At 52.4% G+C, this 134,849-nt stretch overlaps 4 protein-coding genes and 1 pseudogene across 5 annotated transcripts in view; 3 read left to right on the forward strand and 2 right to left on the reverse strand.

Annotated features, from left to right (window-relative positions):
- Window positions 1–3,404: 3,404 nt before the first annotated feature.
- Window positions 3,405–15,845, forward strand: LOC133345341 (carboxy-terminal domain RNA polymerase II polypeptide A small phosphatase 1-like; annotated as a pseudogene).
- Window positions 15,846–21,046: 5,201 nt separating this feature from the next.
- LOC133344949 (protein FAM171A1-like) lies at window positions 21,047–62,605 on the reverse strand. Its single transcript, XM_061555278.1, has 9 exons — window positions 62,525–62,605; window positions 61,728–61,995; window positions 57,020–57,250; window positions 48,255–48,347; window positions 45,279–45,437; window positions 44,345–44,521; window positions 29,262–29,381; window positions 26,782–26,905; window positions 21,047–26,160 (listed from the first exon to the last, which is right to left on the reverse strand). Exons 1-9 carry the CDS (start codon window positions 62,603–62,605, stop codon window positions 24,141–24,143), a joined length of 3,273 nt encoding a protein of 1,090 aa, XP_061411262.1. The 3' UTR covers window positions 21,047–24,140.
- A 2,471-nt stretch (window positions 62,606–65,076) lies between these two features.
- Window positions 65,077–86,552, reverse strand: LOC133345322 (progranulin-like). The gene is given in 14 exon segments (XM_061555986.1): window positions 65,077–65,608; window positions 66,880–66,987; window positions 66,989–67,141; window positions 68,023–68,259; window positions 68,984–69,220; window positions 69,709–69,945; window positions 70,557–70,790; window positions 71,254–71,490; window positions 72,965–73,198; window positions 73,457–73,681; window positions 74,157–74,240; window positions 74,561–74,698; window positions 76,327–76,467; window positions 86,423–86,552. Coding segments are annotated over 13 exon segments (2,418 nt in total). The 5' UTR covers window positions 86,423–86,552; the 3' UTR covers window positions 65,077–65,455.
- An 11,564-nt stretch (window positions 86,553–98,116) lies between these two features.
- CAPN7 (calpain 7) lies at window positions 98,117–116,711 on the forward strand. Its single transcript, XM_061555984.1, has 21 exons — window positions 98,117–98,518; window positions 99,739–99,847; window positions 100,799–100,962; window positions 102,962–103,029; window positions 103,721–103,975; window positions 104,073–104,159; window positions 104,373–104,499; window positions 106,024–106,109; window positions 107,475–107,568; window positions 107,745–107,891; window positions 108,418–108,524; window positions 108,884–109,004; window positions 109,179–109,323; window positions 110,030–110,129; window positions 110,659–110,797; window positions 110,984–111,059; window positions 111,352–111,497; window positions 112,803–112,865; window positions 113,576–113,706; window positions 114,753–114,842; window positions 115,012–116,711. The coding sequence occupies exons 1-21, from the start codon at window positions 98,417–98,419 to the stop codon at window positions 115,157–115,159; spliced, it is 2,505 nt and encodes an 834-aa protein (XP_061411968.1). The 5' UTR covers window positions 98,117–98,416; the 3' UTR covers window positions 115,160–116,711.
- Window positions 116,712–117,972: 1,261 nt separating this feature from the next.
- DPY19L1 (dpy-19 like C-mannosyltransferase 1) overlaps window positions 117,973–134,849 on the forward strand; it is a 17,430-nt gene continuing 553 nt past the window's right edge. The window contains exons 1-24 of one of the 2 annotated variants that reach the window (XM_061555987.1): window positions 117,973–118,175; window positions 118,823–118,847; window positions 119,348–119,435; window positions 120,346–120,483; window positions 120,829–120,949; window positions 122,344–122,437; window positions 122,991–123,048; window positions 123,157–123,248; window positions 123,433–123,532; window positions 123,678–123,755; window positions 123,879–123,965; window positions 124,169–124,228; window positions 124,714–124,794; window positions 125,317–125,418; window positions 126,289–126,360; window positions 126,685–126,728; window positions 127,227–127,263; window positions 127,900–127,964; window positions 128,785–128,815; window positions 129,075–129,194; window positions 129,377–129,551; window positions 130,038–130,137; window positions 130,773–130,898; window positions 132,125–134,849. The exon at window positions 132,125–134,849 is cut by the window's right edge and continues 553 nt beyond it. In XM_061555987.1, coding sequence (XP_061411971.1) covers window positions 117,980–118,175; window positions 118,823–118,847; window positions 119,348–119,435; window positions 120,346–120,483; window positions 120,829–120,949; window positions 122,344–122,437; window positions 122,991–123,048; window positions 123,157–123,248; window positions 123,433–123,532; window positions 123,678–123,755; window positions 123,879–123,965; window positions 124,169–124,228; window positions 124,714–124,794; window positions 125,317–125,418; window positions 126,289–126,360; window positions 126,685–126,728; window positions 127,227–127,263; window positions 127,900–127,964; window positions 128,785–128,815; window positions 129,075–129,194; window positions 129,377–129,551; window positions 130,038–130,137; window positions 130,773–130,898; window positions 132,125–132,305 — 2,271 coding nt within the window. In that variant the 5' untranslated portion in view covers window positions 117,973–117,979 and the 3' untranslated portion in view covers window positions 132,306–134,849. The remainder of the gene's footprint in view (window positions 118,176–118,822; window positions 118,848–119,347; window positions 119,436–120,345; window positions 120,484–120,828; window positions 120,950–122,343; window positions 122,438–122,990; window positions 123,049–123,156; window positions 123,249–123,432; window positions 123,533–123,677; window positions 123,756–123,878; window positions 123,966–124,168; window positions 124,229–124,713; window positions 124,795–125,316; window positions 125,419–126,288; window positions 126,361–126,684; window positions 126,729–127,226; window positions 127,264–127,899; window positions 127,965–128,784; window positions 128,816–129,074; window positions 129,195–129,376; window positions 129,552–130,037; window positions 130,138–130,772; window positions 130,899–132,124) is intronic. The other variant, XM_061555988.1, reaches the window with a different exon arrangement.

Consider the following 134,849-nt stretch of genomic DNA (forward strand, 5'->3'; position numbering starts at 1 on the left):
GCACCTTTGCGAGTCTATGTTTGTGAAAACTCTTGTTGTGATCACCAAACTGGAGCAATCAAGTTCTGATCTGAAATAGCAGCAAAAGCTGCGTCACTGCATTCTTCCCCGGCCGGCGAGTTTGTAGATCCCCTTGTTCTCAAAATAGCTGCGGGAGGGTGGAGCGGCGGAGTCGGGGGACACGACATGGAGGCAGGGAGGGGGGGGACACGACATGGAGCCAGGGAGGGGGGGGGGCACGACATGGAGCCAGGGGGGGGGGGGGCACGACATGGAGCCAGGGAGGGGGGGGGGGGACACGACATGGAGCCAGGGAGGGGGGGGGGCACGACATGGAGCCAGGGGGGGGGGGCACGACATGGAGCCAGGGGGGGGGGGGCACGACATGGAGCCAGGGAGGGGGGGGGGACACGACATGGAGCCAGGGAGGGGGGGGGGCACGACATGGAGCCAAGGGGGGGGGGACACTACATGGAGTGGGAGGGTGGGAGGGACACGACATGGAGCCAGGGTGGGGGGGGGCACGACATGGAGCCAGGGGGGGGGACACGACCATAGAGCCAAGGGGGGGGGGGGACACGACATGGAGCCAGGGAGGGGGGAACCCGACATTGAGCCAGGGGGGACACGAATGGAGCCAGGGGGGGGGGACACGACACTAGGAGGCCAGGGGGGCGGGGGGCACGACATGGAGCCTAGGGGGGGGGACACGACATGGAGCCAGGGGGGGGGGACACGACAGGAAGCCCAGGGGACACACGGCATGGAGCCAGGGGGGGGGGGGGGACACGACATGGAGCCAGGGGGAGGGGGACACGACATGGAGCCCAGGGGGGGTGGACACAGGACATTGGAGCCAGGGGGGGACCACGACATGAGCCCAGGGGTGGGACACGACAATGGAGGCCAGGAGTGGGGGTAGACGACATGAGCCAGGGGGGGGGACACGACATGGAGCCAGGGGGGGGGGACACGACATGGAGCCAGGGGGGGGGCACGACATGGAGCCAGGGAGGGGGGGGGGGGGACGACATGGAGCCAGGGAGGGGGGGGGGGACACGACATGGAGCCAGGGAGGGGGGGGGGACACGACATGGAGCCAGGGGGGGGCACGACATGGAGCCAGGGAGGGGGGGGGGACACGACATGGAGCCAGGGAGGGGGGGGCACGACATGGAGCCAAGGGGGGGGGGACACGACATGGAGCCAGGGAGGGGGGGGGGGACACGACATGGAGCCAGGGGGGGGGGCACGACATGGAGCCAGGGAGGGGGGGGGGGACACGACATGGAGCCAGGGAGGGGGGGGGCACGACATGGAGCCAAGGGGGGGGGGGACACGACATGGAGCCAGGGAGGGGGGGGGGGGACACGACATGGAGCCAGGGGGGGGGGGGCACGACATAGAGCCAAGGGGGGGGGACACGACATGGAGCCAGGGAGGGGGGACACGACATTGAGCCAGGGGGGCGGGGGGCACGACATGGAGCCAGGGGGGGGGGACACGACATGGAGCCAGGGGGGGGGGACACGACATGGAGCCAGGGGGGGGGGGACACGACATGGAGCCAGGGAGGGGGGGGGGCACACGACATGGAGCCAGGGGAGGGGGGACACGACATGGAGCCAGGGGGGGGGGACACGACATGGAGCCAGGGGGGGGGGGGACACGACATGGAGCCAGGGAGGGGGGGGGGCACGACATGGAGCCAGGGGGGGGGAACACGACATGGAGCCAGGGGAGGGGGGACACGACATGGAGCCAGGGGGGGGGACACGACATGGAGCCAGGGGGGGGGACACGACATGGAGCCAGGGGGGGGGGAGACGACATGGAGCCAGGGGGGGGGACACGACATGGAGCCAGGGGGGGGGGGGACACATGGAGCCAGGGGGGGACACGACATGGAGCCAGGGGGGGGACACGACACCCGACGAGGATTGTGGCCGGCCGCTTCCTCACCACCACCACCACTACGGTGTCTGGCGGCGAGTTTGCGCGCCGTCACGATGAAGAGCGCCTTTTAAAAACACAAGTAGCTTAAACACTACACATGTGTTGTAATAATGTAAGTTGGAGGTAATCATGTAAGTTGGTGGATGGGCTGCAATATAAATGGCCGATATAGAAGTGTGACAGGAAGTAAATGTGACGTTAAAGGTTGTGTAGTATGGTGTCAATGAAAGCAACAAAAGGACTTTCATAGTTCATCAGTTTCATTGTAAGCACTGATCAGACATATTGACTGAGGCGGCTCAACTGGACACTTCATCACATTCTGGCAACATCATTGAACTAGCCCAACTTGGCGTGATGCATAACGCTATGAATACTAAACATACGGTAAGTGTAAAAAACATTCCGGGACGCTGTAGAACACAATCTGTCACAACCTTTGACAGATCGCAAGGGAGTTGACCATCGTTGTGGCGGCTGTCAGAACGCTGACAGCTGCCGCCGCTGCTGCCGCTGCTCCAAATTGGCGGGAAGCGCGCGCAGCGCTTCCGCTGCTGTCGTCACGCGGCCGCGTTCAAAACTCCCCGCGCCCCGCCCCCTTGGCCGCGGTTGCCGCGGCAACACCGGGGCCATCCAATCGCGTAGCGCGCCCGTCGCGAACGGGTGGGGGCCACTCGTTGGGGGGTGGGGGGGTTGTTTTCAGGCGGCCTCCCCCCCCCCCCGGGAGTGGCGGTGTTCAGGTGGCCCCCACCGTTGTGAGGGGGGGGGGGCGTTTCTAGGCGGCCCGGCCGCCATCACGGTTCGTGCTTCACTTTGCTTCCCGCCATTTCCATTTCTTCCCCGTAAACGGCCACGACCCCCTTAATCCTCGTGCGCGCTCTCCACATTGAGCGCTTTAATCAAGGTACATCAATACAACCGATCATCGAAAAGCAATGCGCCGCGATGGCAGGCGTCTCTCGGGTGTTTTTGTTTACGTTCCTTTGAGGAGTAATGGGGGGTGGGGCGAGTGGAGGGGGGGCGGCATTGAGCCCAGCGAGGGAGGGAGGGGCTGTGATGGTGGAGGGGGGAGGGGTTGTGGGCGTGGTAAGGGAGGGGCTGTTGGGGGAAGGGAGGGGCTGTGGTGGTGGAGTGGTAGGGGGGAGGGGCTGTGGGCGTGGTAAGGGAGGGGCTGTTGGGGGAAGGGAGGGGCTGTGGTGGTGGAGTGGTAGGGGAGAGGGGCTGTGGGCGTGGTAAGGGGGAGGGGCTGTTGGGGGAAGGGAGGGGTTGTGGTGGTGGAGTGGTCGGGGGGAGGGGTTGTGGGCGTGGTAAGGGGGAGGAGTTGTGGGGGTGAAGGGAGGGGCTCTTGGGGGAAGGGAGGGGCTGTGGGGGGGGGCGCCTTGTAACTGACCCGGGGGCTGTTGTGGTCCTGCGCGCTGCTTGTTTTTAACTTCGTTTATTTAATTATTTATTCCCCCCCCCCCCGTTCCAACCCCGCCCCCATCCCGCCCCGCCCCTCCTCCAAAACAACCCCTTCTCGGCGCGGCCTCCATGTTGGCTTCCGTCACGCCGAGCGATCGCAGCGACGGCGAGTCCAGCGACGACGACGACGGCGGCGGTGGAGACGAAGGAGACGGGGAGGCCGAGCCGCGGCCCGCCCGCCACCCAATGGACGTGGCGTCCATTATCACGCAAGTGAGCATAGACGACGAGCGCGGCGGAGGCGCCGCTGCTGCTGCATCGCGAGGGAAAGGTGAGAGCGCGGGGTATAGTCGAGTGGAGCGGGTTGGTGGTGGTGGTGGCGGCGGGCGGGGGGCGAGGGGCGAGGGAGACGATGGGAGACGGCGAGCGGCGGGGGGGGCGGCTCTCTCCGCGTGAGGGAGAGAAAACGGCGGGAAGCGCGAGCGCGGCTGTTGGCGCCAACGCGGAGCAGCGAACGCGCCCCCCCCCCCCCATGGCTGTGAACGCCGCGGCCTTTTCGCGCCAAGCGCGGCGCGTGCCCGGGCGGGAGGGGGGGCTAGGGGAGGGGGGGAGAGGGCGTCCATGGAAGGGGAAGTGGAGGGGGGGTCAATGGGGTGGGGTGAGTGGAAGCATGCGGGGTGGGAGGGGGGGTCAATGGGGGGGGGGGGGGTGGAAGCATGCGGGGGGGGTCAATGGGGGGGGGGGGTGGTGGAAACATGCGGGGTGGGACGGGGGGGTCAATGGGGTGGGGCGGAAGCATGCGGGGTGGGAGGGGGGGTCAATGGGGGGGAGGGTGGAAGCATGCGGGGGAGGACGGGGGTCAATGGGGGGGGGGGGTGGAAGGCGGGGGGTCAATGGGGGGGAGGGTGGAAGCATGCGGGGTGGGGAGGGGGGTCAATGGGGGGGGTGGGAGGGGGGGATCAATGGGTGGGGTGGAAGCATGCGGGGAGGGGGGGCCCGACGGCCGCGTGTTTTTGTTTTTAACGAGGCGATTGCGCCGCGTTACAATGAAAACGTGAGCGCGCTAAAACGTTTAAATCGCTGATGCGTCAGGGTTGGTGCTCGACGAGAATATCGCACACGCTGACGGTGCCACACACCGTGTCACGTCTTAAACGAAAACAACCTCTGCCAATTACAAACACAATAAGGCAAACCCCGCCACACTGCGTGTGTCGTAACGCCGAGGGTAATCCTTGACAAATCTTGCGACATCCCAGCACCGTGTGTCGGCGGTGTTGATGTTTTCGTTGAGCGTTGTGTAAATTGGTGGTGGTTGTTGTTGTTGGGTTCGTGGTTTTGATTTCGCATCGTGGTTTGTGTTTTGCGAAGCGACGGCCACAACGCCCGCCCATAGCCATCGCGCCTGCGAGACTCTCAACCCCGTGAGCGACACACGAGGCAGAAACTCTCATCATAAATGAGCTTGACATTGAACCTGTTTGGTGAGATCAAACCTGATACCTCTGGCTCTATTCACACTTGTAGACCTGAAACAAGTGCCAAACTATATCCCTAACTTGAGTCCCTAGTGACCTTGGTCCTACGAATGTCCTTATTTAATTTGTGGCCAACGATGATTCCCAACTTTGAGGCTGACCCTGGCCTTATCACCTCAATAATCCTAAACCAACTTAGCCCTAAATTATCCCTAATCCGAGTATCAGCCGTCACCGTAACAATCTAAACAAGCCGTCTAATCCGATCGCCATCCGATTGTTGTGCCTCTAATGGGATCCACACGTGTTGCGTCTCATCAGCAGTATCTTGTGGACGTTCGTAACCAAAGCCGAGGTGGCGGTGGTGTTATTTAGCAAAAACTCGTAATTTGATCTCAAGATTCAATCAACTTGTACCAAGTTCATTCCTATCTTTGTTTTCAAATGTGTTAATCCTATTCTGTTTGTGAATGTGTGGACTTTTATTTATTCATTGAGCTCGGAAACGGGGAACTTTTGTTCATTGGACTTCAGGTACAACGTTAATGTCCACGCTGTCCGACTATGTCCTCGGTTCACTGATGAGTTAAAAGTAGGACGAGATAAATAACGTCAGCTTGGCAGCTGAAGTCTATTCATGGAATTGAAACTTAAAAATGCGTGTGTGATTAGGGCGAGGGGCTACCTCGGTTGACACCACAAACGTGCCTTCCCATAATCTTGTTTTTTAGTCCCAAAACTAATGTTCAGAATGGTAGTTCGGCCGGTTTTGAGATTGGTATTGCTACCCACTGTGTGACGTTGGACAATGTGCCTTGAAATAAGGATGTACAGTATTCTGCACGAGCATTGGTGTAAGGAAAAACAATGTTTGCAATCGTAACCTGTAAATTTATGACCAACTAAGCAACAATCTTTACTCAAAGCACTGAGAAGGCTTTGTAATGATGAAAACTACATGTTGTTTAAACATAGGTTGAGAAAACAGATTTTTAAAAGAATTGTTCTGGCTTTCAGCCCAACTGATAAGGGCAGATACAGTAGTCAATCAACACAACATTAAATTAGGGGTTTTTTCCCTGTCTTACTACATTGTATTGTCAATGTTTGAAGTGGAGATGCAATAAGTTATTTTTCAAATCTGTGCCAAAGTACTTGTGGGAAACACTCCATCCTTGCTGTAATGTTTATATCTTTATATCTGCCTTATTGTAAGCACGTTTGTATTTAGTTGTTGGGCTTGCTGAAGCCAAATTCTGAAAAATGTGTATATTGGAAGGATATTCTTCAAAAAAAATGTAAAGACGAAACTATATTTGTGCGTGTGTGCGTGTTAGGGTCGTTTAGTAAAGCTGTAGTGAAGAAAAATCGAAACAAGAAAAGCCTGTTTGGCTCATTCTTCAGCTGCTTTCGCAAGTACGATGGCGAGCCTGCTGTCCCCAAAAGCATCGCCATCGAGGCACCCAAGAAGGTGGAGGAGAATGGGGCCCTGCTCAAGGTGAGACCTGTGGCGCGCACAGGCTTCTGTGTCACCGAGTGTGCAGTGGAGAGCCGAATTTCCTACGATGGTGAAGTTATTACAAAGGCCAACTTGTGTGTGTACGCTTGCTTGTTTATAGCCCATGTAATGTACACCCAGGCTCGAACATCTGACTCGCATTTATCAACAAAAAGCTTTTCTTAGCAGTGTGTTGAGGGCACCGTAGAGCCAGCTAAACATTCATTGGAAGTACTAAATTTAAGCCCGTGTGGTATACCGTTGACGTTTCTCAAGAGTTTTAGGTGGACTTTACGCTTAGACTTCTCGAAACCTTTCGCTCGACCAGTGCTCGCATGGCGGTGTGCAGCGTCCAGTTTAGTAATGTGTCAATGATTTTCAAGTTTGAACGCATAGTGAAAAGGGCTGAAAATAACCTCAAGCAGTTTGTATGACATCTGAAGAAGTGCCAAAGGTATTTAATGCGTATAGAAATGTTTGTCATTAACCTTACCTTTAACTTAAATGAATACGAACTTGGTTTGTGGTTAATGCCTTGTAACTTTTATACTTTACATCTGCATGGAACAACCTTTATTTAAAATAAAATATCCTGTTTGGATAAGTTTATCACCGAGACACAACGGTAATTGCTTGTAAAATTAAAGTGAAATGTAACCCTGCTGTGAATGCCACTTGCCCCTTGGGTAGTGTTGCCATTTATTAACTGCCCTCTATAAACGGTATTTTATCACCCTGAACGTGCATCTTTTTTTGCGTAAATATTTCAAATAAATTGTTTTTAAACTACATTTATTTTTGGGGGGAAAATGTGTACCTTGCCAAGAACATTGCCTCACCAATGAAGTACATTGGTTCACTTTCAGTCAAAGGCATTGCCTAACCACAAGGGTGGATTGCATTACTGAGGCGGGTTTCTCTTTCTCAGCCAGTGGAAAGGCCACTTTTACCAGAGCTAAGGCCCTTGGATGAAGGGAAGAAGTGTATGGTCATCGATCTAGATGAGACCCTGGTGCACAGCTCTTTCAAGGTATGTATGGTCCCACGTGCATATTGATTAATTGTATTTTTCTACTGATATCTCGTTGTTGAAACCTTAATGGCTGTGATGCTAGGCATTAATGTTGGATAACCTATAAATGTCATTTGGTGATCATATGTAGACTTTGACACTTGGGGTGTGGCACGACTAAAAAGTATTCGATTACCACAAAAATAATTAGCATCTTTGTCTTTATTGGTCAGATTTGTAATATTTATTTTGCTTTTGTAAAGTTTTCCATCTCTGGTTAATTTTCGCTGGGTCTGCAACATTAGTTTTTGGTAAATATTTAACGTTCAAATATGTTTGTATCCTTATTAGAGATAGTTTTTTCAGTTGCAAATTTTCATTTATGGCTCTTAGTTTATTGCCTCTGAATTGTAATGCTATCTATGGTTTATTTTTAATGTATCTCTACGGCTAAGTATTCGTTACTCACGTGAAGTAACATTATATCAAGTCGCATCTAAACAGAACAGTATGTGTGGCAAACTTCTGTCTCCGCTAAAGTCATCATCCACAAACATGTTTAAACACACTGGTCGTAGAGGTTTCATTTTGGGGTGTTTTATCCTTGGATTAATTTGTCAAGTGTGTTATTATCTTACAATGCAGATAATATTGTACAGTAATATTCTTTAAAAGTTATTTTGTAATGTATCTTAAAGCAAAAACACACAATGGCAGATTTCCCTTCCATAGAATTAAACCAGGAACTATTTTTAAAATAGAGTAGTCCCACTAGTGCTGCTAAGGACATGTGTACACTATATCATGTTGTTCACCTTATATATTACAAATTATACTATGTACTTTTATGAAACCCTAAATCCTGACGGTCGGAATTGGCGATCTGTACGGTTTTGAAAGTCATCAACTGGATTGCTTCACATTCTTATCTGCAAGCCCATGTTCTGTATTCTCTGTAGCTCCAAAGACATTATTCATTGTATTCGTTTTGTTAAAATATTTTACTTTAATACTGGAAAGTCAACATGATTTAAACTTGCAGTTTCTGTGGTGACAAGGCACATTCCAAATTGTGTGTAGAGTCAACTTATTCTCCGAAACACGGCAGTATTGAGCAAAAATTAGATAAAGTATGTTTTCCACGTCGCATGCGTGTCCAAACTGATCGCATGGCTTGCAGTCGCTAGCCACATTCACCCATAGGCGTTTTTATGTGTTGACTGCCTCTACTAAGAATTTACATCTGCTGTTTAAGTTCTTGATTGTACAAGTTGTGCAAAAGCATCCACTGAGATGACTTGTGTCCTTTACATACACAAACTATCAATTGTAAAATTCTACATACATACAATATTATGATTCATAATTGGTTTATTTTGGGCGAGGTCGTGTAGATATATACTCTATATATTTTAAAACTACGACCCGATAGAGCCAATAAAATGAAATTGTCACATGGGCAAATATGTCAATTGAATTGGTTCAGCAAAGTGGAGAAACGTTGAAAAGCAAGCAAACTATATGGGCATTTTTTTCCAGCACCGTCAGGTTTTAACAAAAGCTCATCTCTCGCGTGTTTAACAAAGATCGGCTCTCATGTAAGCGCTGAGCTTTTTATTAACACCTGATGATGCTGGATGTTATGAATTAGCTGCCAAATTGAGAAGCGACATTACTGAAGTTGCCAAAGGCACAAACCTTGTTACCATTGTTATTCAAACCTTGAATGTTTTATTATGAATCACTGGGGCTGCTTATAAATTGTTTCTTTTTGCATATTTGAGTTTAAAATCCAAGCACTCTGCACATTAAATATATTGGCTTTGAATGAAAGATTGAATTACATTGGACTGTTTTAAAACCATATATAGTTTTAACTACAAAAAATCCTGTTGACATGCATGTTCCTTGATGCTTTGCCAATGTACATATATTTTTGGAAACAAGCACTATACTGTATACAATAGCATTTTTCTTGGAAACATGAGGATGGCATAACATTTGCATTTGGCTTGTGTCCCTAACCTGTACATCTGCCTCAGTATCAACTTTTACACAAAAGGCATGCTTATACAGTGAGACGATTGTTCCTATATAGTTATTGTTATATGCTGCTTACTTTTTAATTGTTTTCTTTCAGCCCATTGAAAATGCAGACTTCATCATTCCAGTAGAAATTGAGGGAACAACACACCAGGTAAAGCAAGAGCTCATGCACTAAATTACATTTCAAGTGTAAACATTGTTTTGAACTGGTCATGCCGATAATATGCTTTAGATTCACTAAGTGTGTGGAGGTAAAATCTTTAGGCTGGCACCCTGTTCAAGTAATCCAGGATAGGCTGTGTTACTCGTGGGCCTTTCCTCGGTTGCTTGATCCGGGTGTAGTCTGCAAACGTCTAGTGCTCTACCTCTATTTAATGCTTACAATGTATACAGCCAACATTTTAATTGCTAGACACTAGTCAGTACCTTACAAATTGTGTAATTTAAAAGTTTTCTTCGAAGTGTACAACAATTCTATATTATAAATCATGTCATAATTAACTTAGAGTACTCAAACGAGTTCCTGTAACCAAGAAATTAGAGTTTAAAAATGTTGACCTCAAACGGCTTTACATTTTAGTGATAGCATTTTTAAAGTGTGCACTTGGTACATTAGACCATTGTTTTATTTTGTACATCAGAATTTGCTCCAAATAGGTAGCGTTTTCACTGGATGAACAGTTTAAAACATGTATTAGCTGGCTGTAATTTACAAAAACTATTGATTTAACAACTTGGGGTTTCTCTTTCAAGAGCGATAATTGTACTATATTTCCTGCAAAGCAAAGGTGTAGTGGCTTATTAGCTGTATATATCTTACAGGTGTACGTGATGAAGAGACCTTTTGTGGACGAGTTCCTTCAGCGCATGGGAGAACTTTTTGAATGTGTCCTCTTTACTGCTAGCCTAGCTAAGGTATTTATCATAAGTCTTTAAATCAACAAAATACAATCTCATTAACATTTTAACACCATATACAACATGATAATCAATGTCTTATGATGTTAGTCTACTTGCACATTTTAAAATGCAAAAGTCCATGTCATGGGATACAAATACATTTCTCTATCCACTGTAGTATTCTGACCGATTAGCATATTCATTTTAACAATATTAAGTCGGAAGCTTTTGTTACTTTTGAAATGTGGTATTTCTGGATCAGCAATTCCATTAATGTGATCTGCTTTGGTTTCGCTCGACTGCAGTGCCTTGTATATTAATGTCCTGTGCCTATGTCTGATCGATCCCCTATCCACCTGTTGGTTGGGTCGTATGTGAACAGTACGCAGACCCAGTGGCTGACCTGCTGGATCGATGGGGAGTGTTCAGAGTTCGCCTCTTTCGAGAATCCTGCGTCTTTCACCATGGCAGCTACGTAAAGGACCTGAGTCGGCTCGGCCGTGATCTCAGCCAGACCATCATCATCGACAACTCGCCAGCCTCTTACATATTCCACCCGGAAAATGCGGTAAGAAATTGTGTTTTGCTTCCTTGCAGTTACTGATTGCACATATCACAGTGTTGTAAATAAGTAGGTACAATATAATGTTTTAATTTATAATGTCACATTCCATACTTCACTTATGAAGTGATGTATCCAAACTGGTCCTGCCCTCAATTATCAACCCACACTGATGAGTTTAGTGAGTTGGCTAAATAGCGCCCTTGATTGACACAGCGTCAGGAGGCCTTTATTCAGCATTGTATTGACATAGGGGCGAACATTACCTTTGTTGTAAATATTTAAGTGATATACAGTGATGCCTGAACTATTCGCATTAATGCTGGTGAGTGGGACAGCAGGGGGCGTAAATGCAATGGGAGGAACAGTGTTAGTGGCACAACGCAAGGGCGCATTTCCCTTAAACTCGTCAGTACGATAATGTTCAGTCTAATCCTTACGTGATTTGGTCTTTACAATAATGCATAATAGGCTGGGCAATACATTGGAATGGACAATTTTTTTTATTTCACTTTCACAATTGTTTTTATATCCCCATTTAAAAATGTACAAAAAAAATTGAATGATTGGATTTTTGAAGGGAGCCTAATAAATGAGCTCTACTTTAGATTGGTCTGTTTCAGTTTTATACATTATGTATCATTTAACATTTACAACCAAATCATGCAGAATCTTACCTGATCTTGTTAGAACCCAAGGGTTAAGCAGAGATGAACCTGGCTAGCACTTGAATGAAAGGCTGTCTGGGAAGCGAACTTTTGTGGGTTTGGGTGTAAATGACAGTACAGCATTAGATTCTTAGCTACCATCCATGGGTTGTTTTTTTATATATATAGTTTTATTCCTAAATACCAATCACTTTAATTCAATTGGCCAAACATCTTATTGCAGGACTGGACAAAAAATGTATATTTTCATCATTATTTTAATTACAGGGTAGTGTAAATAGAGTATAATGCTTAAACAATTTCTTGGCTTTTAGTTTGCATTGCCACTGTCTTTGCCAGGTGCCAGTGGGTTCATGGTTTGATGACATGTCCGACATGGAGCTGCTGGACCTCATCCCACTCTTTGAGGAGCTCGGTAAAACCGAGGACATCTTCACCATCCTGCAGCGTCATCGGCAGAGGTAGCGGCCACTTTCAAAAGAGCTGCGTCGGACACCAAAAAAATGAGACTGCGGCAAAGTTATTTCCAGCAATATTCTTTACCAAATTAGACTCTCTCGGTCTGTTGTCCAGGTGACTGTAAGCAATCGGTTAGATACTGATTGAACATTATTGGTGAAAATAACCATCTTGTCCGCGGCAAGTACTAATGAGGTTTACTGAAACTGCCAGTTAATGACCTGACATGTTGTTAGGAGTTGTCACTGTCTCGTGTTGCTGGTGGTGGATAAAAGTGACTGTCTTTCCAGTCTTCCCGAGATCAACTGCATGCCTCTCATTCTCATTGTTGTGGAAACTATCCAAATTATAAATCCTGTGCCCTCTGGGGGGGGGGAGGGGGAGTAAGCTCGCTTATAAAGGTGACTGTGCCATCAAACATTTGCTTGCTTCCTCCTGAGCCTTACCTTTTATGCTGTTGCCTGCCATTCACCAGCACCACAGTTGCTCTGTGTGTCAATTTATTTTACATTAAACAGCTTAATTGGTTGTGATTGGCTTTTATCCAAATTGACACACACTTGGAAGATGTATTTTCTCTTATCCTGGAGACTGGGTTCCTCTTTCATAATATTATCAAGAGTTGATGATACAGTATGACTGGCTCAACAGAAGATGTTGCCACCAAACTGCTATGGAAAACCTCTGCAGTTTTGAAGAGACTTTGCACAACGGTATCGCTAGGGAAGCTGGTGGTGGAATGACATGACGTAACATGTCTTCATTGTGCCAGAAAAACAGTTTTTTGTTTTAAGGCGTTATTATATAGATATTTACTTTTTTCCCTTTTATAACTTAAAATCGCGTTGAGTGTATTGTGAACGTTATATGGGAAGTTGGGAGGGCTTTTTAATGTCTTAACTGTTACAATGTTACTAGGATATAAAAAATAATCTATTTTTGCAATTTTGGGAATTCGGATTCAAGTCCTTAAGATGCTGTAAACCCGTAAAGCACTTGCACCTTAGCGGTGTGTGCTTTTTAAGGCTGTGTTTGCATTTGTGCATGTTTTTTTAAGTCATGAGTGTAAAATTTGTAAAGCTTTGGCAAATATTGTATGTGATAAACACCAGTGTTTTCATGTTTTTAGTTTGGTAGGACCAAACAATCCCTGTTATTATTGATCTCTACAATCCCTGTTATTGAGGACCAATGCAACGAAAGGTTCCGTATTGTGAAATGGCAAACCATGACAAAATAGCTAATTTAGTGTGCTTTACATTTTGATTTACTCTTTTTTTATTTTGATCCTACACATTTGGTTTGTTTTATAATACCTTTTAAATGTGGACCTTTATAATTTTGGTTGTAGTAAAACTTTGGCATTAAATATAGCAGTTACCATTTCACAGTAGCTTGTATGTGCTCATGACATGTTTTGGTTTTTAGGTGCTCCTCATTGAGTAAGATACTAATTTATTTTATATTATCAAGTGTGTTACATAAAAACACCTGGTACCACTACAATCGTTTTAAATTATAGTGTTAACGAATTTCATACATCGTTTAAGGTTGCTGTCAATAAAGGACATATGAGGGTAGATTTTTGTTAATGTTGCTGTCATCTCTGCGAGATATTACAAGAGGGAAAACACGACCACATTGCCGGACATGGATGACATATATTGTTTATTACCAAAGCAAAGCAGACTTACATTTAGTTTAGATTTTTTGATATGGAATAAATCTGTAATGCTTTAATGAGAAGTAATATTTTCCTATAGTTTTTCTCCAGTATTCAAGTGACACGTTGGTTGATTACAACTATTGCGGGACACTTCATGATTAGATCATAATAATTTGGGTTTTTAAATTTGTGTTTTAAATTTCAGAATACAGCTGTGATCCCCCAGACCAGTTCTTGTCAACCTGTTAAGGATGACACAATTGCTCTTCCTATTTCCAAAAATCATTGTCAATATACAGGATCAGCTGTGCTTTGGAGAGGTTGCATCTTAGTAGGAATATGAACAAGAGCTGCAACTGCAGGGTGTGCCAATCTGCTGTACTCCCATCACAAACTCTTGTTCACAACTGCAGGGAGACCCAATGCGCACTGGCCTCATAGGTGTGTCACAAGGACATTTTGAATGTTGCAGCCTCATGGGTTACATTCATGTCATGAGTTTACGTGCAACATTGTCAATTTATGATGATAGATGTGCCTAGGGTGAGGGCCTTAGATGAGGTTGAGAATAACTCTGCCAAGGTTGGCCTCTGGAAAAGATATCGATTTGGGACCAAGAGAGTATACATATAAAGCACTCAATTGCTCCCAAAATTTCTGGAATACTGCTTCAGAGGCTGGTGACGGATGCTCCCCTGGGCATTCTAGAGCAGATCAATGTATGACCCACAACTATATTAAACATGATGAACCATTGGTAAAAGGTCAAAGTATAGGATGTAACATTAATCCTACTTGATCGTCATTGGCAGCAAATAGTAGTTATGAGTGAAGGAATGCAGATAGGCATATTTCATGATGATCCATACTGGCCTTTTAAAAGTATTTTATCCTGAACTTTAGCAAAAATGTTATGCTCCATAACTGTGCAGTGGGCTTAGTGGTCGCAAAACCTTTGGAGTCACAGGAGAAAGCATTTAATCACCATCAAACAATGCATCCAGGTGCATTATCCCCTAGCTAGTATAACTAACTGCATATTTTAATTCATAAAATAATGTCAATATGGTGATGTGAAATATTTTCGAAATCACTTAAGAGACATACCCAAGCCTCTTTTGTAAACGTTGGCATTCTTTATGCCAATAACCACTGAATCGACGTTAATTGAGCACAATAAAACCAACTAAGGGTAATTCCATCCTGGAAACACCAAAATCACATTCATAGACCTACCTAAAACAGGGTTTCATACTTCCTGTGCACTTGAAGGACGTTGCATAGTTGAATGCTCCCGAACCACATTTATAGTGGGATGGTAGGAGCAAATCTCTTGTTCCTGCAAAGATTATACATGCAACTCAATATGTAGTTGTGGAAACGTGGTTTACGGTGCAAGAAAAAATGTATTTTGTTGGAATGGTCCTACAAGTAGGGTATGTGCCAATACTGAGAAAAACTCATTTTGAACATCACTAGTATTCAAGGAATGGTTACAGTCCTGATAGTTAAAACATGCTGTGTAGTTATCCGAGGCCAGAGCAGGCAGAAATTAAATGTTGCCAAGGGTTGGCCATAGCAACGTGGAGATGCGTTCAAGAAATCCGGCCGAAACTCCGATATGGCTATTTTGATTTCAGACGGGAGACTGGATTATGGTTAAAAAAATGTAATTACATAAATATTACAAAATAATTCTTACATGTTTTTTCTCTTCTATTAGTGACACGGTAACAACAAACATTTTGGCAGCTTTCATTTTAATAAGTGCCTAAAAACCAAAACATTGTGTAATTTATTATTTGTTAATTTGTCTGGAATGGTAGACCAATTAACACTGTTGTGGGTGTTTTGATAGTTACAAATTATTTACACCTAGCATATTACACTATCGATTTTTGGAAGGGTGCGAGAAGTTGGGCTGAAGTGATCACTGCTGTGCCTATACCAACTAAAACACTGTGCTATTAAACACAGCAAGATTTCAAGACTTGAAATTACATTCTGCACAGTTTGTCACAAATTTGTAATATAAGGTACTCCAGGGGTTCCTTTTTTTAGTTTGTAGTCAAATGCTTTTAATACAAGTAAATAAAGCCATAACATTAATGTTTAATTTCTTTCTGTTGTGAGTTACAGTTTATGATGCTGATTGCTTAAGTACTGTATGTACTTGTTTTTAATAAACCTTTTCATGTATGACTTGTAAGCCCTTTTCTGATGTAAACATTTAACCGAAGATACTGTATGTGCTTATCCCGGTGCAGTATGATTGGTGTGCAGTCCTGCTGCTCATCTCGCCAACCTCGTGCTATCTATCCCCAGTTCCCCTGCATTCGAGTGCCAGATTCATCATGGGCTGGGTTGTGAAAAAAATGTTCTGGGGAATGGGAAAACACTGGTGGGTTTTTTTTAAACCATTCTCCCAAGATAACCACAAAGGATGGCAAAATAGATGGTCAAGTTGTATCAGTAATTACATAGACACGATCACGTCACCGAGTTCATAAAACTCCACCTTGACTTGCACAACAACCACTTTACCCAGCGTTTTTATCTCCAAGCTACACCAATCTCAAGTCACCATGTTTACCGTGTGTCATGTTTTCTGCACACTTAAACATTACCATAATCAGATTTGTTTAATGTTAAGGTGCATACACTAGGCAATCCCCAACCCCTTAGGATTCAAGATAACTGAGCCTTCACATAGGGTTAACCTAGACTGTGGCAAGGTAAGGTAAAAGGTACAAACAACGAGCCTACCTTTACCCTACCTATTACCTTACCACAATACAATCTACCCTTTTACTCTTTAGCAAGGTAAGGTAAAAGTTCAAAAGCAACGAGACTACCATTACCCTACATTTTACCCTATCCAAATTACCCGATTACAGGGTAATTACTGGGGTACTACACATGAAAAAGGTTTTGACGCCGACGTCCCGACCTCGCTGCCCGGGGCGAGCACGTTGTGTTGCTTCTTGAGGTGGGCTTTCCACCCCGTCGCGAGGAAAACCACTTGCACAGCAGTGCACGCACTGCCGCTTCCCTTGCTGCACATGGGGATCACCCTGCATCCAATCGTCCGTGTTCTCCCACGGGAACGCATGCCGCTGCCTCTTGATTGCTGTTCGCAGCGACCCCGAAAATGCCGTTGCTGGCATCCTCGACCTCGTCCTCTACCTCAAGAACGTGGTCCGTCTCCAAACTGGTCCGACATCAAAGGATTCAAATTCTAAATGGAGGCCACGGGCGACGCCACGGAGCTATTAGCGAGCGGTTAACGATATTTACCGGGTAATACTTCACGCTACCTTTACCCTACCAGGTAATTCTTCAGCGCTACCTTTACCCTACCCTTTACCTTACCTCTTGGCGTGGTCGACACCTTTATCCTTTTACCCGGTAAAAAGGGTAACTTACCTTGCCGAGGCCTATGTTAACCCGTAACCCTACGCCCACGTACTCTTCCAGGTATAGTTCAAAGCCGAGTCTACAAATACGCACACTCACAACCGCCATGAGCCACCAAGTAACGGGACATCACCGCTCTTTTCTAAGCCTCGTTGCACTTTGAGGCCATGCAAAGTGTCAGGCCCAACTGGCAGGCGGTCGTGGAACGGCAACCCCAATGTGATGAGTTAATCCACTCAGGATTAGATGCACCACTTGCGCTCACCACGCTACCACCACCTTGCCGTTGCTTTAGCCACCCAAGGCTTCACATACGAATATTTTGGGACAGCTGATGACACAAGTCGCTCCAAGTTCCGCTTTTTCACTCAGAAAAGCCTTGGGGCTCTTTACCAGGCGGGCCCTGCAAGGGTTTTGCAGTAGAGGGCGATGGTTGTTATGCAACATCCTAATTGAGTAATTTTGCGTGTAATTTAAATTTGGCCCCGATGCTATTCTTGCAAATGCATCACGAGGCGCTCGTAGGGGGTTTCCTGCCGTCGGGAGGCAGATTGTGGGAACGGCAGCCTCGTGTTTTTTTAAAGGTGCCCGAGTAATCCACCACAACAATGCAGTCGAGCGATTAAATGGAATGATCTCGCTATAAAATATCTCGTGCCATCTACTTGTAACCAGTAGGCGGCGATGATCACGCTGCAAATTGCGGCCATCAAATGTTGAATTCAGGACTCCATACTGCTGCCTGTCCTATCTGTGTAATTCCCCACCCCTCTTTCTCGCAGGATCTCACCCGTGTAGCATTCCCTTCTCCGATGGGGTAGTGACTGGGCACAACTATAAACAACACAGCGTTGGTGTACGGTGCTTTTTCTGAAATATTTTGCTGTCTTTTCTTGGATTTTCTGTTTACACATAGCCACTTTAAGATGTTTTCATGTTCATGTTTTTTTGTTTGTTGCGGTTGCACCCGATTCAAGAGCCGAATGGCTCACAGGACTACACCAAATGAAACTGAAAACGAGGAATCCATTGATGGAGGACACTGCAATCCAATGCCGAGGATATCGGCTTCCCATTGGTCGATATTAGTTTTGTCCACAGCCAGACGGATGAGGGGGGAGGCGTGGCCAGGGCAACCGCCAACCAATCACAAAGCGCCGTCCTGGGGATATTTGCATGTGGCCCACCCCTATATAACCCCCATTCCCCCTCCCCCAGACGAGCACCTTCAAACTGCACGTGCTCATCAGTAGCGTCACGTATAAAGATAAAATAAAAAATTAAATACTATCTTTATACGTGACTTTACCGAAATAACCAAAGAGTAATTCCTGCAGTCACGAAAGCTCCAAATTAAGTTTCTCATCAGTAGCGCTTGCTCAGTCCCAGCACAAACACGACGCTGGGCTTGGTTATGTTCGACACTTAGATAATGGTAATCGGCCATGGCCAATCCACTGCTGGATGAAAGCCTGCTTAAACTGCCACCGTTTATAGCATGCGATTGTAGTAAATCACCCTTGCGCATTAACTCATTTCATGGCCACATCTCCTTACTGCAACCTACTCCTTGCCATTCCCGTCTTTATTATTGATCGTCGTACATGAATCAGCCCTTGTGTTCGGTTTGTGCATTGCAGTGAACTGCGTAGTTTTGGTCAGACCCATCGATGACTGTGAGAAGCGTGTCCGGGTTTGGTCTGCAGTGAAAAATGTTGTCCGACCAATATTTGAAAGCCGTCCGCATGGCGCCACACCCCACGCACTCGCACGGACCCGCACGGAGACGTCCAGGATGGTCAAACAACGCCGGGACGTCTTTATCCAGCAGTGCATTGACACAGGGGCGTACGTGAAATAAGTAATATTAAAAATATATATATATAAAAACACGCTTTAATTAAATGTACCAATAATGGCAGAACTCCACGACTCCAGGAAGTGGCCCGAAGCTTGCCATAACGTAAGGGGTCGTCGGTAATTAGACCCAAGCCGAAACAAACATAAAAATTGTTTTAAATATATATTTTATGATAGAATATGGTATTGTCATCATTATAACATAAGTATACCAAGTTTGCAGTCGATACCACATTGGGGAGTGGGTTAAAATTGAGTTACAAGATTTAAAGATACAACAGAGTGAGTTAAATGAAAGCGTGAAAACTAAATCCGGCTAAGAATTGTACCGAGTTCATGGGCCTCGTGTCTATCTCCGTGGTGAGCTGCGAGGCTTTGGCACGAACTAAGAATGTTTGCCGGTTGTTGAGATGCCACGTGTGCTAACTTCTTTCGCACCGTACGTAGCCAACGGCGCTAAGCGGAGGTGCGGGCGAGGCACAAACTAAAACACAAAATGCAGTTCTGACAAAAATTGAGTCTGTCAATCTAGACGACGGCGATGATGATTTAAAAGTGCGCAGCTGCAGTGCGCTTCCTAAGGTCGGGAGGGAGGGAAGAGCGTTCCAGACGGCCGCAGAAGCGCCGCGCGATGTGGACGCGGTGGCCGTGGGCTCGCGTGCTGCGATGTTGTCGGTCAGCATCTCGGTGTCGTCGCCACCACCAACCACAAGGGGCACAACAACACCCATCCCCCCTTCTCGGTACGCGCACACAACACAACAGAGACCCCCCGTGCAGCCAGAACAGACTGCAGGGGCAAGTGCTGTTAGCGAGAAGCAGCAGCAGCTATCAAGGCCGGCACTGTGGCACACGAGGGGGTGGGTCGACAGCACCACGCTCGGCCGCCTTTGTCTCCCCAATGGCGGTGTTTACACAATGCACCGGGTACTTATTTTAGGCCGAGTCAACCAAGGGGAGGTCCATGGTCGGTTCAGATAATCGTCACCGGTGTTGGCCGTGAGCAGGAATCGAACTCGGGTGGCCGGGTTCGTAGCGCAGCGTGGCGCTAACCGCTACACCACCGCTCCCCACGCAACACACACAGACACACAGTCACACACAGACACACAGATACAGATACAAAGACACACACGCTGACACCAGCCAACGGGCACCACAATACATACACAAGACCTCATCCCATTTATATAACACGTTCGTCAATAACACCGCCCCAACAAGGACACATATCTATTAATTCATAGCATGTAAACGACCCTCTGATAATAATCTCATCAGCGAAAGGGACTGTTCGTCATGATACAGAGGCAATGCTTCAGCCCCCGACACTCAGGTGGTAGAGGGGGTAAGTTTTAAGATGAAACAAATTAGAGATTATTTGGCAAAAATAATATCTTGTCCTGCCATCTGTCAATCCACTGCCAGTTGAGGGCCTTCCAATGCCATGCCTAATTTATGTCACTTAACGAAATATAAATTTGGTTTGTTTTAGGCAGGAAGAAAATGTTGTACTCTGCTGCCCAAAATACATTTCCAAGTGATTTGGCTCTAGCCATGAACTTAGAACTAAACTGTTTTTATTGTACCAGGTAAGGCCGACTGAACTCTGTAGCTCTTTTTCAGAAGCAACCTGGCCACAAATGATCGCTCAACGCAGTGGCTTTTCACGTGGACATTTACAGCGGCCAAATACTCTAAACGCCTATTGCTAAATGTGCAAAGGCGTCAGAGTCGGGATCGAACCCACGACCTCCTCCATACCAGGCGAGGTTGTTAACATCTCCTGGCCGCCGTGGCGACGAACTTAATGCCAAAGCTAAAGTTAGAAAGGTCCCATTGACGGTCCATAATCTCCACCACTCGTGCGCCCACGATGGAGATTTCCACAACGGACCTTTACGACAGTAAAAGCTCTTTGTCTTTCATCCTGTTGCACAACCCCGTGTGTTGTGTCTGCCGGTTGTATCCGATGTTGACATTGTCGCGCCACGTGCTGAAGCTCTAAGCACATGCAGCAAAACGTCGGATATTATCCCGGACAGCGCTCGGCACCACCCAAGAAACGTACGGCACAACCGTGAAAACCTACAGATTTGGGAAGGCTATACAGTACGCACGCTCTTTTGAAAACATAAAGAGTGGCCACGCAACATTGAATATATTGTAAGTTTTAGTTTTTATTCCACAACGTTTTTCTACTCACACACTAAAAATTGCACGGACAAAACTCTGCGGCTATGTATCATAAAGTTTGTAAACAGGCAGAGCGGGCAATGTTAGACCCCTTCACTAAGCACGTGAAAAGAAGCGGAAAATGAATAAATACGAAAGCCAGAGAGCATCGGAGCGTACGAATACGACAGCACAAACTTGCAACCAGTCCAGTCCAACGCGACCCATAACACGCGGCATGCAAACACTCATCTCTACTGAATGCAATCACTAGCTCTTAAAATTCTGGTCATTTATGTTTGTACGTAAACTATTTTACATCTGAGATCATGTCACATTTTGAATGCGATGTGCGTGCAAACAAATTAACTTGTCGACAAAACAAAAAAAAACATTGAAAGGTATTTTGTTAGTCGAGATGTAACATACCTTGGGTATACAGTACATGGCAAGGGAAAGGCACTTTAGCAATATTCACGATTTTTGGAGGTGTGCTCTCCGATGGGCTCAATGTCAATTGCATCTTACACTAAGCATTTGGGGATGCCTCAATTGTATGGCTTTACAGGCTTGTGTAAAGTTCAAATCAACCCATCCAGCAGTCGCCAATAGTTCCACAAGTGCACAATCTTTTGGAAAAGCTCTCAATTAGACGGTTTCAGTGTTACTGTGTTTTAAAAAAAAATGTTTGCAGTCTCACGGTCGTATATTCTACAAGCTGAACCAAAATAGGCCTCTTGCGTTGCTGTCGCGAGACCACATGAGGCCTATTTTTCATGATAAATCCTTGTTGGGAAAGTGATGCCCAAAAGTTTGGCTCACATTTATAAAAGAAAACCTACCCCCACACCGCTGTGTGTATACTCCTGAAAGCATGCAATGGATTAACATGAAGCAGGAGAAACAAGATAGATCGGTGTTTTTAGCAAATTATCTTCGAATTCATATACAAGACGCATAGATCTTGTGAATGGCCAATGTAAATATTACCTATATAGTTTTGTTATGAGTGTCCACGTTTGTATGCTTCGTGCAAAGCAAAACATTGTCCCGTCCCCCCAAAACAATTCTACCGGAAATAATCCAAATGGTTGAGGCCTGGGGTTTTGTTGGTGTGAAGATTCACATCGTTTTCCACCATTGTCACCCCATGTACGATTCGCCGAATCAAGCTGGCCACCGTGGCTATAGCGTTGCTCTGAAAATTACAGTTGGTACCGTTATCCTACATGGAACTGATAAACGATTCCAACCACAGAACTGCAGAGGATCAATCAAACCTTGTTGAAATTAAAATAGCCAAATGAAATCTGCCTCATCATATGTATTCTGTAAAAACATTGTATTCTGGGTTAAGGGCAGTAATAATGGATCACACTATGGGTCTCTTACTAATTAAGTACATTTAAATTGATCCCAGCCATAGAAATGTGGAATCTCTACTGCCGGTTTAGCACTGGCAAGATATGGGCACCGCCCAAAGCTCATATGGAGATTCACGAACTCGTTTAACATTCCGTTTGAGCTCATTGATGAGCATCAACACTGGTCCGGGTCATCGAAGGAGCAGATGAGTGGACGTAGCCGAATGTAGTTGCGTGCTTGAATTCTACTGACCATCGCCATCTATTTTATCATTTTTACCTCTTACTGTTTATGTTTCGGCGATGACCGTCACCAGGCCGAAGAAGGGAGTCGAGGGCTATACCGTTCTCGGGAGACTGTTTGCCATGCTCGCAAGCGACGCGCCCGACGTACTGCGGGCCCGGGAATAATTACGCCAAATCACTTAAGAATAGAGCAGAAATTTTGCACGATAAAAGCAATGCGTCAGCGTCGGAGAAACGAAAGCCACCCACAAGGCTGCATCATGGAACAGCACTGTAATTATACAACGCAATCTTTAGTCAGAAGCTCAAGGTACAGTAGAGTTAAATAAGCTTGAAATAATAATCTTTGTGCTAAACTTAACACCAAAGCTGTGTCTTGTGCGCTCAATGCTAATATAGCAAAATATCCAAAAGCACAATTAACAAAAAAATGTCCCAAGTGACGGGCTACAAAATTGGTTACATTAGACATAATGCATATACAGCATTGGCCTCGATGGATTTAAAAAACACCACACATCAATTACGAAAGAACAATTTACACAACACTCCTACGATGGCTACGCAGGCAGTCAAAACTATGCGTTAAGTGGCATTGTTGTCCGTAAAAGCTAAATTATAATCGTGTCTTTACGCTGGGAAATAGATACGAAGCATCAGATCGATATCAATCCACGGTCCCTGAATCTGCACACTCGACACTCCCTTTCATCACGTCATCTACGATTCTTTACACACTTTATCTACAAACCCATGCTCCTTTACGACTTACGCTGCTGCACTCGGCAAAAGTAGAATTAGAAATCTGACAATACGTTCCTGCTTGGTGTCCCGTGTGCTTATATTTGACTTCAGCAATCCGTACATCCATCCACGTGCCCCCATGTTGCCCCCGAAGAGCCTGCCAAATTTGTTTTGCTGTTTATTTAAATGGCTGGTGACACAACAAATCAAGATTTGTTACGATCTAAACGGGATGAGCATTACTGAACGGCTTAAATTGTTTCGAAAATTATACGAACAGGACAGGTAATTGGCGAAAGCAGCTTTGACACAGCTGCAAGTGGAGTGGGATTTTACTGGCTTGGTGTCGCAGGTGCCATGCAGTGGCAGGGAGTACGTGGCTAAAACACCACAATTCCCATGACTGCATTCATACGACGTCACCCCTTCTTGCCAACAGCTGCACACAAAACGAGAATACTATTGACCGGTTTAAAATAGTTGGCAATGTAACTCAAAACCAGAAGAAATAATGGTACAGATTTTAAACAAATCAGCTGCAGTTTGTGAAAGTGAAAGAGCTAAGGACACAAAGGGCTTGCTGGGGGCCCTTCCGCTGCACTCCTCCTGCTCATCCTTCTCCTCCTTCTCCTCCTCCTCCTCCTCTCATCCTTCCTGCCCCCATCTCCTCTCCCCCTCTCCCGGGCGATCATTTGAGGTTGAACACCATGAGCGGCCGCTCCTCGCGCTTCTGCCAGGGACTCTTCTTGTCGCCTCCCTGGTCGTCCTCGCTGCCGTCGTCGGGCGAGCGCGGCGGCTGCTGCTCGCGCGGTGCGCGCTTCATCTTCCCGCTGAAGTCGGTGGGCCGGCGCAGCTTGCTGAACTCGCCGGCCTGGTGCTTGACGCCCGGGTGCGCCTGCTGCGGCTCGGCCTTGGCGGGACGCGGCTCGCTCGCGTACTCGGCGCCCAGCGGCTGCTCCTTGCCGTAGGAGGAGGAGTTCTTCCTGCGCTCGCCGCCGTACTCGCCCTCCGTCGTCTGCACCATGTAGTCGCCGTGGCCCTTGCCTCCGCCGTGGTGGTACTCGGGCGGGCTCTGCAGGTGCGACAGGTACTCGGTGGGCATTTGCGCGTCGGTGTCGTCGTCGTCGTCGTCCTCGTCGTCGTCGTCCGGGCTCAGCGCCAGCGTGTCCTCGCGACGGGAGTCTCCGCTCAACAGGGGCTTCAGCGAACTGTCCTCGGGCGTGCACACGGCCGTCTCGCTCTCGCTACGGTCACCGGCGAACAGCAGACGCGTGTATACGGTGCCTCCGGCGACGCCGCCGCCGCCACCGCCGAGTCCGGTGGCCCCGCCACCGCCGCCACCGCCGCCACCTCCGCCGATACCGCACGACTGGTGGCGCTGCCTCCCCTCCTCGGAGATTTTGCGGCCGGGCTTGGAGCTCTCTCCAACGTCGACTCCCGAGTCTAGGCTTGCGTCCTGGCTGCCGGAGCGCTCAGAGCGCTGCAGGTCGATGTAGGAGTGGCGCACGGTGGAGTTTGAGCGGCCGTCGAGCGAGATGAACCAGGCGCGTGGGTGCTTCATGGGCTTCAGGTCGCCCAGGTCCAGCAGGTGCTTCTCTGTCAGACCCTGGATCTCCATGTTGAGCTTCGACATGGCCGCCTCGCTGAGGGTCACGGGGATGGAGATCGACTCGGCCATGTGCGGAGACTCCTCGCGATCGGACTCTGTACGGGGAGACTCCTGCTGCTGCTGCTGTTGCTGCTGCAGAGGGTGATGTGGATGCGGGTACATCTGCTGCTGCTGCTGTTGCGACTGCTGCTGCTGCTGCATCTGATGCTGATGGTGCTGGTGGTGCTGTTGGTACTGCTGGTGCTGCGAATGCGACTGATGCTGCTGCTTGGAACCCTCCGACTCGGACGGGTTCAGCATGTACTGCTGCTGCAGCTGCACGTAGTGCGCGGGGATGACCAGTGTGTGCTGCATCATCTTGTGGTAGCGCGGGTCGTTCATCTGGTCCACCGAGCTGTAGCACAGCAGCTGCCCCGTCACCTGCCCCGGCAGGTTCACCGGGCGGGCCAAAGCATCCACGGACCGCGACATCAGGTTGTCGGCCGACTTCTTGTCAGCGGCGATGGCCTCTTGCAGCTCGGCCCGCTGCAGGCTGGGGCCACGCTGGTGGTGTTGGTGGTGATGGTGGTCCTGCGGCACTTTGCCGGCCGCCGAGTGCTCGTCGACGGAGGGCTGGTCCGAGCTGGTGCTGCGCCGGTACTGCTCCTCGCGGTGCAGGTGCCTGAAAGGCGCCTCCCCCAATTTCTCCGGCGTCTTCTGCAGCAGCAGCTCGGAGTGCGCCGGCGTGAGCTGCAGCGTGTCGGTGGAGCGGTGGAACTTCTCGCGCGAGCCGGGCAGCGTGTCGGTGGAGTCGCGGCACGCGGTGCTGCGCGTGCGCGACGACAGCTCCCGCGTCACCTTGTGCCGCGGGAGCTCGTCCCCCACCCCGCCCCCGCCCCGTGAGCTGGCAAAGTCGCGCGGCTGTGCCGCGAAGCCCGGCTTAAGCATGGGCGTGTGCACGTCGGTCTCGCCGGCAGAGGACATGGTCTCCATGTGCACCGCGCTGATGAGGTTGATGTGCGACATGGACGTCGACTGGTCCTTCTTGCTGTTCTCCAGCGCGGTGCTGGCGGCCAGCTTGCGCCTCTGCTGCTGCTGCCGCCTCTTCCGGCATCGCCTCCTGTGGCACAGAGAAGCAACGTGCAGCAGCAGCAGCAGCAGCAGCAGCAGGGTGTTTGGTCGCAGCGATAACAGGGCCCAATTACTGTACTTCACCCATCCGCTGGGCCCAATTTGTCGTAGGCAAGGCCACCGAAAGGCATTCGGAGGCCCGGGGTAAAATGCCAGATGGGGCCTCCTCTTAGCAGGGTTGCCACCTGCCCTGGTTTCCCAAGATCATCTTCTTTTCTCAAATTCCCTCTCGTTTCATCCTTTGTGTTCCTGTGTCCTGAGATGTATGTTACGTTATGGGCACGTTACTCATGTAAGTTGTTGTTTTTGAGGCAGTAGCTGTCCCAGTTTTTGTCAGTTGTGCAAAGATACACCACCAAAAACATACGCAAGGTATTATTCTTGCCATGATGTGTCCTAGTTTGTTTTGTACCTCAGAGGTGGCAACCCTCCTTCCGAGGCCCCTTCACATCTGACCCCGTTCACTTTACACAGCCACGGTTATAGAGCCATAGAACCCATCTGGCTCTATATATTACAAAAGTGCAACTCTATAAACAATAACCTCCCCCCATCCATATGTCACCGGATCCTTGTCTCAGGCCTTGGCGCAGCAGGCACGGGCTCTGACCTGCAGTAGCAAATCAGCACGAGAAAGAGGCCAAGGAGGATGAGGGCCATCCCTCCCAGAATGGCCAGCAGCAGCATGGTGTGGTAGTTGGAGATGTGTAGCATGATTCCTGGCAGAAACCCAACTGCAGAGCACACACACGACACATTGTGTTTAATACAGAGAGGAGTGCACACACACACAGCCCGTGTCAACCGAGGGGAGGGTCCGGGACCAGTTAAAATATTCCCCACTCCCATTGGCCGTGAGCAGGATTCAAACGCGAGTCGCCGGGATTCGTAGCGTGGTGCGCTGACCAATGCACCACCACCCCCTCGTAGCACGCGCACGCTCCTGCGGTTCGTCAACAGCGGTCGCCAGATTCTGAGGCAAGGACTGTGGAATGCTGTGCTCACCACTTCAACATTTCCTGGTGCCGATAGAAAGCCTGTCCTTAATTAGGATTGATTAAACGTTCAGTTGGCCTCGATTTCAGATCATTACAATTCAGACCTTGGGGGGGACACACTGGGGCTTTTTCGGAAACACTGTGTGGTTATTTAAAGTTGACAAGGTGCATGTTGTCACAAACACCCACAATTAATAATTTAAATTGTCCAGATGTGTGTAACACCTACAACTGCCATCTACCGTATTCTCTTGATTATAAGGCACACACACTGTTCCCCTATTAGAGAGAAAAAGTCGAGGGTGAGTCTTATAATCTGGTAGCTGTGTGTGTGCGGGGGAGGGGGGGCACAGTGGTTAGCGCACTGCGTTACAAACCCAGTGACCCGATTTAATTTCCTGTTCACTACCAATAACAGCGACAGTGCATATATGAACCGATTCTGGGCCTCCCCTCTAGGTCAACTCAGCCTTTAATGAATGTCTTGTGCCGTGTGTATCGACATCGGCACTGGGGAGACAAATGTGGCCGGGCGTGGTGTTGGCCACCCACCCCCTCGTGCGCCGTTCCAGGCTTCACAGTCGCCCGCGAACAGCACTTGCCCCAACAGTCCGTTAAAGGCTATCGGGAGCATCTTTGTCTTTGTGCGAAACTTTACTTGTACAACTCGACAACCGTCATCAGTGTGCTGTGGCGCACGTTTTCAGAAGACGGTAATTCCCCCCCCCCCCCCCCCCCCCCCCCCAAGTTGGTAAGATTTTACTTCACAAACGCAGGAGCGTCGAGACGTCGCGTTCCACGTGGGGTTAAGGGGTTTCGCTTAGCGGGGAGGCGCACGCCGCGTTGACAGCGCCCATCTCCGCTGCTGCGTCAGAATTTTAAAGTCGACGGCTGTCAATGAGCAGCTAAAGCAGCGGGCTCGCGAGTAAAATCACTTTGAGATTAAAAAGCATTTGTTAATGGACCAAACTCGGGCTGTCCAGGAGATGAAGGGCATTGCCGCCGCGAGAGCTTGGGATCCAGCACTCGCGTACTATTCAGCAGTGACTGCGCCTCGAGTGGGATCGCCACTCTTTCGTTAAGCGGGCCGTGGTGGCGTGATCCTGAGCGCGCTGCACTTGCAATCCCAGGGGTCAGCGTTTCTCTTCTATCTCCCGGCGTGGCAGTTGACACAATGGGGGCCAGTTTCTTAACCCCCCCCCCCCCCCGCCAAAACCACCTCTGACCACCCAGCAGCATAAATGGGTTCACCCCAGCGCGTGGTGGAGTAAAGTGTGGGTATTCCCACCTCTTCCGACACGTCTGGTCAACGTAGAAGAGTAGCCCTTACACATCAGCAGTGGTGTAGGCAAGAAATTGCAGGGCTGCACCTTTACCTTGCTATCTCTTATTCCCAGCAAACGTTGTTGGCGTTCGTGTTTTTCCAGCGGCATGCAAATGTGTGGATAGTTTTCGCTGCACAAGTGAATTTCAACTTGACCGTCTGTATGGATGTGTGACTCAGTACAAACCGTGACGTTAATACTGGCAACCAGGAAGGCACTACTGTAACATCTGCCACAAGATCTTAATTTTATTACAGTGTCTGAGCCATGCTTCTTTCAGGATAAGTATTACCTCTTGCTACCACTGCAGACACTCTTGCTCCTTCAATAGTGCTGTTTGTTGCTGTCTGCAAGGCGATTTGGGCGTTTTGGTCCTGTGGTCAATCACGTGTTCAAATTGGGGCCTTCCTAACAATCGACTGAGCAAAATATCCACGACCATGGAAAACGGTGGACCATTACTCGTAAATTTATGTAATTAGCATTCTTTAGGGGCTTTTGGCTATAAACATGGCCATACAATCCACAAAGCCAAGCAAAGGTCACACTGTGGCAAAGCAGTGTTATTCACCGTTGGCTAATGAGCATTATTATTCTGTAAATCATTACGAGTGTAAGAAACCAGCTTAAGTGGTGCCGTAAGCGCCTTTAGCGCCGCCGTTTGAAGTGCGGTTATGAGGGAGCGCGCGGCCGGGCATGCGGAGATGGAGTGGCACGGGCACGAGCGAGTGCGTGCGTGCGTGCGACGTGCGGGATGGGGGTCGTACCCGGAGGTTGGGGTGGGAAGGCCGCTGCCCAGTAGCCGAGGCGCGTTGCGGAGTAGCACCACGCGAGGTCGCCGCCTCCCTGGCGCGTCACGAGACCCAGCCCGGCCTCTCGCCAGGCCCCTGCGCGCCCGACGCAAGCGACACGGACGGGGCACTGCACTCAGCAGACGATCACAAGGGCAGCCGCCCCGCAGGGTTCGCGCGGCGATGGGGGTCCGGCTCGGGGAATCGCAGACCGGCTTGTCAATGCCTTCATCCAGCGGTGGATAGACCATAGCTCATGACGATGATGTTGTTGTGCAGTCTGGTACAGCGGACGTGTGGAAGCAGGCAAAAGTGTGCGGTGTATTAAGTAGGCACTTTTTATTTATTCAAATATTTCACCAGAATAATGCCTTGAAACGGAACATCTCGTTTGCAAGAGAGTCCAGGGTGCCTAGTGACAAATGACTTGTGACCTTGAGGCAAAACACTCACGTTCTAAAAACCAAGTACATGACTGGATATAGATGGACACAATGCGAGGGTTAAACGGGCAAAATATTTGAACGCGAACAAAATTGAAGATTACACTGAGGACAAAAAAAGAACGATGGATTAGAGAACACGGACAAGTTGAGCGATATATTTAATATCGAGAGAGCTTCGTCAGGACACGTCACAAGAAGGGCTGGTGGCCGGTAGTCGACACCAAAGACTTGCGATCGAGCGGCAGCCAAACGAAGACTCCCGGGGGTACGTCCACTGCGGAGGAGCAGCAATTAAATTGGCCCGTATAACGGAGCTAGACGGATCGTTACATCACAAGGCCCGCTCGAGATGGCGACCGCTTGTGGAGGCCTTCATCAAGGAGTGGATAGACCACGGCTGATGGTAATGGTGATGATGTATGTATGTTGAACGTGCTAATAGGAGGCGAGTGGAGGGTTAACCTGGGGGCCGTTACTCCACTCGCCGGAGACTCCTGGCACTGTGCGGGTTGGCTCTTCCGACGACCCCAAATAGCATGACCACCTGCCCGGCCTGGAGCCGACGAGGGCCTACGGAGGTCGCGGCTGTGGCGGAGCCTGAACCCCCCCCCCCCCCCCCCCCCCCCCGGGGTAATGACCGCCAGCCGCCCGGCTGTCCGCGAGCATCAAAGCAACGATCAGTGGCAACGCTAATTACGAGCAATCAATCGCTCCGAGTGTCCATTGCAATCGGGAAAGGTCATTCGGTTGGAGGCTGCAGGAGGAACGGGAGCGATTGTGTGAATGCAGCAGCACGGAGTGAAATGGCGAAGACAAGTCAAGCGGTTCAGCAGCGTCAGAGTTAGCCGTCTGTCGATGAGAACACAGCGGCTTTAAAAGGAAAACAATATTACATAATAGCTGATGTTCATAGCACACGGATAGAGGGCCATTGCCTTCACACCGTTGCCAAAGCAGCATTGCTATGCGCAATGAGGATCTTCAACAACAGAAAAAGGCACGACAATGTTTGAGCAGACTCAAAGCGGTGCGCGATCGCGACCACCGGCCTCTGTCCTCCCATCGTCCCTTTCCATGGCGGCTACACTGTGCCGATGACTCCTAACAAGCACGAAACCAGTACACGGTTGTCTTTTCGGTCCACTGCCGCCTAAAATAATAAGGCCACAACTTTGCCTCTTGGCATCCGAAGCTAGCGGCGGCGCGTGTTGTTCACGCAGCGCGGTGATGTCGGGTGGCTTTGTGCATTACCGCTCGTTTGTTTCTGGCCTGCGTGCAATTTCCCCTCCGAGTTCTCAACGTTGCGTAGGAGGTGAGGTTAGGGGTGCGGTGGTTCACGCTATTTTCCAGACATAATTCAAGACGCACACATCTGCAGACACGTGATTTCACGAGTGCCGAGAAACGATTCCTTCGATTGAACGCTGCCAACACAACTCCACGTGACAAGCAGCCTCCACTAAACCAGCGATGGAAATCCATTAAAGTTCTCAAAAACAGAGGGCCTATATTTACCTCCATTCATCCCCCAACCCCCCCTCCCCCCCGTTTGGCAAGCTCGCTTAGAATTGGGAAAACAATGCCATCACTGTTGACGAAACGCCGCTCGGCTTGTACGAGTAATCGCGCCTGCGCATGCCAGAGCCACCGTCGCTTGGCTTTGTTGACAAGGAGGCGGCCGTGTGAGTCCAGGATTCGCCTTCTCCTCCGCCTTGCCGTCAGCTCCCACATCGGCGCGTGTCGACGAGCCCCGCATCGCCTCTCGGACACGGAGAAAACTCAAGAGTTCCACCACGCCACGATATTTGATCTCCATAGAAAAAAGTTGTGCTGCTGCCAAAGCCATCAAGGACAGCTGCAAGCAAGCACGAGAAGACACACGCACGCACTTGCAACACGGGAGCAGGGGAAAAAAGTCTCACATCCTGTGTTCTGTACACTGGAAATGGAACCATTCCCGCCTCTGGCAACCCGAGGCAGTGTAGCAGGATTTGACGCAACATTAAATATGTTTTGTTAACATTGCAAGTCAATGGCGGTTGCCTCCTAGGTGGCTGCAGGGGTGAGGTAAACACCCATTAACAAGAACGCATACGAATCTAAAAAAAAACCCCGACGGCGTGAACTGTGAGCGTAAGATTTGATGAATCGACGTATCGCGTTACGCCCCGAGTGAGCGGGAATTCCCGCCATTCCTGCCGTCGGAGAAATGACGAGCGTTTGTGAAAATAGCAGCAAGCCATCGTCGGCCGGCTTAGAAGAATACAATTCCGTGATTCCAGCTGCCGTGCCCCAAGATGCGAGGCGGCCCAAGTCGCCTGTGGCCGTCACTCGTGACCGGCTTCTCTTTGGCCTTGAATCCAAGCTTCACGTTCATTTTTGTGCAACCGGACATAAATCGGAGCGTAAACAAGCAAGTGGAAATCGGACGACAGCAACAACCAACAAGAGGGCTTACTGAAGCATTCGAGAATACTAGATTACAAAAATCAATATTTAATAAATAACCGCTTCCTCCCAACTAAAGCTGGCGCTGCAAATTACTTTAAAAAAACGTTCATTGTAAAATTAAGATCAACGCCAACATGGATTCAGAACGATGGTTGCCTAGTGTAGTAAGTAAACAAACAGGGACATAAGGTTTTCAGCAAAGACAAAGACGCCCCTTCTAGCCAGGACCAGTCTCTGTTGGGGCAAGTGCTGTTAGCGAGCGCCTATTGGGGCGTGCGCGGCGTCGAGGAGGTGGTGTGTGGCTTGGACCACTCCTGCCTCAACAACAACAAAGGCAAAGATCCCCACTATAGCCTTGACGGGCTGTTGGGGCAAGAGCCGTTCGCAAACAATACGACCGCGCACACACACACACTACCAGACAGTACGCAGATACATTACATTTCGGATACAACACAGACTTTCATTCCATAGCCCATTTAATTGCATACCCTGCCACTGTACTTGTTTGGTTCGGTCCAAATAAAGTTTCATGAAGTGGAACCATTTAGCCGTTAAAAAAAAAAAGTTTCCCCATTCTCGCTCGATAAATGTCAGCTTTAAAGGCACGAGCTTGAACTTACAATTAGGAGGCTTGCGTCACAAATTAAACGGAGCGCAGGCTTCATTAGTAACGGGCAGGCGTTGGTCTGACTGGCTCGCGGACCGCTGCCGGACCACTGCGGCCCTGGGAGCCGCTCCGAGTCGGGGCCCCGCACAGTTTGGCTGCTCCGAGCTGGGCCACTCAACTGGGACGGCACAGCGAGATGGGGGGGCGGCCCTCGGTGAAGTGGCAGGGACGCACACGGCGCCAAAGGGAAAGTGAATCGCGCAGGACACGATTCGGCGAGTGCGGAAAGGCTGTCAGTAAATGAACCCTATCGCCCGCCCTTACTATTTATCACTCGTCCCAAATCCATCTGCAACATATTTCGCGGCTGACGACTCCCATCTGCATTTAGGCATGGATAATTATCACCTAACAGTGGTGTTCTGGACTTTCTTAAATATTCCCTATTCACCACATCTCTTTCCAGATATTCGAGATTGCACGGCTGGTTCAATACGTCACGTGCAATTCATCTTTAGGATTAGGAGTTACTTTTGCAGACAGGTGCGGTGAGGAAGAGCCACACCGCGTGGCCGCTTCCCCCGTGGCGGCGGAGCCGTCTGAGGCTTGCCGCTTGTTTACTGAGAATCTCCACGCGGAAACGGCGGTCCCCGCAAAAAGGATCTATTACTTTGCAGACTCGCGCTGGGCCCGTTTTCGTGAAGATTAATGGGCACGTAAAAGCTCCTCATACACATCCTCGTCCTCCCACTCTGCCGGCAGGACGCTGCGGTAGTGACCGTCCAGCGAGGGTGATGAATGGCATTAGGTAATGCGGCTCCGCTCTTTTTACGATCTCGTGCCAGGGGGCCCAGCTCAGATCTTTCCAGTGACAAACGGAGAGATTTTTTTTGAACGGGCCTTCGTCCACAAGGAAATGAATCTCACCACTCGTGACACCGGCCTACCCAACACGCTAAAGAGAAAACTAAAGCCAACCTTTCTCCCCTATAAAAAATAAACTCCAGCAACTGACCTTTTTTTCTGTTGGCCTGAAAGCCACTCCCTGGTGTGTGGAAAGTTAAGGAAAGTAGTCATCTGCTGCTTTACAAATGCAGATTTAATGCTGTATCAATCATAATAAATAAAGGCCCCCGTGCCAAACATTTTAAGCCATAAGCGTGAGGTTGCTGCCAATTCGCGTCACTTTGAAATGATTCCATGATAATGACGCTAGTCCATGCCACAACCGTAAAAATTCAAAAAGCATCTTTCAAACATCTGGAATCTGCGAGTCAACGCTCGACACGCATCACCAGGGGGCCGCTACTTGGCCCGGGCAGCCGCAGAACTCCACGATGAAGCGCGGATTTCTCCCCACATCCCCTCCGGATGTGCGCCGATCGCCAAGGTTGCAACCCGGGGAGTGACTGCGCCCGCCGACCTCCGCTCATCGACCGTGTTCCCCAAGCGCGCGCTGGGGCGTGGTTGGCCTGGGCCCTGGTGCAGGGAATTAAAAAGGGGGCCCCCTCCCACCCTTCCCCCCCCCCGTCCAATTTTCCCACTCTCGTGTTCCTCCGGCTCGTAGGCTCGCTCTTGCGGAGTTCCACGCCGCGTGACTCCTTGGAGCTCGCACTGTGCGAGGCTTGAACTCGTGGGGTCTCATGGGAGCCGGGGAATGAGCCGGCGGTCGCAGCTGCGCATTCGGTCTTGAGGGTGACGGTTTTCCCGAACGGCTCCGCGACCGCCATCCCCCGTAGCCGTCGCGAGCTGGCCCGGCTCGTCTTCCTCGCGCGCGCTTGGAATTCATCACCGGGGAGCCTCAACGGCACAAAGTTTAGCCACGGCCTGCGCACGTAGTCCGCCACGGTGGTCGCCAACACCCAGATTGGCTTCGTGCAACTAACGAGTGAAGAGGAGGGGAGCGTTTCGTCCTGACCCCGTTCCAGGCAAAGCCACAACAAGAAACCCACAAAACCACAGCAGTGGCTGTTAAAGCCATTCTAAGTGCTCGTGGAGGCACACTGATTTTTATAGGTGAGACTCAAACAACAGAGGAAGCAAAGCGTGGGTATAAATACAGATCAATGTCACGTTTCTCCAGCTGTCTTTACTCAGGTCGCTCTTTCCAACGAGACGATCCCTTGCCTGCTGAGTTCTCACCTGGTTAAACAAAGTAAATCTGAGCTGTCAAGCAAATGGGAGAAGGTGCTGTCAGCAAGCGCCTGGCACCACGAGAGCTCCCCGACAAACCCCGGGGTCTTACTCGGTGAGCTGCGTTCTACTCGTGGGACCCTGAACCACGCGGAAGAACACCAAGCGCCAAACCAACACAAGTTGGGTCCCGCTCGAGTAACTCAAAGCTCCGCAGCAATCTGTTCGGAAAATACCGCTCGCATGACTGCAACTCGCACACCCTGTCACCATTCGTCGCACGCACTCTGTCCCACCAACTTCGACACGGATGTCACAACTGACCAAAATCAACGGCATTTAAAAAATAATATTTCTCAAGATGGCTGCCATGAGTAGAGTCTGGCAAGGGCACAGCGGGTGGCCACTCTGCGTGCCAAGGCAGTCCAGCCGCCTTTTCTCTGAAGTCTCTCTTTTTGTTGTGTTCGAGCGCAACGGAGACTTCGCTGTCCTTGTGCAGAGCGGCGAGCGTCTCCCGGCAACGGCGAGCGCGGTCGGCGCTCGCTCGCCATCACGGCCACGCGGCCACGACCACGACCACGGCCACGCGGCCACGTGACCACGGCCACACGTGCCATCCCGTCTGCCCTGCCGCTCCACCGCGCCCCGAGACTGGGGAGAGAGAGGCCAACGACCCCAGCTCACTCGTACGCAGCCTCCACCAAGCACGTGGCAGCCTCTACCATCATCAATCATCGTCAACCCAGAGGAAAGCCATACAGAAGAGGGGGAGACATGCAACACTCCACACAGAGAGGCACCCAAGTCAGGACTCAAACTCAGGCACCTTCTTGCTGTGACCACTGCACCACGCTGACATTTGACTCAGAGGTACGCGCTCTACTACCACGCTGGGACTACCACGCTGGCACTACCACGTACATGAATCGTTTGTCATTTGTCTTGTAACTGCAGATTGGCGCTGGGCAAGCCGACGACCGTAGTAGCCACGGACGACAATGGGTGACGATATAGGTCACATGGCGGGGTTTTAAGATGAAGAGAAACCGCCTGCACATCAAACACGAATTACGGTAACATTAAAAAAATATTTCACAATCACCCCGCATGCCTCTCGAGCAAACGATGAAAAGCAACATTGAAGGGGAACGCGTCTTGGATGTTGACAACGGTAGGTTCCTGAGCAACCCTCCCACGTGGACTACCGCAGCTTCCATTGCCCGTTGTGTCCCCCCCCCCCCTAAATCTGAAACAAAACCAAAGGACGATTCTGCGTCCGCTTCAACGCACAGCTGCTTCTGATTCATCGGCGGGACGCAAATCTACTTTTGCTCCAACTCATCGCGGTCGTAAACAAAAAAACGCACGAAGGCGCGTCCGTCACCGTAGTAGCACGCACAGGCACTCGTGTGTACGTGTGTGTGTGTGCACGCGTGCACACACAAACACGACTCGCACAGAGAAGTTCGTCCCGCGATGTGTGATCGGCGCAGCTCCGCACTGCGCTCACACAAACACGACTCCGTCACACGTCCCGCAGAGCGAGTCCACTGCGGCACCGCAGAAGAGGCGTCGACACTCAATTGTTGGCCACAACTACGGACCGTACAGCAAACCATTGTTGCTGTGCACTCCTTCGGCGGAGGAGGAAGAGCGAAATACCCAAACGGTCTTCTTGGGGCCGCCTCGTCGTGGCGAGATGCCCGCAACGTTGGCACCGAGCTCCTGAACGTATTGCTGCCATACGCAGGAGCAGCACAAAATTGTTTAAACATCCTAGATCGTGACAACAACACTACAGTGCAGGGCCCGACTGAAAAAATCACTTGGCCTCAGTGTGCCTTCCAGGGTAAATGAGTAATTGTTGTTGTTGTGGTTGCCGCGTATTAACGAGTCGTCGTTGTCACCTCGACTCGACAGACAACGATCGAGCGGCCCTCGACAGACGCTCATTTGCATTTGACCGGCGATCGCGAGGAGCTGCCCTTCGCTCATCGGGCAACCCAGCCGGAGCTCCACCACCCAGCCGACAACTCCACTACCCAGCCGGAGCTCCACCACCCAGCCGGAGCTCCACCACCCAGCCGGAGCTCCACCACCCAGCCGGAGCTCCACCACCCAGCCGGAGCTCCACCACCCAGCCGGCAGCTCCACTACCCAGCCGGAGCTCCACCACCCAGCCGGAGCTCCACCACCCAGCCGTCCGCTCGGCCTCGGCTCAGAACGCCGGCGACGGAGCGAGCGAGAGCGGCGCACGAATCGCCGCCGCAGCCCGAACCCTCGCGCCAGGCACCCCGCCGCGTTCACTTCGCTGGAGATGTGCCGACGCAGCAGCCCTTTTATTACCTTGCCCGCTGCGCATCGCATCGAGGAGGGAAATAAATCAATCGCGCCGGTCCAGCCGTTAATTAGCACATCCCCCCCCCCCCGCCGCTTCCTGTGGATTGCAAGCAGTCCCCGTGAGAAGGGCTCGGGATCTTCATCCCCGTCGCCAATCCCCGTTGTCCCCGCCGCGTCCCCCGGATGTGGAGGACCACGTCGCCCCACGTCGCCCCACGACTCCCGCTCGACGCATTTCACGCCCGGGTTCAAATGACCTCATCCACCTGCACCCGGATGCAGCGGCAGCGGGCGTCGTGCGGCGCTGGAAATTGGAATTCCATCAACGGCCTCTCTGCCCACTGGATGGGAGGGAGGCTGGCGCGTGCGGGTGGGAGGGTGGGTGGGTGGGGAGACGGGGCGAGCGAGGCTGCGGGTATTACTCTCTGGCGCGCAAAATCTACGACTCCGCAGCGCAGAGGCAGACGAGGAGACGCATTGCTCTCCCAATGCGCATCGAGGGGGCTGGGCTTTGCAGTGAGCGGATGCCCTTCTCATCGCGCAGTTCGTGCAGAGTGGCTGGCTACGACGATGATGATGACACGAGAGCAGTTCACGCAAATCACTCGCTCACTTTAAACTAATGCACTGTACATAGTTCGTTTGGCTATTAGGAAAAGATTTCTGTCCATCAGCCTGAGCCAATAAACCAAAACGATCATCAACTGCTTCACCGATACCGGGTGAGGCGGTGTGCTCCTGACCTGGCACAACCCCAGTTCCACTCCGAGTCGCGGCTAACAGCAGTGGTGAGTGATGTCGTCAGGGGTCTGGGGGCCTCCCAACACAGCCGTTACCAACCCACACTGACCAGCGTGACGATCGACCCGTGCACGTCCATCTCTACTTGCGCGGTTATTTTTCTCTCTGTCGCTCCAATGTCTGTCTGCTTCATTATTGCACTGGACAGTGCTTTGTTTTCATGTTATTTTGCTATCGTCATGTTGGATTACCCAGGTCACGCTTGCAAATGAGACTCGTCCAGTTCTCTTGATCGCTTGCCTGGTTAAACAATAATCGACTTGAACACAAACTCGATGTAGAGTCAGATATTTGCACAACTGATATTGTATTGACAAATGGCTATCACTTGTTTTTTTTATTCTATAATTATCACACAAACCTTATGTTGCCTCCATCAGCGTGGTGACTTCCATCCACGCAGAGTGGATAACTGAACTTTCAAAGCCTGGGCTTCTTGCTCTCACAACGCCTAATCCCGCACACTCGCGGCACGCGGCTACAGACGCCGGGGCAGCCATCGAAGGGGCAACGACCATTGGCGAGCCAGCGGCCCCTCGCCGCGAGCCAGCGGCCACTCGCTCCAAGCCAGCGGCCCCGCGCCGGGAGCCAGCGGCCCCGCGCCGCGAGCCAGCGGCCCCTCGCCGCGAGCCAGCGGCCCCTCGCCGCGAGCCAGCGGCCCCTCGCCGCGAGCCAGCGGCCCCTCGCCGCGAGCCAGCGGCCCCTCGCCACGAGCCAGCGGCCCCTCGCCGCGAGCCAGCGGCCCCTCGCCGCGAGCCAGCGGCCCCTCGCCGCGAGCCAGCGGCCCCTCGCCGCGAGCCAGCGGCCCCTCGCTCCGACCCAGCGGCCCCTCGCTCCGACCCAGCGGCCCCGCGCTGCGAGCCAGCGGCCCCTCGCTCCGACCCAGCGGCCCCGCGCTAGGAGCCAGCGGCCCCGCGCTGGGAGCCAGCGGCCCCGCGCTGGGAGCCAGCGGCCCCGCGCTGGGAGCCAGCGGCCCCGCGCTGGGAGCCAGCGGCCCCGCGCTGGGAGCCAGCGGCCCCTTGCTCCGACCCAGCGGTCCCACGCTGGGAGCCAGCGGCCCCGCGCTGCGAGCCAGCGACCCCTCGCTGCGAGCCAGCGGCCCCGCGCTGCGAGCCAGCGGCCCCTCGCTCCGACCCAGCGGCCCCGCGCTGGGAGCCAGCGGCCCCGCGCTGCGAGCCAGCGGCCCCGCGCTGGGAGCCAGCGGCCCCGCGCTGGGAGCCAGCGGCCCCTCGCTCCGACCCAGCGGCCCCGCGCTGCGAGCCAGCGGCCCCGCGCTGGGAGCCAGCGGCCCCGCGCTGGGAGCCAGCGGCCCCTCGCTCCGACCCAGCGGCCCCGCGCTGGGAGCCAGCGGCCCCGCGCTGCGAGCCAGCGGCCCCTCGCTCCGACCCAGCGGCCCCGCGCTGGGAGCCAGCGGCCCCGCGCTGCGAGCCAGCGGCCCCTCGCTCCGACCCAGCGGCCCCGCGCTGGGAGCCAGCGGCCCCTCGCTGCGAGCCAGCGGCCCCTCGCTCCGACCCAGCGGCCCCGCGCTGGGAGCCAGCGGCCCCGCGCTACGAGCCAGCGGCCCCTCGCTCCGACCCAGCGGCCCCGCGCTGGGAGCCAGCGGCCCCGCGCTGCGAGCCAGCGGCCCCTCGCTATGAGCCAGCGGCCCCTCGCTACGAGCCAGCGGCCCCTCGCTACGAGCCAGCGGCCCCTCGCTGCGAGCCAGCGGCCCCTCGCTGCGAGCCAGCGGCCCCGCGCTGCGAGCCAGCGGCCCCGCGCTGCGAGCCGGCGGCCCCGCGCTGCGAGCCGGCGGCCCCTCGCTGCACGACGCACGCGCCGAAACCCAGCGCAGGCGACGGAACCTGGCAAAGGCCGCAGCAGCCGGTGTTGAAGTGTTGAGAGGCCACGACAACAAAGTCTCACGACACGGTCAAAGATCCCCCGTATAGCCTCCAACAAACCGTTGGGGCAAGTGCCGTTAGCGAACACCTACGCAGGCCGGCACGGCGCACGAGGGGGTGGGGTGGCCAACGCCATTCTCGGTCACCTTTGTCTCCCCAGTGCCGATGTTTACACTCCACGCCGGGTACGCGTTTACGGCTGAGTTGACCTAGAGAAGGCCCAAGCACGGTTCAGATATTCTCCACTGTTATTGGTCGCGAGCGGGAACCAAACTCGGGTCGCAGGGTTCGTAGCCGCTTGTGCTGCCGCTCTCTCCCAAGCGCAGCGGGCAAGCGAGCGGTGGGCCCGAGTCGCGAGCCGGGCGCCGTGACCCCAGACCGTCTCCCGGCAGCTGACACAACACGGGGGAGGCCGGCACCGCGCGTGTCCGAAACGTCAGACTCGTCGACAAAATCCACAACAGCTGCTGCTGCTGCTGCCCAAACTCGGCACCGCGCACAAGTTCAGCCCTCCGCCCGTCTCTTCACAAACTTCACAAACTTCACAAACTTCACAAACTTCACAAACTTCACAAACTTCACAAACTTCACAAACTTCACGAACTTCACAAACTTCACAAACTTCACAAACTTCTGAACACAGAGACACGCCAAAGTGGCAGGAAATTGCCAAGGAGCTATTTGTGATGAAAGCCCGTCAGGACGGGAGCTCCATCCCTTCCTGAACGTGACCCAACCGCAAGGTTCTCAATAAAACGCCGAGAATTATTTCAAAGCAGACACTGATGAGGGCTGTACCCGCCCAGCGAGACATGAAGTTTTAAGCAAAAGATGCCAATGGGCTGCTGAAATTCACATTTCAAATGTCACCGTTTTACCAAAACTCTCTACCCCCCCCACGCCCACCCACACCTAAAAACCCTGCCCCGTGTGGAACAAACAACACTGCCAAATATAGTCAGACATTACAAGTCGAGTCAAACATCACAAGTGTAGTCAAACATCACAAGTACAGCCAAGCTTTACAGCCACAGTGCACACCACTCCCCACCACTCTCCACCACCACCGTGGCCACGAGTTGACGTCTGTGACCCGCAGAACAAACCGCGAACTCACCGCCGCGCCCTCGCCACTGCTCGCCCGTCCGACGCGAAGCCCTCTCCCCCCCTACCGACTCGGCCACATTCGCTCTCGGGGCCGCGCGCGGCGGCCACTTCACTGCGGCTCGCCCCCGCGTCCCCGCAGCATCGCCGCGGGTCGCAGCGCTCCTCCCGCTCGCTCCGCGGGGAGGCCGCGGCGGAGCGCGCGCGGGGGGACAGCGGCTCGCTCGGGAGCCGCGCTCGCTCTGCTGCCTCCTCCGCCTTTGTGCGCTCCCTCGTCCCCGTGGCGGGGGAGGGGGACACGGAGGAAGAGGGGGGGGGGGTGAGGCAGCGGGGCAGGGAGGAGAGGGAGAGGGAGCGGGGCAGGGAGGAGAGGGGTGGGGGCCTTGCGTTGCGATGGGTCTCCCCCCCCCCCCACCGCTGCTCTACCGCCTCCACCACCACCCCCCCTCCCCTCCCCACGAACAATGAGCAGCAGCAGCAGCAGCTCAAGCGGCACCACGCGCTTCCTACGTCACGAGGACAATGGAGGACGGGTGGGGGGCGAGGGATGGGGAGGGGAGGAAGGGATGGGGATGGGCAGGGGGCTGCAGGCGACGGTGCACGGGCCGCCTGCTCGTCGATCTCCGGCCCCCGTGCATGGAGCCAGGCGCGCGGGCATCGACTCGTCGCTTCAACTCCTCTGTGCGACAGCTTTCACTGAGACCCAACACAGACCCCGAGCACAACGCCACACTGCTGCTGCTGCTACTACAACAACAGCGCTCAATTCAAGAAGAGCGTGACACGCTCTCATCTGTTACTCCCTTCACGAGTGCTGTTTGTTGCTGGCGATTGGGCGTATTGAGCCCCCCCACCAACCATCAAAAAAACATTAAAACTCACCAAACAAAACAATCAAATCCGCTGAACACATTTGAAGCACGGTCTCAGGCGCGCATTGTGACAGACGGGGAAGGTGGCGGCGATGGATGTGGAACAAAACGGCGAATCCCTCCCGCGATCACCCTGGAAAACCTCGGGGGGGTCTCGGCTGCCTTGATCCAAGCCTCAGTGCAGCCCAGGGCATACACACCAATGCCCGACACGGCATAGTTGCTGGAGTCCATTGATATGTATGTACAGGACGTTGAACTTCTTTCGCACCGTACAGTAGCCAACCATTGGTGTGCGGTGGGGTAAAGTGTGGACACTCCCCACCCCTGTCACGACACCAAGTCGACACGTGTCTGCCAAAGTACCCCCTAGAAGACCTCCCCAGAGGAGCTCCCCAGAGGGGCTCCCCCTAGTGGAGGCTTCTGCCGCTGGTGCCGTTCCAGGCTGCGCCTGCACCGTCTGGAACTCGATGTCAGCCGGGGGGGGGGGGGGGGGCAACTCGGGGGGGGGGGCGGGCAACTCGGGGTGGTTCAGCCACACGAGCGAACGCGGAGGGGCTGAAGTCTGCAACCCTCCGTGGCGACTCCCCGTCCACGTGACAGTCAGCTGGTGATGCCTCCTCGTGGCCCAGTGAGGCCACGTGACAGTCAGCTGGTGATGCCTCCTCGTGGCCCACGTGCTCGACCTCACCCCCCCCGCACCCCACGGGATCCGCAGCCCGCGCTGGGCGCCGCGAAGCCTCAAGAGAAAAGCTTCGGGGCGTTGATCGGTCTCCGTATGCAGGCGCTGCCCGCGTTGAGCGATAGACGGCGTCTCTCTCATGTGCCTCCATCGCCTACCCGTCCCGTCCGCTCTGAGCCCAAAGTCACAACGGCCCCACGCGGCACCTCCATCCTCGGCTCCCAAGGTCCCCATCCCGTCCCCCTGCGTGCCAGGCTCCCACGCTCCCGCAGCACGCGGCCGTGTAAGAAGCGAGCAGGGCGAGCGTGAGACCCAGCGCGTCTGCGTGGACGTGCCGCCCGGCAGGAGGTGCGAGTCTCCCGTGAGCTCCATCCTGGACGCGCGGCTCACGGCCGCGACTCTTTAATCGGGCGGCGGGCGGCTTGGAGCGAACGAACGCGGTCGGCTTCCTGGGGGTCACCCTCCGACGGTCAATCGGCGACTCCCTCGCGGCGACTGCCCGAGGCGGATTTACGACGCGGTGACGGCCGCTGGCTTAGCGCTGTCTTAGTCTAATCTCGTTTAAGGCCGAGTTGACCTAGAGGAGCGCCTCATTTGGTGAAGATGCCAATTGCCGCAGTGTTCGCGCACGGTCAGCTATCCCGCCCACGTGGTCAGGGTCTCAGTGGAGCGAGGTTGATTTTATTCTTCAGTCGCTTTCACAGTCATCGAAAGTAGCGATCAGCCTCCGCCCGATCATCACAGCTGGGATCAGCGTGGAAGAATTGCACGCGACAAAGACAAAGATCCCCTGTATAACCATCAACAGACTGTTGGGGCAAGTGCTGTTAGCTACCAATTACAAAGACAAAGACTCCCTGTAAAGCCTTAACAGACTGTGGGGGCAAGTGCTGTTAGGGGTGGGTGGCCAGCACAACGCCCAGCCGCCTCTGTCTCCCGAGTGGCGATGTTTTTACACACCGCATCAGGTACTCATTTGAGGCTGAGTCGACCTAGGGGAGGCCCAGAACCGGTTTCGGATAATCGTCACCGGTGTTGGCCGTGAGCGGGAATCGAACTCGGGTCGCCAGGTTCGTAGCGCAGCATAGCGCTAATCGCTACACTTCGCGCACAGACACAGAGACACACAGACACACACAGACACACACACCTACAGTCCTACCGCACTCAGGCACCATCTTCCCTTCGTGACCAATGCCAGGAGCGGTGACCGCTTCCCCTTCGATGACCGAATCTGGAGAATGGAGCGACGAGAAAACGCGAACCCCACGCCGCCCCTCGCCGGGATCGCACTCCGGGCCCCGACCTCGCCGTGCGAGAGGTGAGCCACCGGCCCCACAGAGAAACCTCCTCCTGTCAATCAGCGCTGTCAATCACCGCGCTCCACACCGCGCTACACACCGCGCTCCGTGTTGAACCACCGCATGCCACGTGCGGTGGTCTCCGCCTGCACCGATGGGCAACGAGGGACGGCCCAGAGTTCGAATGCGGTCACCAGTCTCAACGAGTGGACCACACCGTCACACGGTCACGCCGCTGCGCGCGAGTCTACGGGTGTCTTTGCGAGTCTACGGATCTCCCTGCGACGTGAACCGCAGTGACGCCACCGTCCCATTCTATAATTCGCCGGCAGCCTTTCAGAGATTCACCACGTGGCTTCTCCCGAAGCCGTTCCCTGGCTCACTCGCCAACCTCGACACGGACCCAGGACGCGAGGGAGGGAGGGAGGGCGACGCTCACCTACGCGGCGGTCGTAGTTCCAGGCCGGGACGGTGTCGAGCTCGCGCAGTGTGGAGCGAGGCGGCAAGGGGAGGCGCAGCTGCACGGGCCCCGTGGCCTCCACCTCGGCGCCCTCCTCCGTGGCCAGGCGGAGGCGCGCCGCCGACACCGGCTTCAGCTCCACGTGGCTGCCGTTGCCTTGGCAGGGCGCGGCGCCGTGCGGTCGCAGGTCGACGGGGAATGAAAAAAACAGACAATGTTGAGAGCGCGGCGCCGCGGGCTCCCCGAGCTCGCCCCGCTCGGAGCGGCCTCCGCTCTGCCGAGCTCCGGAGGGCAACTGGTCCGCTCTGCCACGTCGACCGAACGCTCGTACCCACATTTCACCCCATCGCCGCCGCCGCCGCACACAACCTGGCGATCGACTAACTGTGGCGTGCCCATTTCTACCGGCGGGTGGACAGAGGCGGGAGGGATTTGAGAAGCTCGGGCCAACGTTTCAGCCGCCGCGCCGGAAGATCGGATCAAACCGCGACCTCCGCATTGCAAGTGCCGTACGCTCGCCGACACCGTCGCTAAATATTCACGAAGGCAGCCGCCAACCCCAGACTGAACGCGCGCGATGCACGCCGCGGCACGGAGCGCGGTCTCTAGCCCTTACTCTCCACTCTATCTCTCTGGCCTCTCTCTGCCTGCGTTAGCCCTGAAGAAGAGCCATTGCCTGAAATGTTGCGCATTAAAAAAAATGTTGCCTTTTGAAGGCCGCAGCGTTATTATTGACGAATGTGTTGCCAAACCGCCAAGTCCGAGCGTGGGCTCCGCTTCAACATCCAAACTCGAGACATCCCACGGAGCGGCGATCCGCACGAGACGCAGGCGGCCAGCAGCAGCAGCATCAGCAGCAGTTTGTTAAAGGCTACACGAGGGGGGATGGGGGGGGCAGCTTTGCCTTCTCTACCCGTGGCGTTGGCTTCGACTCCGAGCATGTGCGGGAAGCTGCGCAGCTCCCAGTCGGCGACGGCCACGGTGAGGAACGCCGAGAGCTGCCGGAGCGTCGCGTTCCCCGGCAGCTCCAGCGCCGCCACCGGCAGCTGCACGCTGGGCTGGAAGGCCGCGCCTGCACGCAGCAGCAGAAGCAGCAGCAGCAGCAGCAGCAGAAGCAGCAGCAGCAGCAGAAGCAGCAGCAGCAGCAGAAGCAGCAGCAGCAGCAGAAGCAGCAGCAGCAGAAGCAGCAGCAGCAGCAGAAGCAGCAGCAGCAGCAGCAGCAGAAGCAGCAGCAGCAGCAGAAGCAGCAGCAGCAGCAGAAGCAGCAGCAACACAACAACAATAACATCACACCATCATCAACATTACCAGCATCATGAACAACAGCATCGTCGTCGTCGTCATCATCATCATCACCATAGCTAGACACACATCAGTGTGTAGCTATTGTCAGTGTGTGTAGCTATTGCCAGTGTGTAGCTATTGTCAGTGTGTATCTATTGTCAGTGTGTGTAGCTATTGTCAGTGTGTAGCTATTGTCAGTGTGTAGCTACTGTCAGTGTGTAGCTATTGTCAGTGTGTAGCTATTGTCAGTGTGTATCTATTGTCAGTGTGTAGCTATTGTCAGTGTGTAGCTACTGTCAGTGTGTAGCTATTGTCAGTGTGTAGCTATTGTCAGTGTAGCTATTGTCAGTGTGTAGCTACTGTCAGTGTGTAGCTATTGTCAGTGTGTAGCTAGTGTCAGTGTGTAGCTATTGTCAGTGTGTGTAGCTATTGTCAGTGTGTAACTATTGTCAGTGTGTAGCTACTGTCAGTGTGTAGCTATTGTCAGTGTGTATCTATTGTCAGTGTGTAGTTATTGTCAGTGTGTAGCTACTGTCAGTGTGTAGCTATTGTCAGTGTGTAGCTATTGCCAGTGTGTAGCTACTGTCAGTGTGTAGCTATTGTCAGTGTGTAGCTATTGTCAGTGTGTAGCTAGTGTCAGTGTGTAGCTATTGTCAGTGTGTAGCTATTGTCAGTGTGTAGCTATTGTCAGTGTGTAGCTATTGTCAGTGTGTAGCTATTGTCAGTGTGTAGCTATTGTCAGTGTGTAGCTATTGGTTTCGTCGTCGCGGGTGACCACCGCCCACGGCTGGCGTGACGAGGGACCGGTGCGGCCGCCAAGACGTTGAGGTGGCCGGGATCTCCGCGTCGCTCGAGCAATGGGGCGCCGCGAACAGCGGGGCCTCAGCTGCGCCACGATGAACCTCACGCAACCGCTCCGTGCGGGATCCTACCACTCGTCGGCATCGACGCGGAAATTCATAGCAGCCAAATACTCTAAACGCGTGTTTCTTAACGGAGGGAAAAACCAGAGGACCCGGAGAAAAATCCACGCGACCACGGGGAGAAACAAGGAAACTCCAAATATACAGCAGCAGGGGTCACGGTCGGGATCGAACCCACGACCTCCTGTAGACCAGGCGAGGTAGTCAACATCTCCTAGCCACCGCGGCACCCCACCGAGAGTGGACATCGCCAGCCCGCCTGCGGTGCCAGCCATCTCCAGCGTCGGCCTCCGCAGAGCGTGCCGCCACCGCCACTGCCGCACCGGCCCCGTCCACCCGGGGCGCTCGTCAAACTTCCGGGGGCCGGCACCGCGACACGAAACCCGAGGTTCACTTCAGGCTAATCCCGACGACCAAAGCGCTTTGCCATGTGACCACCGTGCCGATTAACGGCTTTACAATCAGGAAAAATAACCGCACAAAGAAGGCAATTAGGAAACGCGATTTCATTCCATTTAAGAATTTTTCTTTTTTTTGGTGTGTTTACAGCTGCAGGTGAACTTAGCGGCCTCTAGTGGCTGCAGAGGTCAAAAATAATGGACACAAACACACGCATCAAAAATAATCGGTGCTTATGTACGAGATTCGATGCACGAACCGCAACTCACAAGAATGAATATTGAGATCAGAGAATCTCGACTCGGAGCGGTCCCCACGAGTCCGTCAACCAAAGGGATGGAGCTCCTCGGAGCGGATGGTGGATGGAGGGGGACTACTCTAGGGGCAGGTCGCCGCGTCTCGACCGCGCGGCAACAGCAGCGGCAGCGGCGCGATCTCCTAGAGCGGGGGTCAAAAACCTCGGCGGTGAGGTGCGGTGCCGGTGGAAGCATTTACGGCGTTGGCCACGACGCCGTCATCACCTCGGTCCGCGTGTTCGAAGGATAACCGGGGAACGCCGCGCACGTTGTTATTGTGCAACGAGCGCGGACGCGCTCGGAGCAACGCCAGCCGCGTCGTCCTGCCCGGTGCCCCTGCCGCTCTGCGAGCGCGCGGGGAAGGGACGCGAACCGCGCTTTAGCGTCGCAAGCGACCGCGGCGGCAACCGCGGCGGAAACCGTGGCCGGCGCTTGCCACGTACCCTTGGCCACGCCCGGTGCCGGCGAGCGAGACCCACTGCCGGGAGTGGGTCGGGCCGAGCCAGGTGCCACGGCGAGCGAGACGATCGCGCGGCCGCGCACGCACGGCTGGGAGATCGGCTGCTTGAGTCGACGGGCCGCTCTTTGTGATCGATCGCTCGGGCCCCAGAGCGACACAGACGACGATGCCAATGACATCCCAAAGCCCCATCACCTCCCGTGCAGAGGCGCGCACACAAGGGGGAGACTTGTTCCCGCGACTATTTTCACGTTACCCGATTCGTGAAGTATTAGAACCGATACCAATCGTCGAAGTGACCGATCATTACAAAAATCCGCGGGCACGTGGCGGAAGTGTTCCACGGCCGTCTGCGTGATCCGGGGCGCATCGCGAATTCACTTCAACATCCATACAGCCCCCACCCCGCGCCCCCCACGCAGGGGCACCAGGAATGTTTTTAGGAATCGCGAATTGGGGGACAGATTTCCAGAGTCCTGCTGTCCGGCTACAGACGCGAAGAACGACGGGGGACGGGCGGCACTTACTCTTCGTCTGTCCCGTCATGACGATCGTGTCATCGTACACGGTCAGCGACGCGGGCAGCTCCGGCAGCAGCTGGACGCTCAGCGACGAGAACACTGCACACGTGGGACACACGTGAGACACGTGGGACACACGTGGGACACACGTGAGACACGTGGGACACACGGGGGACACACGGGGGACACACGTGGGACACACGTGGGACACACGGGGGACACACGTGGGACACACGTGGGACACACGTGGGACACACGGGGGACACACGTGGGACACACGGGGACACACGTAGGACACACGTGGGACACACGGGGACATACGTGGGACACACGTGGGACACACGTGGGGCACACGTGGGACACACCAAGACAGCTGCGTATTAACACCACGAAGTAATCCTGCGAAGACTAACATCAGTCGGCATCGACGCGACCAAAATCGAACCCGTCAGCTCCTAGCTCCACAGCGAACATTCCATCCATTCACTGAAAAACACACAAGGAGAGGACTCCATGCCGTGTACACGAGACACACGTCGTAATCAGCTTGGAGCGGCAATCATCCAGCAGTGGATTGACCATGCCTGCTGCCGATGATGATACACACAACATACATATGACATACATATAACATACATTTAATATACATGTAACATACGCGTGCGCGTGTATTGTGACTGTGGCGCACAAATGGCGATGGTAAAATTCCCGGGATGATAAATCACTGGAGTAAAAAAATTATAAAAATTGTCCCTGCGTAGTAAGTGTTATTTTCTAATTTCTTATGCCTCAAAAGTGCAGAAAATGTGACCAGGACAGTGATAGTTTGAAATTTACCTATTTTCAATGAGAAAACGTGGTGTGCATTTGTGTTTTTCCTTCACATAAAGTCCTGGTCACAAAAGCAAAGTTTGTGGGGAATGATAGCGATTTTCTATACTTCTGAGGCATAACCAATTATAAAATAACACTTACTACCCGGGAACAAAAAGTCGTGTTACATCGTGTAACCACGGCACGTTCGTGTCCGCACGCACATCCCCCGTGCTGCTCGCGACGATCATCTCGGGCCACACCAGGGCCCGGCCCGGCGGAGCGCGCGGCACCTGCGGCACCTGCGGCACCTGCGGCACCTGCGGCACCTGCGGCACCTGCGGCACCTGCGGCCGCCTCGTCACAGGGTGCGGAGCGATGGACGGGGCCCCTGGGGGGGCCAGGCCGGCCGGTCGCAGGCAGCTCGGGGCGGTGACGGTCGGCACGAGTGGCACCGCCACTGCCAACGCTACCGTGTGGGAGGTGATAGAGGGGGGGGGGGTGATGGAGAGGGGGGGGTGATGGAGAGGGGGGGGGTGATGGAGAGCGGGGGCGGGGGTGATGGAGGGGGGTGATGGAGGGGGGTGATGGAGGGGGGGGTGATGGAGAGGGGGGGGTGCGGCAGCTCCGGATGTGAATGGCAGTCGTGCCGGAATGGATTTTCCAGATGAGCACGCGACTTCATTTGTTTTTACAGCTCTTCGTGTTGGCAGACTCGTGGTGCCAGGGTCCCCGGCTCACAAAGACAAAGATCCCCCGTGTAGCCTTTAACGGACTGCACGAGGGAGTGGGTGGCCGGCACCACGCCCGGCCACCTTTGTCTTCCGAGTGGCGATGACTACACATCGCCCCGGGTACTCATTTGAGGCCGAGTCGACCTAGGGGAGGCCCAAGACCCAGTTCAAATATTCACCACTGTTGCTGGTCGTGAGTGGGAACTGAATTCGGCTCGCCGGGTTCTTAGCGCGCCGCGCCACCGCTCCCCAAATGCGCGCGCACACGCGCACCGATCATTGCTCCGGCAGTGCGTGTGCTGCACGAACCTTGGGGCTGACACGGAGACGATGCACGCGGTCCCTGCGCAAGGATGGCACTCGCATTCACGAAGCCTCTCGTCGTCTAAACAAAATATCAACTTTCGCTCCGTGACGTTCCGTCTGGCGCAGGCGGTGCCGCAACGGTTGACGCCAACGTGCCCAGCGAGCCGAGTTTACATCCCGGCCACGCCTCAAGTCAACGCTGCCGAGCGATTTCTGAACCGGTCCATCGCACAAAACCTCTCCCCCTCGCCACATTGAACCAGCCCCGCACGGAGCGGCGTGTTCACGTTCGGTGCAACAACCCTCAGGGCCTGTGCCACGGCTGGGGCCTTCGTCCAGCAGTGGATCGCCGAACGGCTGTAACGGGTACACGTGGTGGTGCCTATCACAACAACCCGGGCTAAGAGAATGAGAATGTTCACCGTAACGCACCGTACACACTGCACACCGTAACGCACCGCACAGCGACATCGCGCAGGGGACACGCGTGGGTTGGCGATAGAGTGGAATGGGTGGTGGTGTCTGGTGGTGGTGGTCTCTGGTGGTGGTGTCTGGTGGTGGTGGTCTCTGGTGGTGGTGGTGTCTGGTGGTGGTGGTGTCTGGTGGTGGTGGTGTCTGGTGGTGGTGGTGTCTGGTGGTGGTGGTGTCTGGTGGTGGTGGTGTCTGGTGGTGGTGGTGTCTGGTGGTGGTGGTGTCTGGTGGTGGTGGTGTCTGGTGGTGGTGGTGTCTGGTGGTGGTGGTCTCTGGTGGTGGTGGTCTCTGGTGGTGGTGGTGTCTGGTGGTGGTGTCCTGGTGGTGGTGGTGTCTGGTGGTGGTGGTGTCTGGTGGTGGTGGTCTGGTGGTGGGTGTCTGGTGGTGGTGTCTGGTGGTGGTGTCTGGTGGTGGTGGTGTCTGGTGGTGGGTGTCTGGTGGTGGTGGTGTCTGGTGGTGGTGGTGTCTGGTGGTGGTGGTGTCTGGTGGTGGTGGTGTCTGGTGGTGGTGTGTCTGGTGGTGGTGGTGTCTGGTGGTGGTGGTGTCTGGTGGTGGTGGTGGTCTGGTGGTGGTGGTGTCTGGTGGTGGTGGTGTCTGGTGGTGGTGTCTGGTGGTGGTGGTCTCTGGTGGTGGTGGTCTCTGGTGGTGGTGGTGTCTGGTGGTGGTGGTGTCTGGTGATGGTGGTGTCTGGTGTGTCTGGTGGTGGTGGTGTCTGGTGGTGGTGGTGTCTGGTGGTGGTGTCTGGTGGTGGTGGTGTCTGGTGGTGGTGTCTGGTGGTGGTGGTGTCTGGTGGTGGTGTCTGGTGGTGGGGTGGTGGTGTCTGGTGTGGTGTCTGGTGGTGGTGGTGGTGTCTGGTGGTGTGTCTGGTGGTGGGTGTCTGGTGTGGTGGTGGTGTCTGGTGGTGGTGGTGTCTGGTGGTGTGGTGTCTGGTGGTGGTGTGTCTGGTGGTGGTGGTGTCTGGTGGTGGTGGTGTCTGGTGGTGGTGGTGTCTGGTGGTGGTGGTGGTCTGGTGGTGGTGGTGTCTGGTGGTGGTGGTGTCTGGTGGTGGTGTCTGGGTGTGGTGGTGTCTGGTGGTGGTGGTGTCTGGTGGTGGTGGTGTCTGGTGGTGGTGGTGTCTGGTGGTGGGTGTCTGGTGGTGGTGGGTGTCTGGTGGTGGTGTCTGGTGGTGGTGGTGTCTGTGGTGGTGGTGTCTGGTGGTGTGTCTGGTGGTGGTGTCTGGTGGTGGTGGTGTCTGGTGGTGGTGGTGTCTGGTGGTGGTGTCTGGTGGTGGTGTCTGGTGGTGGTGTCGTCTGGTGGTGGTGGTGTCTGGTGGTGGTTGTGGTGTTTGGTGGGTGTCTGGTGGTGGTGGTGTCTGGTGGTTGGTGTTTTGGTGGTGGTGGTGTCTGGTGGTGGGTTTGGTGGTGTCTGGTGGTGGTGTCTGGTGGTGGTGTCTGGTGGTGGTGTCTGGTGGTGGTGTCTGGTGGTGGTGTCTGGTGGTGGTGGTGTCTGGTGGTGGTGGTGTCTGGTGGTGGTGTCTGGTGGTGGTGGTGTCTGGTGGTGGTGGTGTTTGGTGGTGTCTGGTGGTGGTGACTGGTAGTGTCTGATGGTGGTGTGTGTCTGGTGGTGGTGGTAGTGGTGTCTGGTGGTGGTGTCTGGTGGTGGTGGTGTCAGGTGGTGGTGGTGGTGTCTGGTGGTGGTGTCTGGTGGTGGTGGTGGTGGTGGTGGTGGTGTCTGGTGGTGGTGGGGGTGTCTGGTGGTGTCTGGTGGTGTCTGGTGGTGGTGGGGGTGTCTGGTGGTGGTGGTGTTTGGTGGTGGTGGTGTTTGGTGGTGGTGTCTGGTGGTGGTGGGGGTGTCTGGTGGTGGTGGTGTTTGGTGGTGGTGGTGTTTGGTGGTGGTGTCTGGTGGTGGTGGTGGTGTCTGGTGGTGGTGGTGGTACTGGTGGTGTCTGGTGGTGGTGGTGGTGTCTGGTGGTGGTGGTGTCTGGTGGTGGTGGTGGTGTCTGGTGGTGTCTGGTGGTGTCTGGTGGTGTCTGGAGGCTGGGACCCAGTGACGAGCGCTGTGCCTCTCGCTCCGCCCCCACGGCGCCCCACATGGCGCCGTGGGGCGAGGGCTCCAGGCAGCCGGAGCTGACGTCGTCCCCAGTTCGGGGCTCTTCGTCAACAAGTGCCGGGCGAGACATTCGAGGTGTTCAGTCGGGAAGGAAGAGGCCAGTGGGCCACGAAGCGGCGACACAGACAGACCCATGCCACTGTCATCATTTGGGGATGCTGCTGCTGCTGCATTGCCAGTGGTGCAGAAGCAACAAAGAGCACGCTCCCACACACTCCCGCACGCTCCCGCACGAAGATCCGCATCATGCCCACATCTTAGGGACCTGGAGGGGTACATATGGGCGCTCTTCTCGTGCCACGAAGAAAGGGTAATTGCCCAAAACGTCGCCTCTTGCATGCTTCGTCTCTCCTGGTGGGGCCACACGGGGAGCTCTTACTGACGAACGTGTGGAGTCGTCTGTTTAGCATCACGTACACGACGCTCTCCGACAGCACGCCACGAGCGTTCATCACAAAGCGGCGAGCCGACTTCTCGGCTAAGCGCAAGCGGCGATCGGATAGGGGAGATGTGAATTATTAATCAGATTTCATATCAGAAACAATTTGGTCGTGACGGGTTTGAATTGCCATCGTAAAACGCATCAACGGCGGAGTCGATTCGTGGGGAGAAACGGAGCCGCGGCGACTCGCGATCTACGTTCCACATTCCGGCGTTTGACGACACGAGACACAAAACAAAATGAGCGAGGCGGAGGACGAGACTGAGCGTGACGGGCCGTGCAGTGGACTCGGAGAAGATGGGACTTGGAGAAGATGGGACTCGGAGAAGATGGGACTTGGAGAAGATGGGACTTGGAGAAGATGGGACTCGGAGAAGATGGGACTCGGAGAAGATGGGACTTGGAGAAGATGGGACTTGGAGAAGATGGGACTCGGAGAAGATGGGACTTGGAGAAGATGGGACTTGGAGAAGATGGGACTTGGAGAAGATGGGACTCGGAGAAGATGGGACTTGGAGAAGATGGGACTTGGAGAAGATGGGACTCGGAGAAGATGGGACTTGGAGAAGATGGGACTTGGAGAAGATGGGACTTGGAGAAGATGGGACTTGGAGAAGATGGGACTCGGAGAAGATGGGACTCGGAGAAGATGGGACTCGGAGAAGATGGGACTTGGAGAAGATGGGACTTGGAGAAGATGGGACTTGGAGAAGATGGGACTCGGAGAAGATGGGACTCGAGAAGATGGGACTCGGAGAAGATGGGACTCGAGAAGATGGGACTCGAGAAGATGGGACTTGGAGAAGATGGGACTTGGAGAAGATGGGACTTGGAGAAGATGGGACTCGGAGAAGATGGGACTCGGAGAAGATGGGACTCGGAGAAGATGGGACTGGGAGAAGATGGGACTTGGAGAAGATGGGACTTGGAGAAGATGGGACTTGGAGAAGATGGGACTGGGAGAAGATGGGACTAGAGAAGATGGGACTTGGAGAAGATGGGACTTGGAGAAGATGGGACTTGGAGAAGATGGGACTAGAGAAGATGGGACTGGGAGAAGATGGGACTAGAGAAGATGGGACTTGGAGAAGGTGGGACTTGGAGAAGATGGGACTTGGAGAAGATGGGACTTGGAGAAGATGGGACTTGGAGAAGATGGGACTCGGAGAAGATGGGACTAGAGAAGATGGGACTTGGAGAAGATGGGACTCAGAGAAGATGGGACTCGGAGAAGATGGGACTCGGAGAAGATGGGACTAGAGAAGATGGGACTTGGAGAAGATGGGACTTGGAGAAGATGGGACTTGGAGAAGATGGGACTTAGAGAAGATGGGACTTGGAGAAGATGGGACTCGGAGAAGATGGGACTTGGAGAAGATGGGACTCGGAGAAGATGGGACTTGGAGAAGATGGGACTAGAGAAGATGGGACTGGGAGAAGATGGGACTTAGAGAAGATGGGACTTGGAGAAGATGGGACTTGGAGAAGATGGGACTTGGAGAAGATGGGACTTAGAGAAGATGGGACTGGGAGAAGATGGGACTTAGAGAAGATGGGACTTGGAGAAGATGGGACTCGGAGAAGATGGGACTTAGAGAAGATGGGACTGGGAGAAGATGGGACTTAGAGAAGATGGGACTTGGAGAAGATGGGACTTGGAGAAGATGGGACTTGGAGAAGATGGGACTTGGAGAAGATGGGACTTGAGAAGATGGGACTGGAGAAGATGGGACTCGGAGAAGATGGGACTCGGAGAAGATGGGACTTGGAGAAGATGGGACTCGGAGAAGATGGGACTTGGAGAAGATGGGACTCGGAGAAGATGGGACTTGGAGAAGATGGGACTCGGAGAAGATGGGACTTGGAGAAGATGGGACTCGGAGAAGATGGGACTCGGAGAAGATGGGACTTGGAGAAGATGGGACTCGGAGAAGATGGGACTTGGAGAAGATGGGACTCGGAGAAAATGGGACTTGGAGAAGATGGGACTTGGAGAAGATGGGACTCGGAGAAGATGGGACTTGGAGAAGATGGGACTCGGAGAAGATGGGACTTGGAGAAGATGGGACTCGGAGAAGATGGGACTTGGAGAAGATGGGACTCGGAGAAGATGGGACTTGGAGAAGATGGGACTTGGAGAAGATGGGACTCGGAGAAGATGGGACTTGGAGAAGATGGGACTCGGAGAAAATGGGACTTGGAGAAGATGGGACTTGGAGAAGATGGGACTTGGAGAAGATGGGACTGGGAGAAGATGGGACTCGGAGAAGATGGGACTTGGAGAAGATGGGACTTGGAGAAGATGGGACTTGGAGAAGATGGGACTTGGAGAAGATGGGACTCGGAGAAGATGGGACTTGGAGAAGATGGGACTCGGAGAAGATGGGACTTGGAGAAGATGGGACTTGGAGAAGATGGGACTAGAGAAGATGGGACTCAGAGAAGATGGGACTTGGAGAAGATGGGACTTGGAGAAGATGGGACTTGGAGAAGATGGGACTTGGAGAAGATGGGACTTGGAGAAGATGGGACTTGGAGAAGATGGGACTGGGAGAAGATGGGACTTGGAGAAGATGGGACTCGGAGAAGATGGGACTCGGAGAAGATGGGACTTGGAGAAGATGGGACTTGGAGAAGATGGGACTCGGAGAAGATGGGACTAGAGAAGATGGGACTGGGAGAAGATGGGACTTGGAGAAGATGGGACTTGGAGAAGATGGGACTCGGAGAAGATGGGACTTAGAGAAGATGGGACTTGGAGAAGATGGGACTTGGAGAAGATGGGACTTGGAGAAGATGGGACTGGAGAAGATGGGACTGGAGAAGATGGGACTCGGAGAAGATGGGACTTGGAGAAGATGGGACTTGGAGAAGATGGGACTTGGAGAAGATGGGACTCGGAGAAGATGGGACTTGGAGAAGATGGGACTCGGAGAAGATGGGACTTGGAGAAGATGGGACTCAGAGAAGATGGGACTTGGAGAAGATGGGACTTGGAGAAGATGGGACTCGGAGAAGATGGGACTTGGAGAAGATGGGACTGGGAGAAGATGGGACTTGGAGAAGATGGGACTCGGAGAAGATGGGACTTGGAGAAGATGGGACTAGAGAAGATGGGACTGGGAGAAGATGGGACTTAGAGAAGATGGGACTTGGAGAAGATGGGACTGGGAGAAGATGGGACTCGGAGAAGATGGGACTAGAGAAGATGGGACTTGGAGAAGATGGGACTTGGAGAAGATGGGACTTGGAGAAGATGGGACTTAGAGAAGATGGGACTAGAGAAGATGGGACTCGGAGAAGATGGGACTTGGAGAAGATGGGACTTGGAGAAGATGGGACTTAGAGAAGATGGGACTAGAGAAGATGGGACTTGGAGAAGATGGGACTTGGAGAAGATGGGACTTGGAGAAGATGGGACTTAGAGAAGATGGGACTAGAGAAGATGGGACTTGGAGAAAATGGGACTTGGAGAAGATGGGACTTGGAGAAGATGGGACTAGAGAAGATGGGACTCGGAGAAGATGGGACTCGGAGAAGATGGGACTCGGAGAAGATGGGACTTAGAGAAGATGGGACTCGGAGAAGATGGGACTTGGAGAAGATGGGACTTGGAGAAGATGGGACTTGGAGAAGATGGGACTCGGAGAAGATGGGACTCGGAGAAGATGGGACTCGGAGAAGATGGGACTTGGAGAAGATGGGACTTGGAGAAGATGGCCCAAGGAAGGCCACACGAGTGTAGACATCCAAGCGGGAGTTACGAGACATTCCCCTTTACTCTTCACGGAGACACAGCAGCTGCAGCTGTAGCAGCAGGAGCAGCAGCAGGGGCAGCAGCTGCAGGGGTAGCAGCAGCAGCAGCAGGACTGGCACACGGTGGTGTCGCGAGTGCGGGCGAGACGGCGGCAAGGCACCTGGGGGCTTGGTTGGCTGCCAGGCCACGGTGTTGTGCACGTAGCCGGGGTGCGTGGCCGCCAGCAGGTAGGGCGCGCCGGGCCGGTAGGGCAGGGCGAGCGTGGCGCTGCCGCCCTCCCCCGTGACGCCCCACGCCAGCGCCTGCTGCCGGCCCGCCAGCACCTCCACGGCGCAGCGCCGCACGGCGCGCTGCGTCGTCGCGTCCACCACGCGCACCCGCAGCGCCACCTCTACGGGGGGGGGGGAGAGAGGGGAGGGGGGGAGAGAGGGGGGGGGGCGTTAGGGGTGCGGAGGGGGGCGCGAGGCGGCGTGCAGCTCACGGGCTCTCTGCTGCTGCTGCGCCGCGGGAGGACGGCGTTCCCCAGCGGAATGCCCCCGCAGCGCCCAACCAACGCGGCGGTGTGGGATTGAGACGTTGCCGCCGCGTGCCCATCGGCTGCAGCGCACGACGACGGCGCGGGCGGCGTGGGTGGCGTGGATGACGGTGCAGGCGCACCGCCTGCACACTCGGCAGCGGCGCTGGTTGCACGGCCTGACTGGGGAGGCCTCTTCCAAACATGGATAGCTCACGGATTGCGATGGTGATGATGATGATGGTGGTGATGATGGTGGTGATGGTAATGATGATGATGGTGGTGGTGATGGTGGTGATGGTGGTGGTGATGATGGTGGTAGTGATGGTGATGATGATGGTGGTGATGGTGATGATAGTGGTAGTGATGTTGTTGAGCTGGGTGATGGTGATTTTGAGCTGAGTGATGGTGAGCTGGGTGATGGTGATGTTGAGCTGAGTGATGGTGATGTTGAGTTGGGTGATGGTGATTTTGAGCTGAGTGATGGTGATGTTGAGCTGGGTGATGGTGATGTTGAGCTGAGTGATGATGATGTTGAGCTGGGTGATGGTGATGTTGAGCTGAGTGATAGTGATGTTGAGCTGAGTGATGGTGATGGTGAGCTGAGAGATGGTGATGTTGAGCTGAGTGATGGTGATGGGTGATGGTGATGTTGAGCTGGGTGATGGTGATGTTGAGCTGAGTGATGATGATGTTGAGCTGGGTGATGGTGATGTTGAGCTGAGTGATAGTGATGGTGAGCTGGGTGATGGTGATGTTAAGTTGGGTGATGGTGATGGTGAGCTGAGTGATGGTGATGGTGAGCTGAGTGATGGTGATGTTGAGCTGAGTGATGGTGATGTTGAGCTGAGTGATGGTGATGTTGAGCTGAGTGATGGTGATGTTGAGCTGAGTGATGGTGATGTTGAGCTGAGTGATGGTGATGGTGAGCTGAGTGATGGTGATGGTGAGCTGAGTGATGGTGATGTTGAGCTGAGTGATGGTGATGTTGAGCTGAGTGATGGTGATGGTGAGCTGAGTGATGGTGATGGTGAGCTGAGTGATGGTGATGTTGAGCTGAGTGATGGTGATGTTGAGCTGAGTGATGGTGATGTTGAGCTGAGTGATGGTGATGGTGAGCTGATGGTGATGGTGAGCTGAGTGATGGTGATGTTGAGCTGAGTGATGGTGATGGTGAGCTGAGTGATGGTGATGTTGAGCTGAGTGATGGTGATGGTGAGCTGAGTGATGGTGATGTTGAGCTGAGTGATGGTGATGTTGAGCTGAGTGATGGTGATGGTGAGCTGAGTGATGGTGATGGTGAGCTGAGTGATGGTGATGTTAAGTTGGGTGATGGTGATGTTGAGCTGAGTGATGGTGATGGTGAGCTGAGAGATGGTGATGTTGAGCTGAGTGATGGTGATGTTGAGCTGAGTGATGATGATGTTGAGCTGAGTGATGGTGATGGTGAGGTGAGTGATGTTGATGGTGAGCTGAGTGATGTTGATGGTGAGGTGAGTGATGTTGATGGTGAGCTGAGTGATGGTGATGGTGAGCTGGGTGATGGTGATGTTAAGTTGGGTGATGGTGATGTTGAGCTGAGTGATGGTGATGTTGAGCTGAGTGATGGTGATGGTGAGCTGAGTGATGGTGATGTTGAGCTGAGTGATGTTGATGTTGAGCTGAGTGATGGTGATGTTGAGCTGAGTGATGTTGATGTTGAGCTGAGTGATGGTGAGCTGGGTGATGGTGAGCTGAGTGATGGTGATGTTGAGCTGAGTGATGGCGATGTTGAGCTGAGTGATGGTGATGGCGATGTTCAGCTTAGTGATGCCATCATTGATCTACAACGCTCTGCCAGACAAATCTGGGCCAACAACGACAACAACGACAACAACAACAACGCCGCCCGCCTGCACACAATGGGGCACAGCGGGGATCTGTCACCGCCCATCCACAGCGGGGCTCTGCGGGGCCACGTGGCCGCAGCAGCAGCAGGAGGCGGGGCGAGGCGGGGAGAGACAGGACGGGAGTGGGGACCTTCCGACAGCGGCTAAAACACACCAGCACCACCACCAGCACCACCAGCAGCACCAGCACCACCAGCACCACCACCAGCACCACCAGCACCACCAGCACCACCAGCACCAGCACCACCACCAGGCCGACTGCTTTACACAACCACGCCGTGACGCTGCCGGCTGCGTGTAGCTGTTGCTACCAAGTGGTGCCCAGCAGAAGCCGCCGCTGAGCACGGCACCTTGCAGAAGCTGCGAAGCGCCTACGGCCAGCCGCGGTGGAAACAGCGGCCGGGAGGGGAGACGATGGTGGTGTCAGTGTGGTGGTGGCAGTGTGGTGGTGGTGGTGTCAGTGTAGTGGTGGTGGTGGTGTCAGTGTGGTGGTGGTGTCAGTGTGGTGGTGGTGTCAGTGTGGTGGTGGTGGTGGTGTCAGTGTGGTGGTGGTGTCAGTGTAGTGGTGGTGTCAGTGTAGTGGTGTCAGTGTGGTGGTGGTGGTGTCAGTGTGGTGGTGGTGGTGTCAGTGTGGTGGTGGTGGTGTCCGTGTGGTGGTGGAAGTGTGGTGGTGGTGTCAGTGTGGTGGTGGTGTCAGTGTGGTAGTGTGTCAGTGTGGTAGTGGTGGTGTCAGTGTGGTGGTGGTGGTGGTGTCAGTGTGGTGGTGGTGGTGGTGTCAGTGTGGTGGTGGTGTCAGTGTGGTGGTGTCAGTGTGGTGGTGGTGTCAGTGTGATGGTGATGGTGTCAGTGTGGTGGTGGTGTCAGTGTGGTGGTGGTGTCAGTGTGGTGGTGGTGTCAGTGTGGTGGTGGTGGTAGTGTCAGTGTGGTGGTGATGTCAGTGTGGTGGTGTCAGTGTGGTGGTGGTGGTGGTGTCAGTGTGGTGTCAGTGTCAGTGTGGTGGTGGTGGTGTCAGTGTGGTGGGATCTGCCCTGCAGTGGCGTGCATGTCTGTGCCGCTGTTGTAAAATGGACCCTGCCCGATGCGATGCCGCGCTCTCGTCTCGAACAACAACAACAGCAGCAGCGACAACAACAACAGCAGCAGCGGCAGCGACAACAACAACAGCAGCAGCGACAACAACAGCAGCAGCAGCGTGGTCGACTCGCCCAGTTCGCGCGGAACGCCGCAGTAAACCGTCAGCAGCGCAAGCGACGACAATAACAACAGCGACAATAACAACAACAGCGACGATGACGAAGCACGTCTCCAGCAAGAAGGGCGGGCTGCTGCTGCTGTTGCTGCTCGCCCAGTTGAAGTATCCAGAGCGGCGTAAAAACACCGAAATGTCGAGCTCGGCAGCTCTACTGCACCCCGACATGTTGACGTCGAACTAGGCATCGCCACGACATCTCGCGAACAATGCAGCATGCGGCGGCGGCGGCGGCAAACCGACGATGCTACAATCAGCACCCACGTGGCTCGCCACGGTCACCGGCGACGGCTGTGGGAGGCCGGCCTTCATCCAGCAGTGGATAGATGGGCGCCGATAACGACGCTCTTCTATTCTGACGGTGACAATTGAAGCGACGCCGAGAGTCGGTAAACATGGAGAAGTCGAGCAGCCCGGCATGACCCAGTGCTCGTGGGGCCATCGCGCGGACAGCACCGAATGCGACAACAATGGCTGTGGTGGTGTAGGGAGTGGGGTCTTCACAACAACAACAGCAGCAGCAGCCCACAAGCAGACGAGGACACTGCAGCCCCTCACGCGTCCTCTCTCGTTACAGACAAAATGTCATTGTCGTCGTGATAATTATAATAATACGCGGCCCATGGGCCACTCGGCCTTCTGGGAGTCTGTATTTCCATCGGCGTTTCTTCAGCACACCCACAACTCTGGAGCGGTTTCGACACACAAGGTCTCATCGGCAGTCAACGCTCACTTGAGCTGGTGCACTACCAGATGTACACAGGCGAAAGGGGGACACCCCCCCCCGTCTCTTCTGTAAGATACGGGGCCCTAATTCGACGCAAAATGATGTAACGCACACAACCATCACGGGCTTTGACGCCCACGATTATTACCGTCGTGTTATCATGGATGCTGCTGCCTGTAGGCTCTGTAGGCTGTAGGCTCTGTAGGGGATGTAGGCTCTGTAGGGGATGTAGGCTCTATAGGCGCTGTAGGCTCTATAGGCGCTGTAGGCTCTGTAGGCTCTGTAGGATGTAAGCTCTATAGGCGCTGTCCTCTGCAGGGGCTGTGCGTGGAGCCAGACAATGGGCGCTGCTGTCCAGGCGCGCGGTGCTGAATCCGCCCTCCGCGCCAGACAAAGCAGCGGACCCGGCAACCACCACCACCACCACGGTGGTCAACAACACCCCTTCGAGCCCCAGACCTCTCCCTCCCTCTCTCTCCTCCCGCTCACCTCCTACATCGTCGCCGCCACGGCTCGGCTTCTCGCCCTTGGGCGCGCAGGCGACCCAGGGCAGGAGGGCGAGTAGCAGCAGCAGCAGCGTCCCGAGCAGCGGCGGCGGCGGCATCGTTTTTATGCGCAGACGCGGGCACGCAGCAGCAGCAGCAGACCGCCGGCCATCGCCGCGCCGACTGCCGTAGTGACGGCAGCTGCGCGCTGGGGGCCGCCTTCCCAGTGCCCCCCACGCACGGCCGTGTTTACCGATGAGCGCAACGCCCCGCTGTGGGTGATGGTGGTGGTGACACGGAGCGAATACCACCACCACCACGAATTAGACCACCACCACCGTCATTAAAGTAAAACAGCGATGCTCTTTATTTTCGGATGGACGTTTGTTTAAAGAGGTGTCTGAAAAACCAGGAGTCGCATTCGCAAGCGTGGCCTGGCTCACCACAGTGACCATCAGCAATGACACCGTGCACCGTGCTATCATCCAGAAAAACAGTAAATCGGACCAAAAAAATAAAACAGCGAAACTGAAATGAGGAAAAAAAACAACAAAATATAACCCCACCAGTGCACACACACATCGCTGGAAGGGTCCATCACACTCTGGGGGGGGGGGCTGTTTGGCAAATTCCATGCAGGAGCGGTCCAGGTTCTGAGAAAACCGGAGAACACGCACACAAAAGCGTCACACACACCACACGTGTGTGTGTGTGTGGTTTGTGGTGTGTGGTGTGTGTGGTGTGTGGGTGTGTGTGTGCATTCAGTCCGCTTCTCCATCAGCCACCTCCTGGCCGCCTCGCAGCCCAAGGAGGGATTGGGACGATGGCCTCGGGAGCCTTCCGCTTGCTGCCATCTCGCCACCACTCCGGTCCATTGGCCATCGTCGTCCCTTCGAGCCCCACTTTTACACTTCTCAAGCCAACGCTGTCCTGCCTTCGTTTTCTTGAGCCGCGTGCTTCCTCGCAGCCTCGCGACACAAATCCAAGCGCGCCTCTCGTTGCGAACACCGCGTGTCCCGCCGTGCCAAGTGTCCCAGTTTTCGATCCGCGCGACACGGCTCGGACTCGCGCCAACTTGCAACGTGCCGCACACCACTCGCTTGCTCGTTCGCGAAAAAGAATGAACGGGAGGCTTCGAGGTGGTCCCAAAGGCGAGCGGGAAGGCAGCCGCGCGATGAGCCACCATCGACTGCCCCAGCTCTGCGGTGCGCGTCACGTGAAGCTGTCGGTCAATTAATGTGGAGTTGACGTCGGAGGGGACCGGGGCACTCAAAGGGGCGAGGGGGCTCAACCAGCCCCCATGCAGACGGAGCAGGTGGAGTCCGCAGTTCTGCGGTACTCGCTTCTCCTGGCGAACCGGGGTTACGGCTCCTCTTCGACGCCGTCGGGGAGTTTCGCAACCTCTGTACGATCCACCGACCCTTGTCTCCACGGTGCTGGGGGGGGGGGGGGATAACGGGCCTGTGTTGACTGCTTCAAAGTTGTTCTTTGTGGGGAGTACGCGGTTTTTCATTTAATTGCCAAGTTCAGCTTTCCGGCCCGATGCGGAGGTTGTGCGCGAGATTCCCGTGGCCCGAAGCGGCCCCGGCGTGTCGCGGCCCCGTCCTGGGGTCAACGAGCGGCCAGGAAGCGGCCACCCAGCAACGCTCCACCAGAGTCGTGCGGCCACTGTAACCTCTGCAGTGGCCTTCAACGTGGAGGGTTTTTCTTTATAATGCATCCAACCTTTGCATGTTCATTAACTCAGTCGTGCGATTTTCATAATTATTTCAAAGCCAGTCTTAAAACATCAAGTCTGGCGATTGCGAGACGGCTTACGCATTTCAACTCGTCGTTTTTAAAGTTGAACTTGACTGCTCGTCCGCTGAGTGCATGACCTAGGGAAGGCCCCTTATTGGCACGACACCTCGCTCACGTTTCACCCGAGCGTGGAGCGAGTGGCCGAGTTGGACGGTAAAGACAACGGCAAGATGCTGCCACTGTCGCCCTGTCACCCAATGGGTAGCGAGGGCGACATCATCAGTAGCCAATGGCTCGCTCGGTCTCACGACACCTGCTCCCAGCGGAGCCTGCGCCCTTCACACAGTGTGACAACCTCAGACTCGACCGACATCAACGTGGCCACGTATTTCCATTACGTGCACAAAATCGTGAGCAAATTCCACGCGCGACCGATTGAATATTCATCCATGGCAAACGGTGACACGCTTTTAAAGTCCGACGTTCTGCAAGGGTGAGAAAAACTCCACACTTACATTCTGTTCTGTGTGCAACAAATGTTTATTCGTCTAAATCCTCCAGTGTAGGGAACCTCTTTAGAATCACGGAATTCCTCCAAAGAACAACGCTTCAATCTCGTTGCGGCTCATAGGTGGCAGCCATTACGCTTACATAAGCACAACAACCTGCAGAAAGTAACGTTCAACAAAGTTTTAGTATTTTTTTTTACATTACCAATGCTGCAATGTTTTGAGTGTTGCCTTCCAGGGCCTAGTCCTATTTTAAAATGCAGTCTACCTCCAGGATGTGGCATAGCACAGATGTTTATTATCAAGTTGTACAAAGCATGTTAATTATTTGATTAAGAATATCAGCGCAATGTTGTTCGTCAGCAGAACGTGTAGACAACCATTGTACGCCATACTTATGGTTCACAATCATACGACATTACAAAAAGTTTTGCTGGCCGGCATCCTGGCACAAGTGCCACGCACGGTGGCGACGTCACGGCGCACATCTGCGCGATGACGTCACCCGCATCCCCGCTGCTTTGAACCGGTTCGTGCGCCGCGCCGACTTCACGCCTGCCCGCCACCCTCCCCCCCGGCCGTGCGTCCAGCACAAATGTGATAGAGGAGAGACAGAGAAGCGGGGAGGGAGATAGAGGAGAGAGGAAGAGATGGAGAGGAATAGAGCAAGTAGGACGGGGGGGGGGGGAGTAAACGTGCGTGAAATGGGCAGAGCAAAACAGAGAGAAGGGGAATGGGACAAGCAGTGGGAGGGAGGATTAGGGAGAGGCAAGAGAGAGATTGAGATTAGAAGGGGGAGGGGTGGGAATAAGAGAAAGGTGAGAGAAAGAGGGAGATATGGGGGGGGGGGGGTGGTAGTGGGTGGGACAGTGGAGGGATGAGAAGAACAAACAGCAAGGGAGGGCTACAGGAGGGGGCAGGGAGAGAGGAATCGATAGCAGAGGAATCGAGAAAGACGTTGGGATGTACGGCACAGACGACACGAGAGAGGTGGAGAGAGACAGGGCTCTATGGAAGATAAAAAGTTTTGCTGGCTGGCTGGGGGAGATGGTCGGACAGATGGTCACGCCCCAAGGTCATGCGCGGGTTGCTCGTGCTATTTAAAAATAAACAATTAGCAGGCTTTTTAAATTGTAAACATTAAAATAACACATTTGTGCTATAAAACCTCACAAACATTTTTTTTCTCAAATAATCATCGTGATTTTGCTGTACAGCCAAATAGGTTTTTGATTATACAAGGTGTTAGCGGTACGGACATCACACACCCGCTCACAAAACGCTCCACACACAATCAAACCCTTCACCATCAATCAAGCTAGCGAACACAAAGACAATTCACGAGCCACACTCCGACACCAACACACACTTCTTTTGCCAGACACGAGATTGCCTCCCGTGGTCGGAATGCATCTGCCAAGCACACAACAGACAGCGCCCTCCGTGCAAACAGACTACGCACGCTCGCCCGAGTCGGTGGGCATTACAGCAGGTCAAAGACCCGAGCGGGCCTGGCCTTGGCAGGGGCTTTGGGGGCCCAGGTGAGGAAATGGGGCTTCTTGATGCAGCTCGCCTGCGCCAGGTCACACGTGTAACCGCTCGGGCAGCAGTGCACAAAGTCGCTGCAGCAAATGGCCTGAAAATGGCAAAGGCGCATTCGTAACAAAAATTATTAAAACGCATTTGATCGTCGTCGCCGCCGCCATCCAAAAGAGCCACGAATCGCGACAGGATCGGAGCAAAGGAATTCTCTCTGCAGCCGAGCACGTAGCGGTGAAGCCACGACATCGTCTGCGGATCAGCAATCCGTATATTGCAAGCAGACTTTAGACATGTAAATAGAGAAATCCGTGGCAGCATAAGACGGAGGAGATGTCACATGCTAAGGGCACTGTAACCGCCACGGGTGCCCGAAGCACGCCATGTCAGGAACCAAACTTTCAACCCCAGCGACCCCCGGTCAGCAGCAGGGCAGCAAGTTGTGCTTTTGCCGACAAACACTCAAAAGCACCCCCAGCACTACGCGAGAGCGAGGTTGGCGGCAGCTCCATTACTTTGATTTTGCGACACGATTTAAAACCAAACGTCATTATTGTTATTCTTTGGGTCTTTCGGTAAAGTCACATAGATAGGTTCAAAGAAAATAAAAGAAAATATTTTGTTATTTTCTTTTAACCCACCTATGTGACTTTACCGAAAGACCCAAAGAATATGGATCCATGCAGTCACGAAAGCTTTAAGTCAAGATTTTACATTACTGTTCCACGTGAAACGCGCGTTGGGATTATGTGGCTGCTATAAATGTCCACGTCACGATAAGCCGCTGGTTGTTGGGCCATCATTTGTGGCCAGGTCGCTTCTGAACAATAACTACAAGCTCAGCGGGCTTTGCCTGGTAAAATAAAATAGTTTAGTTTTTGCGATTTTATTTTTAGTGATTTGCTTACCTTTCCTCGACTTTGAACTCTTATCGTTTTGTAGAATTGTTTGTTGTTGTAACTTTGTGACCTGCCCCTAATCGACATCAGTGAAAAAGAGCTTCATAGCTCATCGGATTCCTCCCCGTCTCCACAGCGACCCAACGTTCCAATTTCTGAACTTTGACATCAACGGCCCTCATGTACGTAAAAAAAACATTTTATAAAAGTGGGCAGCGTGCGTTGTTGCGTGTGTCGTTGGGCCCGCCACACAACGAGAGCGGCGTGGCGTACGCGGCCGTCCGCCGCACGACCCAAGATGGAAACCGAGCGCCGTTTTGCATTTCGAGGAATTTCGCCACACGAGCAGCCCGACCCAAACAAAACAAACCGCACCTCGCATGACGCGCGGCTCGCGACAACCCACGCGGTAAATAAGACAAAACGCCTCTCATCCGCGGAATGCGCTGCCCAAGTCGCTTGCCCTCACCAGCGGTAAGGGGCAGCAGCCCCACTGCCCCTGCGGGAGCTGGCAGCAGGTGGTGCCGTCGGGGCAGGCGTAGGCCGAGTCGCACCGCACGCTGCCCTCGCGCGCCGCAGGCAGACGCGGACAGCAGCGCGGTGAGACGCGTCCTGGCCGGAGTCCTGGAGCTCCAGGGCAGGGAGAGCTGCCCCTGGTCGCACGACCCCGCCGGCACGTTGCACGTCGTGCCTTCGGGGCAGCAGTGCTCGTGGTCGTCGCAGCAGACGGCCTTTAGGGGCGACACCGCACGAGAGCGTTTTAAAACGGCGATGTGCTGCAAACTTAACGAAGGCAAAGTGCGAGAGGTGAGTGCTGGAACTGCACACGGGATTGTGAAAAGAGCACATTCATCGGATAATTGGTCAAAAGGTCAGCGGCCTTCGCTAGCCGAGCCAATACACGTTTCACGGTTCTGATTCTGCCTCGATACGAGCAACGGCGGCGAGGCCTAGCCGTAAAGCACCGTGGTGAGGCCGAGGTGCAAAGCACTGTGGACCCCAGGCCGTGTCATTATGACAACACAAATGTACGTCACCATGTTCTGGTGTCCGGTGCCTTGTACATTTGTTCACGCAACCAATATCTTCATCACTTCATGTGGTGAAATGTCACAGCATTGGGAAATCACCCAATTCTTATACGCATAACATGTTCGAGCGATGAAAAAGCCAGAGTCATCATCTTTAAGGGATTTACATCTTGTAACGATTTGGTATTAGCCGTTGGATAACCAAATGGCTGGGCATGATGGCACACACCTGCAATCCAACACTTTGGAAGCAAGGGACAGTGAATCGTCTAGATCCGATACTTGTTGATCATCTGCGAGATGACCACAATATGGCAGTACAGAACAAGGCTTTGTGTATTCACGAGACCATGTGTGTGGATCCTGGGAGTGTTGTTCTCTCGTGAGTGAAAATTCTCTCCCTGTATACTCCGATATTATCTCTAACATGGTTGGATACGTACGGTGCGAAAGAAATCCAACATACTATACGTTCAGACAAAATGGAATTGACTAAACATCCCAATCGAGTATCCTCAAGATAAAGAAGATGCTGTATCGAAATAAGCACGACTCAATTCCCAAGTAGACGCAGCACAAACCTTCACGAGAGGGCAGCAGCCCCAGTCTCCGCTGGCCGTCTTGCAGCACGTGGTTTGGTCAGGACAGCTGACCTGATCGTCACACTTCACATCCTTCGGCTCTCCCCCCGCCACTCTGAGGGCCGGCGTCTTGGTGCTCCAGGGCAGGCTGAGGGCGCCTTTGTCGCACGTCTGTGCCGGCAGGTTACACGTGGTGCCTTCCGGGCAGCAGTGCTCGTGGTCGTCGCAGCACACGGCCTGCCAACGAGAGACGTGTCCGGGTTGCCGGAGTTGCATTCTCAAAATCACTCTGGTGCATCGCAATGGGCTCCCCCCCCGATACACCAGCAAGCTGTGACCAACAATTACCCGGGTTTTACTCTGTAATGTCCAAGCTATTTTTTTTTCTGATGAGGGACGCTACTTTGATTGTGCGACGAGATTCCGTTTCTCGTACAAAAAAAAATGTTTAGTCTGTCCTCCCAAAATGCACTGCGCACGTAAAAAAATGCGCAATTCAAGCGTAAGGCACAGAAACTTGCCATCCTTTTTGAAGAGCCTTAAAACCTGGTAACGAGTTGTCCAATAAATGCTAAAAATACTCTTTGAAATCAACTCAGCCAAGTAAACAACCGTCCTGTTTATGTATTTCTTAGAAAAGTAAATAAATCCGAATACAAAAAGTAAAAGGACCTCAAGGGATGCACCGTGTTTTTTTGTCACATTATTGCATCGATGGGCACAACTGAGACTCCGCCGTTTGCGCGGCCAGGTAGGCCTGAGCGCAGGCCCGACCATGTGCAACAATTCACTCGGCCTAAGCGCAGGCAAGACCATGTGCGCAGCCTGCTAGGCCCGACACGAAGGCTCGAACCAGAACGTCAGTGACCCACGTGCACCCTTACAACGGTGGATATCGCGGGAGACCGGATATCATTCCATCGGTCTCACTGACCGCCCCGCGGCTTGTAGCGGTACTCGCCTTGACGAGAGGGCAGCAGGCCCAGTCTCCGCCGGCAGTCTTGCAGCACGTGGTTTGGTCGGGACAGCCGTACTGATCGTCACACTTCACATCGTTCGGCTCTCTCCCCGCCACTTTGAGGGCCGGCGTCTTGGTGCTCCAGGGCAGGCTGAGGGCGCCTTTGTCGCACGTCTGCGCCGGCAGGTTACACGTGGTGCCGTGCGGGCAGCAGTGCTCGTGGTCGTCGCAGCACACGGCCTGCCAACGAGAGACGTCCCCGGGTTGCCGGAGTCGCAACCTCAAAATCGGCGACTAAGAGAGCGGCGGCCGATCCTCCGAAGTGCTGCCACAATAAGCCTTAAAACCTGATAACGAGTTGTCCAATAAATACAAAAAATAGACTCTTGAAAATTAACACAGCCAAGTAAACAATTGTCCTGTTTATGTATTTCTTAGAAAAGTAAATAAATCCGCATACAAAAAGTTAAAGGACCTCAAGGGATGCACCGTATTTTTTTAGTCACATTATTGTATCGATGGGCACAACCGAGACTCCGCCGTTTGCGTGGCCAGGCAGGCCTCAGCGTAGGCCCGACCATGTGCGCAGACACAGCTAGGGCCGACACGAAGGCTCGAACGAGAACGTCAGTGACCCACGTGCACCCTTACAACGGTGGCATACACAGGAGACCGGATATCATTCCATCGGTCTCACTGACCGCCCCGCGGCTTGCAGCAGTACTCGCCTTGACGAGAGGGCAGCAGCCCCATTCTCCGCTAGACGTCTTGCAGCACGTGTTCCCGTCAGGACAGCTGACCTGATCGTCGCACTTCACATCGTTCGGCTCTCCCCCCGCCACTCTGAGGGCCGGCATCTTGGTGCTCCAGGGCAGGCTGAGGGCGCCTTTGTCGCACGTCTGTGCCGGCAGGTTACACGTGGTGCCGTGCGGGCAGCAGTGCTCGTGGTCGTCGCAGCACACGGCCTGCCAACGAGAGACATCCCCCCGGGTTGCCGGAGTTGTTTCTCAAAATCACTCCGGTGCATCGCAATGGGCTCCCCCCCGATACACCAGCAAGCTGTCACTAACAATTGCCCGAATTTTACTCTGTAATGTCAAAGCTACTTTTTCTGACGAGGTACGCTACTTTAATTATGCGACGATAAGCCTTGAAACCTGGTAACGAGTTGTCCAATAAATGCCAGTAATAGACTCTTTAAAATCAACTCAGCCAAATAAACAACTGTCCTGTTTATGTATTTCTTAATAAAAGTAATAAATCCAAATGCAAAAAGTCAAAGGATCTGAGGGATGCACCGTATTTTTTAGGTCACATTATTGCATCGATGGGTCCCAACCGAGATTCCGCCGTTTGCGCGGCCAGGTAGGCCTGAGCGCAGGCCTGACCATGTGCAACAATTCACTCGGCCTAAGCGCAGGCCCGACCATGTGCGCAGCCTGCTAGGCCCGACACGAAGGCTCGAACCAGAACGTCAGTGACCCACGTGCACCCTTACAACGGTGGATATCGGGGGAGACCGAATATCATTCCATCGGTCTTCACTGACCGCCCCGCGGCTTGCAGCGGTACTCACCTTGACGAGAGGGCAGCAGGCCCAGTCTCCGCCGGCAGTCTTGCAGCACGTGGTTTGGTCGGGACAGCCGTACTGATCGTCACACTTCACATCGTTCGGCTCTCCTGCAATTCTGAGGGCCGGAGTCTTGGTGCTCCAGGGCAGGCTGAGGGCGCCTTTGTCACAGCGCTCAACCGGCAGGTTACACGTGGTGCCTTCCGGGCAGCAGTGCTGGTGGTCGTTGCAGCACACAGCCTGTGAAACGGGGGTCACGATCAAGCTTCTCTTCTCTGGATCTTAAGAAAATGGATCCGCAGGAGCAAACAAATGACGCTGCCGAAGCCGGATGGCACGAATATGTTCCACAATGCAAATATACGAGCATTTAGTGTAACCAAGTTTTAATACTCTCACGAAAAATAAGAGGGCTTGACCAGTATACATCATCGCTGTACGAGATCATGGCCGGTGGTCAAGATTCATGTTTCTGTGTCAGGAAACACACCAAGAGAATGTCTACCACGGAGATGGGTGATCAGCTGGTGCACAGATCAGCTGGTGCGCAGGCACTAGATGGATTGTGCCACTGCAGGACAGTGAGAGATGGCGGACTTGGGGAGGCCTTTATCGAACAGTGGATTGATTCTTGCAGAACATCGTCACCATCGCACTAAAATGGGAATTGTAAATGGCACGCCTTTATTGAAACGTAACATACCTTTGGCAGTGGGCAGCAGCCCCAGTCTCCGCTAGACGTCTTGCAGCACGTGTTCCCGTCGGGACAGCTGGACTGATCGTCACAAATCACGGCGTTCGGCTCTCCCCCCGCCACTCTGAGGGCCGGCATCTTGGTGCTCCAGGGCAGGCTGAGGGCGCCTTTGTCGCACGTCTGTGCCGGCAGGTTACACGTGGTGCCGTGCGGGCAGCAGTGCTCGTGGTCGTCGCAGCACACGGCCTGCCAACGAGAGACGTCCCCGGGTTGCCCAAATCGCAACCTCAAAATCGGCGACTCGGGTACTACAGCAGCACTGCACGGATACATCCCCGGCGGTGGGTTAGCTAAAGGAGCAGCCCTGCAATCTCCTGCTCGCGCCACTGCCGGTGGAAGGGCCTCCACTAGACGGGAGCCCGAGAGCCCCGATAGAGGGTACGTGGCCTCCTCTTCCTCGCTGACCAAACGTCGGAGAACGAGGTGCGAGCTCCCGCGTCTTACCCCACCCCCCCAGCCACAAGCAACCTGGAGAGGGCAATTTAAGGATCCGAACAGGAGCCAGTCTTTGGAAGAGCTTTCTAGACACACATGAACAAAAAATTGCAAAACCAAACAAATGATTTGTCGATTGCTGCATCTGCAGTGGTGCACAAGCGCAATAACAAACTCACATTCGTCAACAGCATGGAGACTTCTTCACAATTCTGGCCAATGGCCCGATGAAGCTGGTTGTAATCACCAAAGAAACGTCACAGTACTCGCATTGTAAATGCTGTAGGTTTACTCTCCAGCACAGCGATGTGCTGAAGTAGAGCTAATAGGCACGTCTCGTTGATGTGAAAAACCTTACTAAATCGACTGTGGTCGGATGGTGGTGGGTAAACGACACGTTCGTATTTACGCAATCCAACCCTAAATGAAAAACCCTTTATTATGATCAACAACACTCCCCTTAAAACGATAAGAAAATAATCGGCGACGCTTTTTGCAGTAGCCCTTCTTCACAGCACCTAAACAGAGGGGCCAGCAGAGTGCAGACTACGAATTGGAGGCTGCACTTGTTAACACCATGGGGGCCTGATGACAATTATTGTTTACATTTCCTGATAAATAACTTTCACACAGGCACATGAAGTTACCTAATAGTAATTATTTAGTAGCAGACAAACCCTCAAACTAAAGTTAAATTATAAAATGTTGTTGGCACAAACAGGATCAGCAGAGATAGGGATGCTGGCTCAATCAAAATGGCGAGAATTATCTTCGTGTAAACTGGAACAGCAAAAGTTAAGTGATTTAATGCTCATTGAGGATTTAAGTGGTGCTCATCTCCTGTTTGCAGCCGAGCCAGTAGTGGAAATTCCACATTCCTATGACAAATACAAGTCTATCCCTCGGGCAACCAGCGTTGACTTCCCCGCAAAGTGGGCCCTACTTTACAGACCCTGGAGAAATGATGGGCAGAGTCAACCCCCAATCAGGAAGTGAACTCGCAACCTTCCGCTTGCGGGCCGCTCGCTCTACCGCTGAACCATCGGGGTACAGCAACAGCCGAAGAAACGGGCACCCCGTGAACAACGTAGCCATCTGCCCTGGAGCAACGGACACCACAACATTGAACGACCCACGTGCACCCTTCCAGCGGTGGCAATCGCGAGAAACCGGATATCATTCCGTCGGTCTCGCCGGCCGCCCCGCGGCTTGCAGCGGTACTCGCCTTGACGAGAGGGCAGCAGGCCCAGTCTCCGGCGTCCGTCTTGCAGCACGTGTTCCCGTCGGGACAGCCGACCTGATCGTCGCACTGCACATCGTTCGGCTCTCCCGTCACTCTGAGGGCTGGCGTCTTGGTGCTCCAGGGCAGGCTGAGGGTGGCTTGGTTGCACGTCTGCGCCGTCACGTTGCACGTCGTGCCTTCTGGGCAGCAGTGCACCTTATCGTCGCAGCACACGGCCTGTGAAACGGGGTCACAATCCAGCAAAACAAAACGTAAACACGTGCAGGTCTTCCAGGGACCATCATTTCACCCACCATGTCCTTATCATTCACGCCCACACGTCTCTCTCTCTCCGATACGTTCGCTGGTCTCTACCACACGCGCGTTGTTCGGCACGCTATCCAAACAAGCACGCGGTCAAACCTGACCACACATTGGAATGCAGTCACAGCACAATCGTGAAGAACTACGTGGCGGTATGTCACACACACGCACCTTTGGGAGAGGGCAGCAGCCCCATTGGCCTGACGGGAGTATGCAACAGGTGTTCTGATCGGGGCAGCTGGTGAAGTCGTCGCACCGCACGTCAGAAGCCGCCTGCTTGGAAGGGTACTTGCTCACCCACGGAATGGACAACTTGCCGTGTACGCACTTTCCAAGCTTCAAGTCGCACATCGTGTTTCTTGGGCAGCAGTGCAGGTAGTCGCTGCAGCAGACAGCCTAAGCGAGGGTCAGGAAATGAACACCGAGATACAAAATCATTTGGCGGTGCCGCGTTGGCAGCGGTGCACAAATAACACGAACTAACATTCACCAACGACGCTGTGGCCTTACGAGGAAAAAATATAGGAGGTGACATTTTGGGCAACAGTCCATCTTCATAGCACAATACCGCGACACACATGTATAACTAACAAACCGAAGTCTATAGTCAAGTTTAATTTGTATAGCCAGACGAGAAGTCAAGAAGTCTGGATGATCTCATTTTGCAGGAGTGACCCAGGTCACTGAAACAACAAAAGCAATGAGGCAAACACGAACGGTGCAAGAAGAGCCACTTTACACAACAAATATAAAACCGCACGGACATAATTTGACGCTGAACAAAACAGATTTCCCGCAAGTGAAAGTTGGCTGGAGGCAAATGACTTTGAAAAGTGAAACGGCTTCGAATACAAACGCAGCGGGGACTCACGTCCTCCAGGGAGCAGCAGCCGTATTGTCCCGAGGCCAACGGGCAGCAGGTGGCGTCGTCCCCACACGACGTCCCGTCCGCACACTGCGGTGGTCGCGAGCGGGGCGCCGCCGCGGGGTGAGAAGGCAAACAAGGCAACTGGTGAGGATTCAGAAAGGCCCCGACGATGCAGAATGGCAATGTTCGTTTCACACCGCGTGTACGGCAATGGCCTTTCCCATGAAAGCTGGAAGTGGACACGATTCGCACATCGTGGTCATTCAAATATTTTTGTTATAAGTTTAGTTGAGAATGCACTTTAACTAAAAGTAGTTAAAAAAATCTGACAAAACAACCATGCATTTCTGTACCCAGGGTAAAATGTATTGTTAAAAAAGCGAAAGTCGTCCAAGCGAGTTTTGCACCTGCTTATTTTGCGGCGTAAACGTCGGCGTCTTCTCCAGCCAGGGCACGGATATTTTCCCCTTCTGGCACTTCCCGTGAGCCAAATCGCAAACGGTCCCCGAGGGGCAGCAGTGCAGCCCGTCCGAGCAGCACACGGCCTGCACACCGCACGTCAGTCCGAGCTAGTGGCCACCACAGGTTTACGCGTGGCTACGTGGACGTACGGCCACGGACCCTGCAGCGAACCACTGGGGTCTACGCTCCTCCAATAAAAGAGGTGCAGTAGAACTACACCAACGCTCTCCCGAAACCCTCTTGTCATGGCGAGCAGACTCTGACATTGGAATTTAGCTCCCGAGCATATTGCCCATACCGAATACAAGAACTAGACACGTTTTAGCGCAGCAATCAAGATGCTGTTTTAATCCGATAGCACCGTGGCAATCAGGTTTACCATGAAAGTCAACCACATCATATTCTTAGGTTTTTTCGGTAAAGTCATTTAGGTAAAAAAAAAACCTAAGAATATGAATCCTTGCAGTCACGAAAGCTTCAAATCTAGAATCAACCACATCAGTTTATTTTTAAACGTGAAAACGAAACATGCATTCTCTGCTTGTGGTTAGTGTTTACCATACGGGTTTTAACAAAATATTTACGGTACAGAACGATTCCCTGCCCCTATAAATTCTCTATCATAGTCAAATGTTTCCGTCTCCTTTGTATTATTTCTCATCTTACACGTCTCTTTAGTAGAGTTCTGCACGCCCCATTATTGCAGTTGAAACATCAGGATGTTGTCTACCGAATAATTAACGTAACTCGTAAATATAAAGTATCGTGTGTGCGATTCGATGCAAGTACTGCGAGTGTAGCAACGTATTCTAAATGAATTGACGCACCGTTACAGGCTGAATCGGGCAAGAATGACGCAAATCAGTTCGACGCAAATCAGTTCTCTACGCAAACTATATGTGCATCGAATCCCTTACGCAGGAATCCATTATTTTAGGCTATGAAAATTAGGCGACTAAAGCGAAGGGGAAAAACCTTTGCGACGCTGAAGATGCAAGAACTGCTCGGGCCCCGAGGCCTGACAAACACGAGCACGGAAACACGTAGCTGGGTAGCCCAACCATAGCCTTCGCCCAAGCCAGGCGGGGTAACGTAATCTCATCGATCTGCTATTCTATTTGTATTACCCAACGCCTACATGACCCCTAAATCCGACTGTTTGGAATGGGTGGGTGGCGATTGTTATATCGAGATTGTAGGGGGTTTCCAGGCTGTGTGCACAAGACTGCATTGTTGTAAAGTTAGGCACACAACCCAAGGCCGTGTAACTAATGTTTTAACCACAGAGTTGGATTTTCGCCAAACCACGTGAAAACGGGCAAGCAATATTTATTACATGTGTTTTTGTGCACCGTCATTGGTGATGGGCAGAATGAGACCAATCAACTCACTCCCCACTCATCCTCCCACTCCTCACTTCCTCCACATTGACACATTGACACTTAAAACGTATCCACGTTGATCCTCGGTGCTTTCCACCCTAAACAGATTTCCCCCCCCCCTGCCCCCATTTGGCTTCCGACAGGGCGGTTAGAACTCCCGATTCAAAGCCAGGATATCAGTCAGCGGGTGCCGGCTCGTCGCCTCGCTCTCCCTGAGCCACCCCGGGGGGCCCCCTCCTGTCACCGTCTGCAGAGCGCAAAAAAACAATAAAACTGCCAGGTTGGGCTTCTTCGTGCGTCGGCGGCCTCGTTGGTTGTGTCGAGCGTACCGCGGGCAGGGGGCAGCAGCCGTATCCCTGCTCGGCGGACAAGCAGCACGTGTTGCCGTCGGGGCACTGCTGTCCGTCGGGGCACATGATGCTGCCGGCCACGGCAGTCAGCAGCGCGGCCACGACCGCCGGACGCATCATCTGCACCCGGGGGGAGAGAGGGTGAACGGGTGAACGGGCGAAGATCCCCGGCGCGTAGCCTGCATCAAACCGCCGACACAAGTGCTGTTAAGGCGAGTGGCGCCTGCGTGGGCTGGCGCGGCTCACGAGGTGGTGGGTGACCAGCAACACGCTCGGCCGCCTTCGTCTCCCCCGTGTTGATGTTTACACACCGCACCAGGTACTCATTTGAGGCCGAGTCGACCTCGGGGAGGCCCACGACTGGTTAAGATAATCGTCACCGACGCTGGCCGTGAGCGAGAATCGAGCGCTGGTTGCCAGGTTCAGTTCGTAGTGCCAATCGCTGCACCACCGCTCTCCCCCCAAAAGCACACAGACAAAGCACGCATGACTCGCCATGGCAGCACAGAGATGCATTCATTGTTTACAAGTCGTCGAGTCTGGACAGGCCGATAACTCCTGCCTTCATCAACCGAGTAAGAACCACCGGTGCGGAGGTGCACGTTTAAAAATTCTAATGTAAATCTGCTCCCTCAGGATGAAAGTTTCCCTCGTGACAAGCCAAGCGAGAGCGTTTTCAGCCGGGCTCCTCATGCCGTCAGCGCTTGTTTGTGATATGCACAGGACCGTGATCAGTCCTACAGCGGCACTGTCGACGAGACTAAGAGGAGCGGGGCACATCAACAGTGAGAGAATGGCGACTCCGTGCACACCACAGAGGAAGCCGCTGGATGCACTTTGAAATCATCTCGATTGAAAACCCATTTCTTTTAAACTGCGTTTAGCTTGTTGTCTTTGGTTGGCTACGTACGGTGCGAAAGAAGTTCAACATACATGTGCGTGTGTATGAAAGGCGAGGCTGACGTGAATATTAAAGCTCCATGGTAATCCAGTGTCCTATTTTTGCCTTCTGAGTTACAAAGGTGACCTGGTGATTCTACCAAGCCATTCAAAACAATCCAATGTCTGAAAACAATCATCAGACCTCACTCTACTTGTTTTTCTAGATGTGCAAACACTGTCGGTCTACTTTAATACAAAACACGCACTTCCAGAAACTAGATTTAACCAATCCAACGTCTTGCTGTGGAAGTTGTGGAGAGAGCGCGAGAGAGAGAGAGACGCGGCACAGCCTCGCGCCGTCTCAACGGTCCCACCACGCGGTGGGCTGCTACGTACGGTGCGAAAGAAGTCCAACATACAACATCGACATACGAGCTGGAGGAGTTGTAGAGGAAGGGGCGTGGTGGGTGGGTGGAGGGAGAAAGTCCTTCGAGCCCTGCTCACGAGCCAGCTGGGAGCGCAGAGAAGGTGCGAAAAGGGACTTTCCAGACCCTATGGGTGTACAGTAAAGCTTTTTCACGACAAAAACTACTTTGAGCATCCGCGATTTCCTGCTCAAGCGAGCATCCAGGCGGTGCCTCATCTCCTGTTTACAGCCTTGAGCATGCGGTGGAAGTTCCGCATTACCATGGCAGGGCCGAGTATGGATAAATCACAGCATTTTAATATAATACATTAGTGTGTATTATGAACAATACGCGGTATCAATAATATCCATTACCCTCGTATACATTATTATATAGTTACAACATTCCCCTTCTCCGCTGCCTGTGGACTGGGCGTCTGCCTTGCGTTCGGTTTAGAAACTAAATAATATGCGTGCCTCCTTTGCCTGGGATGTGGTCACATTCGGCAAATATAAACACACGTCGACATTATACTCCATCGAAACTAGAGTAGTTGCGTCTGTATGTACGTTGAACTTCTTTCGCACGGTACGTAGCCGACCGTGCGAATCGGAGGGGCAGGGGAAGGACAACAACAAACTCAACACAAAGCAGTTCTGCGACAAGCTTGAACCAGCTGCAGCTGGCCCTGAAAATAGGGTCACAATAAGGGCCAGATTTCAGAACGCCGTGCAACGATAGCTTGGCACAAAACATCATACGCAATACCGCCATCACCAAATTGTCAACGATGGAAGAGCGTTGAATAAATTAAGTTACACCATTAACCCACATTCTCCACCAACTTGCATGGCTTTGTATGGACGGGCAAGGTGCCTGTGTGTTAGAGAGCAAACTATTACAATTATAGTACCACAAATTACAGTTCAGCAGAGGAACTTGCTACGGTTATATTCATGCTAAATTAGCAAAAAATGCTTTTCAATAACTAATTTGAATAATGCATTCAGTTTTCTTTACCAGACAAATATTTCCCATTTTGGTTGGACAAATCTGTAGTTTACAGCCTTGAGCCATGCTAACAGAGAGCTGTGAAATCTTCACGCTCACTGGGCCTAGAGCGGGCAGCTCACAATCAGAAGGTATGACTGTGGCAGCGGGTCGCGAGTTAAAACCCGGGCTGGAGCATCGACTCGGGACAATCATCCTTCCCGGGGTTGATCAAATAGGTACCATGTTTTGGAGAAAACTCGCAGCCATGATAACAATACGGAAATTTCCACCGCTGGCTCAGGGCTGCGAGCGGTAAGTGCATCTCAAGGGAATTAAAATGATGCGAGAAGAGATCAAACTATTTTTTTTACATTTCTATACGACTACAGCACTCCTCTGCACAAGACGTGAAACAGACCTGGCCCGCACCCCATTTTTGAAAGCGGGACACAATGATGGAAACTTTTCAAATTTCATTCCCGTTGACCACTGAACAGAAAATGGATAATGGAGACAAAATACGCGTGCAAAAGTGTGCCCGTGAGGACGTGCGAGAGAATCGAGGCCGAGCAAGAGGTCCATCTCAATCAAATCACCAACCACCAAATTCCTTTTTACAAAAAAAACAAGTCGAGCAGCAGCATGTGATCATCACGCATGGGGGGGGGGGGGGGATCAGCCACGTCACATTGTGCTTCTGCGTGCGCCTGCTTATGCAACTCGCACAAGCCACCGCTCGCATTACTTCCTCTTGCAACTAAAAAAGGCAGAAGTGGGTTTTTATCTTCCACGAACTACAAATGAGATCGACCGATAACGTTACAAATAGCATGAGTCTAATATAGCAAGAGTCTAATACAGCAAGAGTGATTGGAGAACCCAACCGACCTGGTTCTTAATCAGAATGTTTTGAACGATGGCAAGACGGCCGTGCTGATATAACGCTGGGGGTACCAGCGTGCAGCTCTGGCTTATGTCACACACAGCCAAGTGCCGTTTTCCTGTCTCGTTGCCGGGCCTGCCCCTGACAACGCAGGCAAGCAATGGTCGACATTTTTCACGAAGCGGAATTGCAGGAAAATTCTGCACACAACGTGAAAATCGCCGTGCGAGTCACCCGAGGTTGGCGCATTGTGAACCGGTGACTTTCAGGCGCTGCTCGAATTATAAATAAGGTCAACACTATTTTTGTCCTTATCGGACAGGAGGCGTTCACCCAACCCTCTCCTTTCGAGACGTTATCACGCACCTCCGTGCAGGGGGACAAGCGTGGAACTCCACCGCACGTGGCAGAGCAGGTTGGGTGTTGCGTGGTGCCCACGTCGCCGGCGAGCCGGAGACGTTACGCTCCTCACGCTGGCGAGCCCGCACACAAGCACGGCGGTGCGCGATGGTCCATCGCGGCGAACTACGACTATGCGCCGTGATGGAGGCATCGTCCCCCGCTGGGTCGGGCCCGAGAAAGCTGCGCAAAAAAAATTGCGACGGATCGAACGAGGCTGCCCGTCACCAAAGCGCTTCGTGTCTGCTGGGGTCACGGCAAGGAAGCGTTTCAGATACACCCAGCAGGGCCTGCACGCACGACTGGTTCGCTCACCTCTGGAAAGCAGAACGCGGGCCTGTCGCCAGTGCTGCACGAGGCAGATGCCGATGGCGTAACAAGCAAAGTTAACATCGTCAACTGTCCTGCAGCTGTGTCCTCCTTCCTCTTTCACATTTCATATCGCTCCAGTAAAAACGGGGTGAATGTTCCCGACAAACTGCATGGCTTCATCTTGAATATACTTTTTATATATTAAATCACAAGTTCGCAGGTCAAACAGAAAACTATTGTAGATTCGAATGTTCGTGTAATATGCAAAGTTATTGCAGCTGGATCAATCGCTGAACAAAACTCTATATAATATTTCTACATATTACTTTCAAAGCCAGTCGTTAAATACCTATTGTGTTTGAATGTTTTGATGGAGACCTCTGAGCATTTATACAGCAATAAGCAAGATAGATACGACCATGAAATAGCACTGCATCATTTATACGATAGAGATGTCTGGACGAACACGGGATTGAGGACAAGTCTTATACAAAATATGTAAGTGTATGATTTATAAAGTTGCCTACAACTGTTACTTTAAAGCTTTACTTTCAAGCTACACATTTACTACCATGCCCTTGGATCAACATTCCAAAAGGAGGGAGTTCACCCACACAGCTATAAACTGCAGTCAGAAAGCCCCGTGCGTTCACCCCGAGTGTACACCGAAAGATACAACCGGCAAGCCAACACTAATCGTGCCTAAGATACTACTCCAGTAGTTGGTGTTGGACTTCACCCTGACAGCCGTACAGGAGGGCGAACGCAGTGGTGCATGCGGAAGAATACATCGGGAGACGCGTGGGAAGATTCAGTGGAAAACCCATCAGTGGCATCACGCATAACGTGATCAGAGCCTCCAACCGAAGGGCTTCAGATGGGTTTGGCCGTAGCTCAGTTCTGTACGCACAAGGCAAATGATAAGGACAATCATCTCTATTGTACGTGCATCTAAAACATTCTCTAGTCCAGTACACACTTCCCCCAGCACTTTAAGCAGCCCCCACCCCCCTCCTAAACCTCCTCACTTTCGTTGCTCTCAGAAGCCTCAACCTCGTCTCTATTTGGCCATCCTCCTCCACCTTCCCCTCGCCTCCTCCCTCCCCTCCCCTCCCCCGAACCCTCAGTACCTGCTCTATTGCGGCCACCCACTCCTTAGTCCTTGCGTGGCCCTGCCATCTAAATGATTAGATTTGTCGCCGTTTTTTTAAACCGAGTTAAGCGCCTTGAGTGAAGTATAAAATAAATAATAATAAAACCTCTGGGACAAAGTGGCATGGTCATCTTGCTAAGCACTGTAGACTGATTTAGTAATTGTGATTATAGGCATTTTTATTGCTTTTCTTTACCAGCTTCTAAATAACAAGCACTGCGAGATCAAAATGGGATCTGAAAATCCCCCCCACGCATCGTGGAAACTAACAAGTGGGCAACTTCTCTATTATTACTCATTTATAAACCTCCTAGGAATAAAATATTTCTACGAAAATGACGTTAACACGTACATCAGTTCCCATACTCAATAATAATAACCGAGCAGTGCAAGACATCACCGATGTTAGCCGTGGTTGGGACTCGCACTCGCGCCTCCGATTACTCGCTCAGCTATGTACGGTGCAAAAGAAGTTCAACATACATACATACCTCGGGTGGCCGGGTACAATAGCGCAGTAAGAGGACCACTGCGCCACTATTCTCCCCCCAAACTCTACCAGGTACTTGTGCCCCCTATATTCATAAAAAAAACCCACAGCTTGTTATTGCAGCAATCGATTCTCACTTGACTACCGCACCATCAGAGCCGGTAAATGACCAAGCCACGTGACAGAGAAAGTGGAGAGGTTGATCAAGTGGGAAGATTTTTGCTGCGTTGCACTGCAGCCAAACAGGTAGCGAGGTCACAGGGTTATAAGCCAAGGTAGGGCGGCCCAGAGTAAACACATTAAATGCTGAAAGTGATTGTCGTCTGGCTTGCTTACCTCTTATTGGAAAGCAAGATTGGCGGCATTGCACAGCACCGTGTATGTAATTCTGACTTGGAAATCAGATGCACTGTATTGTCAGAATTGTGGTAAATTGATTCAATAAACTTTATGAACCAAACTATTATCCATTTAGTAGACACTGTATTTCAGCAAATATTAATTTGGTAAATTGGATAAGCGGCGACTTGAACAACTGCCAAAGCTGATTACTCACGTGGCCTTACAGTAAGCGAGTAGTGTTCACAATGTGCAACCTGCAATCGTTATTCATCAATGGACATGACCAATCCACTGCTGGGCAAAGTCTCCCCTCAAGCGTACGCCGTCGCTCGCGGGTCTTGTGATGCCGCGACCCATCCTGCAACTCGGCACGTGGCCCGCTCGAAGGTTGTGCCAGGGCTCGGGGCGCTACGCTGTGCGGGGAGGGTGATGCTCAACTTACAAAGTCTCACAATTGCCTCCTTCCCTCGGTTGCCAAATTCTAACCTCGATTAACAACAACAACGCCGAAAGTTGCACGCGTTAATTATTGATTCATCGTTAGATCCTGTCAATCTGTAATTGTTTACGTCAATTATGGCTTGGACATTAAAATGTAGAAAGTAATTTTAAACAGAGGGACGATTTCCTATGCACAACAGGACTGTTGATGTTTTATTGGTGATGATAACTAATACCAATACCCGCCATTCGCCACTAAGTCACATCACCACGGTGCCTGTGCCAGGCTAGGTGCACTTTGAAGCCACGTGAAGTGTCAAAGACTCACCGACAGGTCACGGGACAGACCCAGGTGCCATGGGTTGGCTGACTGAGCTGACCGGTAGATGCACACCAGCTGTACCCCCTACGGAGCCAACTTGCTCCATTCCGCCCGGCGCTCCGCTCGTTGTTGTGAGCGTCGCTCCTCTGCCCTCCATTCTTGTTGGAGGGCGACTGCCTCCAACTGCCCAGTAGCTTCCTTCACAAGCCTCAACCACAGAGGTCAATCTCGACACTGTTGGTACCAGCCATTGGCAAGTCCATTCAGCACCACATTCTCCTGTACCGCATCAGTCCATCTCTTCTCGAGCCCGTGCCGCACCCATTTTGCCCCCTCTATCTGGCCAAACAGAAGCTGCTTGGGCGTGCGGTGACTGGGCTTTTCCTGCTACACGACCCAGGCAAGGTAGGCTTGCCTGATGGAGGAGCTCACCGATGTGCCCGGAACGTTCAAGAATCTCAACCAAGCCAGGTTAGCTCCAGGATGGATCGTAGTAGGTAGGTCAGCCTGAATGGTTAAAATCGGTGCCGATTTTCCTCAAGAGTCCGTGTGTCACAAGCGCAGAGAAGAGAGGGCATGACGGTGGCCAAGAAGACGCGGAGCTTCGTATGGAGCGAAAGGCCAGGTAGTTATTGTTAAGAGTTAGGGGTGAAACGACGCACAGATGGTGGGCAGTCCTCGACGTGGGTGGAGTAATCAACGCGCACAGCGCACGGGAAGTGAACCGACGCAGACTAGTGTACTTGTTGTAATAAAACATCAGGTGTTAAGATGCTACAACACCATACAGACACCTTTTGCAAGGATCGATATCTGCACGAACCACACGTACTCGTGGTGAACATGTAAACACACGCATGCTCTGGTAGTTTACGATGCACCGTCTTTGATTGGTCCACACCAGAGACAACTTTCTTGACAGCCTCGTCTCGGTGTTCGGCCAGAGGACGCCAAAAGGCGAACAGCCCAAAGACAACGCGCTATCAGGACATGGCGAGCTGGGGTGAGCATCTCCATCCGAGACTAGCAGAGCATGCGGTGTGTTGCGTGTTCACCACAAGTTTGTGTGATTCATGCAGACACGATTCCTTGCACAAAGTTTCACTTTGGTGTTTTAGCATATTAACACCGGTTTTGTTTGCCGGAAAGGGTAAAACCTACTCTTATATATTTATATAGTGGCAATGGAATTGTGGTAGTATATTATTATATTACAGAGTAAATGTTTCGTTGAGCACAGCGTGACCACGACAGGGCTGGATGCCCGCGTGACTTTCTTTACGATTCCGGGACTATTTCGATTTAAAGCTTTCGTGACTGCAGGGATTCATCTTCTTGGTTCTTTCGGTAAAGTCACGTAGAATGGAAATGCAGCAGCAGCAGCAAGTGCAGCAGCAGCAGCAAGTGCAGCAGCAGCAGCAAGTGCAGCAGCAGCAGCAAGTGCAGCAGCAGCAGCAAGTGCAGCAGCAGCAGCAAGTGCAGCAGCAGCAGCAAGTGCAGCAGCAGCAGCAAGTGCAGCAGCAGCAGCAACTGCAGCAGCAGCAGAAACTGCAGCAGCAGCAGCAACTGCAGCTCCCTTTGATGCTGTTAATCCTGCATAATGCACATGCATATGCAGTACTAATCACATTCCTGCATTTCCCATAAATATGCTAAATTCCTTTTGATACGCAAATTCCTTTGTCAATGCGCCCAGCTTATATATATGCTCCAAGCTCGTGTGCTGTTTCATTCAGACTCTGTCGCCTCGACGGACCTGGTTTTCACCTGAGGACGGCTGCTTGCGTTGTGGCCGAAACGTCGTGAGAATTGTTTTATTATGTTTTATTTTTATTATTTTATTACTTCCCTTCTACGTAACTTTACCGAAAGAACCAAGAAGATGATTCCGGGACTACCGACATCACATGATTAATCGATTCCCAGAATCGCCCCGAATGCCATCGATTCACAAACTCCCGCTGCGGTCAATTCGTGGAATCGTTTGGGCGGCGGAATCGACCGTTTTCGATTCAAGCAAAGTTTATTTTCTTTTTTTAGATTTGAAGCTTTCGTGACTGCAAGGATTCATATTCTTAGGTTTTTTAAGTAAAGTCACGTAGGTAGAAAATTTAAATCAATAAAAGCAAAATAAAATAACAATCACGTTTCGGAGGCAAGACGGAAGCTTGTGTTGCCTCCGAAACGTCGTGATTTTTATTTTATTTTGCTTTTATTGATTTTCTTTTCTTTTCTGGATAAAATGTCTCGGGCTGCCCGCAGCACAGACGAGGAACCACAGCACAGACGGGAACCACAGCACAGACGGGGAACCACAGCACAGACGGGAACCACAGCACAGACGGGAACCACAGCACAGACGGGTACCACAGCACAGACGGGAACCACAGCACAGACGGGAACCACAGCACAGACGGGAACCACAGCACAGACGGGAACCACAGCACAGACGGGAACCACAGCACAGACGGGAACCACAGCACAGACGGGAACCACAGCACAGACGGGAACCACAGCACAGACGGGAACCACAGCACAGACGGGAACCACAGCACAGACGGGAACCACAGCACAGACGGGAACCACAGCACAGACGAGGAACCACAGCACAGACGGGAACCACAGCACAGACGGGAACCACAGCACAGACGGGAACCACAGCACAGACGGGAACCACAGCACAGACGGGAACCACAGCACAGACGAGGAACCACAGCACAGACGGGGAACCACAGCACAGACGGGAACCACAGCACAGACGGGAACCACAGCACAGACGGGGAACCACAGCACAGACGGGAACCACAGCACAGACGGGAACCACAGCACAGACGGGGAACCACAGCACAGACGGGAACCACAGCACAGACGGGAACCACAGCACAGACGGGGGATCACAGCACAGACGGGGGATCACAGCACAGACAGCCACGGGCGATGCAAATGACGGTGCAGACTACACAGGGTAGTACATAAATACAAAGATCCCCCGTGTAGCCTTAGCAGACTGTAGGGGCAAGTGCTGTTAGCGAGCACCTATGAAGGCCCACACGGCACACGACGGGGTGGGTGGCCAACACCACGCACGGCCGCCTTTGTCTCCCCAGTGGCGATGTTTTTACACACCGCACCGGGTACTCATTTTGAGGCCGAGTCGACCTAGGGGATGCCCAGGACCGGTTCAAATAATCCTCACCACCGGTGTTGACCGTGAGCAGAAACCGAACTCGGGTGGCCGGGTTCGTAGCACAGCGCACGAACCCCCACAGACACACAAACACAAAGCCGAACAGACCCGACCCGCGTGTGACATCGTGAGTCTTGGCCGCGTCGCGTTACACTCCACAATGGGGTGGGGAGGGGGGTCACGAAACGTCGGTCAACACGTTCCGAGCCTCCACCGCGGCAGGCCCGGCCGGGTGAAGAAGGAGCACGCCGTGTCGCCCCTTACCTTGGAGGCGTGAGGGGGGACAGTTGTTCAAGGCTCGACACCAACACGGCCGCTTTCACTTTGCCTGCTCGCCTGAAGCAGCCAGCCGGCCTTCTGTGTTGATGATATATACACGGTGGCCCCCCCCCCCACCACCTCCAGTGACATCATTTTGCGAAACTCGTGAACATGACGTCATGTAGCCAATCGCGCAGGTGGTGTCGCGTGTGACGTCACGCGGTGACGGCAATGTTTAAGATCAATAATAAAAGAAATAATAAAAATAATATTTTATATATTTATTTTATTTCTATTATTATTTTAATATTTTTTAAAAATTATATAAAAAATAATAGAAATAATAATATAAATGAAATATTTATTTTATTTATATTACTAGTTTTATTATTATTTATTTTTTATTTTTACCTACGTGACTTTACCGAAAAAACCTAAGAGTATGAATCCTTGCAGTCACGACAGCTTCGAATCTAGAATGTTTAAGATGCCAGTTGCATTCCTATTCTTTGGGTCTTTCGGTAAAGTCACGTAGATAGAATGGAGGGAGTCACGTGGATTGGTTCAATGAAAATAATAAAAATAACTTTAAAAACTACGGCGTTTCGATCGCAACGCAATCGGTCATCAGGTTTTACCTCGTGTTCTTGTGCAGGGCAATTGGTACGGCCGTTTCAATACGGGCAAAAAATATTATTTGTGTCTATTTGTTTGTGTTTCTCCCTTGTGATGGCACGTTGTAGGATGGACGTTGAGATGTATAAGGGGCACGGGGTGGTGAATAAGGTCTGAATTGGCCTGTAATAAGGAAGGCAATGATAAAGGGCTGATAGGTATGCAGTTAAATTTCGATGTAAAGCTTTCGTGACTGCAGGGATTCATATTCTTGGTTCTTTCGGTAAAGTCACGTAAAAGGGAAATAATAAAATAATAATAATAAAACATAATAAAATAATGTTAAGACGCTGTCTTTCCGATAGCTCTGTTCTTCACCTGAGGACGGCTGCCTGTGTTGTGGCCGAAACGTCGTGAGAATTTAACGTTAAATTGTTATTATTTTATTATTTCCCTTCTACGTGACTTTACCGAAAGATCCAATGATAGGTTTGCAGTTACCGTACCGACCAGAGGGTAAAAAGCTCTGGAAAGTAACGCCCACCCAAAACCCCCACAACTACCACATTATAAGTGGCACCTTCCAAGACGCACCTCCCACTCTTGATTTCACCACGCTGGTTAAGACAGGGAGCATAGAAGTGTGCAGTGCAATGCTCGATTTGTTTTCATGCACTGCCCTTTGCTGCCCACAATATTGAAGGTATCTGGGCGCTGATGATGAGTGCCTTTTGTGGTCCCTTGCAAGGGAAATTAAACAAGCCACGTGGCGCATCTTCTCTCGGTAAGCCTTGGCTATTGTGGAGCCTTTTCGTGAGGATTGTGAAAATGTGGCTGTGTGGCCAATGCGACGAGAAGGAACGTGAAGAATGCTTCGTGCTAGATGAAATCGAGAGCTTACACATCAGGATAACATCAGGATAACGTTCCCAACAACATCAGGATAACGTCAGGATAACGTTCCCAACATCATCAGGATAACATCAGGATAATATCCCAACATCATCAGGATAACATCAGGATAACGTTCCCAACATCATCAGGATAACGTCAGGATAACATCAGGATAACGTTCCCAACACCACTCGGATGGCTTCGCGATTTCATTCTCTGTGCTGCCATCTCCTGGCCACGCCACGGTTTGCATCACAAATCTCCATGCACGAGGCAGCAGCCCTCATCTCTTTTTTAAGTGCGGGATTACAAATGTGTTGGACAATTTGTACAATTTGCAGGTATACAAACGTGGAAAAAACCAGTACTGTACAGCATTTATGCAATACAAATATATAACTCAGCTTAAAATATTTAAAGTGCAACAATTTACAGCCCCGTCAATACTCGTGCTGGGTGATGGCCTCCACGTGCCGTGTCAGTCATGGGGGTTGTTTGACCATACTTCACCACGCTGGTTGGCAAAACAGATGCAGTACCCAGGGAACAGGTTAGATATCACTCAGCACTTTGTTACGTACCTCGAGTGAAGGCGCTCAAGGCGTCAGATTGGTTAACAGAAATCAGTCGGGTCGCCTGGGTCATAACACAGCGCATGGACCACAATGCGATTCAACGATTAAAAAATTTTGATTTGAAATTTTCGTGACTGCAGGGATCCATACTCTTTGGTTCTTTCGGTAAAGTCACGTAGGTAGAATAACAGATCACGACGTTTCTATCGCAGCACAAGCAATCGTCATCAGGTGACAATTACAATTGAGACAATTACAGCAGGAAAACTGAAGCAAGCTGCAATTGTCTCACCCGATGACGATTGCTTGTGTTGCGATCGAAACGTCGTGATCTATTATTTTCTACCTACGTGACTTTACCGAAAGAACCAGAGTATGGATTAAAATATTGTTCAAGAGTATAACTTTCAGTGCTCATGAAGTGATATTTCATACCCTTGTGTCAATATGCCGTTTTATTTCAATTCCCCAGAGGCTATTCTTATTTTGATTCCTCCTTTGCGAAGTGCTTTTTCCCCCCTGCAATTGTGGAAATGAATTACTATCTAGGAAAACATGACAGAGGGAGTTGACAACCCACTCAGACGTGCCTTGGAAGAAGAACCAATCGTCATAATGTACTCGCCTCGCACTCATTTCAGTCTTCAGACTCCTGCAGGAGGGTCCTGTACTGGGATGTTTGACCCGAACATAGAACAAAGTGGAACGTCCTATCATTTTCATCGATACAGCACAACATTGAGTTTTAGCAACATCACGGAACTTTTGGAGAGTCACTTACAGATAATAACAATGTTGTTATGGATGTGATATACTGTATGTGAGTCTGGTCAAACATTTCTTGTGTATTTACAGACAAAATGACAAATTAAATATACATGAAGCGAGCAGTATGTTAAAGATTGTTTTAATTTTGCATATCTCAAATATGAGCATTGAATTTTAGTACAGTACACACAACAGTGAAGACCTGGTTTAGTATTCACAGAATCTGCATTTCTAACAAAAATCCAAAGTAGCTGATAAAAGTGGATATTCGGAATGTCTACCAACTACTGTGTTGGTGAAAATGCAATTCTGCAAACATTAATTCAGCTCGATGTGTCTACCACAGCCGTGATCCTATGTACATTTTCAAAGCTATATTTGCAAGCACTTCAGGTGAAAGGCAAGAATCTCCTTACATTTGCACTACACATTCTCCCACACAATTCACTCCCCGTGCAGTAAGACCACTTAACATGTACAGGGTGTTTCAAAAAGATAGACCCGATTTGAAATCGCTATATCTCTGCAACCACGAACCGCCCATGAGTGAAACTCTTACCACTTGAAAGGGTGGGGCATAGAGAGGGCGGGGCATAGAGAGGGCGGGGCATACAGTTTTAAATGATTACCACTCGCTGCCTCTCCCAGCACACAAACAGCCCCGAGCCTCAGTCATTCGCAAGACCCACTGCCTCAACGTTGGATAGGTCGCACGGGACCCCAAGACTTGGCGCTACACTCTTGGCCCCCAAGATCCCCAAACATCATCACACCCTGCAACTTTTTCTTGTGGGGATACATCAAAGACCGTGTTTTGCGCCACCATTAGCAACTAATCTGGATGACCTCACAAACAGAATCACGGCAGCGGTGACTTCAGTGGAAGAAGACACTTTGAAAGGCGTTTGGGACGAATTCAACTATCGTCTCGATGTTGTTCGTACAGCAGGTGGAGGGCACATAGAGCATTTCTAAAATGGTTAGTAAAACTTGATAACTCATTAAACCGTTTGTAACTTTTTGTGTAATTGTAACATGTTGCTATCGTGAAATATACTGCTTTGAAAATGGGTGCATATTTTTAAAACAGCCTGTATATTAGTATTCAATTATAAGTCGCAAATTAAAACAAAGAAAATGGAAAGTATTTTTTTAAAACGGGACACGATGGGCGAAGGTCATTTCCCTCCTCTATTTCCGGTTCTGTCATAATCACCAACGCAACCAAAGCTGGGTTTGATAGGCTACGTGTAAGAACAGCACAGCACAATCTGACGTTTCCATGTACCTGAATCAGCTCAAGGCTCCCGTAAATCACGTGACTTCTTGTGTGCCCCCCCCCCCCACTCTGAATCCCTCCCTCTCCGCCCCACTGTGAGAACAGAAGCTGCTCCATGCAGCAGCGTCTAGGCCCCCTCGTAGCCTCTTTCTCTTTTCCCACAGATCATATCCTAGACTCTACTCGCTTTGCTGTTGCATGCCACGGGTACAAAGTTGTATTCAACCAATCTTACATCCTCATTATGAAAGGAGTATTTTTCAACCTCAGTAACAACACTGGGCTTCTATATTGCATTAAACATTGCTGTTCATAGTATTCTTGACAATTTTTTTCAAATAACTCGGGTTACAGCTGCAAGGACAAGTTAGGGTGTAGTGCAAGGAGTTTGCTTTAAAACATACACCGGGTGAAGGAAAGAACGCTCAAAAGACCCACTGCATAAACCTTATAATTAATTTAATTAGCATAATAAGAAATTTTGTTTAACCATGGAGGGATAGAATGTAATGCTGGAATTTCATCTTCACAAAGGTTGTCGCCTTCTCGGTCATCAGTCGCTGCTGGAGGAGGAGGAAGAGGAGGAGCTCTGCGGATGTGTGCGGAAAGTGAATAGAAAGACAGCAGTCAGCCAATAGCCCAGCACCACCAATGCAGCTTTTAAAGATAATTATAAATATAATCAACACGATCTCTAACAATTGCAATATTTGCCATTTAGTGTTACTAGATCTCATAGGACCATTAACAAATCATTTAAAATGGTAACTTTAAAGTGCATATTCAATTTCAAAATTTTAATAATGGTAGGTCTTCAATCGAGTTTGAATTCCTTTGCAAAATTAGATTTGAAGGATTCTAACATTAGAAAATTGTATTAGAACATATCTAAATTATCCACTACTTACTACCCAAAGTCATAACTGCCAGATTCATGTGTATATGCACAGCCCTTTGATTATAATTTTTTAAATTAATACTTAAACAATAATACAACCCCCTTTTAAGTGGAAGACACTAACGTCCGCGCCCACCTTGCCATGCTTATGCTGCTTATGCTTCTTGTGATCCTTATTCTTCTTTGCCTTCTTGTGCTTGTGCTGCCCGTGCCCCAGGACCACTGGGAGGCCATGAGGGCCAACAGCATGGCCAGGGGGGTGGCCATGGGGGTGGCCATGGGGGTGGCCATGGGGGTGGCCATGGGGCTGACCATGGGGATAACCAGGCACGGGGCCTGGAGGGCACACCACTGGGCCATGGGGTTGCCCAGGGGGGCACGGATAGGGCCCTTGAGGGTATCCTTGCTGGCCTGGAAGGGGACCAGGGTATCCTGGCTGGCCACCAGGGTATCCTGGCTGGCCACCTGGATACCCTGGCTGGCCACCAGGGTACCCTGGCTGACCACCTGGATACCCTGGCTGGCCACCAGGGTACCCTGCCTGGGGATAGCCAGGGGGGATGTTAGGGTTTGGAGGGCATGACCCTGGTGGGTAAGGTGGCTGACCTGCAAGAAAGAAAAAAAATACTTATTATGTTGCATTCACAATTTTAATAAAATCTTGTTTTTTGTATTTTCTGAAAATATTGGCAAATTATGAAGACTATGTTATCAACATTCTGATTGATTTTGGCTCATCAGTTTGGTGGTATTGAGTTAATAAGCTGGAGCAGTACACTATGTTCTGGTTATGTCAAAGGCAGCATGATCTGAGGCATGGTTGCACATGATTGTGAGGACATGGATATAGATATGTAACTTTGTAATATTGTTATATAAGAAACATTACACAAAGTTTGGTGCATCACATGTATCATATGCATACATTGGCCAAGGTCTTGTGTCTTTACGAATTTACAACAGAAAAATGATAATACCATAACAAAGATATCAAGGTCCTCCAATTATATTAAATGACACAAGTTTGACTATTTCTTCTAATTCATTAAGATCTGCACAGGTAGTGGAAATCAGCTGGACTACGACGGTTCGCCATGCCGACACTTCTCAGAACACCGAACAAGTAAACTGGCACTTTTCAGAATGCTTCCTATTCCTGCGCTGTCATGCCACCACAGAGGGCAAGTGGCAGGGCAGATGGGCTGCTGCTGCTGCTGCCGCTGCTGCAGGACGATCAAGTTTCGTACTGGCGCTGCTCTATTACATTTAGACCAATGGGCCTGCAAAAAAAGGCCACGGCCAGGAAATCAATGTTTGAAGATAACTTAATTGGACTGAATGGCAGTTGCAGGTAAGCAATCCGAGCTGGTTTACTCAGTTAACCCTGCTTTGCAAAGTGCACACATGTGATAATTCGCTAAGGCAACAAGTAAAATCCATATATACAGACACAGACAATTTAAACCGAGAGGATGGTTATAGACTCAGCAATCATTGGAAAGATGTCATCAACCACTTTGGGTCATGACTTGACTTGTGTTTTCTTGTCAATCAACCTCCACCGTCAGCAGTGTGGTACGTGGAGCGCGGTGCAGGGATTTTTGCTGCTGCATTGGCATTGTTGCTGCATTGGCAACCGTGGATCGCCCATGCTCCTGGTTCTGTTGATAGCTGCATTGGCATTGTTGCGGCGCACAAGTGCACCGCCCATACGTCCGGTGCTGTTGATGCACTTGGGCTATGCCCATCCCCAAACCTTAAACAGCTTGCCTCTAAAAGCTGACTCTTTTGCCTGATGATGACCGATACACTTCATACAGTAAATTTGGCTGTGACGGTCCCACCTGAAGACGGAGACTTGTGTTCCCTCTGAAACGTCGTGATTTAATTTATTTATTTTCATTCATTATTATTTTATTTTAGTATTATTTTTTACCTACGTGACTTCACCGAAAAAACCTAAGAGTATGATGACGGCTGCTTGTGTTGCAATCAAAACGTGATAGTTTTTATTGTCTTTATTTTATTAATTTATTTTATTATTATTATTATTTTTCTATCTACGTGACTTTACCGAAAGAACCATAGAATAATTCATATCAGTTTATAGAAAGTTTATTAAAAAGTACTTTGACTTCAAAATTAGCAAAATAACAATAACTGTAGCCACTGAAGCTTACTCACTGGGACATACACAAATGTAACTGAGCAAATTATTTAAAATAATGTAGTCATAACTTGTGATACTGGTGGCCTAAAATTAATTGGGCAACATACTCATTTGTTAAAATACTTAGAAATATATTATTTATTGGTGTCATTTAAAGTGTATAAACAGTACAGAAGATATTTAAATGTGCACAAAGCAATAAAATCACACCAATCTGCCTCTTCAATCTCTCATTCCCTTCCTTACCTGACGGTGGATTCCACATTCTTAACAATGGGTAGACTTTTCAACTCCAAAAAAGTGGCCCCTGGATAAAACACAAAATGCAGAAAAGCAAGTTTCAGAACATACAGCCCCGACTTTACGACGACACGTGATGTAATTTACACGTGGTGTTTCATGGCAGAAGCCTCTGGGCATTGCGACTCAACCAACAGGTCGGTTGAACGGCAGCTTGGGAAGAGCCAGGTGAAGTTTAATAAAAAAAAACATTCACCAATCGCCAAGTTTTCTTTAATATATAATGCACCTGCATTCATACCAAGTGAAGACCTACGCATGCTTGGATGTTCTTGCATAAACTTGCTCAATATTTCTGATAGCGTCCATTATTTGCAGACATTGGAGCTGCTGCTCCCCAAACCTCCCGAACTCACCCCCCCCCACCACTCGTGGACTCGCCATGCTTACCTTACATGTCCTCTTGTGTAATTTGTTTAACATTTTTTATGTATTATTGCGTGTGTTTGCATCCTTCTTTACAGTGTGATGTGCATTTTAATGTTTAATGAGATGTTTGGTTTGGGGAGGAAGCACGCCTTGGATGTCACTGGTGTAGATTGTGACCTAATGTTTGCCAAGGGGTGGGGAGGGGGGGTCATTGTATGCTTACTGCATACATAGAACTGCATGGCACAATGTGGTACTGGTTTAAGGTGCAACACACTGTGGCTGCGATGGCTATCTGGAAGGCACACTGCATGGAGCAGAGTGAAGCATATTCTGTTTGGGTGTGGCCCGGCTGGGAAGATGTTGAAAAAGTGCACACCTGCCACGCTTCAAAAAAACGTGTGGTAACCGTGCGAACATTGTATACTGTACCTGTGCAAGTGGGTGTATTACTTCTATAAGCGAGACTCGTATAAGCCCCAGATATGAAACAACTAAAAGTGCTCTCTTAAGACAAACGATACTTTAACGTGTCTCGATTCCAATAGGACTATGGACAATCAGCTGTAATTAATGGCTTATCTTCCATTTTTATATTTAAAGCTTTTCTTCCTGTTTTTCACACCTGATGACGATTGCTTGTGTTGCAGTCGAAACGTCGTGAGAATTTTATTGTTTTATATTTATGTTATTTTCTTGTTTCCCTTCTACAGTGACTTTACCGAAAGAACCAAGAATATATATTATCTTCCATTGTTACAACTCTGTACTGATTTTCAGAACTCAACAGCGGGCATGCTCTTTTAATTGACCACGACCAAATGAATGTAAATTCCCATCTTTGGCTAGGAACCTCGAGTGACAGTAATCACCGACTGAGCCACTTCACATGGAGACCACTCGGACCTTCTCACACTCTCTTACACGACCTGGCTAAGGTGAATCACCAGGCTGTACATGACATGTTGGGCACAGTACTGCATTCACGAGACAGGTGCGCTGTGAAAATACAGTATTATGAGAGGAGCCCAAGTGAGCCATCACAAGGCGCAACGCCCCTGTTAGTCAACGCCTCCAACAAGTCTCTATAAGGCGACCTATAGACTCCCACTCAAAGCTGCACTTTGCCTTTTAAGAGTCCAATGGGACCGGGCAAAGCTTGACACCAAAGTGTATTGATCTACGTGCGTGGGCATCGTAGCGCAGTGCAGCAACATTCATCGTTGTACTGTAATTCTACGCTCCCATCTGCATCGACACCGCAATGACTATCGTGGTGAAGTATGCTCAAAGAACTCCTAACGACCCACATGGCATGGGAGTCGGCCGACGCGTTGGCGTGAAGAATGAACGCCGCAGTCGAGACCAAAACACCGCAACCTCCTGGCTTTGACATTCCTCCTCAAGGACGCCGGTGGTGGAACCATCAACCACATCATCGGGACGTCACACAGGCCGCTGTGCACATCTCCCTCGTGCACGTGGAATTCAAGACAAGCCACGGTGGGGTGTGCGGTCGTGGCCATGCGGCCCAAACTGTGGCCCTGGGAGTGAAGGCGCTGTGGTCTGCCGCTCCTTGCACGGAGGAGGAGGAGGCACAGCGGACACGACACGAACTCTCCTTACTCTTTGTTTTTTTCGGTAAAAGTCACGTAGGTAAGAATAGACAACAAATCAATTAAATCACGACGTTTCGGGCGCAACACGAGCGCCCTTCTTCAGGTGGGGACAACGTAGCGAAAGCACAAAGGCTTAAGTGTGTGTACCTACGTGACTTTACCGAAAAAACCAAGGAGTATGGATCCTTGCAGTCACGAAAACTTCAAATCTAGAACGAACTCTCCTCTCTGCTGAAGCCCTCTCGTCGTGTCCGGCAGCAGCAGACCTCGGCATTGGCATCGAGCTCCTGGGCAAATTGCTGCAATCGTGTGCAACAATAGAAGTGCTTTGCCAGTGGCACACAGGCACAAATAACAACACTGGTCAATAACAGTGACCTGGAAATAGGAAATAAAAAATACCCGTATATAATAGGCGACGTTTCGGTTAACGGCCCTTCCCATAAATTGCTTTGTTATATTTTATTTTTTATAGCAGTGTTATATACTTCGGCATTTATTACAGGGCCAGTAAACATGATTCATTACCTACTAAACAATGGTTTAAAACACACACCTGTGGCCGAAATAGGAATGTATCATTAAAAAGCCACCAAACCGAACTAAAACCACGTGAGCACTCAACCGCGAGCGGGCAGCGGTGGTAGCCTCCTCACTTGATGGGTAACGACGCCGTGGATCACACACGCGAACAATCTCAACAGAAACGACACGATGACAGACATCTGGAGGGTCAGAGGCGACGACCATATCGGGCAAGTCGACGGTCCCATTGTCCAGTGGCGGCCACAGCGGCAACGGCCTCGGCCGTGACCTTTGTCCTCGGCCGCGACCTTTAACCTCGGCCGTGCCCTTTGACCTCGGCCGTACCCTTTGACCTCGGCCATACCCTTTGACCTCGGCCGTGCCCTTTGACCTCGGCTCATCTAAACCCCCGCAACGCAGCCAACACCGGCGGTGGAGTCCGACTCAAAGTGAACATTGAGGCGCTGCTGCTGCTGCTGCTCGTCGCGTTGCCACAGGCGTGCGGTGGTGGAGATTCTGCATTCGTATGGCGGGGGCGAGTCTGTCCATCGAAGAACAATTGCCGTCGACTTACTCCAAACACGTGCCGCTCTACCTATTTTACCGACCCCGTATAGAGTGATGATGGGCCGAGTCAATAAACGGGATAAATCTGCCGGCAACGTCATGACAACGGCCGGAGTGACACAACGCCCCTGGCTTGTTGCCGTGTTTGACTGACCACACTGACCACACCGTCCTTGTAGTCGTGATGTCGGCGTGACTGTAATAATGTAATAACGGTGCGATGTAATGATGTGACCATGCCGCTGCCGGGCAGTGCAACACCCACTGCGACCCACTCGCTCGACAGCTGAGCAACCTGTAAGTTGTGAGTGAGAGGCTGTGGTGAGTAGAGGCTGTGGTGAGTGGTGGGAGTGAGAAGCCATGGTGAGTGGTGAGAGGCCGTGGTGGTGAGTGAGAGTTTGTGGTGAGTGGTGAGTAGAGTTTGTGGTGAGTGGTGAGTAGAGTTTGTGGTGAGTGGTGAGTAGAGTCTGTGGTGAGTTTGTGGTGAGTGGTGAGTAGAGTCTGTGGTGAGTTTGTGGTGAGTGGTGAGTAGAGTTCGTGGTGAGTTTGTGGTGAGTGGTGAGAGTCTGTGGTGAGGAGTAGAGTCTGTGGTGAGGAGTAGAGTCTGTGGTGAGTGGTGAGTAGAGTCTGTGGTGAGTAGAGTCTGTGGTGAGGAGTAGAGTCTGTGGTGAGTGGTGAGTAGAGTTTGTGGTGAGTTGTGGAAGTTTGCGGTGAGGAGCTCCTCACCTGTCTCCGAGTCCACAGCGACCGAGTGGCCACGCGCGCCGCCACCAATCACGGGGCGCGGTCCGCGTGACGTCACCGCGCCACGCACCGATGTCGCAATCGCGTGACGTCACCGCGCCACGCACCGATGTCGCAATCGCGTGACGTCACCGCGCCACGCGATCCGATGACAACGTCTTACGTCGTCATGACATTCCAATTTTTTTTTACCAAAACATTAAAATGAATTTGAAACAAAGTTTACGCTCCCGACGAGACTAAAGTAATTGTCGACGACGATGTTTTTTTTATCGTAACGACAAAAAGAAAACTCACGTCGGTCAACATCCGTGACGTCACGACGCACTGCGCGATGACGTCAGAAGCGTTGACGCCGCAGCGTCAGTGCGGGAAGGTAAAACCCGAAAAGCGACGAAGCTCTTTCCCGCCGGCGTCCGAGAAGCTGAACTCGGCGCTCGCCGGACGCAAACCGCGGGCTGCGATGCCATCTGGAGGAAGCGACTGAAGCCGCGGCCGCCCGCCCCCGGGGCCCCCGGACGTGACCGCGAGCCCAGCCAGTGGCGCTCGGCCTCCGCTGGAGCCACCACCACCACCACCAACAACAACAACTACAGCGACGGCGGTGTTGTTGTTGCTGTTGTTGTTTAGCGGACACGTGTCGATGCTGAGGAGGTAGCGCGGTCGGCCCCGCCATGGACGCGACGAAGCTGGAGCAGGACGCCGTGAAGTTCGCGCGCCTCGGCGTGGTCAGAGACGAGGGCGGCGAGTACGGGGAGGCCGTCTTCTTCTACAAGGTGGCGGCGGCGGCGGCGCCACGCGGCCACGTTCACCCACTAACACCACCACTACTACTACCACCACTACACACAGCACCACCACAACTACTACCACCACTAACACCACCACTACTACTACCACCACTACAACCACCACTACACACAGCACTACCACAACTACTACCACCACGAACACCACCACTACTACTACCACCACGAACACCACCACTACTACTACCACCACTACTACTACACACTGCACCACTACTACACACAGCACCACCACTACCACCACCACTACCACCACCACCACTACTACACCTACACACAGCACCACTACTACACACAGCACCACCACCTACACACAGCACCACTACCACCACCACTACACACAACACCACTACCACCAGCACTACACACAGCACCACTACACACAGCACCACTACACACAGCACCACTACACACACCACCACTACACACAGCACCACTACACACAGCACCACTACACACACCACCACTACACACACCACCACTACACACACCACCACTACACACACCACCACTACACACACCACCACTACACACACCACCACTACCACCACCACTACACACACCACTACCACCACCACCACTACACACTAGAATGAATTGTTCTCCAACTTAGCGATAAGATGAAACTGTCGTCATCGTCCCAGACCGGCGTGGGTGCCCCTACTCGTTGCATGTTAACGACCTCGCCTGGTATGCAGGTGGTTGTGGGTTCAATCCCGACCCCTGACGCCTGCTGCTGTATACTTGGAGTATTTGGCTGCTACAGATGTCCACGTGATACGCCGCTTCTAGTTGAGCCAGGCCCCTTCTGATAAAGAGCTTCATAGCTCTGTGGGCCTTACCTGGTAAAGTTTAGTTTCAGGTTCACCAGTTGCCCCATTTAAAGACGCGCTTATTTGTTTACACATAGAACCACAATCATCGCAAGAACACATGGACGAGTATTCCTTAGAGGCTTCGTCCAAGTCATCGGCCCGCTCTGGGGAACAGCACGGTACACCTTTGGTATCTGTGAACTCGTTCATCGTTTTCCGAGCTTGGCATACATAATCAAGCACTCGAACTGTGTACATGACACACGTGGTGCTCCTCGTGTGTTGTACATGACACGTGTGTGCGCGTGCACACGTGGTGCTGCTCGTGTGTTGTACATGACACGTGTGTGTGTGCGTGTTGTTGTGTGGCAGGAGGCTGCCCAGGCCCTGCTGTACGCCCTGCAGGCTGGCTCGCGGGCAGAGCGCTTGGCCGAGAAGGCGCACGAGTACCTCGACCGCGTTGAAGTGCTGCAGGCCACGGGTGAGTAGCTCCTCGCCGATGTGACCCCAGGGGCACTCGTGCACCACAGCAGGGCTGTGGTCAAGAGGCTCATCGATCGACGCTCCTGCTTATTATGTCAATGAAGCATGTTGCCATTGTATTTTCTGTGTCAACACGGCAACGGTACTGTATATATCACGTTGAAACATTGCCGTACGTTGTCGAGAGGCGGGATAGTGTTAAAATGTGAAAGGCAAGATGAGGAATGGTTTTTTAAAGTAAAAAAAAATCACGAAAATGCAATACGCGACCGACGCCGCTGATGCCCCCCCGCTCCTTGCCACGGATTCCTTCGCCGGATCTTACAGCCATTGCCACAACATACCTCGCACACTCTGTGTAATGTTATTTTGCACGTCTTATACACCTACAAAATAAACACCCTTCATCGCCCATAGGCTGGGCATAAGCCCTGACCACCGATGGCAGTGGCAGGGTTTACACATTCCTGCGGAGGGAGCTGGTAGGAACGTTGGGTTGCTCGGTCAATGGCCAGGGTCAACGGCGGCGTGGTGTATTCCGCAAATATGGCCGACTGTGAGGGCGGGCACAAGCCGGCGTGAGTAGGTTAAACGTTGAGTTTTATAAGGGCACTACGGGGTGACCAGCCCCTCCCCACCCAACCCCACCCCTCCCACTCCCCACCCTCCCCACCCAGCCTGTCTCCCCACCCTACCCACCCAGCCCCTCCCCACCCTCCCCACCCAGCCCCTCCCCACCCTCCCCACCCAGCCCCTCCCCACCCTCCCCTCCGCCCAGCCCCTCCCCACTCTCCCCACCCAGCCCCACCCTCCCCTCCCCACCCGGCCCCTCCCTCCCCACCCAGCCCCTCCCTGCACGACGGACGGACACAATAATCCCCTGTGGGCTGGTGTAACCAGGAGGTTCCTACCAGTATAACGTTGTCAACCGTTGCTCGTCGTGTGACAGTCCAGGCCAGTTCAGGACAGAGGGGGCAGCTGAAGTCGGCCCAGCAGGTGGCGACGGAGCGAGCGTACTTCCTGTGCAAGAAGGCGTTCGAAGCGGAGGAGAAGAACAATGAGGAGGAAGCGGCAGACCTCTACAAGAAGACCAAGGAACTGTGCATCAACACGGTGAGAGAAGCACCTTTCACCCGAGCCCACTGCGAACATTCCACTCCGGCAGCGTCACTATTATTCGTACTGTACAGGCCACGATCCACTGGGGCAATTTTAGGGCAACTTTTGCCGGCTTTGGACATTGTCAACGGTTGCAGCAGCGTTTCCTGTCGTAACAAAAACACAATAATGTCGTTGCCCAAAGCAGCTCCACCCTCGTGGGCAAATTGGATGGCAACTTCCAATCACTCCACTGCGGGAGGGGGCATCACACTCCTTGGTGCCCCCCTGCTTTACGCAGATAATCCGGTTCACGGGGATTCTGTGTCCTGTTCTGGGTGACTGGATTCAGAGCTGAGGGTGTTTGTTCCATCGAGGGGCTTTTGCCATCCGTCGCAATGACATCCACTCACCACCGAGCTGCTACTTGCACCTCTTAAATCCTGATAAATATCACGTAAGTCCTACATACCCAGACTGGTTTTCCTGTTTGCCCCAATGTATTCACCTTGCGGAGCCACTGTGCCTCTGGCCGTCTATGAACAACTCATCCAAAGACAATGGCCAACCGCGCTAATCTCCTGAATTTTGTGAAACGGGACTTGTTCCCTTCCACACACTTGCTACAGAACCTAAACAATGGGCTAGGCCCCCATGCATTATGTAACGCACATTAATTCTTAAAAATGTGTTATATCGGCCAGAACAACAAAGTTCCTACACTGAGTGTGCGGATCGCGAGCCTACGTTGTCGAGATGGGGCACAGACTTTGGCAGCAGGTGGAGAGAGAACAATGCAGGGATCTCGAAATCGCGAAGTCAGAGGGCAAGTCTGAGTTGCTATCTCTTGTGCCCCACCTTCCTCTCCGGCGTGGTGATGATGATGATGATGTCCTTCTCGGTCATCGGTGCCCTGCAAAGCCGCTGGCTCTCTCCTTGCCGTGCCTCTCCCTTCTAGCAGAGGCTCACTCAGCTTTTGGCGCCGATACTTTTTCAATGTTCCATTTTTTACACGTAAAATCCTTACGACACCTTTACCGACTGAATGAAGGGATATCGCTCCTGGAACTTAATTTGCCGTTGGGCCTTGATATTTATTATCATAATCCTCACCCTCCCTGCATCAGATCCCATTGCCAGAGTGTTGTCGCTCCCCCTTCTTGGAGAGCCAACTTCCCCATGTACTGAGAACCGAAGCCACATAGCAACGTTCTTGGGGAGAAAAATAAAATCAACACGGAGCCCTCGGGGATCTGCTTGTGGCTGGCTAAAGTTCAAGGCTGAAACCCATCGTGTCGGTGTGTGCATGGAGAGCGGTAGTGTGATAGTTATGCTGTTGCACTACGAACCTGGCGAACCGAGTTCTATTCCTGCTCATAACCAACATCAGTGTTGAGACTGTGGTGAGATGGTGTGGTGAGATGTGTGAGGGTGTGGTGAGGTGGGGTGTTGAGACTGTGCAGTGAGATGGTGTGGTGAGATGTGTGTGGTGAGGTGGGGTGTTGAGGCTGTGTGGTGAGATGGTGTGGTGAGATGTGTGAGGGTGTGGTGAGATGTGTGAGGGTGTGGTGGGGTGTTGAGATTGTGTGGTGAGATGTGTGAGGGTGTGGTGAGGTGGTGTGGTGAGGTGGGCCATGATGGGCATAGTGTGCCTCTGAGATGTTGAATCAACAGATGAATTCAGTTTGTAGACCATCATTGCTAAGCCAACACTTCTTTGATTTTAGAGAACTGTCACTCGATTCCATTACCCACCCAGTTGCCAGAGTCACTTTTGTTGGCGACTGTTGCTGGCAACAATTTCCTTAAAATTGTCCTCTTGGATCATGGTTTTCTTGGATCAAGTGAACTCACACAATATTTGATCGGTTGTTTAATGCAATGCTAAGTTGTCACTAGTCAATACTGTTCAATGGCTATTTTCTCTTGTGCTGGAAGTCATACGTATGGAGGTATAGCATTTGAAACCCAGTGAAGTGTTTGTAATTGTGAAATGCGACTTTTCTTTTTTTAGAAAAATGCCACCGCAGATAAAGATCTACAGAGTAAACTGAACAAGCTAGCCGAACAGGCTGAAGAGAGGTATGCCGGTGCCACTCGCTCGCAAAGGAATGCTTGTTGCCATTCAGTCTCTGCTTTTGTGATTAAAGTTCTCTATGTAGCTCTGCACGCTTCGTGACTCATTAATGCAAGCAGGAGGGCCGATCACGATTGTGCACGAGTTCACACTCCTGCATGTCAGCTGTGCTTGTTTGGCACAAGAGTTTTAAGTTATTGTTTTACTTGCTGCTGCTGAAAATAAGCAAGCCTGAATGCCAAGATCTCCATGAGTCACCCCTTTCCACATGATATGCATGCAGGTGGCTATTGATCGTGGGTGTTGGAAGATTTCCAGTCCTAATAATTTCGTGCAATTGGCGGTGGTGGCGCACACGCCTCTAATCGAGTACTGTGCGGAGGCATCCAGGGTTGGAGCATCAAGCGAACGTTGTAAAACTCCCGTGGGTGTCGAGGGTTCCATCGCTTGGCTCGCCAGGCGAAGGCGATACACCCGCACCTCCGATTAGCACGGTTGGCTACGTACGGTGCGAAATAAGTTCAACACACCTTCATGTGTGATCCACCAACCTTCGCCTGCACAGTGCTGGATAATAGGAGTACGCCACCACCGCCCGGCTATTTAAAGGTTTTGGTTGAACTTATCGGGGAATGCGTGAGTCACAGTCGCGCTGACCTCCGCACCACCACCGGCCCGGCCGCTGTTTGCTCTCAGGGCGGAGAAGCTTAAGGGCGCTTCGAACGTGGCGGCCGTGCACTCGGAGAGCGACGGGGCGCAGCGGTACCCCTCGCAGCCCGTCCGCCGGGTGCCCCCCCTGGGCTTTGACTTCAACAATGAGGGGGGCGGCCGGGGGCCCGCGGGTCCCGGGAGGCCCGGAGGCGGCCGGGGCCCTGGGGGTCCCTCAAAGCCACATGGCCCGCCGCCGTCGGCGACCGAGTCGTACAGGGACGAGGAGATCACGGTGCTCAGGTGAATTCTCGGTACTTTTATGGCGCAGATTCGTTTGTCGCGCTGCACGATGGAGGAGCGGCGTGCAGACAGGGCATCCGTGTGTTTTCTCTTGCAGGACAACTTCGCTCATCAACGGCTTGAAGTACGTGCCTTTCTTGGAATTGGATCTCAAGGAACGTTTTGCGTTCCCGATACCGTTCAGGTCGGTGTTCCTTTGATTTCTGTCCACACACAACCAAGCAACGGTGAAGCCATTTTCTGTTTGTCTCAAGCTAATAATCGCCCTTGTTTTTTTGGATATCAGCGCGTTTACTTTTTAATCAGTATGTGGCACGTGAGCTATTAAGTGGAATATGTCACTTGTGTTTTCTCTAACTAGTTGCAAATGCTTTGCGTCTTGTCTGCTGTTGCCCAGTGATGAGCACGGGAAGCTGGCACTGGCTCCCAAGCAGAAGGACAGGTTTGCTCGATGGGTGCGGCCATCAGATATCTGCACCAACCCCACTGTTATCTACGCCATCTCAAGCTTCAGCATCAAGCAGGTACTGCTTGACTCTGGTCCTCGTTATAAGGCCACCAAACAGTCCCCAATTTAATATTTTATGGCTACCTGTACTGATAATGGTGGGCAGGGGCCACCTGTAGTGGGTGGGTCTAAGACAGGTGGGTGGGGCTACCTGTAGTGGGTGGGCCTCAGACAGGTGGGTGGGGCTACCTGTAGTGGGTGGGCCTAAGACAGGTGGGTGGGGCTACCTGTAGTGGGTGGGCCTAAGACAGGTGGGTGGGGCTACCTGTAGTGGGTGGGCCTAAGCCAGGTGGGTGGGGCTACCTGTGTAGTGGGTGGGCCTAAGCCAGATGGGTGGGGCTACCTGTGTAGTGGGTGGGCCTAAGACAGATGGGTGGGGCTACCTGTAGTGGGTGGGCCTCAGACAGGTGGGTGGGGCTACCTGTAGTGGGTGGGCCTAAGACAGGTGGGTGGGGCTACCTGTAGTGGGTGGGCCTAAGACAGGTGGGTGGGGCTACCTGTAGTGGGTGGGCCTAAGCCAGGTGGGTGGGGCTACCTGTGTAGTGGGTGGGCCTAAGCCAGGTGGGTGGGGCTACCTGTGTAGTGGGTGGGCCTAAGACAGATGGGTGGGGCTACCTGTAGTGGGTGGGGCTAAGACAGGTGGGTGGGGCTACCTGTAGTGGGTGGGTCTAAGACAGGTGGGTGGGGCTACCTGTAGTGGGTGGGCCTAAGGCAGGTGGGTGGGGCTACCTGTGTAGTGGGTGGGGCTACCTGTGTCGTGGGCAGTCTCTCGAAGCAGTGGGCGGGACCAGCATCAGTCTGGGTGCCCCATCCGCTGGGCGGGACTTGTGATTGGGTGGGTGTGGATTTGTTCAAATGGATGGGGCTGATGGGAGAAGTGGCTGTCATGTGTCACGATTGAGCCTCCAAGAGAACTGGCAGCGTTATGGTTTTGCAGTCGTCACATCACCTGTTCGATGGCTGGTTAATCTGTCAAGTCTAATCAGTGTCTTCAACGGCTATAGAGTTATGAAGTAGCATGTTTCCTAAATGACTTGCAGATGGCTTGTGGAATGTGTTCTCTGCTTATATCTCTGCTGTGCTCATTATGATTGATGATATGCTAGCAGGTGCTGCTTTACTCATGTTAAATCTATTTTGCAATACATGTCAGTTTTCAACAATTTTCTGAAATGATTGCACTCCTTGAAGGCTGTGGGGACTATGGGCTGCATGAAAAATACGTTCACTTTTATGTGAAGAGACAGATAAATGAAGGAGGCATTATCCGCTGACAATATATTCTTCATGCCAGTGCTGGTTAGATGTTGCACGTGATGGGCCCTCATACGGTTACTAGTATCAAAGCACAACTTATTAGTTTCCACATTCATTTGTTATTTTTTTTTAAACTATAACATGCTAACGATGGCTCTAGATACTGCACACACACAGGTCTGGTGAACATGAATGTACGATCAGTGGCACGAGCTCATTGTGCGCACTGTGTAGTCGACATCGTGATGGTATTCCACGTCTGCGTGCGCGCGTGCTCCGACAGACGGTGGTGTCAGACTGCTCCTTCGTGGCGTCTCTGGCCATCAGTGCAGCCTACGAGCGCCGCTACAAGAAGCAGCTGATAACCAGGTGAAAGGGGCACTCGGTTAATGATCACAATATTTTTGGGGGGTTTTCCCTATCGCACCATTCGTGCGAATGGCATCGCAAACCGCCGTGGATTCTGTAACGCGCACAGCTGTTCCGCACCGAGGCGTGGGGAAACCACAAACGAGAAGGCGACCAGAACCTGTGCCAACAAATGCCCGAATTCTGTGGTCCTGTATTGGGATGATTGGCCAACTCCATGAATGAGCGTTTATACATGTCGGTGGGAACTGGAGTGTCCTCGGGGGTAGAAATGAGCACACTCGCTGTGCTGCCGTATCCTGCCAAGCCAGCAGGTGGCGACCTTGACGCCCTTGGGTAGCTCAGCACTCCGTCGTTCAGATTGGACTTGCACACCGCACTGAACCGCTGCTCGCAAGGGATGCAGGGATATTAAAGGCTTTGTCCTAAGTCCTTCTGTAAGACTGCAGCCTTTACAAACAGCCGATTTGTCATTTCCTCCCATGTAGGTGTGTTATTACCTTCGTATAAATGTGCACGTGCTAGGGCTGGATGCTGCTGATCTCAGTGATGAGTGAAATCCTTTTGGGCCAAAGTTCTTCAAAACCATACTTGAAAAGTTGTTCATTCTGGATTATTGATGATGAATAAGATGTACGTTTATATTCCCCAAATCGGAATATAGAGCTCTTAAAATAGTTATTTTTGTGCTTGTTTTCCTAAGAAAGCTTCACTGAGTACCAAGACTGCTAAGATTTTGCAGTAGGGGGCGACGATTAATTTCTATCCGTTTCCCAGTAATTTTTCTCATTTCGCTGCGCAAACCCAGCTCAATGCTGTGGGATGCGGGTGACGTCATCCTGCGTTGTGTGAGGAGTCGGCGCTAAGTGTGATGACGTCATCATGTCGTCCCCGGCTCTGTGGGGTGATGTCACCGTGTGGAAGCCATAGGTACGGCTCAAGGGTCGATGACGTCATGCCTAGACATCGCTTCTCGATGTAAATCAATGGGAAACCCGTATTCCGGAAAATTCTACCAATAAAATGCGGGTCACTCGTCCACATCAAATTGGCTCCCAATGGTTGTATTGGATGTTATTTCTCGAAAAAATATTGTGAATTGGGAATGGCGACATTTTTCTGTGAATGTCCTCAGCAAGAGAATCATTTTTGGTTTCATGCGTGTTTGGGAGAGACAGAATGTGAGGGATACTTGTGCATCATATATACATACACACCCGCAGTAATAATCAGGGTAAGCTCCCGTATTTGAACCGCAATGCTCTGCAACAAAAGGCGTTAGGGCTGGGCCATGTCACCGCCCTGAAATTTTAGCTGTCCACTTTCACACTCTTGTGAATTGTTTTGCCGATTATCCTGGAACAGCATCATCTTCCCCCAAAACAAGCGAGGAGAGCCCGAGTACAATCCCTGCGGCAAGTACATGGTCAAGCTGCACATTAACGGCGTCGCCAGGAAGGTACGAACTCCGGTTCCGTCACGTTTCTTTCAAAAAATCCCTGCGCAACAGACTCGCACGTCGGATGTTTTGAAACCTCTGTGAAGCACCTGGACATCTGTGACAAAGAGCTTTGTAGTTCATCGGATTCCTTCAGGATAAGTGAAGATTCAGATTGGGTGTGTGTGTTGGTGTAGGTCATCATTGACGACTACTTGCCAGTGGACCACAGCGGGGAGCTCCTGTGCTCCTACTCCACCAACCACAACGAGCTGTGGGTCTCGCTCATTGAGAAGGCCTATATGAAGGTGATGGGAGGCTACGACTTCCCTGGTTCCAATTCTGTGAGTATGCATGTTGAATTTCTTTCGCACCGTACGTAGCCAAACGTGCTAATCGGAAGTGCGGTGTCAGTCTTTGTTACCTAAATCTTTATAATTGGCATTGAAACCATCTGTTTCCTTCAAATGTTATTTTTGATCACATTTGTGTAATTATATATAGATGTAGAACAAACGTCTGTGCTGGGGGGTGGGATGCGTGAGCGGGATGGGGGGAGGGGAGGGCCGATTGCCGACACGGGCACTGAAGTTGTCCCCACGGCGATCTCAGAGCAGATGGAGGGATGATGTCTTGGAGGTGGCTGCGTGTTTATTGTGCAGCAGCAGTAGCAGCAGCTGCGCCATCTGGTGGAGGGGAGCGTGCGTTGGTGGTGCGGTGCGTGGCGGCATCGGCGGCTTTGGCCACGGTGACAAATGGGACTCGGGCGGGGGATCGCTTCACCTGCGGATGCCGCGCAACGCGTTACAATGCGCAGCGTTTCATGCGCAGTCGGGTTAAAATACGTTGGCGTTGTGTGCGCCTGTACAGAACATCGACCTGCATGCGCTGACCGGCTGGATTCCGGAGCGCATTTCCATGCACTCGGAGCACCAGCTCTTCAACAAGGAGGCCACCTTCAACATGCTCCATCAGCGGTGCGGCCTGCGGTCTCGGCACAGTGCGCCGTTTGCTCAGCCGCTGCCTCTGCTTGCTTTCGGAGCGGCGCGCTGCCAAACGTGGATATGACCATCGCAGTCGTGTGCTTGAGCGCTCCACTTCAATTGAAAACTAAGAGTCTGATAATTCTGCATCGATGACAAAAAACACTTCTTGCAGTAATTCCGTTTTGTAAAATGTATTCAAAAGTAACTCGAGTTATGCATGCAGCGCCGTGCCGCTTTGTTGAAGGTGCCTATTGAGTAATTGACACCACTTAGCCACACTGCGACTGCGTGGGGCCCGGGATGTCTGGCTGTAGCTGAACGTGGCTTGTGAACTGCGAATTGCAGTGTAGGTTTCACCACGGGGACGTCCTCATCACCATAGCCACAGGAGTGATGACGGATGAAGAGGGGGAGCAGAGAGGCTTGGTCCCCACGCATGCATATGCAGTGCTGGACATTCGCGAGGCACAGGTACATGCTGTGTCTGTCTGTCTGTGTGCTGATCGTGCCACTGGCTCCCAATGCAATCCCCAAACAACTTCAAGATCCTACTCAGTGACTTGGGCTCTCTCCTGCCTCGCTAACAACACTTGCTCCAAAAGTCTGCGAAGGCTATACAGGGGATGTTTCTGTTTGAGTGAGTAGGGCGTGAAGTTCCTGCAGCTGAAGAACCCGTGGAGTCACCTGCGCTGGAAGGGCCGCTACAGTGAGCGCGACGAGAAGAACTGGACTCCGGGCCTTCAAAAGGCCTTGAACTACGACCTAAAGAAAGCGCAGAAGACAGACGATGGTACGCTCATGGGGATTTCAGGTCAGCTGTGATGGAATCCTTCCGTAACCTACAAGAAGCCAAATTTATGGATAAGATGGTGTTGTATATTTCTGACACGTTTAGTTGACAAAGCTGATGTATGAACACTGGTGGAGTAGGTAGCACTGGATGAAGGCCTTTCACGGTCTGGTGGCTTGTAGACATTGGACATGTGCGGGTCGCCGATTGTCTTAGCGATGGATAAAGTCAGCGACAAGTCGGGGAGCGCGTAGCGCGAGTCCGCGAGCGCTCTCTTCACGAAGGTTGCCGCTCCGCGTTTAGGCACGGTGCTGCCGCGCCATAGTGTGTCCGGCGATGTCGCATCGTGCATCTTGTTTGTCACGCTTGGGGAGATGTTCCTGGACGGCCTGGCACGTCCATGTCGTGCTGGCGCTGGAACCTGGCCAGGCAATTCACTTTTGTCGCGGCGTGAGAGGGCCCCTCTTTGTTGAGATGGCGCACATGGAGAATGCCAGGGTCGACAGTTTTAGCTTCTGTTGAGGCTTGGAGAGACGCCTACGGCTTCTTCCTTGATTGCTGCTCTGACCTAGAGGCTGTTTCCCAGAATCCGGTCTGCCTTGGTGGCATTCTATCGGCTGTGCCGGTCACCCAAGGTTACGGTGGCCTTCCACTGCGAGCACGGTGAGCGTGCGTGATGGTGCTCCGTTTGCGTGTGCCACGGCAGGTGTGTTTTGGATTGACTGGGAGGCTGCCTGCGCATTTTACGATGTGATCTACCTCAGCTGGAACCCTTCCATCTTCCCGGAGACGACCTGTCTGCACAGGTAGGCACATGCCGAGTTGTACATTTCAAACGCTCGTATGTGTGGTGTCATTGTGTGTTTGCTTGGCGTGTGTCACATTGACAGCCTGGACCCTCTTGCAAACGAAATGTTCCGTCTCGAGGGAGCATCCAGATGAAATATTTAAAAAAATAAAAACAATGATTAATAGCTTTCAAAACAACAATACATGAAAGATGTAGCTCGTGTATGTGGTTGAACAAAATAACGGGGGGATAAATCCTGTCGGCATGAGCAGAGCCCGTGGTCACTTATTTTATAATTGAATTTGTAGAAGCATCAGTCATTCAATCGGCAGAGCAGTCGCTCCTGCTGGATATCTTTGTGCTCGCCAAAGTTCAACTGCGGAAGAGGACCGCAGCAGCACGCAGCCAGAATTGGAGAGAAGAAATGCTGAAGACACAGCACAGCCCAGCCCGGCAAACTGCACCAAGTGGTCGCAGCTCTTCATATAATATCCCACCGTCCGCTTTGCATCTAAAGTTGCCCCTCGCCCCCCGTGTGCCTCCAGCCAGTGGAGCTCGGAAAAGGGCCCCGTGCGAGACGCGTACAGCCTGGGCAACAACCCCCAGTACCGCCTGGAGGTGCAGTGTCCCCAGGGAGGGGCTGCGGCCGTGTGGGTGCTGCTCACCCGGCACATCACCGACAAGGTGAGGCGGGGGAGGGGGGCGGCGACCTCCCGTCGTGGCAGGTCCCCAGCTTGCAGCTGCTTGCCACAGGAGGCTCGGGAGGCTCGCGAAGGCTTTTATCGTCGGGTCAGGCGGCGTTCGCACGCCCCCGCGGGGTTCTCAGTGCAGCCCGTCTCTCGCTGCTCTCCTCCACTGTCCTTTTTGCAGGACGACTTTGCGGAGAACAAGGTGTTTTTCACGCTCCTGGTTTACAAGACCAACGGGAAAAAGATCTACTACCCCAGTGAGTAGACCCCATCCTGGAACAACCCACACTGGACCCCGGCATACCTGCTGACTTCTGTCTTATCGCAAGCCTTATCTTGGAAAGGTCTTGGAAGGTGTATCCCCTCCCAACGCCCCACGACGCGGTAGTCGTGTTTCTGTCCACTCTACCGAGACGCACAGTAAGCATCGGCCCTGTTTCCCAAAGTAATACATTGGCCCGTGTGTTAGTCATTGTAATTGCCCACGTGTTTGTGCTTCGTGCGTACATAGGTATCCTCACAACCCGCTGCCGTTTTGGCTCTTGACAGGTGACCCAGCGCCGTACATCGACGGCATCCGCATTAACAGCCCCCACTACCTGACCAAGCTGACCGTCAAGGACCCGGGCAAGACGGTGTACACGCTCGTGGTGTCGCAGTACGAGAAGCACAACACCATCCAGTACACGCTGCGGGTGAGGGCACCGCACCCGCGTCGTATCGCACCCCACTCGCGTCTCATGGCAAGAAGGACCTGGGTTTGATTCCCGACTCTCTGTGGAGTTTGTGTGCTCTCCGCCTGTTCTGCACGGGTTTCCTCCAGGCTCTCCTGGTTTCCACACCATAGCTAAAAAAAACGTACAATGTCAATCTTCTAATTTGCAAAACTAAATATTTAAAAAGTTACCCACCAATTACTTGCATGGAAATTTTGTCCTTGCTCCTGGCAGACCAAGGTCCACTGCCGAGCCAGGCGCGCTGACCTTGAGCCAGGCGCTCTCACCCTGAGCCAGGCACTCTGACCTTAAGCCAGGCGCTCTGACCTTGAGCCAGGTGCTCTGACCTTGAGCCAGGCGCTCTGACCCTGAGCCAGGCGCTCTGACCTTGAGCCAGGCGCTCTGACTCTGAGCCAGGCGCTCTGACCTCGAGCCAGGCGCTCTGACCTTGAGCCAGGCGCTCTGACCCTGAGCCAGGCGCTCTGACCCTGAGCCAGGCGCTCTGACCCTGAGCCAGGCGCTCTGACCCTGAGCCAGGCGCTCTGACCCTGAGCCAGGCGCTCTGACCCTGAGCCAGGCGCTCTGACCCTGAGCCAGGCGCTCTGACCTTGAACCAGGCGCTCTGACCTTGTGCCGCACAGGGACAGCTGCCGATAGGGGGCAGGTTGTGCGCTGCGAGACGTTTTGTTACGTGATGGAGCGCAATTTCAATTCGAGTTCATTCATTCTGTCACTGGAAGTTTCGCAACGTTAAAATCTGCCATTTGTAAATTAGTGGTCATTCCATGGATCTGATTAACTAAAATGCATTGGTGGTAATTTACCCGAATTATGTTTAATGGGTGGCTTATTTCATGAAGTATGTGTTTTACATTCAAAAGTAAAACATGTTTGCAATGCAAATTTAATTAATGTGTGAGCCAATGTTGAGGCTGCACTGTCTTTGATATATTTGGCTCAGCTGTGCAATAGAATTTGCCTCGGCTGCTTTAATACGCGGTGGGCTAAATAGATTCCTCGCTCACGATGATCTGATTATCAGAATTGTGCTTGCGTGGATTTTAAATTCTGACCGAACCAGATGTGGTCAGCTAATTTAATGTCAATTTACTTTAAAGTGTTTGGAAATTAAATTGACACGTCTATTACGGGCAGCTCGTAAATGCCTGTCCAGTCTCCGTGCGCTATTAAAAGTAGACTTCGAGCCCTTGCTCTTGACCCTAAATCCCGCGAGTGTTCATCCCCTGATGTTCATTGGCTGCATTTGCAATCTCTTCATTGCAGGTGTTTGGCTCCGGCAAGTTCAACCTTTTGGAGATTCCTTTTTCATTCACTAAACATCAACGGGTGCGTATCTACGCACACTGTGTCTCATTTGTCTGCCCGTGCACATTGAATGTTTGGCCACCCGTTCAGCAGCGAGTCGCACGATGGGGCAGCAGTCATGCCCACCTCCTCGAGATGACCTTTTCAGCCCAGATCCCTCGCACCCCTCGCTGGAGGAAGCCAACTACAGTGCACACACAGCATTATTGCTTCTTCTTTATTCCATATATTTTACCCAGGAAAGCCTTGCTGATGCCTTATGATTCTTTTTCAGGAGGGTCCTGCCAGGTTTGCCCAGGAGGGTTGGGCGATGATTGCTATGTAGATTCAATTTAAAATAATTTGCGGTGTCATTTTTCACAATTGGCAAAATTGAACCATGAAGCAGCCACACAGATGGCGTACTCGAGTCGGTGACGTTTGCACCTCCGATTTGCACGGTTGGCTACGTACGATGTGAAAGAAGTTCAACATACACACGTAGATACATACACGAGACCTTTAACAGTCCACTGTGAAGCGAGCGGCACGTATTTTTACGGTCAATACACCGACGGTAACGAGGGCAGTCGCCGGTTTCGAACCGCGCACCCATCTACCGCCGCTGCCGAGACCACGTCACCACCCCGGTGGTGATCGTCACTCCCACAGCAGCCGCCCCCTCCCGGACGCGTTCAGCGGAAGCGGTGGCGATGTGAAGAAGCGGATCGTGATTTTGTGTTTGTTTGTAGATCACCGGGAAATGGGAGGGCAGTTCGGCGGGCGGCTGCTCCAACTATCGGGACACGTACAAGAGTAACCCCATGTACCAGCTGCGCGTGGACAAGAAGGGCCCACTGCTCGTGGAGATTCGAGGACCCAAGTTTGTAGTCCCTTGTTCCCACTCCACGCTATCGCAACGGTCATGCTACTGCAGTGCGGGGAGTCGCATCGATTGATTTTCGGGTGTACACGGTTTATCGTTAACCCAAAACTTGGACCGGTTACGATTCAATCCCTGAAAGTTGAGTTCTAGTTAACCGTTTGCTACAAACCAGTTTAAACTTGTAAAAATGTAGCATATTGGTTCAATAATTGTTTTAGATAACATTACAGTTAACCCCTTAAAATTAAAATGTAGTCTTAACTGCAGAGAAATGTATCCAGTTGAAAAATAGTCGCCTCTATCGCTGCCGCCTGTCTGTGCGAGTCGGTGTGAACATCGCCGCCCGAGCCCCGGTCAGTGTTGCCGTCTCTCCCACCTCGTGCTCAGTGCACAAGTAGCTGGCATCATCGGTAATAACAGCAACATAGGGTGAGCGATTTTGGCCTGTTTCACGTTTAACACCCCATCTACAGAGTGGGACGTTAATATTTTTGAACCGGTTAAAACCGGTTCCTGAATCCCTTTTTCTTGGTTTTGTTTCCAAAGCGAGGCATTTTATCGGGGTTCGGTGTTGGCTTTTCGGGTTAAAGAGAATAAGCGGTTAACGCTGCTTTCCAGTTCTGGTGTTTGGTTCGGTTTGACTCTCTGCTGCAGGATGCGTCGCCTGAGGGCTTGCTTGGGAGGCCACTGGCATCGCAAGCACTGTCTCACCTGCGCTCTGGCGCTGGTGTGTGTGTGGTGTCTGCACGTAGTGTGTGCACACGGTGCTTGTGTGCGTTGCATGTGTGTGTATACGATGTGTGTACAAGTACGTGTGTGCCTACCCCCCGGGTTGCTCCTCTCCTGTTGTGTCAGTGGGGTCAGCCGCAGACTTGACACACTGCAAGACATTCCAGTGTTGCATGCAAGCTCTGCAGCGGTAAACACACGGTGACAGAATAAGTACATTAAGAAAGAGATGTCCCGTTACATATCCCGTGTCTCGTAGCAATCTGCACAATGCTGTTTCTTCCCACAAGTGACGCGCGGCGTTGCCGTTGCAGGCAGTACAGCGTGGGGTTTGAGCTCGTGGTGGTGAGCACCGAGGGGGACTCGGGAGCTGCGTTCTCAAGGAAAGGCTCTGGAGATTACAGGCAAGGAACTCCCCCACGATGCTGTAGCGATGCACTCATTCCACCGATTAAAATGTATTCTTAGGATCACGTGCATCAAATCGTGCACGTGAGAATCTCTTATTTTACCTCTCATTCAAATGTATTTGCGAGTCGCTGTGTGACGGAACCTTCGTCGCTCTCTCCCCAGGAGCGGATTTTGTTACCTGGAATTGGAGTCGCTGCCAGCTGGGATCTACAACCTCATCCCGACCACCTTCCTCCCTGGCCAAGAGGGCCCGTTCTTCCTGGACATACACACGGCCGCAGCCATCAAAGTCTCGAAACTGCAGGGATAACAGCGGCCGTCGTCTTCACGCCACCCATTGCAGCAATCATTCGGCACATCGGGAAAACCCGAGTGGCGGGAATTACACGCTCTTGTTGCCCAACGATCGTTGGCGGCGGTGTTTTCGAAGACGCTCGTCCAAAATCCTGATATTTACTTACAGCCTGGGCAGGACACACATCGGTTTAATGCTCAGCTATGCTGACCACCAGTCCTCTGGCTGGCGTCTCATCCCCTGCAGAAATGACTGGTGTGGCAGTGATTAAATATCTTGTACCAAAACACCAGGAGACATCTTGAGATGAGTGACAACATAGTCTTGCGTCGCTCAATTTATTGTAAACTAAACGTAGTCGAATGATAGGTTGCCTTGAACCTTGACATTGTGTTCTCAGCCACTCGCCGTGCTCTGTGCACCTTGCCGGATGTGTCGCTCGCATGAACGGCGACGGTGGGCGGTGCAAATCGGTTGGTGGCAGTGGCTGCTGCAGTGAGAAGCTGAGTTGTGCGTAGCAGATTCGGCACAAACGAATTGGCCTCCGTTTTACATGGCATCGCGGTTCTTGGAAATCGTGTACTTAATCTACATTTTTCTACTCTGCATTTATTACCCAAATCTTCCCGGGTTCATTAACAAGGATTAAAAGTGAATTTAGTTTACATTTTAACTTAATCATGTGAACATATTTGTTCTAGCCCAACGCATGTTTCATACCGCAAAAGTTACAATTTCTTTTTGTAAAGCTAGCATTAAGTGAAAGTAATTTAAAGCACTTTTATTCTGTTAAAATACTGTTGCCTTTGAATACCGGTTTATGCAATTGTCTGCATAGTACAGCATTTCCCCAAGCGCTGGGTTGTAAGCCCCAGACGGGGGTCGCGTTAGGAGCTCGCGGTTAAATATGTAAGTAGCGATTCGCTCCCTTGACTTAAACAACAAGGGTTAAAGGTGTGGCCCTGCAGTTGCTTCCCCAAGCGACTGCTGGCAGAAGGGCCTCGCGCTCGAGTCAACTCGAGAAGGAACTGTATTTGGTCTACTCTTCCACGTTGCCCTGACGTGCTGGACGAGGTGGCCGTGCCCACGACAGTGATGCCAAAATATAGGTCTGAGGTATCGCCATGTCAAACATATTTGGGAAACCCGAGATGAGTGTAATGTGTAATGTGTTTACTAAAACGGGGAAAGGTTCTGTTTAGATATTACCGTATGCAATTTCAACTGAAGAGGTATATTTTGCCATGATGGAAATGATTTATTATTCGATGGGGTCGGTTGGTGAACCAAAAACATAAAGTAGAAACATTAATTGTGTTCCATTGTGTAGATCTTATCCACGATATAAATGTTACAATTGATATTTTGTCTGGACGCGACTTTAAATCTGATGCCGTGCGGCATGAGATGCTTTGTGAAAAGTCCTCGACCAGAGTGGTTGAGGGTTGACGCGTATTGTCGGCTTGCGGGGATAGGTGGTGAACAACCGAAGCCAGTTGATTTTTGCTCCTTTATTAATAGTTATTCATTATTTTCCTATTTAATAAACATTGCTTTCGAATATTAACATTGTCTTTCCTTTATTTGGTCAAATGAAAAAATTGATTCACTTTGAAATGTGGATATTTATTTATTCCGACGTCCCATCGCAACCCGCGAGAACTCGTAACCGGTTTTTTCTACCTCTCTCTATGGTCATTACAGAATCCCCCACCCCCTCTGGCGTACAAAGCATGGCCTCGTGCAAACCAGGGCCCTCGTACAAAGCATGGCTTCGTACAGACCAGGGTTGTGTTACCGGTAACTGCATATGGCTCTGACTGGCGTCACAGTAGCAGCCTGGTCTCGGCTCGCTGATGAAGGTTGCAAAGATTGTCATCCTTGCAGTTGGAAACGGCATCGTCTCCCCTCCTGATGCCGAGAGGAAATGGGCGAGGTTCAGGACTGTCCCATGCAGCTGCAATGGGGAACGTGGTCGAAACCTTTCCAGCAGGGCCGTCCGTAGGGGGTGTGGGGCCGGGGTAGATCCCACTGCGGGCCCCGCCAACGCCTTCAAACTAAACCAGCACCATGACGTCCAAGTGCTACCCCCCCCCCCCCCCCCCCAAAGCGCAGGGCCCGGGGCGGTCGCCCCGATTATCCGTATCCCCTGGGACTGCTCTGCTCCCCAGAGACCGTGGCTTACGCAGCTGCTCTGGATAAGTGAAGGCAGCAAGCCCGTCATGTTCGAGAATTAGGTTTTCGCTCAGAGGTTCGGAAAGCCGCGCGGCGCTGCAAGGATTGCGAGCGGGTGGCCGCACGTTGCTGAGCAGGTGTGCATCACGCTGCTGCCGTGGTGCACACGAAGATGTGGATGATGTGGAGCTGAGCGGAGCTGCCGAAGACCCCTGGGCAGTTGGGGGCAGCCGCCAACAACGGAGGGCGGGGGGCCGCGGAGCGACGCTCGACAACGACGAGCGGAGGGCTGAGCCCGCGAGCAAGTCGACAACGAGGGGGCGGTGGTGGCGGTGAATCTGCGTGCGCACTCCACGCGGCCACAAAGTGCACCTAGCCTGGCACGGAGCCACGCCGTGACGTCACCGGCGATCGGCGGCTCCTGCCGGTGACGTCATCCCGTGCGCTCAGCTCGGAGCCCCCCCACCCACTCCCACCCCCCAACTACCCCCACCCACCACTCACTCCCCCCCAACCACTACCACCCCCCACTCGCCCCCACCCACTCGCCCCCCACTCCCCCCCACCCACTCCCCCCCACCCCCACTCGCCCCCACCCCCACTCGCCCCCACCCCCACTCCCCCCCACCCACTCCCCCCCACCCCCACTCCCCCCCATCCATGGAGCCGCTCGGCAGCGACGCGCCGGCTCCTCCGCCGCTCCGGAGGCGAAGCGGCAAAGTTCGCGGCGCTGCGCGAACGATGGCGGCCAAGGAGGGGAAGCCGCAGCAGCAGCAGGCGGCGGCAGCGGGGGGCCCCAGAGCGAAGCGAGGCCGCCTGGCCGGCCACGGCCGCCTCGCCCTCGTCGCGGCGCTGGGTGAGTTGCCCCCAACCCGACCACCACGCTCGCCCCACCGCACCCGCCCGCAACCCTCGCTGCGCGGGGCATCTCCTAGGCCAGACCGAGGCTTACGTTGCGGCCCCGCGGCCGAGTCGTGAGGAGGAGCGCCCCTTATGAGCTTCCTAAACTTCTGGCAATCCGGCGAACTTTTTGTCTAAAGAGCACTGCCGATGAGGCCCCAGAAGGTGAAACCCTGGGCTCGGGGTTTTGTTGGCTTGTGAACAAACACCGCCCCCCCCCAAATGCTGCTCGCCGCTGTTGGGATGGCACCGCCGAGGGAGGCGATCCCGACTCCCCAGCGCGCCCCTTGTGGAGGAGGAGGCCGCTCCCGGCTTGGCGTGGCGTGAGGCGCGGGTGGGAAACACCGCCACCGTGGTGGTGGTGGCGGTGGCGGTGGTCGAGGCTAGCGACGGAGCCGCAGCCCAAGGAGGGAGCGCGCCAGAGAGGTCACCGCCACCCACCGCCACCTCCACGCGGTAGCGGCGCAGCCCCGCAATGGCCTCGACTCACGCCGCTGTTGGACGAAAGATGTCCCGCTAGCAGGGAGCTCAAAAGGAGTCGAGTCGGGCGCGGACGATGTCTGTTAAATCAGCCCGCTCTGTGTGTGTGTTCTCTTTCCACAGCTGGAGCCTTTGGACTCGTGCACTGGTACGTATTGCACTCTTTTCATCGCCCTGTTGTTTCTGCAGAGTTACTTACCAGGCGCCATGCTGTGTGGCCCGCGACAGTCCCGGTATTGCAGAAAGTCTCTCTCGGTTGCCCCAAAACGTTGCACCAAATTGGGGCTTTTGTTTCCCTTCAACGACCCGTGGCTCACAACCTGGGGCAAAAAGCCGGGCGACTCGGGGAGCGGAGCCACTCGGAGAGATTGACTTACCCCGGAATACATTAAAATAATATTTATGTGCACTGCAGGAGGAATCCGATGAGCTAAGAAGCTCGTTTTTAGCAGATGTTGAAGTCGGGGCTACCCATGAAGCGCGCGGGCAGGGGAGTGGCTGGCAGGGGAGAGGGAATGACTGCCGCTTCCTGCCCCGTGTGTTCTGAATGAGCCTCCCAGGAATGTGGTGTAGCTTAACCAGCGTGAACGACGTGGCCGCCCTTCGCTTCTGGTGCTAACGGTCGCCTCTGCTGTGTGGTGGTGTCAGGTACCATCTGAGCAGCTTGTTTGAGAATGACCGTCATTTCTCCCACCTGTCGACCCTCGAGCGGGAGCTCACCTTCCGGACCGAGATGGTGAGGAATTCGCTGCGGGGCCTGGCTGTCTCGCTCACCTCGCTACGCTGAGGATCTACCCCCTGATGTTATTTTCGTAAATTTGCCATTTAATTATCTGCACACGGGTTATGTTTTTGATCTTGAAATCAATGGCGTTCATCTTGTGGACATACTGACCCCAGCCATGCAAATGTGGAATTTAAACTACTGTCTCAGGGCCACCAAAAAACATCACACATTTAGCCAACTCCACTCTTGTTAGCGAGCACCAATAATACTGGCACAGCAGCGCATGATGTGACCGTCACCACCACCACCATGCCCGGTCATACATTCCTCCCACGTGCTGATGAATATGAGTATAGTCCAGGCATAGTTGAGATGCAACTTGCCAACGGTGCCCGTGCAGACTTGCGAAGCGTCGTGCTGACCGCCACGCCAACGCTGTGTAGCTTAAATACCCAGAGGATCATGAACTCTCCATCACACACTCTGTGCTCGCATTATGGTGGACCACACTTTTAGACTTCAAATGGAATGTCAATAAAGATGTATACAGCAACAGTAAATGTAATCATGTATGACCTTTGGCAGTCGGCGGCATTATGATTACGAAGAGCTCCCCATACTGGATCGGCCATGGGGGTTGTTTGACCATACTTCACCATGCCGCTCAGTGTGGGTCAGTGAAGGTGTTTCCAATCATTGGTTCAGATATCACTTAGAACCGATGCTGGCTGCTGTGACTTGAACTCAGGTCACTTGGTTAGGAGCACATTGTGCTAACCACTGTGCTACCTCTTCCCCAAGACAGCTATAATTTAATAACTAATCAGTTTTGATGGCTTAGTGTACGGTTGGCTGTAGCGTAGGGCATGATGTGTACGCTGCTACTTCTGTTGCTGCTGTTCTCTACGTGCGTGTGCAGGGCCTGTACTACTCCTATTACAAGACCATTGCAGAGGCGCCCACATTTTGGTCTGGCCTGGACATGATCATGCGCGACCGATTGACCGAATACCCGCAAGTGATCAACACCCTCAAGCGGTTCAACCTCTACCCAGAGGCGAGAACATCCCCTCCTCGCTCTCTGTTTTCTGGAGAAAGTGTGATGGCTTTCTGAATGACTTGAAGCTATACATTATTAATACCTTTTTAAAGCTTTACTTGCAATATTGTGGTCGTTTTAGCCCTGATTTCTGTTGTATTTATTTTGCTCCTATTGCTGTAATTTATTCTTATTTATTGATTTGCTTTTGTCACTTGGGTGACACGGTTCACTCTTGCAAATGAGACTCATCCTGGCCTCTTGAGTTCTCACCTAGTTAAATAAAGTCAACTTAAAAACTCTTACAGATGTTCCAAATAAAGCATTCACTTTGAATAACAAGGAAAATTTTACTTTCACCAGGTAATTCTTGGGGGCATGTACCGGACGTACCTGGCTGTGACGAACAGCCTGGGAATCCAGACTGTGCAGTGCTGGACCGTGAATCGTGGCAACATGCTAAGTGCCATCTCCAGCTGCGAGGGTATGCGGCTTCCACTCGGCACAACGATTGCTTTGTGCACGGTTCATCATCACGGCACCGTGGCCAAAACCGCTGATGCCTCCGCCCACAGCACCCCGCTACCAACGCACGCTCCCCTCAGCAAGATGGCACAGCTGCAGCAGAATAAACACGCAGCCACCTCCAAAATGGGCCCTGACAGCTTCCCTCCAACTGCTCTTAGGACTTCCCCTGGGTCGCCGTGAAGAGCACTCCAGTGGCCGTGTTGGCAATCGCCCCCCTCCCACCCATCCCGCTCACGCATCCCACCCCCAGCGCAGACGTTTTTGCCAATTCATATCCACAACGCAGACACGTGGTTCCACCCTGATAAACAATGTCAGGCGGTGTAGTATACCACCCTATTTGCTTTACACATGCATGCACACTATTTATACTGGTAGAAACCTCCTGGTTACACCAGCCCACAGGGGATTATTGTGTCCGTCCGTTGTGCAGGGAGGGGCTGAGTGGGGAGGGAGGGGCTGGGTGGGGAGGGTGGGGCTGGGTGGGGAGGGGCTGGTCACTTCGTGGTGCCCTTATAAAACTCAACGTTTAACCGACTCACGCCGGCTTGTGCTCGCCCTCACAGTCGGGCATATTTGCAGAATACACCACGCTGCCGTTGACCCTAGCCATTGACCGAGCAACCCAACGTTCCTACCAGCTCCCTCCGCAGGAATGAGTTCGAAATTCATATGCTTAACAATAACGCTTAACGATTTTTTTACGTGTTGTGTATTATAAATGTTGGTCTTGAACTAGGACCCCTATTTAACAGAAATGGTCCCTGCCTATAAACTGCGTTCTGTGTTTAGGTTATTTTCCTTACCTCGCACCTCTTATGAGCAAAGTTGGCTACGTACGGTGCGAAAGAATCTCAACGTATTTACATACAGACTTTGGGCGGTTCACCAGCTATGCTATGCTTTAAGCGAGCCTGACTGCTGATGAGATACTGAATGTCGAAACCGATGTTGCTGAAAAGATAATCACGATCAGAACGCCGTGATAATCATGTTCAGAAGACCGATGGGATGCTCGTAGTTGTTGTAGGTGGAGAGACGGATCTGTGAATCTGGAGGAGGCCGTGGCGGCAAGTGTTGACTGATGATTTATCTTGGTACAGCCCTCAAGGGTCGTGTGGTCACGTTGCGAGCGGCATTCCCTCTCTCGCAGATTCTTGTTTATTAATCATCGTCTCTTTATTCCCAGCACATCAATGAAAGCCGATGGTTAAATTCTTGTAACTGTAGCGTTTAACCAATAAATCCTATGTTTTATTTCATAACAGACATGGCACACGCTCGTGTATGAAATTACACTCGCATGTGCTTGCTGGAAAACCGTGGCTGTCCCTCTCTGTGTCTGTCCAGGAATGGGAGACATTTCGTACTTCTACGTCAACATGGTTTTCTTCCTGAATGGCCTGATGATGTCCGTGTTCTTCCTCTATGGGACATACCTCAGGTAAAGCCACCCATGCGTCGCCACACCTCTTGCTGCTCTGTGGGGATCCCGCAAGTCCGTTGAAAGCAGAATTCCAGACATGCTCAACTTATTAAGTTGCAGTGATGAATCGTTACATTTAACATTCAAACAAAACACATTTAACAACAGCTCACGAATGTAAAACATAAGGGTAATTTTGTTGTATGCTTGACTGTGTAAAGTAAAATCTCTCACTTTTGGCCAGACCACAGGTTCTGTAGCAACGCTTATGTGTTGGATAAGTGTCTCCCAAGGAGGTAGTTACCACTGACAACTGGAAACGCTTTCATCCAACTCCTGCTGGCGCTTAAGTTCGTTTCTAAATACGCTACTGATTTATTGGCCTTGGCAACACATCCTTGAATCAGTAGTGCCGGATGCCAATGCGTGAATATTAGAACTTCCTCGCAATGCCCGTGCAAATTTAGCCCGTGTAAAGTTACACAAAGTAAATTAAGCACTTTAGATGTTGTCGCGTGGACATAGAAATTTTACAAGTGCATAGCGAACATTGCTTGTTGTTTTGCTGCAGTGGGAGCGTCGCTGGAGGCCTTGTGGCAGTCCTGTCCTTCTTCTTCAACCACAGCGAGGTGAGGTTCACCTGCTCGAGCACCAGAAAGCGAAACAGGGCAACCTTCAGAGTCTCGATGGCACCGCGCCACGGCGCTGTTTGCTGATTGGTCTTTGTGCTGCCCCAGGCAACGCGAGTCATGTGGACCCCACCACTCCGGGAGAGCTTTTCCTACCCTTTCCTGGTGCTGCAGATGCTGCTGGTTACCAGAGTTCTCCGGTCAGTGGCCATGCTCATTCTTCTTTGCGGTTTCCTGGCTCACTTTGGGGTAAACAAGTTTTCTGGGAAAATTAAACATCGTGGTGCAGCCCGCTGTGGATCAGTTTAACGGGCGCCATGATAAACGTCCGCTGCAAGTTGCGTGTGCGCCTCTGCCTGTCCGTCCGTCGTGTGTTGCGTGCAGGAGGCCACAGGTGGAAAAGTTGACCCTGGGCGTGCTCGCTGGCGCCACCGTTTGCTTCGTGCTGTGCTGGCAGTTTGCACAGTTCGTCCTGCTCACGCAGGTGCCGCCCGCTCGCTCGCTCGCTCGCCGCCCACACCGATGTCGAGTCTCGTTCTTCAAACGGCGAACCGGCAGTCGGTTGCGCGCGTGGCCTCGGAAGCGGCGTCGTTATCGCGTCACTGACCATGCACTGTTCGTTGTTTCAGGTCGCGTGCCTTTTCGCGGTCTACATCTTGGGCTACATCGATGCCGAGAAAATGAAGAAGTTTGTTCTCTTGAACGTGGTGAGCGCGCGAATTGGAACGATCGCCTGTTTTGTTCGAAGCGCGCGGTGCCGCGGGGGCTGTCTGATGGGGGGGGGGAGGGGCCCTCAGGAAAGTGACGCTGCGCTCCGCGTCTCTCGACAGCTGTGCCTCGTCGTCTCCTGCACCCTCATGTTCGGGAACGAGATGCTGCTCAGCTCCTTCTACGCCGCCTCCCTCGTCGCCATCTGGGTCCGCCACTGCCATCCGCTGCGCAACACCAGCCAACTCTGCATCTTCCAAATTATGATCCATTCACGCATTTTGAGCCCATTGTGCTCTCTCTGTGTTGAGACATTTACATTGATATTTATTTTTGTTTTCTAGATTTCGAGTTGTGCCTTAAAAATACCGTTAAGCACGTTTTGTTACCTGGTGTTTTGTTTTGCTGGTAGGTGGTCGTCAGTCTGCATTCGTGGCTGAATAGGATTTCCCGGGTTGACCTGTTGAGATGGGTGAGTTGGTGTTTTACACTCTCTCAGTAAAGCCTGCATCGTGCAGATTGTAGCCACCGACAAACGCAAATAGTTCACAAACATTCATTATCCATTCCTCTTTAATATCTCTCCAAGTCAATTTTCCCGTTCCATTCTCATTTTTATCGTATAGAGCAGATATCTTCTTTCAATAAAAAATTTGTTTTCACTGCCAAACCGTACAACGAGTAATCAAGGCACAGGCTTGCAATAAATTGCTAGTGCCACTGCTGGCAGAAAGGGTCTCTTAGAGGGAGCACTAAAGGACCCCCTCTAAAGGGCATTTGGCCTACTCTTCAACGCTGTGCGAGACATCTTTTAAGATGTGGGAATACGCACACTTTGCACTCCCGCAAGCAACTCGCCAAACAAATCTATATTTAAACGAACGTGTGTGTATATAATCTAGTCTTGGCCAAGCGAGCTAATGCGTGCCTGTGCCCACGTGCTCGCAAACACCGCAGGTGGCACAAGCGGGCATGTGGCTCGCAGTCACCTTCGTCATAAAGACGGCCTGGAGCCGCCTGCTGGGAGTGGCCGATGACGTGAGCTCTAACGCTACAGAGACGTTCACTCTGCACTCAACTCTAACGTTGCAGAGACGTTGACTCTACACTCAACTCTCACGCTACAGAGACGTTCACTCTGCACTCAACTCTCACGTTGCAGAGACGTTGACTCTACACTCAACTCTAACACTACAGAGACGTTGACTACACTCAACTCTCACGTTACAGAGACGTTCACTCTGCACTCAACTCTCACGCTACAGAGACGTTCACTCTGCACTCAACTCTCACGTTGCAGAGACGTTGACTCTACACTCAACTCTAACACTACAGAGACGTTGACTACACTCAACTCTCACGTTACAGAGACGTTCACTCTGCACTCAACTCTCACGCTACAGAGACGTTCACTCTGCACTCAACTCTAACGCTACAGAGAAGTTCACTCTGCACTCAACTCTAACGCTACAGAGACGTTGACTCTGCACTCAACTTTCACGTTACAGAGACATGCGTGAAGGTGCCAACGCTGATTTCTGTTTGGTGACATCTCCATAGGCCCACATTTTCAACATCTTGAAGTCCAAGCTGACGGGCTACAAGGATTTCGACACACAGATGTACACCTGCGCTCCCGAATTCGACTTCATGGAATATCAGGTGACTCCCCTCCGAAGCGCCGTGCTTCCTGAGACACCCACAGGCAGAATACAGCGGTCGAGCAGTCGCAGCTTTTGCCGAAACGTACACCACGCCGCAGCCTTGTCAATCGACTGCTGGATGTCGGGCCTGATTTGCAGGAGGTTGTTACTTGACTGTACTTCACCCTGCTAGTCACAGCGGGTTGGCGAAGGAGGAGGATTTCTCCCAAACTCTGGCTGTCGCCTGATGATGCTAGTTGTAATGACTGGCGAAACGTCGTACTCTAATTGTAAATATTGTAGTGGGTTTACTCTCCAACACACCGGTGTGCTGAACCAGTAACTAATTGGCGTGTTTTGTTTACGTGACGGCTTACTAATTGGCTGTGTCAGGTGGTGGCGGGTCTAACGACGCATTTATATTTCCGCGATCTAACCCCAAAACCTCTTGTGGATAACTTTGGGCGCGAAATCCTTCGTGTTAAACTGAAGGCGGAGAGAGTGGATGCCGATCCCAGCGTCTGGTTGTCCGCAGTGCTACTGCGAGCGAATACGCCTGTGAATGCATGCTCCAGGGTTTCATTTAAAACGCGGCGGTCACGGCCAGGCTTCAGAGAAGAACCAATTAAAAACGAGGGCCGCCCACAATCTCTGAATGCGACGACGGCAGCACAGAGCAAATTTAACGAAGCTCTCGCGTGTTTTAGTTTCACGCCGGAGTCCGACGCCTCCCGGGTACGAGGGGGGGTCGTCGTGGCAACAGCAGCCGAGCGAAGCCACGTTCACGAGCCTGAATGGAAGGGGGGAACGAAGGCCCCGCCGTCGTGAGCTCGCGCCACGGTGATCGCCTCCTCACTCTCGCTGCGCGCCCTCTATTTGTCTACTTCAGACGGTGCACAAATACACGGCCACGCTGCTGCTGCCCGTCGTCCTCGTCGTGTTCGCCATCATCGTCTACAAGGTCAGGGGCGGGGGGGGCGCCCGCACCGCACAGCGCGACGTTAAGCACACTACGCTGTCGCCGTCCCCGGCTGTGGTTTTGTGCGGCCGATTAGCACGGTTGGCTACGTGCGGTGCGAACGAAGTTGAACGTACATACAAACATACGTACATACAAACATACGTACATCCAAACATACATACAAACATATGTACAAACATACATACAAACAAACATACGTACAAACATACATACATACAAACATACATACAAACACATACAAATATACATACTAACATACATACAAACGGATTGCCAGCGAGCCGCGTACTCTGTCTGTTGCAGGCAATCAAGGATAAACTCGCGCTGTTGAGGAGCACTCCTTCTCCGTAAGCCAAATCATCATAATAATAGTTACATATCAAAATATAAGAATAGGTTTTACCCTTTCTGGAAATACAACAGGTCTTAAGATGTTTAAACAACCAGACAGACACCTCTTGCAAGGAATTATATCACTGCATGAACCACACGTGCTTGTGGTGAACATGCAAACCAAAAGCGTGCTCTGGTAGTCTATGATGCATCGTCTTTGAAACTGAGTGGTCCACACCAGAGACAACTTTCTTTACAGCCTAGTCTCAAACAGAGGACGCCAAAAGGCGAACACAGGTACGTGTGGTTGATGCAGACACGATTCCTTGCAAAAGGTTTCTGTTTGGTGTTTTAACACCTTAACACCTGTGTTATCGCCAGAAAGGGTGAAACCTATTCACATAATAATTACGTTAATTATGTTGTAACGAAGCACCTCGGAATACGCACGCGGTGATTTGTGTCTTGTGTAAAGAGCGTTTACGAATTCCTCTCCTTGTGCCGTTTGAAAGCAGAGTCCCCGACAGAGGGCTTGCTTCTTCTTCCCAGGTGAGGGCGTGACGACCGTGGTGGTTACATCTCGTACACGAATACACGAACCCTGCGCTGTTTCCTTCCGGAGGGAAGTCAGTGGTGGTGCTCGGCACGGAATCGATTTTTCTGTTTCTCCTTCAGAAGTGATACTCGGCCCACTGTAAAATCATTCTCTTGTGACTTTAAAACCGTGCTGTTAAACATTTCATTGCCTCGTCCTGCTGGGTAATAGTACGCTACGGTGAATGCAGAGAGACCTTGGTGTGATCATCCTGTGCACATCTTACTTGAGAGCGAGCTCCTTCCCGTGCGGAGTTTGTATTCTCTCGCCCTGTTCTGCTGAGGTTTCCTGCTGGTTCTCCGGTCTCTAAACACCCACAATGTAACTGGTATTGGCCAAACATCCCGATGCAGGACCCTCCTGAAAAATGTTTTCTTACTCTGGGCAAATTAAATAAGGAATTTGCATGTGTTACACAAGTACAGTTGTGGAGTGGATGTCTCATGCAATATTCATGGTAATCATCACCCCCTACTGCGAAAACTTGGCAGGACCCTCCCTCGTGAGACACGGTGATGCTTTGCTGGGTAAACGAGCGTAGTAATACAACCTAATTGCAATTTTTTAACGTATTGTTTATTATTGTGTAGATGAATAAGGAAAGGCTGAGCCCTCATCATGCCACGGTACTCAAGGGAGCTGCTGCAGAACCTGAGTGAGTGTGAGCGAGTGTGAGCGAGTGTGAGCGAGTGTGAGCGAGTGTGAGCGAGTGTGAGCGAGTGTGAGCGAGTGTGAGCGAGACGTGAGTGACCGAGTGTGAGTCACTGAGTGAGTAAGAGTGAGTGTGAGCTGTAGTGTGGCAGTTAGCGCTTCGCTGCGCTAGGAACCCGGGGACCTGAGTTCGATTGCCACTTACGGCCAACACCGCCAGTGACGATTACCTGAACCGGTCCTTGGCCTCCCCAAGGTCGACTCAGCCTCAAATGAGTACCTGGCGCCGTGTGTAAACTTTGCGACTGGGGAGACAAAGGCGGCCGGGTGTGGTGCTGGTCACCCACCCCCTCGTGTGCCGTGCCGGCCTTCATAGATGCTCGCTAACAGCACTTGCCCCTACAGTCTGTTAAAGGCTATACGGGGGTTCTTTGTCTTTTGAATGTGAGAGTGAGTGAGTGCGAGCGGCAGCCGGCACGAGTGTCCGTGTGCCAAGTGCGTCATCGGCAATCGTGCGTCCGTTGCACCAGCCTATGCTAATTGTGGGATTAGCAGTCATTTGTGTCAAACCGTTGTGTGTTTGTTACTAACATTGTGCAAGTTAACATTCTTTGTGATTGGTTGATTGTAAACATTTGAAAAATAAGTAATTTTATAAATGATGAGGAAAAATCTCCACTGGCAAAACCGCCTGGTTTTATGTAATGAACACAATTTAAAACAAATTTTGCACTGTTCAAATCGGCCGTTTACCGCACGGTGCTGTGAATCGTGTCGCAGTTCGCCGTGTGACCGCAGTGCCCACGCGTCTTCTTGTTCCACAGGCCGGCCGATTCAAAGTCGCATCATGCCGAGGTGAGTCGTCTCTTTTCACGGCAAACCGAACGTCGCGTCGCGTGAATGGTAAACGAGCAGGTGGGTGGGCAAGAGGCAGCTGGAACCATCAGGAGGTTTGCGCGTCATTGCGAGCTGCGTGGTCGGGCCGCTCTCAAACCAGCCCGCCGGGGCCTAGGAGCGCCGCCTGCCCCACCGTGCGTGCGTGTGCGTAGCCGCTGACACCGTGCGTGCGTGCGCGTAGCTGCTGACAGCGTGCGTGCTGCGTGGTTTTGGGCAGCTGGTGTTCCACGCGCTCATGCTGATCGTCTTCGCCGTCATGGCCGTGCTCATCATGAGGCTGAAGCTCTTCCTCACGCCCCACCTGTGCCTCATGGCCTCCCTGCTCTGCTCGAAGAAGGTAACTGACGGCCGCGTCACCAGCACACGTCGCGAGCCATGTCTGCGCGTGCACGCGACACATTTTCCCGTACGTGCGATCGGATCGGACGCGCATCTCGGCTCGCCGTCGCGTTTCTAGTGCCGTCCCGCGTGCCGTCCCATAACCGGGACGGCGCGTGCGACGTTCCCCCGTTGCGGCAGACGCTGGGGGAGCCCCGTCGCAAGTGGCTGGTGCACGCGCTGGCGCTCGTCACGGTGGCCCTCATGAGCGTACAGGGAATAAGCAACATCCACGCGCAGTGGGCCAACGTGGGCGAGTTCAGCAACGTGGAGCAGGAGGACCTCGTCACGTGGATCAAGTCCCACACGCCGGAAGGTGAGCGCAGTCAAACAACCTCCGGCGCGCTTCTCCACCTGTCGGCCGCGATGCCTCGTACGCGTAGGTGGGTCTCCCTTCTCGATCTGGTCAGCGGGGGCAGGTTCTCGTTGCCAGCGGCGGCACGAGGCGTTGATGGTAATTGTACATTGCCGTGGGAAGGGCCAGTTAACGCGACCGCCCTTGCCGCGCCGCAAAGCGGTGCCCATTTTAACCATCCCATGGGGTCAGTGGTTTCAACGCGGGACGTGGCCACGATCGTGAAATCACAGGGATCCACTTGTGAGTCTCGCGCTCGGGACCACATCATGCCACCTCCGATTAAACGAACAAAGCCACTTGAGATGACGTTGCTACGAGCTCTGTGCGCTGCCATGCGGTTCGCGCGTTGGGTCTGTGTGAGCGACCGCCCGACGCTCGTAACTGGAGCCGCTTGCCGTGCTGCTGCTGCTGCCGTGGTGCGCCTGGCGTGTGGTGCTTCCACAGACGCCGTGTTCGCCGGCGCCATGCCCACAATGGCCAGCATCAAACTCTCCACAGGCCGGGCGATCGTAAACCACCCTCATTACGAAGACGCCGGTCTCAGGTGGAGTAACGTCCATGGCACCACGATTGCTTTGGTTCTTCTTGGTAATTTTCCTGTTTTTTGTTGTATTTAAGTTGATCGCGATAGCCAATTAAAAGTTATTTCGTGCTCAAAATGCCGTTAACAGCCCTGCAGAGCCAGTGGTGGGAATTCCTCACTCCCATCCGTAGGAAAACCACTCGCGACTTCCCTCACGAGATGGTACCCATTTTATACACCCCGGGGGGGGGGGGGGGGTGATGGACTAACAATCGGGTGTTTTAAAGTTGATCGCAGTCGGTTCGTTAACGGACGGTGCTTGTCCAGTCAACACCGTCATGCCCGCTGCTATCGCCATATCAATCCCCCGTGATGCGGGGGATTGATATGGCGGATCCTGTGATTTAAATTCTCGTGGCAAAATATCACGGATAGCCCTGGTGATAATCGGGCAAACTTTTCACATCACTAATCTTATCTGCGAAAAAATTCAGAAAAAATAGGATGCGGTTCCACAGAGACTTACAGATGATGAGAAGAATATGCGTTTCTGCGGAGCCAACAGCTGTCGTGGACAATAGGGCCCTGGAAAGTGCATTCGCCGCAAGACTCGCGACATTGTTGATGGTCTGTGGTGACCGCGCGTGCCTGGACAGAGCGCGCACGAAGAAAGTCTACTCGGTGTACAGCCGCAAGGGCGCAGCCGAGGTGAAGGGGATCCTGCAGGAGATGGGCGTGGACTACCTGGTGCTGGAGGACTCGTGGTGCACACGCCGGACCAAGTAGGTGCCTCTCCTGGGCCTCGTCGTCATCATCGTCGTTGTTGTTATTGTTGTTGTTGCTCAGAAAATACTTCACCTAGAAAATCCCTTGTGATCAAACGTCTCGTTTGCTAGGGCGTCCCAACGGTGTTTGGTGACGCTTAGCAAACACGTGACGACACCTCGTACACAAAGACAAAGCTCCCCCGTGTAGACTTAACAGACTGTGGTGGCAAGTGCTGTTAGCGAGTAGCACCTACGAAGGCCGGCACGGCACACGAATGGGGTGGGTAGCCAGCACCACGCCTGACCGCCTTTGTCTCCCTAGTGGTGATGTTTACACACCGCACCAGATACTCATTTGAGGCTGCGTCGACCTAGTGGAGGCAAGAGACCTGTTCAGATAATCGTCACTGGTGTTGGCCGTGAGCGGGAATCGAACTCGGGTCGCCGGGTTCATAGCGCTAACTGCTACATGACCGCTCCTCGCAACCTCGTAGACACGCACATTCTCAATCCATAACCCTACATAGTTGCCGTTTGTACAGTGCGTATCGCGTGTTATCAGCTGCCCATTGCGGCGGCACACGTTGATCCCGTAGGCGGCTCTTTGGCGTCTGTCTCTGCCGAGCCCGGCCAGCGCTGGGGCGCGTGGGGGGGGCGTTATTGCTTTTGTCACGGAGCGCCCGCACTCTAGAAACTCGTTTCTCACGCCAATTCTCACGCCGTCATGTTTACGCTGACTATCTAATCCAGCAACTCGAGTTATAATTCGAGCCCAGAGGCCTGGGTGCGTTGGCATCAACAATATTCCGCTGTTATTTGGTGTAAAGTGTGCGACGTGGCAGTTTTGGCAACGGGTCCAAATAAATAAATAAGTCTATGAATAGGGCGCTGCGTGTCCTGCCGGTTCACGTAGAGTTTGTCCTGTCGCTGTGCCGGCTGGGGGTGCTGCGCCAGGAGCAGAGACTCCGTTCTGAGGTTGGGAGCGAGGACTAAAACTACACTGGAATAAAACTGGTCTGTCGCTGGAACTTTACAAGCATGATCATCGTCACACGTGTACCTCATTTACTTAGGGTCAGTCGTAAACTAACTCTGATTTTATGATTGCTTGGCAAATATAACAAGATGACCGTGAATTGCGAGTATAAATGCAACGTTGCGAGTGGGGCGAGCGAGATCGGGGCGTTTGCGCGGCCATTGACACGCACACGCGTGTCGTTTGTTTTTGTGTCGATTCGCAGGCCAGGTTGCAGCCTCCCTGAAATCTGGGACCTCATCGACCCCGAAAACAGAGGGAAAATCCCCCTGTGCTCTCACCTGTACAACCACCCATACCCACACTTCTCTCCGGTCTTCAGCAATGATGTTTATACTTTGCTGATGGTTGGCACCGAGATTCGGGCGGAGAAGGGGTCCACCTAACGGCACAAAACCAACCGCAGCCGCGTGTCGGTCCGCCGATGGAGAAGACCGCTGGCCCCCCCGAGACATCTCGCTTTTTGGCAGAGGGCCGAGCGCTGCGCTGCCAAGAAACAAAACACTGTTCTTTGACGGAGGGGGCACGATCCAAGTTAAAACCTGCACATCAGTTTGAAACTTGGCGTGGACGAAACCGCGTGTGCACTCTTCTACAGTACAAACCACGCGGCCCCCACCGATCGCACGGCCCACACCACGCGGCAGTCACAACACACGTTACACGCGAATCCACACGCGTGTAACGTGGCACCCTCTGCACACGCGCACAACGATGTCAACGGACTCCTCGCAGCCGTACACGCAGAATAATCCACTGCTGGATGAAGGCCCCCCTCCCCTTCCAGCGTGTCCATCATGGCGGCGAGCAAGTGACCATACTTCACTCTGCTGGTCAGCGTGGGTTGGTGAAGACGGAGTCCGGGTGGTGACGCTGCTCGGTGGCGAGTCGAGCGGCGGCCACCGCAGAGCAGCGCCGTGCGTTCCCTGTCTCAACCCCCCGTCCCCGTCCCCATGTGATTATGAAGGATGCAAAACAAAAAGTTGGTACCATTTTCCCAGCGCCACCGTCGCTACTGTGCACAGAGAGCCGAGTGATGTCGCGAGCTCTGTCTTTACAACTTCGTTGCACTTCCCCCGCACCTCCAATTAGCACGGTTGGCTACGTACGGCGCGAAAGAAGTTCGACGCACGTACATCCATTCAACGTGCATACAACGTGCGTACATCAACGGCGGGCGTCGACACGCCGTCGTTACGCGCGAGCTGCCTGGGACGCCTCATAGAGAAGTTTCCTGGCGGGAGCGTAGCGGCCTGGTCTCGCGACCACGAGGGGGTCGCGACCCGTCCCACGCCAGCCACCTGCCACCGAGCTGACCCGCGGCTTTGCCCCGCTGACGTCGGTGAGCGCTGCCACCACCGTGATGCACGGGGGCGGGGGGGGGCTGTGTTTGACGCCACGTTTGGCAGCGTGGCGCCGAAATAGTTTCCACTGCGCTGTGCCCCCTCTCCAGTGCACGTCTGACTTTGACATGCCCATTGTCATTGCTCTGTCTGTTTCCAGACTGATAAAAGGGGGGAAAGTTTTTAAGTACAAATCACTTTTCTGGGCCTTGGCCCTGTTCCCATCTCCCTCCCGCCCACCCACCCCAGCAGGCAGCAGCAGCAATAATGTTCAGTGCACTCTGGGGACGATGTTCTCTCGTGGTTGCCCAGGCAGCCGCGAGAGTCGATCGGGCCGAGCAACGTGGCTTGTCGAATGGGGACGTGCAGTGTTGTTCGTCGCCAAGGAACTTGAGCAAATATAAAGAGGTGGAGGGGGTGGGTGGGTGGGATGTGTGCACTGTATAAATGTTGAACTTTGTTCAAGTGAAGCCGGCTGCCAAGACACGGCGGCGCGTGTTGTGGGTGTCCCAGGGAACGCCGGACAGCACCGCCTCGGCCTCTGCCCAGCCTGGACGACGCCCGGGACGCGGCCGCCGGCCGCCTCCACCCCGTGCTCGTGACTGCGGACGCTCCCCGGGGAAATGACACTTTTATTCCACCACGCAGACGGCGGTGATTGTGGCGAGTCCCTGATCCGGCAACTCGTGCGCTTGGTCCGAGGGGAGGAGGCGTGGACGTTGTTGTTGGCAGCAAAGAGGTTCTGCTAAAGTTTGGTGGAAAGTTTGCGAAATGGCAGTGTTCGCAATGGGTCCAAGATTTTTTATGCATTTCCATTGTCCGTGTTTTCTAGAGATTATTATGAATATAATTATTACGGTTGTTTACCTAGGAAATCCTGAGTCTCATGAGCCTTTTTCAGGAGTGTCTTGCCAATTATATTGCAGTCGTGGGGGGGGAGCGGGGTGCGTGATGATTGCTGCGGCTGCTGTTCCTGCTGCTGCTGCGGTGCGGTGTGATCCCAATGGGGTGATTAAGTCACCAAGTGTCGAGAGTGTTTAATGAACGAGGCGAGCTGTGAAGCCGGAGGAGCTGCCCACCGCGCCTGGCCCCCGCACGCTGCACGCCGCCCGCGAGCCAAGGGGGGCTTTGGGAGCGAGCTCCGAGTAACGGGGACACTGCGGCAGCAGCAGGAGCAGCAGCAGGAGCGGCCACCACCACAACCATCGCGTGCGAGGCGGCCGACGCTAGAATTGCTGTGATTTTGTTTGTCATGCAGTGTTACGTTGCGTCTCGATGTCGCCGTCGCGATTCCAATTTTTATTTTAATTACAAGGTTTTGAGCGGGGCTGAACGATTAATCGATTTCATATCGATTTATCGTAATTTTTAAACAATGCGATTAGCAAATTGCAAAGGCTGCGATTTTTTGCGATTTGAAAAGTCCTATTATTTCTACCTCACGGGACCTCCTTTGCCAGTACCAAAACACAAGACTCGGTTGTTCCCCTCTGGTCTCACACCGTCTGAGACGAGGCTCAAAAGAAAGCTGTCTCTGGTGTGGACCAATCGGTTTCAAGAACAATGCATATATTATCGGTGTTTTTT

Source organism: Lethenteron reissneri, chromosome 21 (assembly GCF_015708825.2).
Source record: "Lethenteron reissneri isolate LAM-NWPU_2019-01 chromosome 21, ASM1570882v1, whole genome shotgun sequence".
NCBI lineage: Eukaryota > Metazoa > Chordata > Hyperoartia > Petromyzontiformes > Petromyzontidae > Lethenteron > Lethenteron reissneri.

Excerpts from the sequence above, each read along its gene's own strand:
- LOC133344949 (XM_061555278.1), bottom strand. The coding sequence starts at position 62,605 with ATGGCCAATGGACCGGAGTGGTGGCGAGATGGCAGCAAGCGGAAGGCT. Across the intron at positions 57,251-61,727 it reads TGGCGGCGACGATGTAGGAG|AGGTGGCGCTGCGGGTGCGC; the intron begins GTGAGCGGGAGG and ends CCCCCCCCGTAG. Across the intron at positions 29,382-44,344 it reads GAACTACGACCGCCGCGTAG|GGGCCTGGCGAGAGGCCGGG; the intron begins GTGAGCGTCGCC and ends TCGGGCGCGCAG.
- CAPN7 (XM_061555984.1), top strand. The coding sequence starts at position 98,417 with ATGGACGCGACGAAGCTGGAGCAGGACGCCGTGAAGTTCGCGCGCCTC. Across the intron at positions 103,030-103,720 it reads GCCGAACAGGCTGAAGAGAG|GGCGGAGAAGCTTAAGGGCG; the intron begins GTATGCCGGTGC and ends GTTTGCTCTCAG. Across the intron at positions 111,498-112,802 it reads CCATCCAGTACACGCTGCGG|GTGTTTGGCTCCGGCAAGTT; the intron begins GTGAGGGCACCG and ends TCTTCATTGCAG.